This window comes from Schistocerca serialis, unplaced genomic scaffold, assembly GCF_023864345.2.
Source record: "Schistocerca serialis cubense isolate TAMUIC-IGC-003099 unplaced genomic scaffold, iqSchSeri2.2 HiC_scaffold_849, whole genome shotgun sequence".
Classification (NCBI taxonomy): Eukaryota; Metazoa; Arthropoda; class Insecta; order Orthoptera; family Acrididae; genus Schistocerca; species Schistocerca serialis.
Genome location: NW_026048462.1, coordinates 7,818,061 through 7,962,239, shown reverse-complemented (window position 1 = coordinate 7,962,239; position 144,179 = coordinate 7,818,061).

Below are 144,179 nucleotides of genomic sequence, written 5' to 3'. Positions count from 1 at the left end.
CATAGAACCCATAGTATTTCATAGCGACGCAATATCTGTGTTAATTCGTCAATGTTAGGGAGCGAGGGAAGAAGTAAAGAAGGAATAGGGCCTCGGAAAGGAGATACTCCTATATCAAAAGAAAATCCTGTCGTTTCCATAGAAACGTTGTTCAATTTAGAAGGAGAAGTCATAGAGCACATAGTATTCCATAGAGTCGCAAATCTGTGTTAATTCGTCAATGTTAGGGAGCCAGGGATGCAGTAAAGAAGAAATAGTGCATCGGAAAGGAGATACTCGTATCCCAAAAGAAAATCCTGTCGTTTCCGTAGAAACGTTACACGATTTAGAAGAAGAAGTAATGGAACCCGTAGTATTTCTTAGCGACGAAATTTCTGTGTTAATTCGTCAATGTGAGGGAGCGAGGGATGCAGTAAAGAAAGAATAGTGCATCGGCAAGGAGATACTGGTATACCAAATGAAAATCCTGTCGTTTCCCTAGAAACGTTACTCGATTTAGAAGGAGAAGTCATAGAACCGATAGTATTTCATTGCGACGCAATTTCTGTGTTAATTCGTCAATGCGAGGTAGCGAGTGATGCAGTAAAGAAGGAATAGTGCCTCAGAAAGGAGATACTCGTATCCCAAAAGAAAATCCTGTCGTTACCATAGAAACGTTACTTGATTTAGATGAAGAAGTTATAGAACCCATAGTATTTCATGGCGACGCAATTTCTCAGCTTATTCGTCAATGTGAGGGAGCGAGGGATGCAGTAAAGAACTAATAGTGCATCGGAATGGAGGTACTCGCATCATAAAAAAAAATCCTGTCGATTCTACAGAAACGTTACTCGATTTAGAAGGAGAAGTCATGGAGCACATAGTACTCCATAGCGTCGCAATTTTTGTGTTAATTCGTCAATGTGAGGGAGCGAGGAATGCAGTAAAGAAGGAATAGTGCATCGGAATGGAGATACTCGTATCCCGTAAGAAAATCCTGTCGTTTCCATAGAAACGTTACTCGATTTAGGAGGAGAAGTCATAGAACACATAGTATTCCATAGAGTCGCAATTTCTGTATTAATTCGTCAATGTGAGTGTGCCAGGGATGCAGTAAGGAAGGAATAGTTCATCGGAAAGGAGATACTCGTATCCCAAAAAAAAATACTGTCGTTTCCATAGAAACGTTACTCGATTTAGAAGGAGAAGTCATAGAACCCATAGTATTTCATAGCGACGCCATTTCTGTGTTAATTCGTCAATGTGAGGGAGCGAGGGATGCAGTAAAGAAGGAATAGTGCATCGGAAAGGAGATACTCGTATCCCAAACGATAATCCTGTCGTTTCCATAGAAACGTTACTCGATATAGGAGGAGAAGTCATAGAACCGATAGTATTTCATAGCGTCGCAATTTCTGTGTTAATTCGTCAATGTGCGGGAGCGAGAGATGCAGTAAAGTGGGAATAGAGCATCGGAAAGAAGATACTCGTATCCCAAAAGAAAATCTTGTCGTTTCCATTGAAACGTTACTCGATTTAGAAGGAGAAGTCGTAGAACCCATAGTATATCATAGCGACGCAATTTCTGTGTTAATTAGTCAATATGAGGGAGCGAGGGATCCAGTAAAGAAGAAATAGTGCATCGGAAAGGATATACTCGTATCCCAAAAGAAAATCCAGTCGTTACCATAGAAACGTTACTCGATTTAGAGGGAGAAATCATAGAACCCATAGTATTTCATAGCGACGCAATTTCTGTGTTAATTCGTCAATGTGATGGAGCCAGGGATGGAGTAAGGAAGGAATAGTGCATCGGAAGGGAGATAGTCGCATCCCAAACGAAAATCCTGTCGTTCCATAGAAACGTTACTCGATTTAGAAGGGGAAGACATAGAATGCAACGGATTTCATAGCGACGCAATTTCTGAGCTTATTCGGCAATGTCAGGGAACGAGGGATGCTGTAAAGTAGGAATAGTGCATCGGAAAGGAGATACTCGTATCTCAAAGGAAAATCCTGTCGTTTCCATAGAAACGTTACTCGATTTAGAAGGAGAAGTCATAGAATCCATAGTATTTCATAGAGACGCAATTTCGTTGTTAATTCGTCAATGTGAGGGAGCGAGGGATGCTGTAAAGAAGAATTAATGCATCTGAAAGGAGATACTCGTACCCCAAAAGAAAAACCTGTACTTTCAATAGAAACGTTACTCGATTTAGAAGGAGAAGTTATAGAACACATAGTATTTCATAGCGACGCATTATCAGTGTTAATTCGTCAATGTGAGGGAGCGAGGGATGCAGTAAAGCAGGAATGGTGCATCGGAAAGGAGATACTCGTATTCCAAAAGAAAATCCTGTCGTTACCATAGAAACGTTACTCGATTTAGAGGGAGAAATCATAGAAACCATAGTATTTCATAGCGACGCAATTTCTGTGTTAATTCGTCACTGTGAGGGAGCGAGGGATGCAGTAAAGAGGGAATAGTGCATCGGAAAGGAGATAGTTGTATCCCGAAACGAAATCCTGTCGTTTCCATAGAAACGTTACTCGAATTAGAAAGAGAAGTTATAGATCCCATAGTATTACATGGCGACGCAATTTCTCTGCTTATTCGTCAATGTTAGGGAGCGAGGGATGCAGTTAAGAACTAATACTGCATCGGAAAGGAGGTACTCGTATCATATAAGAATATCCTGTCGTTTCCATAGAAACGTTACTCGAATTAGAAGGAGATGTCATGGAACCCATAGTATTTCATAACGACGCAATTTCTGTGTTAATTCGTCAATGTGAGTGAGCGAGAGATGCAGTAAAGAGGGAATAGTGCATCGGAAAGGAGATACTCGTATCCCAAAAGAATATCCTGTCGTTTCAATAGAAACGTTACTCGATTTAGAAAGAGAAGTTTTAGAACCCATGGTATTTCATAGCGACGCAATCTCTGTGTTAATTCGTCAATGTGAGGGTGCGAGGGATGCAATAAAGAAGGAATAGTGCATCGGAAAGGAGATACTCGGATCCGATAAGAAAATCCTGTCCTTTCCATAGAATCGATATTCTATTTAGAAGGAGAAGTCATAGAGCACATAGTATTCCATAGCGTCGCAATTTCTGTGTTAATTCGTCAATGTGATGGAGACAGGGATGCAGTAAAGCAGGAATGGTGCATCGGAAAGGAGATACTCGTATCCCAAAAGAAAATCATATCGTTTCCGTAGAAACGTAACTCGATTAAGAAGGAGAAGTCATAGAACACATAGTATTTCATAGCGACGCCATTTCCGTGTTAATTCGTCAATGTGAGGGAGCGAGGGATGCAGTAAAGAAGGAATAGTGCATCGGAACGGAGATACTCGTATCGTAAAAGAAAATCCTGTTGTTTCCATAGAAACGTTACTCTATTTAGAAGGAGATGTCTTAGAGCCAATGGTATTTCATAGCGACGCAATTTCTGTGTTAATAAGCCTATGTGAGGAGAGAGGGATGCACTTAAGAGGGAATAGCTCATCGGAAAGGAGATACACGTATCCGAATAGAAAATCCTGACGTTTCCATAGAACGTTACTCGATTTAGAAGGATAAGTCATAGAACCCATAGTATTTCATAGCGACGCCTTTTCTGTGTTAATTCGTCAATGTGAGGGAGCGAGGGAAGCAGTAAAGAGGGATTAGGGCCTCGGAAAGGAGATACTCCTGTACCAAAAGAAAATCCTGTCGTTTCCATAGAAACGTTAATCAATTTAGAAGGAGAAGTCATCGAACTCAAAGTATTTCATTGCGACGCAATTTCTGTGTTAATTCGTCAATGTGAGGGTGCGAGGGCTGCAGTAAAAAAGAAATATTGCGTCGGAAAGGAGATACTCGTATCCCAAAAGAAAATCCTGTCGTTTCCATAGAAAAGTTACTCGATTTACAAGGAGATGTCATAGAACCCATAGTATTTCATAGCGACGCAATTTCTGTGTTAATTTGCCTATGTGAGGGAGCGAGGGATGCACTTAAGAGGGAATAGCGCATCAGAAAGGAGATACACGTGTCCCAATAGAAAATCCTGTCGTTTCCATAGAAACGCTACTCGATTTAGAAGGAGAAGTCACAGAACAGATAGTATTCCATAGCGTCGCAATTTCTGTGTTAACTCGTCAATGTGAGGGAGCGAGGGATGCAGTAAAGACGGAATAGTGCATCGGAAAGGAGATACTCATATCCCTAAAGAAACTCCTGTCGTTTCCATAGAAACGTTACTCGATTTAAAAGGAGAAGTCATGGAACCCTAGTATTTCATAGCGACTCAATTTCTGTCTCAATTCGTCAATGTGAGGGAGCGAGGGGTGCAGTAAAGAAGGAATCTGTGCATCGGAAAGGAGATACTCATATACCAAAAGAAAATCCTGTCGTTTCCATAGAAACGTTACTCGATTTAGAAGGAGAAGTCATAGAACACATAGTATTTCATAGCGACGCAATTTCTGTGTTAATTCGTCAATAAGAGGGAGCGAGGGATCCAGTAAAGAAGAAATAGTGCATCGGAAAGGAGATACTCGTATCCCAAACGAAAATCCTGTCGTAACCATAGAAACGTTACTCCATTAAGAAGGAGAAAATAGAACCCATAGTATTCCAAAGCGACGCAATTTCTGTGTTAATTAGTCAATGTGAGGGAGAGAAAGATGCAGTAAAGGAGGAATAGTGCATCGGAAAGGAGATACTCGTATCCCAAAAGAAAATCCAGTCGCCTCCATGGAAACGTTACTCGATTTAGAAGGAGTGGTCATGAGACCCATAGTAATTCATAGCGACGGAATTTCTGCGTTAATTCGTCAATATGAGGGAGCGAGGGATGAAGTAAAGAAGGAATAGTGCCTCGGAAAGGAGATAGTTGTATCCCGAAACGAAATCCTCTCGTTTCCATACAAACGATACTCGATTTAGTTGGAGAAGTTATACAACCCATAGTATTTCATGGCGACGTAATTTCTCTGCTTATTCGTCAATGTGAGGGAGCGAGGGATGCAGTAAAGAACTAATATTGCATCGGAAAGGAGGTACTCGTATCATAAAAGAAAATCCTGTCGTCTCCATAGTAACGTTACTCGATTTAGAAGGAGAAGTCATGGAACCCATAGTATTTCATAGAGACGCAATTTCTGTGTTCATTCGTCAATGTGAGGGAGCGAGAGATGCAGTAAAGAGGGAATAGGGCATCGGAAAGGAGATACTCGTATCCCAAAAGAAAATCCTGTAGTTTCAATAGAAACGTTACTCGATTTAGAAAGAGATGTTATAGAACCCATAGTATCTCATAGCGACGCAACCTCTGTGTTAATTCGTCAATGTGAGGGTGCGAGGGATGCATTAAAGAAGGAATAGTGCATCGGAAAGGCGATACTTGGATCCGGAAGGAAAATCCTGTCCTTTCCATAGAAACGTTGCTCGATTTAGAAGTAGAAGTCATAGAGCACATAGTATTCCTTAGCGTCGCAATTTCTGTGTTAATTCGTCAATGTGATGGAGCCAGGGATGGAGTAAGGAAGGAATAGTGCATCGGAAGGGAGATAGTCGCATCCCAAACGAAAATCCTGTCGTTCCATAGAAACGTTACTCGATTTAGAAGGGGAAGACATAGAATGCATCGGATTTCATAGCGACGCAATTTCTGAGCTTATTCGGCAATGTCAGGGAACGAGGGATGCTGTAAAGTAGGAATAGTGCATCGGAAAGGAGATACTCGTATCCCAAAGGAAAATCCTGTCGTTTCCATAGAAACGTTACTCGATTTAGAAGGAGAAGTCATAGAATCCATAGTATTTCATAGAGACGCAATTTCGTTGTTAATTCGTCAATGTGAGGGAGCGAGGGATGCTGTAAAGAAGAATTAATGCATCTGAAAGGAGATACTCGTACCCCAAAAGAAAAACCTGTACTTTCAATAGAAACGTTACTCGATTTAGAAGGAGAAGTTATAGAACACATAGTATTTCATAGCGACGCATTATCAGTGTTAATTCGTCAATGTGAGGGAGCGAGGGATGCAGTAAAGCAGGAATGGTGCATCGGAAAGGAGATACTCGTATTCCAAAAGAAAATCCTGTCGTTACCATAGAAACGTTACTCGATTTAGAGGGAGAAATCATAGAAACCATAGTATTTCATAGCGACGCAATTTCTGTGTTAATTCGTCACTGTGAGGGAGCGAGGGATGCAGTAAAGAGGGAATAGTGCATCGGAAAGGAGATAGTTGTATCCCGAAACGAAATCCTGTCGTTTCCATAGAAACGTTACTCGAATTAGAAAGAGAAGTTATAGATCCCATAGTATTACATGGCGACGCAATTTCTCTGCTTATTCGTCAATGTTAGGGAGCGAGGGATGCAGTAAAGAACTAATACTGCATCGGAAAGGAGGTACTCGTATCATAAAAGAAAATCCAGTCGTTTCCATAGAAACGTTACTCGATTTAGAAGGAGAAGTCATGGAACCCATAGTATTTCATAACGACGCAATTTCTGTGTTAATTCGTCAGTGTGAGTGAGCTAGAGATGCAGTAAAGAGAGAATAGTGCATCGGAAAGGAGATACTCGTATCCCAAAAGAAAATCCTGTCCTTTCAATAGAAACGTTACTCGATTTAGAAAGAGAAGTTTAAGAACCCATGGTATTTCATAGCGACGCAATCTCTGTGTAAATTCGTCAATGTGAGGGTGCGAGGGATGCAATAAAGAAGGAATAGTGCATCGGAAAGGAGATACTCTGATCCGATATGAAAATCCTGTCCTTTCCATAGAATCGATATTCTATTTAGAAGGAGAAGTCATTGAGCACATAGTATTCCATAGCGTCGCAATTTCTGTGTTAATTCGTCAATGTGATGGAGACAGGGATGGAGTCAGGAAGGAATAGTGCATCGGAAAGGAGATAGTCGTATCCCAAAAGAAAATCCTGTCGTTTCCATAGAAACGTTACTCGATTTACAAGGAGAAGTCATAGAACCCATAGTATTTCATTGAGACGCATTTTCTGTGTTAATTCGTCAATGTGAGGGAGCGAGAGATGCAGTAAAGAAGAAATAGTGCATCGGAAAGGAGATAGTCGTATCCCAAAAGAAAATCCTGTCGTTTCCATAGAAACATTACTCGATTTAGAAGGAGAAGTCATAGAACCCATAGGAATTAATAGCGACGAATTTTCTGTGCTTATTCGTCAATGTTAGGGAACGAGGCAATCAGTAAAGTAGGAATAGTGCATCGGTAAGGAGATACTCGTATCTCAAAGTCAAATCTAGTCGTTTCCATTGAAACGTTACTCGATTTAGAAGAAGAAGTCATAGAACATATAGTATTTCATAGAGTCGCAATTTCATTGTTAATTCTTCAATGTGAGGGATCGAGGGATGCAGTAAAGAAGGTATAGTGCATCGGAAAGGAGATACTCGTATCCCAAAAGAATAACCTGTCGTTTCAATAGAAACGTTACTCGATTTAGAAGGAGCAGTTATAGAACACATAGTATTTCATAGCGACGCAATTTCAGTGTTAATTCGTCAATGTGAGGGATCGAGGGATGCAGTAGAGGTGGAATAGTGCATCGGAAAGGAGATACTCGTATCCCAAAAGAAAATCCTGTCGATTCCATAGAAACGTTACTCGATTTAAAAGGAGAAGTCATAGAACACATAGGATACCATAGCGACGCATTTTCTGCGCTTATTCGTCAATGTTAGGGAACGAGGCAATCAGTAAAGTAGGAATAGTGCATCGGTAAGGAGTTACTCGTATCTCAAAGTAAAATCCTGTCGTTTCCTTTGAAACGCAATTCGATTTAGAAGGAGAAGTCATAGAACCCATAGTATTTCATAAAGAAGCAGTTTCATTGTTAATTCGTCAATGTGAGGGATCGAGGGATGCAGTAGAAGAGGAATAGTGCATCGGAAAGGAGATACTCGCACCCCAAAAGAAAATTCTGTCGTTTCCATAGAAACGTATCTCGATTTTTAAGGAGAAATCATTGAACCCATAGTATTTCATAGCGACGCAATCTCTGTGTTAATTCGTCAATGTAAGGGTGCGAGGGATGCTTTAAAGAAGGAATAGTGCATCGGAAAGGAGATACTCGGATCCGATAAGAAAATCCTGTCCTTTCCATAGAAACGTTACTCGATTTAGAAGGAGAAGTCATAGAACCCATAGTATTTCATAGAGACGCAATTTCATTGTTAATTCATCAATGTGAGGGAGCGAGATGCAGTAAAGAAGGTATAGTGCATCGGAAAAAAGATAGTCGTATCCATAAAGAATAAACTGTCGTTTCAATAGAAACGTTACTCGATTTAGAAGGAGCAGTTATAGAACACATAGTATTTCATAGCGACGCAATTTCAGTGTTAATTCGTCAATGTGAGGGATCGAGGGAAGCAGTAGAGGTGGAATAGTGCATCGGAAAGGAGATACTCGTATCCCAAAAGAAAATTCTGTCGTTTCTATAGAAACGTAACTCGATTTTTAAGCGAAAATCATAGAAACCATAGTATTTCATAGTGACGCAAATGCTATGTTAATTCAACACTGTGAGGGAGCGAGGGATGCAGTAAAGAAGGAATACTGCATCGGAAAGGAGATACTCGTATCCCATGAGAAAATTCTGTCGTTTCCTTAGAAACGTTGCTCGATTTAGAAGGAGAGGTCATAGAACACATAGTATTCCATGGAGGCGCAATTACTGTGTTAATTCGTGAATGTGAGGGAGCCAGGGATGCAGTAAAGATGGACTAGTGCATAGGAACGGAGATAGACGTATCCCAAAAGAACATCCTGTCGTTTCCATAGAAACGTAACTCGTTTTAAAGGGGGAAGACATAGAACTCATAGTATTTCATACTGACGCAAATTCTATGTTCATTCAACAATGTGAGGGAGCGAGGGATGCAGTAAAAAACGAATAGTGCATCGGAAAGGAGATATTCGTATCCCATGAGAAAATCCTGTCGTTTCCATAGAAACATAACTCGATTTTGAAGGAAAAATCATAGAACCCATAGTATTTCATACCGACACAATTTCTGTGTTCATTCGACATTGTGAGGGAGCGAGGGATGCAGTAAAGAAGGAATAGTGCATCGGAATGGAGATGCTCGTATCCCATAAGAAAATCCTGTCGCTTCCTTAGAAACGTTACTCGATTTAGAAGGTGAAGTCATAGAACACATAGTATTCCATGGAGTCGCAATTTCTGTGTTAATTCGTGAATGTGAGGGAGCCAGGGATGCAGTAAAGAAGGACTGGTGCATCGGAAAGGAGATAGACGTATCCCAAAAGTAAATCCTGTCGTTTCCATAGGAACGTTACTCGATTTAGAAGAAGAAGTCATAGAACACATAGTATTTCATAGCGACGCAATTTATGTGTTAATTTGTCAATGTGAGGGAGCCGGGGATGCAGGATAGAAGGAATAGTGCATCGGAAAGGAGATACTTGTATACCAGTATTCCAAAAGAAAATCCTGTCGTTTCCATAGAAACGTTACTCGATTTAGAAGGAGAAGTCATAGAACCCATAGTATTTCAGAGAGACGCAATTTCTGTGTTAATTCATCAATGTGAGGTAGCGAGGGATGCAGTAAAGAAGGAATAGTGCATCGGAAAGGAGATACTCGTATCCCAAAAGAAAATCCTGTCGTTACCATAGAAACGTTACTCGATTTAGAGGGAGAAATCATAAAACCCATAGTATTTCATAGCGACGCAATGTCTGTGTTTATTCGTCAATGTGATGGAGCTAGGGATGGAGTAAAGAGGGAATAGTGCATCGGAAAGGAGATACTCGTGTCCCAAAAGAAAATCCTGTCGTTTCAATAGATACGTTACTCGATTTAGCAAGACACGTTATAGAACCCGTAGTATTTCATAGCGACGCAATCTCTGTGTTAATTCGTCAATGTGATGGAGCCAGGGATGGAGAAAGGAAGGAATAGTGCATCGGAAAGGAGATAGTCGTATCGCAAAAGAAAATCCTGTCGTTTCCATAGAAAAGTTACTCGATTTAGAAGGAGAAGTCATAGAACCCATAGGATTTCATAGCGACGCATTTTCTGTGCTTATTCGTCAATGTTAGGGAACGAGGCAGTCAGTAAAGTAGGAATAGTGCATCGGAAAGGAGATAGTCGTATCGCAAAAGAAAATCCTGTCGTTTCCATAGAAAAGTTACTCGATTTAGAAGGAGAAGTCATAGAACACATAGGATACCATAGCGACGCATTTTCTGCGCTTATTCGTCAATGTTAGGGAACGAGGCAATCAGTAAAGTAGGAATAGTGCATCGGTAAGGAGTTACTCGTATCTCAAAGTAAAATCCTGTCGTTTCCTTTGAAACGCAATTCGATTTAGAAGGAGAAGTCATAGAACCCATAGTATTTCATAAAGAAGCAGTTTCATTGTTAATTCGTCAATGTGAGGGATCGAGGGATGCAGTAGAAGAGGAATAGTGCATCGGAAAGGAGATACTCGCACCCCAAAAGAAAATTCTGTCGTTTCCATAGAAACGTATCTCGATTTTTAAGGAGAAATCATTGAACCCATAGTATTTCATAGCGACGCAATCTCTGTGTTAATTCGTCAATGTAAGGGTGCGAGGGATGCTTTAAAGAAGGAATAGTGCATCGGAAAGGAGATACTCGGATCCGATAAGAAAATCCTGTCCTTTCCATAGAAACGTTACTCGATTTAGAAGGAGAAGTCATAGAACCCATAGTATTTCATAGAGACGCAATTTCATTGTTAATTCATCAATGTGAGGGAGCGAGATGCAGTAAAGAAGGTATAGTGCATCGGAAAAAAGATAGTCGTATCCATAAAGAATAAACTGTCGTTTCAATAGAAACGTTACTCGATTTAGAAGGAGCAGTTATAGAACACATAGTATTTCATAGCGACGCAATTTCAGTGTTAATTCGTCAATGTGAGGGATCGAGGGAAGCAGTAGAGGTGGAATAGTGCATCGGAAAGGAGATACTCGTATCCCAAAAGAAAATTCTGTCGTTTCTATAGAAACGTAACTCGATTTTTAAGCGAAAATCATAGAAACCATAGTATTTCATAGTGACGCAAATGCTATGTTAATTCAACACTGTGAGGGAGCGAGGGATGCAGTAAAGAAGGAATACTGCATCGGAAAGGAGATACTCGTATCCCATGAGAAAATTCTGTCGTTTCCTTAGAAACGTTGCTCGATTTAGAAGGAGAGGTCATAGAACACATAGTATTCCATGGAGGCGCAATTACTGTGTTAATTCGTGAATGTGAGGGAGCCAGGGATGCAGTAAAGATGGACTAGTGCATAGGAACGGAGATAGACGTATCCCAAAAGAACATCCTGTCGTTTCCATAGAAACGTAACTCGTTTTAAAGGGGGAAGACATAGAACTCATAGTATTTCATACTGACGCAAATTCTATGTTCATTCAACAATGTGAGGGAGCGAGGGATGCAGTAAAAAACGAATAGTGCATCGGAAAGGAGATATTCGTATCCCATGAGAAAATCCTGTCGTTTCCATAGAAACATAACTCGATTTTGAAGGAAAAATCATAGAACCCATAGTATTTCATACCGACACAATTTCTGTGTTCATTCGACATTGTGAGGGAGCGAGGGATGCAGTAAAGAAGGAATAGTGCATCGGAATGGAGATGCTCGTATCCCATAAGAAAATCCTGTCGCTTCCTTAGAAACGTTACTCGATTTAGAAGGTGAAGTCATAGAACACATAGTATTCCATGGAGTCGCAATTTCTGTGTTAATTCGTGAATGTGAGGGAGCCAGGGATGCAGTAAAGAAGGACTGGTGCATCGGAAAGGAGATAGACGTATCCCAAAAGTAAATCCTGTCGTTTCCATAGGAACGTTACTCGATTTAGAAGAAGAAGTCATAGAACACATAGTATTTCATAGCGACGCAATTTATGTGTTAATTTGTCAATGTGAGGGAGCCGGGGATGCAGGATAGAAGGAATAGTGCATCGGAAAGGAGATACTTGTATACCAGTATTCCAAAAGAAAATCCTGTCGTTTCCATAGAAACGTTACTCGATTTAGAAGGAGAAGTCATAGAACCCATAGTATTTCAGAGAGACGCAATTTCTGTGTTAATTCATCAATGTGAGGTAGCGAGGGATGCAGTAAAGAAGGAATAGTGCATCGGAAAGGAGATACTCGTATCCCAAAAGAAAATCCTGTCGTTACCATAGAAACGTTACTCGATTTAGAGGGAGAAATCATAAAACCCATAGTATTTCATAGCGACGCAATGTCTGTGTTTATTCGTCAATGTGATGGAGCTAGGGATGGAGTAAAGAGGGAATAGTGCATCGGAAAGGAGATACTCGTGTCCCAAAAGAAAATCCTGTCGTTTCAATAGATACGTTACTCGATTTAGCAAGACACGTTATAGAACCCGTAGTATTTCATAGCGACGCAATCTCTGTGTTAATTCGTCAATGTGATGGAGCCAGGGATGGAGAAAGGAAGGAATAGTGCATCGGAAAGGAGATAGTCGTATCGCAAAAGAAAATCCTGTCGTTTCCATAGAAAAGTTACTCGATTTAGAAGGAGAAGTCATAGAACCCATAGGATTTCATAGCGACGCATTTTCTGTGCTTATTCGTCAATGTTAGGGAACGAGGCAGTCAGTAAAGTAGGAATAGTGCATCGGAAAGGAGATAGTCGTATCCCATAAGAAAATCCTGTCGTTTCCATAGCAGCATTACTCGATTTAGAAGGAGAAGTCATAGAACCCATAGTATTTCACAGAGACGCAATTTCATTGTTAATTCGTCAATGTGAGGGAGCGAGGGATGCAGTAAAGAAGGTATAGTGCATCGGAAAGGAGATACTCGTATCCCATGAGAAAATCCTGTCGTTTCCTTAGAAACGATACTCGATTTAGAAGGAGAAGTCATAGAGCACATAGTATTCCATGGAGTCGCTATTACTGCGTTAATTCGTGAATGTGAGGGAGCAAGGGAAGCAGTGAAGAAGGACTAGTGCATAGGAAAGTAGATAGACTGAAACGTCCCCTTGAACAATTTATACAAGACTGTCCTTAAACTGACATACAATATTTTTAGCGCAACGCAATCTGACTTTCAAAATCCCTACAGAAGAATGGCCCTGACTAACATTAAACTATACCTTTCACAAATCACTTACCTCACAAAAATCTTCGCTGCTCAAGCTACTGCAATACAGCGAGCGCCACTACTGCCAGCTAAATAAAAGATTCAAACTATGGAAGGCACTAACTACTGATAGGGATAGTTAGCAAATGAAAGATATTAATAGAGAACGAACAATGTATTTACCTTGATATCATCACAAGTCATAATATATATATCAGTTCATGACAAATTACAAACCTCCGCCATCTCTCTCCCCACATCCACCACTGCTGGCGGCTCACCTCCTACTGCGCAACGCTACGCGCTGTTAACAGCCCAGCTGCCGCTGCCCAACACTACAATGGCAGACAACAATGCAAAGCAGCCACAGACTGCACACAGCACAGCCAGTGATTTTCATATTGAGCGCTACGTAACGTTGCCAATAAGAAAACATAAACAGCCTACTTACATAGAGAAAACATAAACAGCCTACTTACATAGAGAAAACATAAACAGCCTACTTACATAGAGAAAACATAAACAGCCTACTTACATAGCCCCCATGCTCCCCACAAAAAATTTTACAAATTTTTTTTTTGGGCAGTGGCCAATAATGATTTGATAAAATTTTTCATAATTACAATAACAAAGAAATCAAATGCACACACTTATTGATACAATGTTGGTCAAAAGCTAAAATTGTCTCACAGTCCATAAAGACAGTCCTAATCGTACATAACAGGAGAATGGCAGTGTTTTTCTCAAAGTCTGAGCAGTAAAAGAAAATGCACACGGAAGTAGTGGATTTCCATGCAGTCTTGAAGAAGTAGTGTTGTCCTTCCAATGGAAAGACAGTGCTGACTTTCGACATTCATACAGGTAATGGGCCACAACAGAGCAAACCCACAGCAGAGTCAGTCGAAGTTTTGATGAATATTGGTAGGTAGGTCATCACAGAGCAGACCCACTGTAGTCCTGGTAGAGATTACGGTATTGGTGGGCCATCAAAGATGTAGACCCACTGTAGTCCTTGTAGAGACGGCCAGCAGCCATCTGTTGCAAATGTGCAAGTGCACAATCACCATCGAAGAGTCTTGCAGAGAATATAGCAAGTCCATAAACCACCACTTGTGCACTCACAACGTTTTTGGAATTGTCCTTAGAACCAGCAATGCTGTTATCCAGTCCCTTGCTGAATTATTAACACACGTGCAAACACTATCAGTCCCTACTTCTCACATATTGTCCATGTACTATGACCAACAGAAACGTGTGCAGTGAAATGTTACTTAATTTGAAGAACTGGTAACAATTACAATTTTATAACATGAGAATACAATAACAAAGGTACACAATACATCATTAAAAACATAACAATATAGATAACATTTGTAGTAATAGGGGCTTTACAAAAGAATAGAAATAGACATATACGTCAGTGTTACAGGAATTATGACATGAGTACATACATAGAAGATCAGAATAATTATTGAAACATCAACTTCACACATGAGCATTTAAACAGAATGAATAATGTCTAACATCTTTACAAAGTAAATAACATATTATTTGTGGTGTCACCGCCAGACACCACACTTGCTAGGTGGTAGCTTAAATCGGCCGCGGTCCATTTAGTACATGTCGGACCCGCGTGTCGCCACTGTGTAATCGCAGACCTAGCGCCACCACCAAGGCAGGTCTCGTGATACGAGAGAGCACTCGCCCCAGTTGTACGAGAACCTAGCTACCGACCAGATGTACGAAGCCTTTTCTCTCTCATTAGCCGAGAGACAGAATAGCCATCAGCTAAGTTAATGGCTACGAACTAGCAAGGCGCCATTAGCCATACAGTGATTGTAATTAAAGTCTCCTATGTATCGTCAAGATCGATGTACCACAATGATATTAAAGATAAGTATTAATGCAGCTACGTACTTTTCTTAATAACATTAATTACGTAGCCTGTTCCAGTACTTCACGCCCGTCTGCGTTAGTCTAGCGTGCATTTTCAGCCATCTCAACTTCACGGTGTCGGCCCAGCTACCGACACAACATTGGCGACGAGATAAGAGTTCTTTCTGATTGCTTACATTTAATTGTGTCATGGCTTCGTCACATTCTCCAGATGTACTGTCCGAATTTTATCGCTTGCAGAATCAGCAGACGCAGGCGTTACTGGATGCCCTTGGACAGCTCGTCCAGGGTCAACGTACCATTCAAACCGATGCGGCCGCCGCCGCTTCTTCGCTACCGCTGCCACTAAACGCTGTTGCACCTCCCTTTCGACCGTACGTGGCAGCCGATGAGACCTGGCACGAGTGGTCTCGCCAGTTCAACTTTCATCTAGCAGCCTACAGAATTCAAGGTAATGAGCGGCAGCCGTTTTTGCTTTCTTGTGTCGGTGTGTCCACATACCGTGTGATAGTGAAATTGTTTCCCCGACGCGACGTAGCAACTCTGTCCTACGAGGAAATTTTGTCTGCATTAGATGCCTATTTCAAAGAAACAGTTACTGTGGTTGCAAAACGGTATACGTTCTTTCGTACAAAACGTACGGCCGGTCAAACTAATAGGGAGTGGGTAGCAACATTGCAAGGACTTACTAGGGACTGTGCCTTTGAATGTGACTGTGGTCTTTCTTATTCAGATACCATGGTGCGTGATGCAATTGCACAGAACGTTTCTGATGTTCGCATACGGGAGCAAATTTTGAAACTAGTTAATCCCTCCCTTCAACAAGTGATAGACATATTGGATAGACAGGACACACTTGACTGTGCTCAGGAATCTTTTGAAACTTCGCCAGCCGTGTGTAACATTAACCGGCCCGCTGGACGCGCTGCGTGGCCCGGTAACCGGGCCTTGCGCACGTCGACACAGCGGCCGCCGCGTGCTAAGCCAGGTGTGACGCGCCAGCACACAAATGCAGTGAAATCATGCCCGCGGTGTGCTACTAGACATTCGCGTGAACATTGCCCGTCACGCCAAGCTATTTGCTTTTTCTGCAATAAGAAAGGACATGTTCAAAGTGTTTGCCAGAAAAAGCTCAGATCAGACAATCACAATCATTCCAGGCCCTTTGCTTCGCGCCGGAATCGAACCAGGGACACTCAGGCTCGTGGACCTTCGCCTATGGACATTCATGTCGTTAATTCCACTTCGTCCAGTGACACTTTCTCTCACAGTAAATGTGTTCATCCCACAAAAACTGTGCGTCGACGTCGCCGGAAATCACGTCAATTAGCAAGTGATTCTGTACCAGTGTCTGTTCCAATTGCACACAACAGTCGCTCTTGTCGTCAGCAGAACAATAAACTTTTTGCGGACTTAGACTTTGAAGGCAAAGTGATACCATTCCAGCTCGATACCGGAGCTGCAGTTTCATTGCTCAATCATGACACGTACAAACAACTGGTCAAACCTCCGTTGCGTTCCGCAAATGTTAAGCTAACTACATATTCCGGACAGAAAATTCCTGTGTTAGGACAGTGCAGCCTTCTTGCAACATACAAGGGACAAACAAAACTTGTGTCATTTTACGTTCTTCGTTCTTCTTCTGCAGTGAACTTGTTTGGTCTAGATTTATTTCAGTTGTTTAACATGTCTATTGTAAATCAGGTCCTATCAGTGAATCAGACTGTGCCTACAGACAGTGTTTCTCGGCTGTGTGACGAATTTGCAGACATTTTTGCACCGGGCTTAGGTTGCGCTAAAAACTATGCAGCACATTTAGAACTGAAGGTAAACGCGCAACCGAAATTTTTCAGAGCGCGCAATGTTCCCCATGCATTGCGTCAGGAGGTCGCAAGAACATTGAACAATGTAGAATCACATGGTGTGAGTGAATGTGCGCAATGCCTCTTCTCTTTCAGCTCCGCTTCATCGCGTACGCCGTACAGGTGTTCCGTTTCTCTGGACGACGGAATGCGAACGCGCCTTTCGCCAGTTGAAATCGGCGTGGCTTTCTAATACTTGCCGTACGCCATTCGCTCCCCAGAAACCCCTTTTCTTGATGGTAGATGCATCGGATTTCGGGATCGGTGCTGTGCTTGCGCACAAAGTTGGCTCCCATGATCGCCCTATTGCCTTTGCGTCCAAATTGCTCTCGTCTGCGCAAAGAAATTATTCACAGATAGAGAAAGAGGCTTTGGCTCTCGTTTTTGGTGTTACTAAGTTCCATGATTTCTTGTATGGTCGTCACTTTACCATCATCACAGACCACAAACCTTTGACATCGCTTTTTCATCCGACCAAGCCTGTACCTCCACGTACAGCGCAGAAATTCATTCGCTGGTCTATTTTCCTCTCGCAGTACCGCTACGATATCTTGTATCAGTCCACTGCTAAGCACGGAAACGCCGATGCGTTGTCCCGTTTGCCTGTTGCTGAGGATAAAGCATTCGATTCTTCCGAACTTGCTTGCATGTTCATTGACTCGGAAACCGGTGAAGTGGTCGAATCGTTTCCGATTGCTTTTCGTCGTGTCGCTACAGCCACAGCTGCTGACCCTGTCCTTGCTACTGTTTTACGTTTTGTTGCTACGCAATGGCCTTTGTCAAAGTCTCGGATCGAGGATCCGTTGGTTCGCCGATTTTATGCTCACAAGGAGAGACTTTTTGTTCGCCGTGGTGTTTTGTTGTTGCGTTCTGATAATGATCAGTCCAGAGTCGTGGTCCCACGTTCGTTACAGTCCTCTGTTTTACGGCTTCTTCACCAAGGACATTGGGGTATAGTGCGAACGAAACAACTTGCTCGTCAGCACTGTACTTGGTTCGGAATCGATGCTGCGATTACGAATATGTGTTCTTCTTGCATGGCGTGTGCCGAACAACAGTCCGCACCGCCGCGGAAAGTCTTTGCGTGGCCAAAAGCCACTTCCCCTTGGCAACGCTTGCACATTGATTTTGCTGGTCCATTCTGGAATGCTCGATGGTTGGTTCTGGTCGATGCCTTCAGTAATTTTCCTTTTGTTGTCCGGATGTCTTCCACGACGTTCTCCGCCACCATCCAAGCGTTGTCTGCTATCTTTTGCACTGAAGGTCTTCCGCAGACTATTGTTTCCGACAATGGCCCACAATTCATGTCCGCAGAATTTCAGTCATTCTGCCAGGCCAATGGTATTCAACATCTGACATCCGCGCCGTTTTCGCCTCAGTCCAACGGTGCCGCTGAACGATTGGTCCGGACTTTCAAGTCACAGATGTTGAAATTGAAAGAGTCGCATTCTCGGGAGGACGCATTGTTGCTCTTTTTGTCTTCGTATCGCTCTCAGCCCCGAGATGGTCGCTCGCCGGCTGCGTTGCTCCACGGTCGTCCTCATCGCACCTTGATGTCTTAGCTGCATCCGCCGCATCAGGTTCCTGTGCAGCGGCAGACTCCTGCTTTTGCTCCAGGCGACGTTGTATTTTATCGCAACTATCGAGGTTCACGGCGTTGGCTCGCAGGGCGCATTCTTCGCTGCCTCGGCCGCGCGATGTATTTGGTTTTGGGGGCCTCTGGTGAGGTGTGTCGGCATCTCAATCAGCTGCGCCTCTGTCGTCGCTCGGGTTCTGCCGCTCCCCGTCTGCTTTCAGCGACGGTGCCGTCCGGTCAGCGCCCTGGGGACCCATCTACTGGCTCGCCTCATCCCCAGGTGTTACCGACGATGCCTTCCATTTTGCCCCATGGCGACGCGCCGCCGCCGCCGCCGCAGCAGCAGCAGCCGCCGCCACCGCCGCCGCTTGTTCTCCCGCCGGCGCCGCCCGCATTCGACGCTTCGTTGCAGCCGCCAAGCGCCTCCCAGGGTCACGCGCCGCCGATCGCTTCCCGTGACCAGCTGTCCTCCGCCATGGAACTCCCGCCCGCTCCGGACCACATGACGTCATCGCGCGTCGGCTACCCCGACGCAATGGAGGTTGATCCTTCGGTCCCTCCTGTCTCTTTACGGGCGCATACACTGCATGTTGACGTGCACCCTGGACTAGTTTTTCAGGCGTTTCCTAGCTCCCCTCGGACCGAATGGCCGGGTGCGGGTGGCACTGCCTCGCCTGTTGTTAGGCTCCCCACCTCATCGCATACGTCAACATGTGGTCCTCCCCACGGCGGGCGGAAGCCTTATCACACGACCGTTCGCCGATTTGCGGGGGAGGAATGTGGTGTCACCGCCAGACACCACACTTGCTAGGTGGTAGCTTAAATCGGCCGCGGTCCATTTAGTACATGTCGGACCCGCGTGTCGCCACTGTGTAATCGCAGACCTAGCGCCACCACCAAGGCAGGTCTCGTGATACGAGAGAGCACTCGCCCCAGTTGTACGAGAACCTAGCTACCGACCAGATGTACGAAGCCTTTTCTCTCTCATTAGCCGAGAGACAGAATAGCCATCAGCTAAGTTAATGGCTACGAACTAGCAAGGCGCCATTAGCCATACAGTGATTGTAATTAAAGTCTCCTGTGTATCGTCAAGATCGATGTACCACAATGATATTAAAGATAAGTATTAATACAGCTACGTACTTTTCTTAATAACATTAATTACGTAGCCTGTTCCAGTACTTCACGCCCATCTGCGTTAGTCTAGCGTGCATTTTCAGCCATCTCAACTTCACGGTGTTGGCCCAGCTACCGACACAACATTATTAATGCCAATTATATTTGAGGATAACAGTATTCCTCATCATAGTGAATGTAGCTTAATATTAAAAGAAGAAAAAATTCTATGAAACTACACAGAGACAGGAAGAAAACAAATACACAAGGGTACACACACACATAGTGGGATAACACCAACAGGAAAGGACAGGGTTCGTTTTCAGTGTAACATTTGGTACTGCAGTCCAACCCAAAACTTCATATATCTTTCCTCTTATTTCATCCTTTGTTTCCACCAAAAAAATTCTAACTAAGCATGCTTTCTGTGTTTATATGTTCACACATTTCTTACCTCATTTTTATTTTCCATTATCTTACCTCATCATTTATTTCCAAGAAAATCCTACCTAAACCTGTTTTCTCAATGCATTTCTTCCAATTCATCGCAACTCATTCTCTTAGAGGCTACCCCCTCTTAAGCTAACTTAAATCTACTGAGCTCAGATGCTAAACTAAGGAACGAGGCAATGCAGCAGCACAAAACAATTAACACAAGCAGCAATGACAAAAAATACAGATTGGCAAAGCTAGCAGCAGCAAATGTAATAACTTATATCAAAACATGACATACCTCAAGCAGAAAAAATAGTACACTAAAGATAACAATGCAGATAAGGGAAATGTATAATCACATCTTAATGTCTATGTAATTAAAGTGGTGCACCACAAGAAGTTATTCTACCAAAAAGTTACCAATTACTTGAAAAGAAAATTATGAATGCAGTTACTAGTTCCTTCTTATTGTTCTTTCCTTTCCAAGTGCTCCTTTTTTAAAGAATGTGGATCATAAAATAATTATTTAATAGATCTGTTGACAGAAAGTGTTCACATTAGCAAATGCATTTAATTTTATTTTATGAAACCAATGCTGCAACACAGCTGGAAAACAGATGTCAAATGAAATAAGCAATTACGCAAACCAAAACATAAAAACATCATTCAATAGCTATGTGGCATTTCGTAAGTCAGTAGCTCTCAATTCTCGTAGAAAGACACTTGTCATTATCAGGTTTGCAGATGTAAGAATATTTCCAAGGATAATGGCCTCCCCTTTTTTTTTGTGCTACCTGTGCCGCTGAAAAGGGCTCGCAATAATGGCTTTTTCTCCAGGCGTCTGACACAGCTGGGTGCCCGAGACGCATTACGTGCAGGTGGTCACTTAACTTTCATACGGAAATATTTACGACAGGAGATTCTGCTACCGTGGTAGTCTCATATAAAAATATTTCACAGGTCAAGAATTAGCGTTGCAAATCTGTAGAAACAAAACCCTATAAATATAACAGTGTCCAAAAAAATTTTCAGTGGCATTGTGATACATTCATGCATATACACACACATTTCATAACTCTTAAAGTACGATTCTTGGTTTCCAACAACCTTTTCATAAATCAGAGTCCCTAACCCCTACTCCTTATTCCTTACCTTATTACACATATACATATTCATATTCATCAACATGTCTTCAATATTTCATCATAATAGCTACATAGCATAATCAGATTCCTCATATAGCATCAGCTTATTTATCATAAACATACCTCAACAGCATAGTACACATCGTCGTCGTAATAATAACATCATAACACTTCAGTCAAATTTTAAAATCGTCGTAACTTCCTCCAATAATTTCAAAACGTAAAAAAAATTCTCTGCTCATTTCCATAGTGTCATCTACCTCAAACGTACTTTAAAATCATGCTCCCTTACCAAATATATCATTCAAATCTCTCATAGTATCACAATGGTTCCGAAAAAATATGAACAGTTTACAAAGTACAGACAAAATACAGTTTCATAAGTGTGAAGTTATCCAACCGTGTAATTGTGTAAACATGTGTCACTGATGCAGTAAAATAAATGTTTGTCTCTCTCAGTTAAATAATCAGATAGCTGTGTAATTTGTGTGTTAGAGAAATAAGGTACCGATGTGTAAAGTTGTATAAGCAAATACCATATTAGCTAGGGTTCCTTGTGGTTGCCACACACATGGTACACAAAGTAAGTGTGTACCCCCCTGAGGATTAATGTAATTATACCCTCAGGTGTTACAGATTACAGCAATGAAATGAAATGTATCACTGAAAACCTTTGTATCATTGTACTTCAAATATCTTTAAAAATAAAAGTTTTAAGTACAAAATTAATCACTCAAATGCGTGTCCTGTAGCGCTAAATGTGCGTCTTGCTGTAAGATAATCTCTGTGGAAGTGTCGTAGTTATTTTCCTCCGAAAGCTAAGTTCTGCAGAAGTCAATGTACTTACCTCATGATAAACAAAAATAAAATGCTTTGTGTATAGATATCGTAGTTATTACGCTTATTGTTGTGATGAAGAAAGTACTGTACTGTAACGTATTGTTGTGCTACGGAAAACCCTGTCTCATTGTAGCTATACTACAAAAGTTACTACTAAAACCTGTTTTACTTTCCAGAAGAATTCAGAAAAACTGTGCAGATATGAAACAGAAACACTGCAAAAGCAACATTGTAAATTGTACTCAGTAGTAGCGTCGTGATAAAATCGTGTAGCTGTCACATAAACTAACCTCTGTGTCATCTGGTATCTCTCAGAAAGCACTTTAAATTCAGAATGTATTTTCAAATAAACCAAAATGTTGCATTAAAATCTCATTAGCAGTACTGGTAAATGTTCTAAGTATGTGAGCCTTATATTCGTTACGTAATCGTGCAACAAACAAGCAAGAATGTACACACACAATTACACTGTGTCGTCTGTTCGCAATAACAATGCATTCGTAATTTCTGTTTAAAGAATTTCTCTTGGTTCTTGGCTGGATATTTAACTTCAAACATTGTTGCATGGTAACAGTTTCTAAAGCATACTAGTAACGTGAAGTGAAACGTTTTATGGCAAAGACAAAGTTAAAACGCAGATTATCTTTCAATAAACGGTTTTACAAGTGAAATGTGGTACAATTTTTTACTCTTCAAAGTACTCAGAATTTCAGGTTGAACGCAATTATCATGCAGTATACGTCAGTGAAGAATACTGGAATTTTTCACAAGGTTAGCGTCTATGTTATTTTTCTCTGAGCCAGCCGGCGCACGTGGGTGCCTGCGGCGCGAGTCATTGTCTGTCTCTTTGTCGGCGCGCGTCGTTAATGGGATTAGGAGACCTAACTTCTACGAATTCGCCTTGCCGAGAGGGCCCAGCTCTGTTAGAATCCCGCCAGTTCTGATGAAATTCACGTCTGTCGTTTTGTCGGTAGTTTACACAGTTTCTTTCGTGTCGGTCATGTGGTGGAGAATTTCTCCCTGAATCGTAACTGCGCACTGAACTGTTGCGTCTGAAATTATTCTGTCTCCCTTGATAATAATAGTTCTGATTACCATATTGTCTGTTTCTATGGTTATCTCTGTGATAGTCATTACCACGGAGAGGTGCTCTTTCCCTGTAATTATTACTACTCTGCCAACGGTTGTCATACGGGTGGTGTCTGTTTTGGTCACGATATGTGTTGTGAGAATAGCCTCGTCGTGTCCAGTTATTATTTCTTTCATCGTGGAATTGTGACAGATGTGACCTGTAATTGTTGTGCTCCTGTTTCCGCGTTCCCCGATTGTCAGTGTCAATTTCCAATTCTTGTAACAGACCCTGAAATGCTTCAATGTCGTCTTTGCAACGTCCTGCCAAAATAATATGTCGTAAATGTTCAGGCAGTTTGATTAAGCAAATGCGGATGAGTTCTGAGGGGCTGTATGGGTTTGTCAGGTACTGATTCTTGTGCAACATGTCTTCAAAATATTTCACAAGACTGGAAAATTCAGACTGTTCAAAGTGTTTCATCATCATGATGCTATGTTTTACACGGTCTTGTGTGGCTTGAGACCAATATGCTGAGAGGAAGGCATGGTAAAATTCTCCCTCACTGTGGCAATCGTGAATGACCGATCGCATTCTTACAGCTGGTTCATTCTCTAAGTAGCCACACATAAATTCTAATCTGTGTTCCAACGACCAGTTGGGAGGAAAACAATGAGAGAATTGATGGAGCCATGCTTGTGGATGAATGTCGTTGGCAGAATTCTTAAACGTTTTGAATTTACGTGTAGTAATGAACAGCTTATAGTCAAAATCATCGTGTCGGCGAGTAGCATCTCGGTCATAGTTACGTCGTTTCGGCGGTTCCATCTCAAAATTCGGCGTACCTTGCCAACTTCTTTCACAATTTCCGAAGTGTCCTGTGTTGTTATTTTGTGTCTGTTCCGTATTTGTATGTCCCTCTTCCCGTATTGGGGCGCGAGTGTCCTCTGAAATACGTAATTCTTGTACTACTTGTGCCAACTGATCTTGCACTTCCCGGATTTCTCTTTTGTACTGTGTATTGATTTGATTTTGATTTTGTTTGAATTTTCTAACTTGTTCATACTCTTCTGTGTCAGTGAAGGCTACAGGTGTTGTGTCATTCAGATCATCATCTACCTTTGTAGATAAGTTAGTGAACTGATCTGAAAGTTCGGCTACTTTATCCGATAGTGAAATCATTTCCTCTGTATGTTTTTCTGAACCAAGTTTCAGAGTGTCCATTTGTGTTGCAATCGTGTCTACTGTGACCTTTAAGTTTTCCTGAGTTTTTGCAAGTTGCGTAACCGAATCGGTAGATGCAACTGAGTCAATTTTAGCTTGCAAGGTGTTGTGATTTTCATGAAAAATAGTTTGCAGTTCTTTTATGGCTGCTTCATGATTCTGTAATGCATTTTCATGCCGCGAAAAAATAGGTTGGAAATGCTCACAAATTTGTGATTTTACGTCATTACAGACTTTTTGACATTTCGATTCAATGTTATGTAACTCACTAGTTAAATCTTCACGTGTTTGTTCAAGTGTGGTGTCTAACTTTTGAAGATTTTGTTCCATTGTGTCTAACTTTTTGAGATTTTGTTCCACTGTGTCTAACTTTTTGAGATTTTGTTCCACTGTGTCTAACTGTTGCTGTGTTTGCCTCTGGTGTTGTTCCATTGTGTCTAACTTTTCAAGCTTTTGCTGTGTTTGTCTCTGATTTTGTTCCATTTGTTGCATTAATTGCAATAATAATGTATTAGTGTCTGGAATCTGTTTCTCTACGCTTTCGGCAGTGCATTTGCACCGGCAACATTCACATTTTGACAAGCAGAAAATGTGTCTTGACTTATTTGAGAAAACGGTGATGACCCAAAACCTGAATCTACAGTATTTGCGAAATTGTGTCCTGTCATTTCGGATTCCTGAGGCGAGCTGTTGCCGACCGATCGATCGATAATGCTTCCCTCTCCACTAATTGTTTCACTGTCCACGCCATTGTTTGCCGCCCGCTCCATTTCCCTATGCACAATTGCCAAATTACTACTTTGAACATCAGTTAATTCATTACTCGGTGGCGCTAACACACTGCTCTCATTTTCACTGTCATTTCTCAGTTTACTTTGGAGCCTAGTATTACGTTTTTCACACGCCATTATTGTCGCAGTATTTCACACGACAACACAGAAAAACACAATTTGAAGAGCAAAAATAAGAGAACACATTAACATAACACTGAAAATAATATCTAGTTAATTACAGCTGCGAAATACTTGGTGCAAATCTATATACATGCCACAACTGTTTTACTGTACAACAATGAAAGGCTACAACTACAAAGGAGATTCTCTCTACAATTACGCGCTAGCAATAAGCAAAAGCTAAACTAAATACACAAACTACAAGAAAAAAATCAGAAGATTCCAGTGAGGTATCCTAGGCTAAGGGTCGACATATGCAACGTCCCCTTTTGAACAATTCTTACAAGACTGTCCTTAAACTGACATACAATATTTTTAGCGCAACGCAATCTGACTTTCAAAATTCCCTACAAAAGAATGGCCCTGACTAACATTAAACTATACCTTTCACAAATCACTTACCTCACAAAAATCTTCGCTCCTCAAGCTACTGCAATACAGCGAGCGCCACTACTGCCAGCTAAATAAAAGATTCAAACTATGGAAGGCACTAACTACTGATAGGGATAGTTAGCAAATGAAAGATATTAATAGAGAACGAACAATGTATTTACCTTGATATCATCACAAGTCATAATATATATATCAGTTCATGACAAATTACAAACCTCCGCCATCTCTCTCCCCACATCCACCACTGCTGGCGGCTCACCTCCAACTGCGCAACGCTACGCGCTGTTAACAGCCCAGCTGCCGCTGCCCAACACTACAATGGCAGACAACAATGCAAAGCAGCCACAGACTGCACACAGCACAGCCAGTGATTTTCATATTGACCGCTACGTAACGTTGCCAATAAGAAAACATAAACAGGCTACCTACATAGAGAAAACATAAACAGCCTACTTACATAGAGAAAACATAAACAGCCTACTTACAAGACGTATCCCAAAAGAAAGTCCTATCGTTTCCATAGAAACGTAACTCGTTTTAAAAGGAGAAGTCTTAGAACCCATAGTGTTTCATACTGACGCAATTTCTGTGTTAATTCGTCAATGTGAGGGAGCGAGGGATGCAGGATACAAGGAATAGTGCATCGGAAAGGAGATACTCGTATCCCAAACGAAAATCCTGTCGTTTCCATAGAAACGTTACTCGATTTAGAAGGAGAAGTCATAGAACACATATTATACCATAGCGTCACAATATCTGTGTTAATTCGACAATGTGAGAGAGCCAGGGATGCAGTAAAGAAGGAATAGTGCAGCGGAGTGGAGATACTCGTATCCCAAAAGAAAATCCTTTTGTTTCCATTGAAACGTTACTCGATTTAGATGGAGAAGTCATGGAACTCATAGTATTTCATAGCGACGCAATATCTGTGTTAATTAGTCAATGTGAGGTAGCGAGGGATGCAGTAAAGAAGGAATAGTGCATGCGAAAGGAGATACTCGTATACGAAAAGAAAATCCTTTCGTTTCTATAGAAACGTTACTCGATGTAGAAGGAGAAGTCATGGAACCCATAGTATTTCATAGCGACGCCAATTCTGTGTTTATTTGTCAATGTGAGGTAGCGAGGAATTCAGTAAAGAAGGAATAGTGCATCGGAAAGGAGATACTCGTATCCCATATGAAAATCCTGTCGTTTCCATAGAAACGTTACTCGATTTAGAAGGAGAAGTCATGGAACCCATAGTATTTCATAGCGACGCAATTTCTGTGTTAATTCGTCAATGTGAAGGAGCGAGGGATGCAGTAAAGAAGGAATAGTGCATCGGAAAGAAGATACTCGTATACCAAAAAAAAAAATCCTTTCGTTTCCATAGAAACGTTACTCGATGTAAAAGGAGAAGTCATGGAACCCATAGTATTTCATAGCGACGCCATTTCTGTGTCTATTCGTCTATGTGAGGTAGTGAGGAATGCAGTAAAGAAGGAATAGTGCATCGGAAAGGAGATACTCTATAAAATAATTAAAATAAATATAAAAAAATATATTGTTATTTTAAATATGTTAATTATTCTATCTGTATGATGGTGATTGTGATTGCAATTGTAATTAATATTTGCTTATCTGTAACGTGGACGTTTAATAATTCGTTATCAGACGCTTGACAATGGCTTTTTCGTAAAGGCAATGTTACTCGTAGTTGACCGTGAAATAAAACTGAATAATCGGACTTCGTAATTAAATCGTTTCCAAAGACTGCTGCGGTAGGTGCGGACTCTTACTCTAAATCTCAATATTTCAATAATTTGCCAGCCATGCCAATACGTCGTACAGAGGTGATTGTCTACTAAACATAAAAAAGTTACACAGTTAGTTAAATCAGATATAGTCAATGAATAAGCCTACAGTTCATAATCCTACTTACTTTTATAAATATAAATTCTTTACAGAATCGAGTGCCTAGTGTGGCTGCAACTCGCAGTATTCTTCTATAACATGAAATATGGCGGTGTGCCAGACAATAAAATAAAATACGTGCTTCTCGCACCACTTCAACCAGAGCTCTCCTTTCTTAATCAAACATAAGAGTAACGTAATTGTGCTTTTGTTTTATCAGCGACACAGCGCTGCAGTTGTGTGCCATAGGCTTTATTTATTTGTCTCTGATCATTTATTTAATTAGTATTTCGCGTTTCCGCGGAAACTCACGCTCGACATGCAAATGTTCCTTTATATTGCCCCCTGAATTGCGAGGCGAAAGGACACACCTGCAGGTGAGCAATTCACCTAAAGGCACAAGAAAATCTAAGTTATCTACAACTATTTACATGACTTACATTACACATTATACACATTATATACAAAATTTGAATGACGCGGGTGCGCCGTAAAAGTTCTTATGTTGGCAGATAGAGTGCGCGCATGCGCAGAAGCGTCTGTGTAACTGCAGCACTGCCGTTATATCGTACAGTTAGATCACGCGGCACAGTATTGCAGATCATATTGTTCGTGTGCGCGCGTTTTTCAGTCGTTGCACAAAGAAAATATTCAACCAAGATTACATATGAAGACTACATTCTATGACAGGTAACTTAGTTTTAAATTTACAATATTTGTTATAACACAATACAACTTAGATTGTTGAATGTTCTTAGTTACATAGTATTGTTTTGAAATACTTCAAAGAAAAATGTCCGTATTTTTCAGGTGCGTTGACCTATACACATCGTGTCATTATTACAGTTCATATTCATCCGCTGCACAAATATTTTTTACAGGTTAGTATCGTCGTGGTAAAGTTTTTTGATCACAGTAACATCGTTGTATAACAACGTGATTAATACATAAGCGTGTCCATTTCTCATTTCCATTATAGTCGTAGTGATACAGTTCGTTGTGACTAAAAGCATTGCTGATTACAGATCAGACGTGACCCGTCGAGTAATTGGTCCACGTGCAGTTTGTTTTTTACATTCCGTGGAAGCTTGGTTGCAGAACCTCGGACGGCACATAGCTGGCGTCGATCCTTGGACAGTCCAGGTAAGAGTGTCCGTCACATTTCGAGAACATTTCATTCCCTGAAGTTCCAACCAAAATTCTTCCACCCGTCGTGTTGTTTTCTGGACAGGCACTTTGTGTCCATTTAATCCAGTTAACATCTTGAAGTTGGGTACTGTAGTAATATCACTAGACGATGCACGAATTGTGCACTTCACATTTTCAGTTTTTTGCTGAATATAGCTCACCTAAATGTTCGTAGTTATTAATCAAGGAAATCGTTCATCGCGTTTACATAGATACGCTGCATAATGAATGGCATTAACAGTTTCTTTCACATGGGTTTTCCGCGTAGTTGCAGAGTTAGTAATGTTCGTTAATGTCCGTGAACAGTGGTTCACTATGCAATGTCTTTTTGGCACTCGTTTTGTTCAAATTTTTACATAGTAACAGTTGCACTATACATCAGTTAAAAAAAAAAAGTAATTATACATACACACGTCACATATTTTCTTAGCATAAACATAATATAGTTGCACATAAACATGTTTACATCATCATTACATCGCTATAGGTTATTACATTGTGTCACATTTGATTACATGAATTGCAGATATTTACATCCTCTTTAGCGGTTTTGCTGGGATATTATCGATGTTTTTTGTGATGTCATCTGAAATTAAGATAGGTTAGACACAACATTCATTACATCAGTAGGCAAGACCAGGCGTTTTCACCACTCAATAAATATTCAAAATAGTAAGAGAGAGTAAATGTTCGATTCCTCGCGTTTTGTGCGTGTGTGTAGAGTGTCTGTGTGGCCTTGACTACTGATAGATGCTTTTCGTGTTGAGAGATGTGCGTCTAATCTATTTCTCAAAGTAAAAGATCGCTTCACAGATGACGTCTGTCAGTTCGTCAGGTGTCACACCAAGTCAGTGGTACCTTCAGTAACAAATGTTCCGTGAAAAATTAATATGTCATCCACTGCTACGTAATCATAAATTTTACTTTAATATTCCGTCTTTCAGGTGGAGGCGCGCACTGAAAGAAGAGTTCTTCTGTCTTCAACTGCGTCACTGGAACCGCTGAAATGAAAATTTCTATACTACTTTAAGATCTCGGTGTGCGTATAGCCCAATAATTTTGTTAGTTCTAGGATGTTGTAACAGATACGCACCAGGATGCGGTATGTTAACAATTATATAAGGTCCTTCATATAGCAGACGCCACTTAGCGTTGCGTCGCTTGAGTGCTACAGATTTATGATGAGTACGAAGTAGTACAAGCATTCCTACCTCGAATTTTTGTTTTCTTTTTATTATGTTTCTATGATGTTTGTTTCGTATTTGTGCATGATGTGTCAATGTAGTCAATACTTCTTTTATTTTCTGTTCAGGTGTGATTTCCTTGTCTGACCACTTAGGTAATGGTTCTATCCACTGATCGTTCTGTTTGCAATTGAACATGAACTCGTTAGGTGTGTAATTCGTATCGTAAATATTTAAGTTATTGTGTACGTCTTCGAAAAGACTTAGGTAGGACACCCAATCAGTATGTTTTGATGAAATATAGGTCCTCATGAATCGATTTAATTCTCGGAAAAGTCTCTCAGTCGCGTTACATTGTGGACTAAACCTCGAAATAAATATACTTTTAATGTTATTGTCCTTCAAGAAATTTCTCCATTTGTACCCAGAGTAGTATGCTGCATTATCTGATAGAATTGCTTTAGGTTTTCCCACGTGCGTCAGATAATCACTTGAGAATCTTCGTATTATAGCATTTGCAGTGGCGGATTTTAAAGCATAAAGTTTTACATGTTTAGAAAATATATCGTAAAAAGCTAAGATATATTTGACGCCTCCAGAGCTTGCTGGATGCGGTCCACTGATGTCAGTACACAGAATTTCCAGGGGTTTACTAGGTAAAATAGAATGTAAATCTGTTTTTGTGGATAAATTCTGAGGTTTTGATTTTTGACATATGACACATGTTTTCAGTTCCCTGTAAATTTTTCTTCTCATATTGCTAAAATAACAGTATGTGCTGAGCTTCGCTTATCTTCTGATCAAGCAATGTTTTCAAGTCCATTAGCTCTGTGTCAGATGAGTGTGTTTGCATGTCTTGAATGTCATTGTCAAGTACTAACTGAACCTTGTACCCTGTACAGTGTTTGTCATGCTTTAGAGTTCTCCTGTCCAAATCAATAATAATTACACTGCTTTTATCATTTAAAATACATTTATCTTTGGAGAAGTCTATAATGCAGTCCTTCTCGCTCATAATATCTATTCCTAATATGCAATTTGTCACAAGGTTTTGTACAACCAGGAATGGCCATTGTACGGTTCCATTACCTATTTTAACGTTTACAAAAACTTGCTTCGTAACCCTACATGACTTATTACCTAGTGCAGTAGTTATTTTACAGTTTTGGGCAGGAAACTCAGGCACAGGTTCCAATTCACACATCTTTTTATAGAAATTAAAAGACAAAACGCTCACAGCTGCACCTGTATCTAGGATAATAGTAGTTGGAATCCCACCTACTACACCAGTAGTAGATGCTAAAACAATTTCATTTGTGTTTAAACGACATTGTGTACTGTCTTGTAAAAGTTCATCTGATATATTGTTATTGTGGTTGTATCTTATAAATAAAACAGGTAGTTTTTGTTTAGAATTACTCGGCATATCATTATTCTGTTGTTCAAGTGTGGTGTCAAATAACTGATTAACATTGAAGTCGCCCCCCAAGAATTCTTCAGCCACGACCTGGGGCAAAGTAGTGACTGTTTCTAGTTTGTTGGATTATCATTTGTACTAGGTACTGACACAGATTGAGGTTGTGCATCAGGTGTCATTTCTATTATATTCACATTCGGATATTGCCTATTATGATCTCCAAACTTTTGCAGTTGTTGTTGCTGTTGCGCATTATAACTTACCTGTCGGTCGTAAGGTATGCTCCAATTTTGACCTGGTGGCTGCTGTGGTAAAGCAGAGTTTGAATGAAAGTACTGATCGTTACGAGTCCAACCTTGATGCTGTCTTGGATCGTAGTTATTATTATTTCTATTTCTGTTTGTGTTTTTGTTATTACCTTTGTATCCGTTGTTACCGTTGTAGTTATTACCGCGGTGCCTTTTGTATGGATTGCCGCATGAAATGTTATTACTGTTGTAACTATTGTTTGCATTGGAATACGCGTGTTGATTTTGATTTCCGTACTGAGACGGCATGTGAGTTTGCTGTTTTTGTTGTACCGCGTATCCAACTGTGGGCGCGCCAGAATTGTGTTGGCAACCCTGCATGTTTTGCATACCACTAGTGTAAACATTGTGGCTGCTGTTTTGCCGCGCGAGGCGCTGATCTTCAAGTAACATGTCAACCGAATCTAAGGCTGTTAAAAAATAATCTGAATCGTCATCCGGGATATGTAGGAGTTTTTCTTTAATGTTGAAAGGCAATTTGGCCTTCAACGCACGGACTATATCACGCGTTGCGACTGGTTCGTCTAAAAAGTGTCCCATGTTCAAGTATTTTTCAAAATATCTGCGTAAGTTACCATTTTTACTGTTAAAAGTTTCAGGTTCTAAAATTTGTCTTCTGAGTCGCTCCTGGACGGATTGCGACCAGAATTTGTTCAGAAAAGCACGCTCAAACTCACTGTACGTGGTACATACGTCAGCTTGACTGTATGCCCAGACAGCTGCATCGCCTTGGATGTAACCGACAATATATGAAATCTTTTTCCGGTCACTCCAAGTGCGTGGAAATGCGTTACTAAAAGATTTAAGAAAAATCACGGGATGAATGGTTCGTTTTTCTGGGATAAAAATCTGAAATTGCCTGTGTTTCATTAAGCTTTCATCTTCCTTCGCATTGTGATATGGATTTATTCCACTGTAATTACTGGTATGTTCAGCTGGCGAGTAATTACGATAATGTTGCTGTGGTTTACCATGATAATAGCTTGTGTTTGTGTTTCCACATCGTGGTATGTGTTGTAGTCGTGGTGTGTTTTGTTCTTGTGTATTTGTCGTGTGCGGAATGTGTGTATCATACTCGAATGTATATTGGTTTCTGAACTGTACATTTTGACTGATATTTTCGTTACATTCAGACTGTAGTTGATCGGTGAATTGTCTCATGGGTGCAGTGACGGATTGTACTGCGTCACTGATCAGCTGTTTGTTATTAGTAATGTATTGCGCTACGGAGTCGTGCACAATTGTTGGTAAATTTTCACGTAAGCATCTATCAAAATGTTTGTCTTTGTTCTCAACCCAATCATGAAATTCTTTATTAATATTTTGAAAATGAGCTGTGGAATCTGATTGTAAGATGTCAGTCAGGTGTTGTTCAACATTGTCAAATTTATTCTGTACGTCAGTAATTCGTTTTTCAAGGTTGTCATGTACTGAAGGATATGTTTGAATTTGTTCAGTAAGAACTTCACACGTGACATTAAGGTTTTTTACTTGTGTCTGTAAAAGTGCTACGTCAGTTGTAGTCTTTTCTTGTCTCGTATTAAGTTGGGAAAATTTAGTACTGAGTTCGGTCATCTGTTTGGTCAGTGTGGCGTCTATAAGTTCCACACGTTTACACAAAGTGTCATTACCTATCTTGATTGCTATGAGATCAGATTTGATTTCGTCATTTTGTGTTTTTAACTGTTCATTTTGTGTCTCTAATTGTGCCTTTAAGGTTGCCATGTTTTCTGCGTTTTGTTTCATTAGCATTTGTAACATGTCGGCAATGTTTACCGTTTGCTAGGTCTCTGCCCCCGCCGCGTCATTAGACGTGACGTCATGCATTAACATGGGCTCTGATTGAGATTTTGAAATTTTTGTAGTGGACGGCCTATCGTCAAAATTTTCGTCAACACTTGCGTCAATGTTTGATGAATCGTCACTACCGGTTGCTGTCGTAAAGTCATTTTCTAACACTTGTCTCACGTCCGAGTCGGATTGCGTCTGAATAGTACGTCCTTGCTGTTCCATTTTTGCGTATTGTTTTCTAGTTATTACCATGCCACACGTGATATATGTTTCAAGAAAATTTTTGCCACTGATTTTAAAATAAAATGTAGTTGAGCATGAATCGCTCGTAGCAACAATGGCTGTCTGTTAATTTAAAAATATAAACTGAATTTGAGATTATTGGTAATGGCTACTAGCCATGTTACATGATATCGTACAGAAGTCGGCCATATTGTACACTCGTGTATTGGTATTGTTGCATACGTTATTGTTTAGGGAAAAGTACTGAGAATGAAATTTATCACTGAAACTGTTATGCAGAAAAGAAACACTACAGAATTTACTGAAAAGCTAATACACTGAATTATACGTCTGGTCAAGCCTACCAATGCGTCTTACCTTATTTTGCTGGAAGTTTCATTGCGTCTTCCCGCAAAATTTCAGAACTGGAAAATATCTTCAGATTTTGTTATCTCTCATACATTGACGTCCAGGTCCAGAAAGTTGATTTTTTACATGAAACAAAGAGAACAATGTAACAAATGACAAAATAACAAGTCCGACACGCAGTCGCCAATATAAAATAATTAAAATAAATATAAAAAAATATATTGTTATTTTAAATATGTTAATTATTCTATCTGTATGATGGTGATTGTGATTGCAATTGTAATTAATATTTACTTATCTGGAACGTGGACGTTTAATTATTCGTTATCAGACGCTTGACAATGGCTTTTTCGTAAAGGCAATGTTACTCGTAGTTGACCGTGAAATAAAACTGAATAATCAGACTTCGTAATTAAATCGTTTCCAAAGACTGCTGCGGTAGGTGGGGACTCTTAATCTAAATCTCAATATTTCAATAATTTGCCAGCCATGCCAATACGTCGTACAGAGGTGATTGTCTACTAAACATAAAAAAGTTACACAGTTAGTTAAATCAGATAAATTCAATGAATAAGCCTACAGTTCATAATCCTACTTACTTTTATAAATATAAATTCTTTACAGAATCGAGTGCCTAGTGTGGTTGCAACTCGCAGTATTCTTCTATAACATGAAATATGGCGGTGTGTCAGACAATAAAATAAAATACGTGCTTCTCGCACCACTTCAACCAGAGCTCTCCTTTCTTAATCAAACATAAGAGTAACGTAATTGTGCTTTTGTTTTATCAGCGACACAGCGCTGCAGTTGTGTGCCATAGGCTTTATTTATTTGTCACTGATCATTTATTTAATTAGTATTTCGCGTTTCCGCGGAAACTCACGCTCGGCATGCAAATGTGCCTTTATAACTCGTATCCCAAAAGAAAATCCAGTCGTTTCCATGGAAACGTTACTCAATTTAGAAGGAGAAGTTATAGAACATAGTAGTATTTCATGGCGACGCAATTTCTCTGCTTATTCGTCAATGTGAGGGAGCGAGGGATGCAGTAGAGAACTAATATTGCATCGGAGAGGAGGTACTCGTATCATAAACGAAAATCCTGTCGTTTCCATAGAAACGTTACTCGATTTAGAAGGAGAAGTCATGGAACACATAGTATTTCAGAGCGACGCAATTTCTTTGTTAATTCGTCAATGTGCGGGAGCGAGAGATGCAGTAAAGAGGGAATAGTGCATCGGAAAGGAGATACTCGTATCCCAAAAGAAAATCCTGTCGTTTCGATTGAAACGTTACGTCGATTTAGAAGGAGAAGTCGTAGTACCCATAGTATATCATAGCGACGAAATTTCTGTGTTAATTAGTCAATATGAGGGAGCGAGGGATGCAGTAAAGAGGAAATAGTGCATCGGAAAGGAGATACTCGTATCCCATAAGAAAATCCTGTCGTTTCAATAGAAACGTAAATCGATTTAGAAAGAGAAGATATGGAACCCATAGTATTTCATTTCGACGCAATCTCTGGGATAATTCGTCAATGTGAGAGTGCGAGGGATGCAATAAAGAAAGAATAGTTCATCGGATCGGAGGTAGACGTACCCCAAAAGAAAATCCTCTCGTTTCCATAGAAACGTAACTCGATTTAGAAGGAGAAGTCATAGAACACATAGTATTCCATGGAGTCGCAATTTCTGTGTTAATTCGTGAGTGTGAGGTAGCCAGGGATGCAGTAAAGAAGGAATAGTGCATCGGAAAGGAGATATACGTATCGCAAAAGATAATCCTGTCGTATCCATAGAAACGTAACTCGATTTAGGAGGAGACGTCATATAACCCATAGTATTTCATATCGACGCAATTTCTGTGTTAATTCGTCAATGTGATGGAGCGAGGGATGCAGTAAAGAAGGAATAGTGCATCGGCAAGGAGATACTCGTATACCAAAAGAAAATCCTGTCGTTTCCATAGAAATGTTACTCGATTTAGAAGGAGAAGTCATAGAACCCACAGTATTTCATAGAGACGCAATTTCATTGTTAATTCTTCAATATGAGGGAGCGAGGAAATCAGTAAAGAAGGAATAGTGCATCGGAAAAGAGATACTCTGATCCGATAAGAAAATCCTGTCCTTTCCATAGAATCGATATTCGATTTAGAAGGAGAAGTCATAGAGCACATAGTATTCCATAGCGTCGCAATTTCTGTGTTAATTCATCAATGTGATGGAGCCATGGATGGAGTCAGGAAGGAATAGTGCATCGGAAAGGAGATAGTCGTATATCAAAAGAAAATCCTGTCGTTTCCATAGAAACGTTACTCGATTTAGAAGGAGAAGTCATAGAACCCATGGAATTTCATAGCGACGCATTTTCTGTGCTTATTCGTCAATGTTAGGGAACGAGGCAATCAGTAAAGTAGGAATAGTGCATCGGAAAGGAGATAGTCGTATCCCAAAAGAAAATCCTGTCGTTTCCATAGAAACGTTACTCGATTTAGAAGGAGACGTCATAGAACCCACAGTATTTCATAGAGACGCAATTTCAGTGTTAATTCGTCAATGTGAGGGATCGAGGGATGCAGTAGAGGAGGAATAGTGCATCGGAAAGGAAATACTCGTATCCCAAAAGAAAATTCTGTCGTTTCTATAGAAACGTAACTCGATTTTTAAGGAGAAATCATAGAACCCATAGTATTTCATAGCGACGCAAATTGTATGTTAATTCAACAATGTGAGGGAGCGAGGGATGCAGTAAAGAAGGAATAGTCCATCGGAAAGGAGATACTCGTATCCCATGAGAAAATCCTGTCGTTTGCTTAGAAACGTTGCTCGATTTAGAAGGAGAAGTCATAGAACACATAGTATTCCATGGAGTCGCAATTACTGTGTTAATTCGTGAATGTGAGGGAGCCAGGGATGCAGTAAAGAAGGACTAGTGCATAGGAAAGGAGATAGACGTATCCCAAAAGAAAATCCTGTCGTTTCCATAGAAACGTAACTCGTTTTAAAAGGGGAAGTCATAGAACACATAGTATTTCATACTGACGCAATTTCAGTGTTAATTCGTCAATGTGAGGGAGCGAAGGATGCAGGATAGAAGGAATAGTGCATCGGAAAGGAGATACTCGTATCCCAAACGAAAATCCTGTCGTTTCCATAAAAAAATAACTCGATTTTTAAGGAGAAATCATAGAACCCATAGTATTTCATAGCGACACAATTTCTGTGTTAATTCGACATTGTGAGGGAGCGAGGGATGCAGTAAAGAACGAATAGTGCATCGGAAAGGAGAATCTCGTATCCCATAAGAAAATCCTGTCGCTTCCTTAGAAACGTTACTCGATTTAGAAGGAGAAGTCATAGAACACATAGTATTCCATGGAGTCGCTATTTCTGTTTTAACTCGTGAATGTGAGGGAGCCAGGGATGCAGTAAAGAAGGACTGGTGCATCGGAAAGGAGATAAACGTATCCCAAAAGAAAATCCTGTCGTTTCCATAGGAACGTTACTCGATTTAGAAGAAGAAGTCATAGAACACATAGTATTTCATAGCGACGCAATTTATGTATTAATTCGTCAATGTGAGAGAGCGAGGGATGCAGGATAGATGGGATAGAGCATCACAAAGGAGATACTTGTATACCACTATACCAAAAGAAAATCCTGTCGTGTCCATAGAGACGTTACTCGATTTAGAAGGAGAAGTCATAGAACCCATAGTATCTCATAGTGACGCAATTTCTGTGTTAATTCGTCAAAGTGAGGTAGCGAGGGATGCAGTAAAGAAGGAATAGTGCATCGGAAAGGAGTTACTCGTATCCCAAATGAACATCCTGTCGTTACCATAGAAACGTTACTCGATTTAGAGGGAGAAATCATAGAACCCATAGTATTACATGGCGACGCAATGTCTCTGCTTATTCGTCAATGTGAGGGAGCGAGGGATGCAGTCAAGAACTAATAGTGCATCGGAAAGGAGGTACTCGTATCATAAAAGAAAATCCTGTCGTTTCCATGGAAACGTTACTCGATTTAAAAGGAGAAGTCATGGAACCCATAGTATTTCATAGCGATGCAATGTCTGTGTTTATTCGTCAATCTGATGGAGCTAGGGATGGAGTAAAGAGGGAATAGTGCATCGGATAGGAGATACTCGTGTCCCAAAAGAAAATCCTGTCGTTTCCATGGAAATGTTACTCGACTTAGAAGGAGAAGTCATAGAACCCATAGGATATCATAGCGACTCATTTTCTGTGCTTATTCGTCAATGTTAGGGAACGAGGCAATCAGTAAAGTCGGAATAGTGCATCGGTAAAGAGATACTCGTATCTCAAGGTAAAATCCTGTCGTTTCCATTGAAACGTTACTCGATTTAGAAGTAGAAGTCATAGAATCCATAGTATTTCATAGAGACGCAATTTCATTGTTAATTCGTCAATGTGAGTGATCGAGGGATGCAATAGAGGAGGATTAGTGCATCGGAAAGGAGATACTCGTATCCCAAAAGAAAATTCTGTCGTTTCCATAGAAATGTAACTCGATTTCTAAGGAGAAATCATAGAACCTATAGTATTTCATAGCGACGCAATCTCTGTGTTATTAGTCAATGTGATGGAGCGAGGGATGCAGGATAGAAGGAATAGTGCATCGGAAAGGAGATACTCGTATCCCGAAAGAAAAACCAGTCGTTTCCATAGGAACGTTTCTCGATATAGAAGGAGAAGTCATAGAACCCATAGTAATTCATAGCGACGCAATATCTGTGTTAATTCGTCAATCTGAGGGAGCGAGGGATGCAGTAAAGAAGGAATAGTGCAGCGGAGTGGAGATACTCGTATCCCAAAAGAAAATCCTTTTGTTTCCATTGAAACGTTACTCGATTTAGAAGGAGATGTCATAGAACCAATGGTATTTCAGAGCGACGCAATTTCTGAGTTAATTTGTCAATGTGAGGGAGCAAGGGATACTGTTAAGAGGGAATAGTGCATCGGAATGGAGATACTCGTATCGCGAAAGAAAATCCTAACGTTTCCATAGAAACGTTACTCGATTTAGAAGGAGAAGTCATGGAACCCATAGTATTTCATAGCGACGCAATTTCTGTGATAATTCGTCAATGTGAGGGAGCGAGGGATGCAGTAAAGAAGGAATAGTGCATCGGAAAGGAGATACTCGTATACCAAAAGAAAATCCTTTCGTTTCCGTATAAACGTTACTCGATGTAGAAGGAGAAGTCATGGAACCCATAGTATTTCATAGCGACGCCATTTCTGTGTTTATTCGTCAATGTGAGGTAGCGAGGAATGCAGTAAAGAAGGATTAGTGCATCGGAAAGGAGATACTCGTATCCCACAAGAAAATCCTGTCGTTTCCATAGAAACGTTACTCGATTTAGAAGGAGAAGTCATAGAACACATAGTACTCCATAGAGTCGCAATATCTGTGTTAATTAGTCAATGTGAGGGAGCCAGGGATGCGGTAAAATAGGAATAGTTCATCGGAAAGGAGATACTCGTATCCCAAATCAAATGCCTGTCGTTTCGATAGAAACGTTACTCGATTTAGAAGGAGAAGTCATGGAACCCATAGTATGTCATAGCGACGCAATTTCTGTGTTAATTCGTCAATGTGAGGGAGCCAGGGATGCAGTAAAGAAGGAATAGTGCATCGGAAAGAAGATACTCGTATACCAAAAAAAAATCCTGTCGTTTCCATAGAAACGTTACTCGATGTAGAAGGAGATGTCATGGAACCCATGGTATTTCATAGCGACGCCATTTCTGTGTTTATTCGTCAATGTGAGGTAGCGAGGAATGCAGTAAAGAAGGAATAATGCATCGGAGAGGAGGTACTCGTATCGTAAAAGAAAATCCTGTCCTTTCCATAGAAACGTTACTCGATTTAAAAGGAGAAGTCATGGAACACATAATATTTCAGAGCAACGCAATTTCTATGTTAATTCGTCAATATGCAATAGCGAGAGATGCTGTAAAGAGGGAATAGTGCATCGGAAAGGAGATACTCGTATCCCAAAAGAAAATCCTGTCGTTTCCATTGTAACGTTGCTCAATTTAGAAGGAGAAGTCGTAGAACCCATAGTATATCATAGCGACGCAATTTCTGTGTTAATTCGTCAATATGAGGGAGCGAGGAATGCAGTAAAGAAGGAATAGTTCATCGGAATGGAGATACTCGTATCCCATAAGAAAATCCTGTCGTTTTCTTAGAAACGTTCCTCGATTAAGAAGGAAAAGTCATAGAACACATATTATTCCATGGAGTCGCAATTTCTGTGTTAATTCGTGAATGTGAGGGAGCCAGGAATGCAGTAAAGAAGGACTAGTGCATCGGAAATGAGATAAACGTATCCTAAAAGAAAATCCTGTCGTTTCCATAGAAACGTTACTCGATTTCGAAGGAGAAGTCATGGAACCCATAGTATGTCATAGCGACGCAATTTCTGTGTTAATTCGTCAATGGGAGGGAGCGAGAGATGTAGTAAAGAGGGAATAGTGCATCGGAAAGGAGATACTCGTATCCCAAAAGAAAGTCATGTCGTTTCAATAGAAACGTTACTCGATTTAGAAAGAGAAGTTATAGAACCCATTGTATTTCATAGCGACGCAATCTCTGTGTTAATTTGTCAATGTGATGGTGCGAGGGATGCAATAAAGAAGGAATAGTGCATCGGAATGGACATACTCCGATCCCAAAAGTAAATCCTGACCTTTCCATAGAAACGTTACTCGATTTAGAAGGAGATGTCATAGAACCAATGGAATTTCAGAGCGACGCAATTTCTGAGTTAATTTGTCAATGTGAGGGAGCAAAGGATGCAGTTAAGAGGGAATAGTGCATCGGAATTGAGATACTCGTATACCAAAAGAAAATCCTTTTGTTTCCATAGAAACGTTACTCGATTTAGAAGGAGAAGTCATGGAACCCATAGTATTTCATAGCGACGCCATTTCTGTGTTAATTCGTCAATGTGAGGTAGCGAGGAATGTAGTAAACAAGGAATAGTGCATCGGAAAGGAGATACTCGTATCCCAAAATAAAATCCTGTCGTTACCATAGGAACGTTCATCGATTCAGAAGGAGAAGTCATACTGTGGTGTCACCGCCAGACACCACACTTGCTAGGTGGTAGCTTAAATCGTCCGCGGTCCACTTAGTACATGTCGGACCCGCGTGTCGCCACTGTGTAATCGCAGACCTAGCGCCACCACCAAGGCAGGTCTCGTGATACGAGAGAGCACTCGCCCCAGTTGGACGAGAACCTAGCTACCGCCCAGTTGTACGAGAACCTAGCTACCGACCAGATGTACGAAGCCTTTCTCTCTCATTAGCCGAGAGACAGAATAGCCATCAGCTAAGTTAATGGCTACGAACTAGCAAGGCGCCATTTTTATCAGTGCCTATAGCTTACGAGTATTCAAGAGAGATGTATTCCAAGGACTAATAAAAAGATAAGTAATAAGCATCTACATACTTTTCTTCTTATTCAATTATAAGTTCTCATGTTCCAGACTTCACGCCCGTCGGCGTTAGCCTTGCGTGCCCTATCGGCTACAGCGTTAGTCTAGAGTTCATTTTCAGCCATCTCAACTTCACGGTGTCGGCCCAGATACCGACACAACACATACAACCCATAGTATTTCATAGCAACGCAACTTCTGTGTTAATTCGTCAATGTGAGGGAACGAAAGATGCAGTAAAGAAGGAATAGTGCATCGTAAAAGAGATACTCGTATCCCAAAAGAAAATCCAGTCGTTTACATGGAAACATTACACAATTTAGAAGGAGAAGTTATAGAACATAGTAGTATTTCATGGCGACGCAATTTCTCTGCTTATTCCTCGATGTGAGGGAGCGAGGGATGCAGTGTAGAACTAATAGTGCATCGGAAAAGAGGTACTCGTATCATAAAAGAAATTTCTGTCGTTTCCATAGAAACGTTACTCGATTTAGAAGGAGAAGTCATGTAACCCACAGTATTCCATAGCGACGCAATATCTGTGTTAATTCGTCAATGGGAGGGAGCGAGAGATGCAGTAAAGAGGGAACAGTTCATCGGAAAGGAGATACTCGTATGCCAAAAGAAGATCCTGTCGTTTCAATAGAAACGTTACTCGATTTAGAAAGAGAAGTTATAGAACCCATAGTATTTCATAGCGACGCTATCTCTGTGTTAATTCGTCAATGTGAGGGAGCCAGGGATGCAGTAAAGAAGGAATAGTGCATCGGAAAGGAGATACTCGTATCCCAAAAGAAAATCCTGTCGTTTCCTTAGAAACGTTACTCGATTTAGAAGGAAAAGTCATGGAACACATAGTATTCCATGGAGTCTCAATTTCTGTGTTCATTCGTGAATGTGAGGGAACCAGGGATGCAGTAAGGAAGGAATATTGCATCGAAATGGAGATACTCGTATCCCAAAAGAAAATCCTGTCGTTTCCACAGAAACGTTATTCGATTTAGAAGGAGAAGTCATAGAATCCATAGTATTTCATAGCGACGCAATTTCTGTGTTAATTTGTCAATGTGAGGGAGCGAGAGATGCAGTAAAGAAGGAATAATGCATCGGAGAGAAGATACTCGTATACCAAAAGAAAATCCTGCCGTTTACATAAAAATGTTACTCGATTTAGAAGGAGAAGTCATAGAAAACATAGCATTTCTTAGCGACGCAATTTCTGTGTTAATTCGTCAATGTGAGGGAGCCAGGGATGCAGTAAAGGAGGAATAGTGCATCGGAAAGGAAATACTCGTATCCCGAAAGAAAAACCTGTCGTTTCCATAGAGACGTTTCTCGGTTTAGAAGGAGAAGTCATAGATCCAATAGTATTTCATAGCGACGCAATTTCTGTGTTAATTCGTCAATCTGAGGGAGCGTGGGATGCAGTAAAGAAGGAATATTGCATGGGAAAGGAGATACTCGTATCCCAAAAGAAATTCCTGCTGTTTCCATAGAAACGTTACTCGATTTAGAAGGAGATCTCATAGAATCAATGGTATTTCAGAGCGACGCAATTTCTGTGTTAATTTGTCAATGTGAGGGAGCGAGGGATTCAGTTAAAAGGGAATAGTGCATCGGAATGGAGATACTAGTAACGCAAAAGAAAATCCTGACGTTTCCATAGAAACGTTACTCGATTTAGAAGGACAAGTTATAGAACCCATAGTATTTCATAGCAACGCAATTTCTGTGTTAATTCGTCCACGTGAGGGAGCGAGGGATGCAGTAATGAAGGAATAGTGCATCGGAAAGATGATACTCGTATCTCAGAAGAAAATCGTGTCGTTTGCATAGAAACGTTACTCGATTTAGAAGGAGAAGTCATAGAACGCATAGTATTCCATAGCGACGAAATTTCATTGTTAATTCGTCAATGTGAGGGAGCGAGGGATGCAATGAAGAAGGAATAGTGCATCGAAAAGGAGATATTCGAACCCCAAAAGAAAATCCTGTCTTTTCCATAGAAATGTTGCTCGATTTAGGAGGAGAGGTCATAGAAGCCATAGTATTTAATAGCGACGCAATTTCAAAGTTATTTCGTCAATGTGAGGGAGCGCGGGATGCTGTAAAGAAGGAATAGGGCATCGGACAGGAGATAGTCGTATCCCAAAAGAAAATCCTGCCTTATCCGTAGAAACGTTACTCGATTTAGAAGAAGGAGTCATAGAACACAAAGTATTTCATAGCGACGCAATATCTGTGTTAATTCGTCAATGTGAGGGTGCGAGGGATGCAATAAAGATGGAATAGTGCATCGGAAAGGAGATACTCGGATCCCAAAAGGAAATCCTGTCCTCTCCATAGAGACGTTACCCGATTTAGAAGGAGAAGTCATAGAACACATAGTATTCCATAGCGTCACAATTACTGTGTTAATTCGTCAATGTGAGGGAGCCAGGGATGCAGTAAGGAAGGAATAGTGCATCGGAAAGGAGATAGTCGTATCGCAATAGAAAATCCTGTCCTTTCCATAGAAACGTTACTCGATTTAGAAGGAGATGTCATAGAACCAATGGTATTTCATAGCGACGCAATATCTGTGTTAATTTGTCAAAGTGAGGGAGAGTGGGACGCAGTGAAAAGGGAATAGTGGATCGGAAGGGAGAAACTCGTATCCCAAAAGAAAATCCTCTCGTTTCCATAGAAACGTTTCTCGATTTAGAAGGAGAAGTCATAGAACCCATAGTAATTCATAGCGACGCAATCTCTGCGTTAATTCGTCAATATGCGGGAGTGAGAGATGAAGTAAAGAAGGAATAGTGCTCGGAAAGGAGATAGATGTATCCCAAAACGAAATCCTTTCGTTTTAGATTTAGAAGGAGAAGTAATAGAACAGATAGTATTTCATGGCGAAGGAATTTCGTCAATGTGAGGGAGCGAGGGATGCAGTAAAGAACTAATAGTGCATCGGAAAGGAGATACTCGTATCACAAAAGAAAATCCTGACGTTTTCATAGAAACTTTACTCGATTTAGAAGGAGATATCATGAAACACATAGTATTTTATAGCGACGCAATTTCTGTGTTAAATCGACGATGTGAGGGAGCGAGGGATGCAGTAGAGAAGGATTAGTGCATCGGAAAGGAGATACTCGAATACCAGAAGAAAAACCAGTCGTTTCCATAGAAACGTTACTCGATTTAGAAGGAGAAGTCATAGAACCCATAGTATTTCATAGCGACGCAATTTCTGTGTTAATTCGTCAGTGAGAGGGAGCGAGAGATGCAGTAAAGAAGGAATAGTGCATCGGAAAGGAGATACTCGTATCCCAAAAGAAAATCCTGTCGTTTCCATAGAAATGTTACTCGATTTAGAAGAAGATGTCATAGAACCAATAGCATTTCATAGCGACGCCATTACTGTGTTAATTCGTCAATGTGAGGGAGCGAGGAATGCAGTAAAGAAGGAATAGTGCATCTGAAAGGAGATACTCGTATCCCAAAGGAAAATCCAGTCGATTCAATGGAAACGTTACTCGATTTAGAAGGGGGAGTCATAGAACGCACTGTAATTCAATGCGACGCAATATCTGAGCTAATTCGTCAATGTGAGGGAGCGAGGGATGCAGTACTTAAGGAATAGTGCATCGGAAATAAGACAGTCGTATCCCAAAAGAAAATCCTGTCGTTTCCATAGAAACGTTACTCGATTTAGAAGGAGAAGTCATAGAACCCATAGTATTTCATACCGACGCAATTTCTGTGTTTATTCGTCAATGTGAGGGAGTGAGGGATGCGGTAAAGAAGGAATAGTGCATCAGAAAGAACACAGTCGTATCCCAAAAGAAAATCCTGTCGTTTCCATAGAAACGTTACTCGATTTAGAAGGAGAAGTCATAGAACCCATAGTATTTAATAGCGACGCAATTTCTGTGTTAATTCGTCAATGTGAGGGAGCGAGAGATGAAGAAAAGAGGGAATAGTGCATCGGAATCGAGATAGTCGTATCCCAAAACGAAAATCTGTCGTTTCCATAGAAACGTTACTCGATATAGAAGGAGAAGTTATAGAACAAATAGTATTTCAAACGAAGCAATTTCTGTGTTGATACGTCAATGTGAGGGAGCGAGGGATGCAGTAAAGAAGGAATAGTGCATCGGAAAGGAGATACTTGCATCCCAAAAAAAACCTTTCGTTTCCATGGAAACGTTACTCGATTTAGAAGGAGAAGTCATAGAACCAATAGTAATTCATAGCGACGCAATTTCTGCGTTAATTCGTCAATGTTAGGGAGCGAGGGATGCAGTAAAGAACTAATAGTGCATCGGAAAGGAGATACTCCTATCATAAATTAAATTACTGTCGTTTTCATAGAAACTTTCCTCGATTTAGAAGGAGAACTCATGAAACCCATAGTATTTCATAGCGACGCAATTTCTGTGTTAATTTGTCAATGTAAGGGAGCGAGAGATGCAGTAAAGAGGGAATAGTGCATCGGAAAGGAAATAGTCGTATCCCAAAAGAAAATCCTGTCGTTTCCATGGAAACGTTACTCGATTTAGAAGGAGAAGTCATAGAACCAATAGTAATTCATAGCGACGCAATTTCTGTGTTAATTCGTCAAAGTGAGGGAGCGAGGGACGCTGTAAAGAAGGAATAGTGCATCGGAAAGGAGATACTCGCACCCCAAAAGAAAATCCTGTCGTTACAATAGAAACGGTACACGATTTAGAAGGCGGTGTCATAGAACCCATAGAATTTCATAGAAACGCAGTTTCTGTGTTAATTCGTCAGTGTGAGGGAGCGAGGGATACAGGACAGAAGGAATAGTGCATCGGAAAGGAGATACACGTATCCCAAAAGAAAATCCTGTCGTTTCATTCGAAAAATTACTCGATATAGAAGGAGAATTCATAGATCATATAGGACTTCATAGCCACGCAATTTCAATGATAATTCGCCAAAGTGGGGGAGCGATGGATGCAGTACAGAAGGAATAATGCATCGGAAAGACGACAGTCGTATCCTAAAAGAAAATCTTGTTGTTTCCATAGAAACGTTACTCAATTTAGAAGGAGAAGTCATAGAACCCATAGAATATCATAGCGACGCAATTTCTGTGTTTTAATTCATCAATGTGAGGGACCGAGGGATGCAGTAAAGAAGGAATAGTGCATTGGAAAGGAGATGCTCCTATCCCAAAAAAAAAATCCTGTCGTTTCAATAGAAACGTTACTCGATTTTAAAGGGGGAGTCGTAGAACGCATTGTATTTCAAAGCGACGCAATATCTGTGTTAATTCGTCAATCTGAGGGAGCGAGGGATGCAGTACAGAAGGAATAGTGCATGGGAAAGATGATACTCGTATCCCAAAAGAAAATCCTGTCGTTTCAATAGAAACATAATTCGAATTAGGAGGAGAACCCATAGATCCCATAGTATTTCATAGCCACGCAATTTCTGTGTTAATTCGCCGATATGAAGGAGCGAGGGATGCAGTACAGAAGGAATAGTGCATTGGAAAGGAGATAGTCGTATCCCAAAAGAAAATGCTGTCGTTTCCATAGAAACGTAACTCGGTTTTGAAGGAGAAGTCATAGAACCCATAGTATTTCATAGAGACGCATTTTCATTGTTAATTCGTCAATGTGAGGTAGCGAGAGATGTAGTAAAGAAGGAATAATGCATCGGAAAGGAGATACTCGTGTCCCAAAAGAAAATCCTGTCGATTCAATAGAAACGTTACTCGATTTAGAAGGAGAAGTAATAGAACACATAGTATTTCATAGCCACGCAATTTCAGTGTTAATTCGTCAATGTGAGGGATCGAGGAATGCAGTACTGAGGAATAGTGCATCGGAAAGGAGAAACTCGTATCCCAAAAGAAAATCCTGTCGTTTCCATAGAAACGTAACTCGGTTTTGAAGGAGAAATCATAGAACCATTAGTATTTCATAACGACGCAATTTCTGAGTTAATTCGACAATGTGAGGGAGCGAGGGATGCAGTAAAGAAGGAATAGTGCATCGGAAAGGAGATACTCGTAACCCATAAGAAAATCCTATCGTTTCCATAGAAACGTTACTCGATTTAGAAGGAGAAGTCATAGAACCCATAGTATTTCATAGAGACGCATTTTCATTGTTAATTCGTCAATGTGAGGTAGCGAGAGATGTAGTAAAGAAGGGATAATGCATCGGAAAGGAGATACTCGTGTCCCAAAAGAAAATCCTGTCGATTCAATAGAAACGTTACACGATTTAGAAGGAGAAGTAATAGAACACATAGTATTTCATAGCGACGCAATTTCAGTGTTAATTCGTCAATGTGAGGGATCGAGGAATGCAGTACTGAGGAATAGTGCATCGGAAAGGAGAAACTCGTATCCCAAAAGAAAATCCTGTCTTTTCCATAGAAACGTAACTCGGTTTTGAAGGAGAAATCATAGAAACCATAGTATTTCATAACGACGCAATTTCTGAGTTAATTCGACAATGTGAGGGAGCGAGGGATGCAGTAATGAAGGAATAGTGCATCGGAAGCGAGATACTCGTAACCCATAAGAAAATCCTGTCGTTTCCTTTGAAACGTTACTCGATTTAGAAGGAGAAGTCATAGAACACATAGAATTCCATGGAGTCGCAATTTATGTGTTAATTCGTGAATGTGAGGGAGCCAGAGATGCAGTAAAAGAGGAATATTGCATCGGAATGGAGATACTCGTATCCCAAAAGAAATACTGTCGTTTCCACAGAAATGTTATTCGATTTAGAAGGAGATGTCATAGATCGCATAGTATTTCATAGCGACGCAATATCTGTGCTAATTCGTCAATCTGAGGGAGTAAGGGATGCAGTACATAAGGAATATTGCATCGGAAAGGAGATACTCGTATCTCAAAAGAAAATCCTGTTGTTTCCACAGAAACGTTACTCGATTTAGAAGGAGATTTCATGGAACCAATGGTATTTCAGAGTGACGCAATTTCTGTGTTAATTTGTCAATGTGAGGGGGCTAGGGATGCAGTAAAGAACTAATAGTGCATCGGAAAGGAGATACTCCTATCATAAATGAAAATACTATCGTTTTCATAGAAACTTTTCTCGATTTAGAAGGAGAACTCATGAAACCCATAGTATTTCATAGCGACGCAATTTCTGTGTTAATTTGTCAATGTGAGGGAGCGAGAGATGCAGTAAAGAGGGAATAGTGCATCGGAAAGGAAATAGTCGTATCCCAAAAGAAAATCCTGTCGTTTCCATGGAAACGTTACTCGATTTAGAAGGAGAAGTCATAGAACAAATAGTAATTCATAGCGACGCAATATCTGCGTTAATTCGTCAATGTGAGGGAGCGAGGGATGCAGTAAAGAACTAATAGTGCATCGGAAAGAAGATACTCCTATCATAAATGAAAATAATGTCGATTTCATAGAAACTTTTCTCGATTTAGAAGGAGAACTCATGAAACCCATAGTATTTCATAGCGACGTAATTTCTGTGTTAATTTGTCAATGTGAGGGAGCGAGAGATGCAGTAATGAGGGAATAGTGCATCGGAAAGGAAATAGTCGTATCCCAAAAGAAAATTCTCTCGTTTCAATAGAAACGTTACTCGATTTTGAAGGAGATGTTATAGAAACCATAGTATTTCATAGCGACGCAATTTCTGTGTTAATTCGTCAATGTGAGGGTGCGAGAGATGCAATAAGGAAGGAATAGTGCATCGGAAAGGAGATACACGGATCCCAAAAGAAAATCCTGTCCTTTCCATAGAAACTTTACTCGATTTAGAAGTAGAAGTCATAGAACACATAGAATTCAATAGCGTCGCAATATCTGTGTTAATTCGTCAATCAGAGGGGGCCAGGGATGCAGTAAGGAAGGAATAGTGCATCGGAAAGGAGATACTCGTATTCAAAAGAAAATTCTGTCGTTTCCATAGAAACATTACTTGATTTAGAAGGAGAAGTCAAAGAACCCATAGAATTTCATAGCCACGCAATTTCTGTGTTAATTCGTCAATGTGAGGGAGCCAGGGACGCAGTAAAGAAGGAATAGTCCATCGGAAATCAGATACTAGTATCCCAAAAGAAAATCCTGTCGTTTCCATGGAAACGTTACTCGATTTAGAAGGAGAAGCCATAGAACCCATAGCATTTCATTGCGACGCAATTTCTGTGTTAATTCGTCAAAGTGAGGAAGCGAGGGATGCAGTAAAGAAGGAATAGTGCATCGGAAAGGAGATACACGTATCCCAAAAGAAAATCCTGTCGTTTCATTCGAAAAATTACTCGATATAGAAGGAGAAGTCATAGATCATATAGTATTTCATAGCCACGCAATTTCAATGATAATTCGGCAATGTGGGGGAGTGATGGATGCAGTACAGAAGGAATAGTGCATCGGAAAGACGACAGTCGTATCCTAAAAGAAAATCTTGTCGTTTCCATAGAAACGTTACTCAATTTAGAAGGAGAAGTCATAGAACCCATAGAATTTCATAGCGACGCAATTTCTGTGTGTTAATTCATCAATGTGAGGGACCGAGGGATGCAGTAAAGAAGGAATAGTGCATTGGAAAGGAGATGCTCCTATCCCAAAAAAAAATCCTGTCGTTTCAATAGAAACGTTACTCGATTTTGAAGGGGGAGTCGTAGAACGCATTGTATTTCAAAGCGACGCAATATCTGTGTTAATTCGTCAATCTGAGGGAGCGAGGGATGCAGTACAGAAGGAATAGTGCATCGGAAAGATGATACTCGTATCCCAAAAGAAAATCCTGTCGTTTCAATAGAAACATTATTCGATTTAGGAGGAGAACCCATTGATCCAATAGTACTTCACAGCCACGCAATTTCTGTGTTAATTCGCCGATGTGAAGGAGCGAGGGATGCAGTAAAGAAGGAATAGTGCATCGGAAAGGAGATAGTCGTATCCCAAAAGAAAATGCTGTCGTTTCCATAGAAACGTAACTTGATTTTGAAGGAGAAGTCACAGAACACATAGGACGTCATAACGACGCAATTTCTGTACTTATTCGTCAATGTGAGGAAACGAGGGATGCAGTAAACCAGGAATAGTGCATCGGAAAGGAGATACTCGTATACCAAAAGAAAATCCTGTCGTTTGCATAGAAACGTCACTCGATTTAGAAAGAGAAGTCATAGAACACATAGTATTTCATAGCGACGCTATTTCTGTGTTAATTCGTCAATGTGAGGGAGCGAGAGACGTAGTAAAGAAGGAATAATGCATCGGAAAGGAGATACTCGTGTCCCAAAAGGAAATCCAGTCGTTTCAATAGAAACGTTACTCGATTTAGAAGGAGAAGTAATAGAACACATAGTATTTCATAGCCACGCAATTTCAGTGTTAATTCGTCAATGTGAGGGATCGAGGAATGCAGTAGTGGAGGAATAGTGCATCGGAAAGGAGAAACTCGTATCCCAAAAGAAAATCCTGTCGTTTCCATAGAAACGTAACTCGGTTTTGAAGGAGAAATCATAGAACCATTAGTATTTCATAACGACGCAATTTCTGAGTTAATTCGATAATGTGAGGGAGCGAGGGATGCAGTAAAGAAGGAATAGTGCATCGGAAAGGAGATACTCGTAACAAATAAGAAAATCCTGTCGTTTCCATAGAAACGTTATTCGATTTAGAAGGAGAAGTCATAGAACCCATAGTATTTCATAGAGACGCATTTTCATTGTTAATTCGTCAATGTGAGGTAGCGAGAGATGTAGTAAAGAAGGAATAATGCATCGGAAAGGAGATACTCGTGTCCCAAAAGAATATCCTGTCGTTTCCTTTGAACCGTTACTCGATTTAGAAGGAGAGGTCATAGAACACATAGAATTCCATGGAGTCGCAATTTATGTGTTAATTCTTGAATGTGAGGGGGCCAGAGATGCAGTAAAAGAGGAATATTGCATCGGAAAGGAGATACTCGTATCGCAAAAGAAATACTGTTGTTTCCACAGAAACGTTATTCGATTTAGAAGGAGATGTCATAGAACGAATAGTATTTCATAGCGACGCAATTTCTGTGTTAATTCGTCAATCTGAGGGAGCAAGGGATGCAGTAAATAAGGAATATTGCATCGGAAAGGAGATACTCGTATCTCAAAAGAAAATCCTGTTGTTTGCACAGAAACGTTATTCGATTTAGAAGGAGATTTCAATGAACCAATGGTATTTCAGAGTGACGCAATTTCTGTGTTAATTTGTCAATGTGAGGGGGCTAGGGATGCAGTTAAGAGGGAATAGAGCATCGGAATGGAGACACTCGTATCGCAAAAGAAAATCCCGACGTTGCCATTGAAACGTTACTCGTTTTAGAAAGAGAAGTCATAGAAACCATAGTATTTCATAGCGACGCAATTTCTGTGTTAATTCGTCAATGTGAGGGAGCGAGGGATGCAGTAATGATGGAATAGTGCATCGGAAAGATGTTACTGGTATCTCTATAGAAAATCTGGTCGTTTGCATAGAAAAGTTACTCGATTTAGAAGGAGAATTCATAGAACCCATAGTATCATAGCGACGCAATATCTGTGTTAATTCATCAATGTGAGGGAGCGAGGGATGCAGTACAGAAGGAATAGTGCATCGGAAAGGAGATACTCCTATACCATAAATAAATCCGGTCGTTTCCATAGAAACGTTAGTCGATTTAGAAGGAGAAGTCATGGGATAGACAGTATTCCATGGCGACACAATTTCTGTGTTAATTCATCAATGTGAGGGAGCGTGTGATGCAGTAAAGAAGGAATAGTGCATCGGAAAGGAGATCGTCGTATCCCAAAAAAAAAACCTGTCCTTTCCATAGAAACGTTACTCGATTTAGAAGGAGATGTCATAGAACCAATGGTATTTCATAGCGACGTAATTTCTGTGTTAATTTGTCAAATTGTGGGAGCGAGGGATGCAGTTAAACAGGAATAGTCCATCGGAAAGGAGATACTCGTATCCCAAAGGAAAATCCTGTCGTTTCCATAGAAACGTTTCTGGATTTAGAAGGAGAAGGCATAGAACACATAGTATTTCATAGCGACGCCATTTCTGTGTTAATTCGTCAATGTAAGGGAGCGAGGGATGCAGTAAAAAAGGAATAGTGCATCGGAAAGTAGATACTCGTATCCCAAAAGAAAATCCTGTCGTTTCCATAGGAACGTTACTCGATTTAGAAGGAGAAGTCATAGACCCCAGAGTATTTCATAGCGCCGCAATTTCTGTGTTAATTCGTCAATGTGATCGAGCGAGAGATGCAGTAAAGAGGGAATAGTGCATCGGAAAGGAGATAGTCGTATCCCAAAAGAAGATCCTTTCGTTTCCATAGAAACGTTACCCGATTTAGGAGGAGAAGTCGTAGAACACATAGTATTTAATAGCGACGCAATATCTCTGTTAATTCGTCGATGTGAGGGAGCGGGGGATGCAGTAGGGAAGGAATAGTGCATCGGAAAGGAGATCCTCGTATACCAGAAGAAAAACCTGTCGTTTCCATAGACACGTTACTCGATTTAGAAGGAGAAGTCATAGATCCATAGTATCTCATAGCGACGCAATTTCTGTGTTAATTCGCCAATGTGAGGGAGCGAGAGACGCAGTAAAGAAGGAATAGTGCATCGGAAAGGAGATACTCGGATCCCAAAAGAAAATCCTGTCCTTTCCATAGAAACGTTACTCGATTTAGAAGGAGAAGTCATAGAACACATAGTATTCCATAGCGTCGCAATTTCTGTGTTAATTCGTCAATGTGAGGGAGCCAGGGATGCAGTAAGGAAGGAATAGTGCATCGGAAAGGAGATCGTCGTATCCCAAAATAAAATCCTGTCGTTCCCAGAGAAAAGTTACTCGATTTAGGAGGAGAAGTTATAGAACCCATAGTATTTCATAGCGACGCAATTTCTGTGTTAAATCGTCAATGTGAGGGAGCGAGGTATGCAGTTAAGCAGGAATAGTGCATCGGAAAGGAGATACTCGTATACCACAAAAAAATCCTGTCGTTTCCAAAGAAACATTACTCGATTTAGAAGCATAAGTCATACAACACATAGTAGTTCATAGCGACACAATTTCTGTGTTAATTCGTCAATGTGAGGGTGCGAGGGATGCAATAAAGAAGGAATAGTGCATCGGAAAGGAGATACTCGTATCCCAAAAGAAAATCCTGTCGTTTCCATAGAAACGTTACTTGATGTAGAAGGAGAAGTCATAGAACCCATAGAATTTCATAGCCACGCAATTTCTGTGTTAATTCGTAAATGAGAGGGAGCGAGGGATGCAGTAAAGAAGGAATAGTGCATCGGAAAGGTGATACTCGTATCCCAAAAGAGAATACTGTCGTTACAATGGAAACGTTACTCGACTTTTAAGTGTTGTCCTACAACGCATTGTATTTCAAAGCGTCGCAATATCTGTGTTAATTGGTCAATATGAGGGAGCGAGGGATGCAGCACAGAAGGAATAGTGCATCGGAAATCAGATACACGTATCCCAAAAGAAAATCCTGTCGTTTCATTCGAAAAATTACTCGATATAGAAGGAGAAGTCATAGATCTTTTAGTATTTCATAGCCACGCAATTTCAGTGTTAATTCCCCAAAGTGAGGGAGCGAGAGATGCAGTTAAGAAGGAATAGTGCATCGGAAAGGAGATACTTGTATCCATTAAGAAAATCCTGTCGTTCCATGGAAACGTTACTCGATTTTGAAGGACAAGTCATAGAACGCATAGAATTTCATAGCCACGCAATTTCTGTGTTAATTCGTCAATGTGAGGGAGCCAGGGACGCAGTAAAGAAGGAATAGTCCATCGGAAATCAGATACTAGTATCCCAAAAGAAAATCCTGTCGTTTCCATAGAAACGTTACTCGATTTAGAAGGAGAAGTCTTAGAACCAATAGTAACTCATAGCGACGAAATTTCTGCGTTAATTCGTCAATGTGAGGGAGCGAGGGATGCAGTAAAGAACTAATAGTGCATCGGAAAGGAGATACACCTATCATAAATGAAAATCCTGTCGTTTTCATAGAAACTTTTCTCGATTTAGAAGGAGAAGTCATGAAACCCATAGTATTTCATAGCGACGCAATTTCTGTGTTAAATTGTCAATGTGAGGGAGCGAGAGATGCAGTAAAGAGGGAACAGTGCATCGGAAAGGAAATAGTCGTATCCCAAAAGAAAATCCTGTCGTTTCCAATGAAACGTTACTCGATTTAGAAGGAGAAGTAATAGAACCAATAGTAATTCATAGCGACGCAATTTCTGCGTTAATTCGTCAATGTGAGGGAGCGAGCCATGCAGTAAAGAACTAATAGTGAATCGGAAAGGAGATACTCCAGTCATAAATGGAAATCCTGTCGTTTTCATAGAAATTTTTCTCGATTTAGAAGGAGAAGTTATGAAACCCATAGTATTTCATAGCGACGCAATTTCTGTGTTAATTTGTCAATGTGAGGGAGCGAGAGATGCAGTAAAGAGGGAATTGTGCATCGGAAAGGAAATAGTCGTATCCCAAAGGAAAATTCTCTCGTTTCAATAGAAACGTTACTCGATTTAGAAAGAGATGTTATAGAAACCATAGTATTTCATAGCGACGCAATTTCTGTGTAAATTCGTCAATGTGAGGGTGCGAGAGATGCAATAAAGAAGGAATAGTGCACCGGAAAGGAGATACACGGATCCCAAAAGAAAATCCTGTAGTTTCCATAGAAACTCTACACGATGTAGAAGGAGAAGTCATAGAACACATAGAATTCTATAGCGTCGCAATATCTGTGATAATTCGTCAATGTGAGGGGGCCAGGCATGCAGTAAGGAAGGAATAGTGCATCGGAAAGGAGATAGTCGGCTCCCAAAAGAAAATTCTGTCGTTCCCATAGAAACGTTACTCGATTTGGAAGGAGAAGTCATAGAACCCATAGTATTTCATAGCGACGGATTTTCATTGTTAATTCGTCAATGTGAGGGAGCGAGAGATGTAGTAAAGAAGGAATAATGCATCGGAAAGGAGATACTCGAATCCCAAAAGAAAATCCTGTCGTTTCAATAGAAACGTTACTCGATTTAGAAGGAGAAGTTATAGAACACATAGTATTTCATAGCGACGCAATTTCAGTGTTAATTCGTCAATGTGTGGAATCGAGGAATGCAGTAGTGGAGGAATAGTGCATCGAAAAGGAGAAACTCGTATCCCAAAAGAAAATCCTGTCGTTTCCATAGAAACGTTACTCGATTTTGAAGGAGAAATCATAGAACCCATAGTATTTCATAACGACGCAATATCTGAGTTAATTCGACAAAGTGAGGGAGCGAGGGATGCAGTAAAGAAGGAATAGTGCATCGGAAAGGAGATACTCGTAACCCATAAGAAAATCCTGTCGTTTCCATTGATACGTTACTCGAATTAGAACGAGATTTCATGGAACCAATAGTATTTCAGAGTGACGCAATTTCTGTGTTAATTTGTCAATGTGAGGGAGCTAGGGATGCAGTTAAGAGGGAATAGTGCATCGGAATGGAGACACTCGTATCGCAAAAGAAAATCCCCACGTTTCCATAGAAACGTTACTCGTTTTAGAAGGAGAAGTCATAGAAACCATAGTATTTCATATCGACGCAATTTCTGTGTTAATTCGTCAATGTGAGGGAGCGAGGGATGCAGTAATGATGGAATAGTGCATCGGAAAGATGTTACTGGTATCTCAATAGAAAATCTTGTCGTTTGCGTAGAAACGTTACTCGATTTAGAAGGAGATGTCATAGAACCAATGGTATTTCATAGCGACGCAATTTCTGTGTTAATTTGTCAAATTGAGGGAGCGAGGGATGCAGTGAAACAGGAATAGTGCATCGGAAAGGAGCTACTCGTATCCCAAAAGAAAATCCTGTCGTTTCCATAGAAACGTTACTCGATTTAGAAGGAGAAGTCATAGAACCCATAGCATTTCATAGCGACGCCATTTCTGTGTTAATTCGTCAATGTGGGGGACCGAGGGATGCAGAAAAAAAAGGAATAGTGCATCGGAAAGTAGATACTCGTATCCGAAAAGAAAATCCTGTCGTTTCCATAGGAACGTTACTCGATTTAGAAGGAGAAGTCATAGAACCCAGAGTATTTCATAGCGCCGCAATTTCTGTGTTAATTCGTCAATGTGATCGAGCGAGGGATGCAGTAAAGAACGAATAGTGCATCGGAAAGGCGATACTCGTATATCAAAAGAAAATCCTGTCGTTTCCATGGAAACGTTACACGATTTAGAAGGAGAAGTCATAGAACCTATAGTAATTCATAGCGACGCAATCTCTGCGTTATTCGTCAATGTGAGGGAGCGAAAGGTGATGTAAAGAAGGAATAGTGCATCGGAAAGGAGATAGATGTATCCCAAAACGAAATCCTGTCGTTTCCATAGAAACGTTACTCTATTTAAAAGGAGAAGTTATAGAACAGATAGTATTTCATGGCGAAGCAGTGTCTCTGCTAATTCGTCAAAGTGAGGGAGCGAGGGATGCAGTAAAGAACTAATAGTGCATCGGAAAGGAGATACTCGTATCATAAAAGAAAATCCTGTCGTATCCATAGAAACTTTACTCGATTTAGAAGGAGAAGTCATGAAATTTATAGTATTTCATAGCGACGCAATTTCTGTGTTAATTCGTCAATGTGAGGGAGCGAGAGATGCAGTAAAGAGGGAATAGTGCATCGGAAAGGAGATAGTCGTATCTTAAAAAAAAATCCAGTCGTCTCCATAGAAACGTTACTCGATTTAGGAGGAGAAGTCGTAGAACACATAGTATTTAATAGCGACGCAATTTCTCTGTTAATTCGTCAATGTGAGGGAGCCAGCGATGCAGTAAGGAAGGAATAGTGCATCGGAAGGGAGATAGTCGTATCCCAAAATAAAATCCTGTCGTTCCCAGGGACACGTCACTCGATTTAGGAGGAGAAGTCATAGAACCCATAGTATTTCATAGCGACGCAATTTCTGTGTTAAATCGTCAATGTGAGGGAGCGAGGTATGCAGTAAAGAACGAATAGTGCATCGGAAAGGAGATACTCGTATACCACAAGAAAATCCTGTCGATTCCAAAGAAACATTACTCGATTTAGAAGCAGAATTCATACAACCCATAGTAGTTCATAGCGACACAATTTCTGTGTTAATTCGTCAATGTGAGGGAGCGAGGTATGCAGTAAAGAAGGAATAGTGCATCGGAAAGGAGATACTCGTATCCCAAAAGAAAATCCTGTCGTTTCCATAGAAACGGTACTTGATGTAGAAGAAGAAGTCATAGAACCCATAGAATTTCATAGCCACGCAATTTCTGTGTTAATTCGTCAAAGTGAGGGAGCCAGGGACGCAGTAAAGAAGGAATAGTGCATCGGAAAGGAGATACTCGCATCCCAAAAGAAAATGCTGTTGTTTCCATAGAAACGTTACTCGATTTAGAAGGTGAAGTCATAGAACCCATAGTATTTCATAGCGACACAATTTCTGTGTTAATTCGTCAATGTGAGGGAGCGAGGGATGCAGTAATGAAGGAATAGTGCATCGGAAAGAAGATACTCGTATCCTAAAAGAAAATCCTGTCGTTTCCATAGAAACGTTACTTGATTTAGAAGGAGAAGTCATAGAACTCATAGAATTTCATAGCCACGCAATTTCTGTGTTAATTCGTCAATGTGAGGGAGCCAGGGACGCAGTAAAGAAGGAATAGTGCATCGGAACGGAGATACCCGTATCCCAAAAGAAAATCCTGTCGTTTCCATAGAAACGTAACTCGATTTAGAAGGAGAATGCATAGAACCCATAGCATTTCATTGCGACGCAATTTCTGTGCTAATTCTTAAATGTGAGGGAGCGAGGGATGCAATAAAGAAAGAATAGTGCATCGGAAAGGAGATACTCGTATACCAGAAGAAAATCCTGTCGTTTCCATAGAAACGTTACTCGATTTAGAAGGAGATGTCATAGAACCCAAAGTATTTCATAAATACGCAATTTCTGTGTTAATTCGTCAATGTGCGGTAGCGAGGGATGCAGTAAAGAAGGAATAGTGCATCAAAAAGGAGATACTCGTATCCCAAAAGAAATTTCTGTCGTTTCCATAGAAACGTTACTCGATTTAGAAGGAGAAGTCATAGAACCCATAGTATTTCATAGCGACGCAATTTCTGTGTTAATTCGTCAATGTGTTGGAGCGAGGGATGCACTAAAGAAGGATTAGTACATCGGAAAGGAGGTACTCATATCCCAAAAGAAAATTATGTCGTTTCCATGGAAACGTTACTCGATTTAGCGGGAGAAGTCACAGAACCCATAGTAATTCATAGCGACGCAATTTCTGTGTTAATTCGTCAATGTAAGTAAGCGAGGGATGAAGTAAAGAAAGAATAGTGCATCGGAAAGGAGATAGTCGTATCCCAAAACGAAAACCAGTCGTCTCCATAGAAACGTTTCTCGATTTAGAAGGGGAAGTCATAGATCCAGTAGTATTTCATAGCGACGTAATTTCTGTGCTTATTCGTCAATGTGAGGGAGCGGGGGATACAGTAAAGATCTAATAGTGCATCGGAATGGAGATACTCGCATCATAAAAGAAAATCCTGTCGTTTCCATAGAAACATTAGTCGATTTAGAAGGAGAAGTCATGGAATCCATAGTATTTCATAGCGACGCAATTTAAGTGTTAATTCGTCAATGTGAGGGAACAAGGGATGCAGTAGAGGAGGAATAGTGCATCAGAAAGGAGATACTCGTATCCAAGAAGAAAATCCTGTCGTTTCCATAGAAACGTTACTCGATTTAGAAGGAGAAGTCATGGAATCCATAGTATTTCATAGCGACACAATTTCAGTGTTAATTCGTCAATGTGAGGGAGCCAGAGATGCATTGAAGAAGGAATAGTGCATCGGAAAGGAGATAGTCGTATCCCACAAGAAAATCCTGTCGTTTCCATAGAATCGTTACTCGATTTAGGAGGAGAAGTCATAGAACCCATGGTATTTAATAGCGACGTCATTTCTGTGTTAATTCGTCGATGTGAGGGAGCGAGGGATGCAGTAGAGAAGGAATAGTGCATCGGAAAGGAGATACTTGTATACCAGAAGAAAAACCTGTCGTTTCCATAGAAACGTTACTCGATTTAGAAGGAGAAGTCATAGAACCCATAGTATTTCATAGCGACGCAATTTCTGTGTTAATTCGTCAATGTGAGTTAGCGAGAGACGCAGTAAAGAAGGAGTAGTGCATCGGAAACGAGATACTCGTATCCCAAAAGAAAGTCCTGTCGTTTCCATAGAAACGTCACTTGATTTAGAAGGAGAAGTCATAGAACCCATAGTATTTAATAGCGACGCAATTTCCGCGTTAATTCGTCAACGACAGGGAGCGAGGGATGCAGTAAGGAGGGAATAGTGCATCGGAAATTAGATACTCGTATCCCAAAGGAAATTACTATCGTTTCCATAGAAACGTTACTCGATTTAGAAGGAGAAGTCATTGAACCCATAGCATTTCATAGCGACGCAATATCTGAGTTAATTTGTCAATGTGAGGGAGCGTGGGATGCAGTAAAGGACGAATAGAGCATCGGAAAGGAGATACACGTATCCCAAAAGAAAATACTGTCGTTTCATTCGAAAAATTTCTCGATATAGAAGGAGAAGTCATAGAACCCACAGTATTTCATACCGACGCAATATCTGAGTTAATTCGTCAATGTGTGGGAGCGAGGGATGCAGTAAAGAAGGAATAGTGCATCGGAAAGGAGATACTCGTATACCAGAAGAAAATCCTGTCGTTTCCATAGAAACGAAACTCGATTTAGAAAGGGAAGTCATTGAACCCATAGTATTTCATAACGACGCACATTCTGTGTTAATTCGTCAGTGTGAGGGAGCGAGGGATGCAGGAAAGAGGGAATAGTGCGGCGGAAAGGAGATACTCGTAACCCAAAAGAAAATCCTGTCGTTTCATTAGAAACGTTACTCGATTTAGAAGGGGGATTCATAGAACACATTGAATTTGAAAGCGACGCAATATCTGTGTGAATTCGTCAATGTGAGGGAGCGGGGGATGCAGTAAAGAAGGAATAGTGCATCGGAAAGGAGATACTCGTTTACCAGAAGAAAATCCTGTCGTTTCCATAGACACGTTACTCGATTTTGAAGGAGAAGTCATAGAATCCATAGTATTTCATTGCCACGAAATTTCGTGTTAATTCGTCAATGTGAGGGAGCGAGGGGTGCGGTATAGATGGAATAGTGGATCGGAAAGGAGATACTCGTATTCCAAAAAGAAATTCGTGTCGTCTCCATAGAAACGATACTCGATTTAGAAAGGGAAGTCATTGAACCCATAGTATTTCATAACGACGCACATTCTGTGTTAATTCGTCAGTGTGAGGGAGCGAGGGATGCAGGAAAGAGGGAATAGTGCGGCGGAAAGGAGATACTCGTAACCCAAAAGAAAATCCTGTCGTTTCATTAGAAACGTTACTCGATTTAGAAGGGGGAGTCATAGAACACATTGAATTTGAAAGCGACGCAATATCTGTGTGAATTCGTCAACGTGAGGGAGCGAGGGATGCAGTAAAGAAGGAATAGTGCATCGGAAAGGAGATACACGTATCCCAAAAGAAAATACTGTCGTTTCATTCGAAAAATTACTCGATATAGAAGGAGAAGTCATAGAACCCATAGTATTTTATACCGACGCAATTTCTGTGATAATTCGTCAATGTGAGGGAGCGAGGGATGCAGTAAAAAAAGGAATAGTGCAGCGGAATGGAGATACTCGTATCCCAAACGAAATACGTGTCGTTTCAATAGAAACGTTACTCGATTTAGAAGGAGAAGTCATAGAACACATAGTGTTCCATAGCCACGCAATTTCCGTGTTAATTCGTCAATGTGAGGGAGCGAGGGACGCAATAAAGAAGGAATAGTGCATCGGAAGGGACATACACGTATCCCAAAAGAAAATCCTGTCGCTTCCATAGAGACGTTACTCGATTTAGACGGAGAAGTCATAGAACCCATAGTATATCATAGCGACCCAATTTCCGCGTTACTTCGTCAATGTGATTGACCGAGGGATGCAGTAAAGAGGGAATAGTGCATCGGATAGGAGATACTCGTGTCCCAAAAGAAATTCCTGTCGTTTCCATAGAAACGTTACTCGATTTAGAAGGAGATGTCATAGAACCCATAGTATTTCATAGCGACGCAATTTCTGTGTGTTAATTCATCAATGTGAGGGAACGAGGGATGCAGTAAAGAAGGAATAGTGCATTGGAAAGGAGATGCTCGTATCCCAAAAGAAAATCCTGTCGTTTCAATAGAAACGTTATTCGATTTTGAAGGGGGAGTAATAGAACGCATTGTATATCAAAGCCACGCAATATCTGCTTTACTTCTTCAATGTGAGGGAGCGAGGGATGCAGTACAGAAGGAATAGTGCATCGTAAAGATGATACTCGTATCCCCAAAAAAAATCCTGTCGTTTCAATAGAAACATTACTCGATTTAGGAGGGGAAGCCATAGATCCCATAGTATCTCAGAGCCACGTATCTTCTGTGTTAATTCGCCAATGTGAGGAGGAGGGATGCAGTACAGAAGGAATAGTGCATCGGAAAGGGGATAAACCTATCCCAAAAGAAAATCCTGTCGTTCCATAGAAACGTTACTCGATTTAGAAGGAGAGGTCTTAGAATCCATAGTATTTCATAGCGACGCAATTTCTGTGTTAAATCGTCAATGTGAGGGAACGAGTCGCAGTAAAGAAGGAATAGTGCATCGGAAAGGACGTACACGTATCCCAAAATAAAATCCTGTTGTTCAATAGAAACGTTACTCGATTTTGAAGGGGGTGCCATGGAACGCATTTTATTTCAAAGCGACCCAATATCGGTGTTAATTCGTCAATGTGAGGGAGCGAGGGATAAAGTACAGAAGGAATAGTGCATCGGAAATGAGATATTCGTATCCCAAAGAAAATCCTGTCGTTTCAATAGAAACATTACTGGATTTAGGAGGGGAAGCCATAGATCCCATAGTATCTCATAGCCACGCAACTTCTGTGTTAATTCGCCAATGTGAGGAGGAGGGATGCAGTACAGAAGGAATAGTGCAGCGGAAAGGAGATAGTCGTATCCCAAAAGCAAATCCTGTCGTTGCCATACAAACGTTACTCCATTTAGAAGGAGAAGTAATAGAACCCATAGTATTTAAAAGCCACGCAATTTCTGTCTTAATTCGTCAATGCCAGGTGGCGAGGGATGCAGTAAAGAAGGAATAGTGCAGCGGAAAGGAGATACTCGTATCCCAAAAGAAAATCCTGTCGTTTCCATAGAAACGTTACTTGATTTAGATGGAGAAGTCATAGAGCCCATAGCTTTTCATAGCAACACAATTATTGTTTTAATTCGTCAATGTGAGGCAGCGAGAGATACCGTAAAGGCGGAATAGTGCATCGGAAAGTAGATACTCGTACCCCAAAAGAAAATCCTGTCGTTTCATTCTTAAAATTACTCGATATAGAAGGAGAAGTCATAGATCTTATAGTATTTCATAGCCACGTAATTTCAGTGTTAATTCGCCAAAGTGAGGGAGCGAGGGATGCAGTACAGAAGGAATAGTGCATCGGAAAGAAGACAGTCGTATCCTAAAAGAAAATCCTGTCGTTTCCATAGAAACGTTACTCGATTTAGAAGGAGAAGTCGTAGAACCCATAGTATTTCATAGCGACGCAATTTCTGTGTTAATTCGTCAATGTGAGGGAGCGAGGGATGCAGTAAAGAAGGAATAGTGCATCGGAAAGGAGATACTCGTATACCAGAAGAAAATCCTGTCGTTTCCATAGAAACGTTACTCGATTTAGAAGGAGAAGTCATAGAACCCAAAGTATTTCATAAATACGCAATTTCGGTGTTAATTCGTCAATGTGAGGTAGCGAGGGATGCAATAAAGAAGGAATTGTGCATCGGAACGGAGATACTCGTATCCCAAAAGAAATTTCTGTCGTTTCGATAGAAACGTTACTCGATTTAGAAGGAGAAGTCATAGAACCCATAGTATTTCATTGCGACGCAATTTCTGTGTTAATTCGTCAATGTGTTGGAGCGAGGGATGCACTAATGAAGGAATAGTGCAACGGAAAGGAGGTACTCGTATCCCAAAAGAAAATCCTTTCGTTTCCATGGAAACGTTACTCGATTTAGAGGGAGAAGTCACAGAACCCATAATAATTCATAGCGACGCAATTGCTGTGTTAATTCGTCAATGTGAGTAAGCGAGGGATGAAGTAAAGAAGGAATATTGCACCGGAAAGGAGATCGTCGTATCCCCTAACGAAAACCAGTCGTTTCCGCAGAAACGTTACTCGATTTAGAAGGGGAAGTCATAGAACCCATAGTATTCAATAGCGACGCAATTTCTGTGCTTATTCGTCAATGTGAGGGAGCGGAGGATGCAGTAAGGATCTAATAGTGCATCGGAATGGAGATACTCGCATCATAAAAGAAAATCCTGTCGTTCCTATGGAAACATTAGTCGATTTAGAAGGAGAAGTCATGGAACCCATAGTATTTCATAGCGACACAATATTTATGTTATTTCGTTAATGTGAGGGAGCAGGGGATGCAGTAAAGAAGGAATAGTGCATCGGAAAGGAGATACTCGTATCCCAAAAGAAAATCCTGTCATTTCAATAGAAACGTTAGTCGATTTAGAAGGAGAAGTCACAGAACCCATAGTATTTCATAGCGACGCAATTTCTGTGTTAATTCGTCAATGTGAGTGAGCAAGAGACGCAGTAAAGAAGGAATAGTGCATCGGAAAGGACATACACGTATCCCAAAAGAAAATCCTGTCGCTTCGATAGAAACGTTACTCGATTTAGAGAGAGAAGTCATAGAACCCATAGTATATCTTAGCGACCCAATTTCCGCGGTACTTCGTCAATGTGATTGACCGAGGGATGCAGTAAAGAGGGAATAATGCATCGGAAAGGAGATACTCGTATCCCAAAAGAAATTCCAGTCGTTTCCATAGAAACGTTACTCGATTTAGAAGTAGATGTCATAGAACCAACAGTATTTCATTGCGACGTAAGTTCTGTGTGTTATTTCATCAATGTGAGGGACCGAGGGATGCAGTAAAAAGGGAATAGTGGATCGGAAAGGAGATACTCGTACCCCAAAAGAAAATCCTGTCGTTGCCATGGAAACGTTACACGATTTAGACGGAGAAGCCATTGAACCCATAGTATTTCATAGCGACACAATTTCTGTGTTAATTCGTTAATGTGCGGGAGCGATGAATGCAGTAAAGAAGGAATAGGGCATCGGAAAGGAGATAGTCGTATCCCAAAAGAATATCCTGTTGTTTCCACAGAAACGTCATTCGATTTAGAAGAATAAGTCATAGAACACATAGTATTTCATGGCGACGAATTTCTGTGTTAATTCGTCAATGTGAGGGAGCGAGGGATGAAGTAAAGAAGGAATAGTGCATCGGAAAGGAGATACTCGTACCCCAAAAGAAAATCCTGTCGTTGCCATGGAAACGTTACACGATTTAGAAGGAGAAGCCATTGAACCCATAGTAATCCATAGCGACGCAATTTCCGTGTTAATTCGTCAATGTGAGGCAGCGAGGAATGCAGTAAAGAAGGAATAGTGCATCGGAAATTAGATACACGTATTCCAGAAGAAATTCCTTTCGTTTCCATAGAAACGATACTCGATTTAGAAGGAGTAGTCATAGAACACATAGTAGTTCATAGCGACGCAATTTCTGTGATAATTCGTCAATGTGAGAGAACGAGGGATGCAGTAAAGATGGAGTGGAGCATCGGAAAGGAGATTCCCGTATCCCAAAAGAAAATCCTGTCGCTTCAATGGAAACGTTACTCGATTTAGAAGTAGAAGTCATAGAACACATAGTATTCCATAGCCACGAAATTTCTGTGGTAATTCGTCAATGTGAGGGTGCGAGGGATGCAGTAAAGAAGGAATAGTGCATCGGAAAGGAGATACTCGTATCCCAAATGAAAATCCTGTCGTTTCAATAGAAACGTTACTCGATTTAGGAGGAGAAGTCATAGAACACATAGTATTCGATAGCGTCGCTATTACTGTGTTAATTCGTCAATGTGAGGGAGCCAGGGAAGCAGTAAAGAAGGAAAAGTGCATCGGGAAGGAGATACTCGTATATCAGAAGAAAATCCTGTAGTTTCCATAGAAACGTTACTCGAATTAGAAGGAGATGTCATAGAACCCATAGTATTTAATAGCCACGCAATTTCTGTCTTAATTCGTCAAAGTCAGGGAGCGAGGGATGCAGTAAAGAAGGAATAGTGCAGCGGAAAGGAGGTACTCGTATCCCAAAAGAAAATCCTGTCGTTTCCATAGAAACGTTACTCGATTTAGAAGGAGAAGTCAAAGAACCCATAGTATTTCATACCGTCGCAATTACTGTGTTAATTCGTCAATGTGAGGGAGCGAGCGATGCAGTAAAGACGGAATAGTGCATCGGAAAGGAGATAGTCGAATCCCAAAAGAAAATCCCGTCGTTTCCTTAGAAACTTTACTCGATTTAGAAGGAGAAGTCATAGAACCCATACTATTTCATAGCGACGCAATTACTATGTTAATTCGTCAATGTGAGGGAGCGAGAGATGCAGTAAAGACGGAATAGTGCATCGGAAAGGAGATACTCGTATCCCAAAAGAAAATCTTGTCGTCTCAATTGAAACGTTACTCGATTTAGAAGGAGAAGTCATGGAACACATAGTATTTCATAGCGACGCAATTTCTGTGTTAATTCGCCAATCGGAGGAAGCGAGGGATCCAGTAGAGAAGGATTAGTGCATCGGAAAGGAGATAGTCGTATCCCAAAAGAAAATCCCGTCGTTTCCTTAGAAACGTTACTCGATTTAGAAGGAGAAGTCATAGAACCCATAGTAATTAATAGCGACCAATTTCTGTGTTAATTCGTCAATGTGAGGGAGCGAGGGATGCAGTAAAGAAGGAATAGTGCATCGGAAAGGAGATACTGGTTTACCAGAAGAAAATCCTGTCGTTTCCATAGAAACGTTACTCGATTTAGAAGGAGAAGTCATAGAACCCATAGTATTTTATAGCGATGCAATTTCTGTGTTAATTCGTCAAAGTGAGGGAGCGAGGGACGCAATAAAGAAGGAATAGTGCATCGGAAAGGTCATACACGTATCCCAAAATAAAATCCTGTCGCTTCCATAGAAACGTTACTCGATTTAGACGGAGAAGTCATAGAACCCATAGTATATCATAGCGATCCAATTTCCACGTTAGTTCGTCTATGTGATTGACCGAGGGATGCAGTAAAGAGGGAATAGTGCATCGGAAAGGAGATACTCGTATCCCAAAAGAAATTCCTGTCGTTTCCATAGAAACGTTACTCGATTTAGATGGAGATGTCATAGAACCCATAGTATATCATAGCGACGCAATTTCTGTGTGTTAATTCGTCAATGTGAGGGAGCGAGGGATGCAGTAAAGAAGGAATAGTGCATCGGAATGGAGACACTCGTATCCCAAAAAAAATTCCTGTTGTTTCAATAGAAACGTTACTCGATTTAGGAGGAGAAGCCATAGAACCCATAGCATTTCTTAGCCACGTAATTTCTGTGTTAATTCGTGAATGTGAGGGAGCGAGGGATGCAGTAAAGATGGAATAGTGCAACGGAAAGGAAATACTCGTATCCCAAAAGAAAATCCTGTCGTTTCCATAGAAAAGTTACTTGATTTGATAGGAGAAGTAATAGAACCCATTGTATTTCACAGCGACGCAATTCCTGTGCTTATTCTTCAATGTGAGGGAGCGAGGGATGCAGTAAATACGGAATAGTGCATCGGAAAGGAGATACCCGTATCCCAAAAGAAAATACTGTCATGTCCATAGAAAAGTTACTCGATTTGAATGGAGAAGTCATAGAACCCAAATTATCTCTCAGCAACGCAATTTCTGCTCTTATTCGTCAATTTGAGGGAGCGAGGGTTGCAGTAAAGAACTAATAGTGCATCGGAAAGGAGATACTCGTATCATAAAAGAAAATTCTGTTGTTTCCATAGAAACGTTACTCGATTTGAAAAAAGAAGTCATGGAACCCATAGTATTTCATAGCGACGCATGTTCTGTGTTAATTCGTCAATGTGATTGAGCGAGAGATGCAGTAAAGAGGGAATAGTGCATCGGAAAGGAGATACTCGTATCCCAAAAGAAAATCCTACCGTTTCCATAGAAACGTTACTCGATTTAGAAGGAGAAGTCATATAACCCATAGTATTTCATAGCGACGCAATTTCATTGTTAATTCGCCAATGTGAGGGAGCGAGGGATGCAGTACAGAAGGAATAGTGCATCGAAAGGATATAGTCGCATCCCAAAACAAAATCCTGTCGTTTCCATAGAAACGTCACTCGATTTAGAAAGAGAAGTCATAGAACCCAGAGAATTTTATCGCCACGCAATTTCTGTGTTAATTCGTCAATGTGAGGGAGCGAGGGATGCAGTAAAGAAGGAATAGTGCATCGGAAAGATGATACTCGTATCCCAAAAGAAAATCCTGTCGTTACAATAGAAACATTACTCGATATAGGAGGGCAAGCCATAGATCCTATAGTATCTCATGGCCACGCAACTTCTGTGTTAATTCGCCAATGTGAGGGAGCGAGGGATGCACTACAGAAGGGATAGTGCATCGGAAAGGAGATAGTCGTATGCCAAAAGCAAATCCTGTCGTTTGCATAGAAACGTTACTCGATTTAGAAGGAGAAGTCATAGAGCAGAAAGTATTTCATAGCGACGCTATATCTGTGTTAATTCGTCAATGCGAGGGAGCGAGTGATGCAGTAAAGAAGGAATAGCGCATCGGAAAGGAGATGTTCGTATTCCAAAACAAAATCCTGTCGTTACAATAGAAACATTACTCGATATAGGAGGGCAAGCCATAGATCCTATAGTATCTCATGGCCACGCAACTTCTGTGTTAATTCGTCAATGTGAAGGAGCGAGGGATGCAGTCAAGAGGGAATAGTGGATCGGAAAGGAGATAAACCAATCCCAAAAGAAAATCCTGTCGTTTCCATAGAAACGATACTCGATTTTGAAGGAGAAGTTATAGAACCTATAGTACTTCATAGCGACGCAATTTCTGAGCTTATTCGTCAATGTGAGGGAGCAAGGGAGGAAGTAAAGAAGGAATAGTGCAGCGGAAAGGAGATACTCGTATCCCAAATGAAAACACTGTCGTTTCAATAGAAACGTTACTCGATTTAGAAGGGGGTGACATAGAACGCTTTGAATTTGAAAGCGACGCCATATCTGCGGTCATTCGTCAATGTGAGGGAGCGAGGGACGCAGTACAGAAGGAGTAGCGCATCGGAAAGGAGATAAACTAATCCCACAAGAAAATCCTGTCGTTTCCATAGAAACGTTACTCGATTTAGAGGGAGAGGTCTTAGAATCCATAGTATTTCATAGCGACGCAATTTCTGCGATAATTCGTCAATGTGAGGGAGCGAGGGATGAAGTAAAGAAGGAATACCGCATCGGAAAGGAGATTGTCGTATCCCAAAACCAAACCCGTCGTATCCATAGAAACGTTACTCGATTTAGAAGGAGAAGTTATAGAACCTATAGTATTTCATAGCGACGCAATTTCTGTGCTTATTCGTCAATGTGAGGGAGCGAGGGATGCAGTAAAGACCTAATAGTGCATCGGAAAGGAGATATTCGTATTATAAAACAAAATCCTATTATTTCCATAGAAACGTTACTCGATTTAGAAAGAGAAGTCATGGAACCCATAGTATTTCATAGCGACGCATCTTCTGTGTTAATTCGTCAATGTGAGGGCGCGAGGGATGCAGTAAGGAAGGAATAGTGCATCGGAAAGGAGTTATTCGTATCCCAAAAGAAAATCCTATCGTTTCCATAGAAACGTTACTCGATTTGATAAGGGAAGTTATGGAACCCATAGTATCTAACAGCGACGCTATTTCTGTGCTTATTCTTCAATGTGAGGGAGCGAGGGATGCAGTAAAGTACTAATAGTGCATCGGAAAGGAGATACTCGTATACCAAAAGAAAATCCTCTCGTTTCCATAGAGTCGTTACTCGATTTAGAAGGAGAAGTCATGGAGCACGAAGTATTTCATAGCGACGCAATTTCTGTATTATGTCGTCAACGTGAGGGAGCGAGGGATGCAGTAAGGAAGGAATAGTGCATCGGAAAGGAGATACTCGTATCCCAAAAGAAAATATTGTCGTTTCAATAGAAACGTTACTCAACTTAGGAGGAGAAGTCATAGAACCCATAGTATTTCTTAGCGACGCAATTTCTGCGTTAATTCGTGAATGTGAGGGAGCGAGAGATGCAGTAAAGAAGGAATCGTGCATCGGAAATGAGATATTCATATCCCAAAAGAAAAAGCTGTCGTTTCCATAGAATCGTTACTCGATTTAGGAGGAGAAGTTATAGAACCAATACTATTTCATAGCGACGCAATTTCTGTGTTTATTCGTCAATGTGAGGGAGCGAGGGATGCAGTAATGAACTAATAGTGCAGGGGAAATGAGATACTCGTATCCCAAAAGAAAATTCTTTCGTTTCAATAAAAACGTTACTCGGTTTAGAAGGAGAAGTCATAGAACCCATAGTATTTGATAGCCACGCAATTTCTGTGTTAATTCGTGAATGTGAGGGAGCGAGGGATGCAGTAAAGATGGAATAGTGCATCGGAAAGGAGATACTCGTATCCCAAAAGAAAATCCTGTCGTTTCCCTAGAAATGTTACTCGATTTGATAGGAGAAGTAATAGAACCCATTGTATTTCACAGCGACGCAATTTCTGTGCTTATTCTTCAATGTGAGGGAGCGAGGGATGCAGTAAAGACGGAATAGTGCATCGGAAAGGAGATACTCGTATCCCAAAAGAAAATTCTGTCTTTTCAATAGAGACGTTACACGATTTAGAAGGAGAAGTCATAGAACCCACAGTATTTCATAGCGACGCAATATCTGTGTTATTTGGTTAATGTGAGGGAGCGAATGATGCAGTAAAGATGGAATAGTGCATCGCAAAGGAGATACTCGTATCCAAAAAGAAAATCCTGTCGTTTCCATAGAAACGTTACACGATTTAGAAGGAGAAGTCATAGAACCCACAGTATTTCATAGCGACGCAATATCTGTGTTTTTTGATCATTGTGAGGGATCGAATGATGCAGTAAAGACGGAATAGTGCATCGGAAAGGAGATACTCGTATCCCAAAAGAAAATACTGTCGTGTCCATAGAAAAGTTACTCGTTTTGATAGGAGAAGTCATAGAACCCAAATTATCTCACAGCGACGCAATTTCTGCTCTTATTCGTCAATTTGAGGGTGCGAGGCATGCAGTTAACAACTAATAGTGCATCGGAAAGGAGATACTCGTATCCCAAAAGAAAATCCTATCGTTTCCATAGATACGTTACTCGATTTAGAAGGATAAGTCATGGAACCCATAGTATTTCATAGCGACGCAATTTGTGTGTTATTTCGTCAATGTGAGGGAGCCAGGGATGCAGTACAGAAGGATAAGTGCATCGGATGGGAGTTAGTCGAATCCCAAAAGAAAATCCCGTCGTTTCCTTAGAAACGTTACTCGATTTAGAAGGAGAATTCAAAGAACCCATAGTATTTCATAGCGACGCCATCTCTGTATTAATTCGTCAATGTCAGGGAGCGGGGGATACAGTAAGGAACTAATAGTGCATCGGATTGGAGATACTCGCATCATAAAAGAAAATCCATTTAATTCCATAGAAACGTTACTCGATTTAGAAGGAGAATTCGTGGAACCCATAGTATTTCATAGCGACACAATATCTGTGTTAATTCGTCAATGTGATTGGGCGACGGATGCAGTAAAGATTTAGAAGGAGAATTCATAGAACACATAGTATTTCTAGTGGATCGGAAAGGAGATACTCGTATCCCAAAAGAAATTCCTGTCGTTTCCATAGAAACGTTACTCGATTTTGAAGGGGGAGTAATAGAACGCATTGTATTTCAAAGCGACGCAATATCTGTGTTAATTCGACAATGTGAGGGAGCGAGGGATGCAGTACAGAATGAATAGTGCATCGGAAAGATGATACTCGTATCCCAAAAGAAAATCCTGTCGTTTCAATAGAAACATTACTCGATTTAGGAGGGGAAGCCATATATCCCATATCTTTCATAGGCACGCAATTCCTGTGTTAATTCGCCAATTTGAGGGAGCAAGGGATGCAGTACAGAAGGAATAGTGCATCGGAAAGGAGATAGTCGTATCCCAAAAGCAAATCCTGTCGTTTCTATAGAAACGTTAATCGATCTAGAAGGAGAAGTCATAGAACCCATAGTATATCATAGCCACGCAATTTCAGTGCTAATTCATCAATGTGAAAGTGCGAGGGATGAAGTAAAGAAGGAATAGTGCATCGGAAAGGAGATAGTCGTATCCGAAAACAAAATCCTGTTGTTTCCATAGAAAGGTTACTCGATTCGGAAGGAGAAGTCATAGAACCCATAGTATTTCATAGCGACGCAATTTCTGTGTTAATTCGTCAATGTGAGGGAGCGAGAGACGTAGTAAAGAAGGAATAGCGCATCGGAATGGACATACACGTATCACAAAATAAAATTCTGTCGTTTCCATAGAAACGTTCCTCGATTTAGAAGGAGAAGTCGTAGAACCAATAGTATTTCATAGCGACGCAATTTCATTGATAATTCGCCAATGTGAGGGAGCGAGGGATGCAGTACAGAAGGAATAGTGCATCGGAAAGGATATAGTCGTATCTCAAAAGAATATCCTGTCGTTTCTATAGAAACGTTACTCGATGTAGAAAGCGAAGTCATAGAACACATAGTATTCCATAGCGTCGCTATTACTGCGTTAATTCGTCAATGTGAGGGAGCCAAGGAAGCAGTAAAGAAGGAAAAGTGCATCGGAAAGGAGATACTCGTATCCCAAAAGAAAATCCTGTCGTTTCAATAGAAACGTTACTCCAATTAGAAGGGGAAGTCATAGAACGCATTGTATTTCAAAGCGACGCAATATCTGCGTTAATTCGTCAATGTGATTGACCGACTGATGCAGTAAAGAGGGAATAGTGCATCGGAAAGGAGATACTCGTATTCCAATAAAAATTCCTTTCGTTTCCATAGAAACGTTACTCGATTTTGAAGGGGGAGTAATAGAACGAATTGTATTTCAAAGAGACGCAATATCTGTGTTAATTCGTCAATGTGCGGGAGCGAGGGATGCAGTACAGAAGAAATAATGCATCGGAAAGGTAATAGTCGTATCCCAAAAGCAAAAGCTGTCGTTTCCATAGAAACGTTACTCGATTTAGAAGGAGAAGTCATAGAACCCATAGTATTTCATAGCGACGCAATACCTGTGTTAATTCGTCAATGTGAGGGAGCGGGGGATGCAGTAAAGAAGGAATAGCGCATCGGAAAGAAGATACTCGTATCCAAAAAGAAAATCCTGTGATTTCAATAGAAACTTTACTCGATTTTGAAGGGGGAGTCATAGAACGCATTGTATTTCAAAGCGACGCAATTTCTGCGTTACGTCGTCAATGTGAAGGAGCGAGGGATGCAGTAGAGAGGGAATATTGGATCGGAGAGGAGATGGACGTATCCCAAAAGATATTCCTGTCGTTTCCACAGAAACGATACTCGTTTTAGAAAGAGAAGTCATAGAACCCATAGTATTTCATAGCGACGCAATTTCCGCGTTAATTCGTCAATGTGAAAGAGCGAGGGATGCAGTAAAGAGGGAATAGTGCATCGGATAGGAGATACTCGTATCCCAAAAGAAAATCCTGTCGTTTCCATAGAAACGTTACTCGATTCAAAAGGAGAAGTCATAGAATCAATAGTATTTCATTGCCACGCAATTTCTGTGTTAATTCGTCAATGTGAGGGAGCGGCGGATGCAGTGAAGAAGGGATAGTGCATCGGAAAGGAGATACTCGTATCCCAAAACAAAATCCAGCAATTTTAATAGAAACGTTACTCGATTTAGAAGGAGATGTCATAGAACCCAGAGTATTTCATAGCGACACAATTTCTGCGTTACTTCGTCAATGTGAAGGAGCGAGGGATGCAGTAGAGAGGGAGTATTGGATCGGAGAGGAGATAGACGTATCCCAAAAGATATTCCTGTCGTTTCCACAGAAACGATACTCGTTTTACAAAGAGAAGTCATAGAACCCATAGTATTTCATAGCAACGCAATTGCCGCGTTAATTCGTCAATGTGAAAGAGCGATGGATGCAGTAAAGAGGGAATAGCGCATCGGAAAGGAGATACTCGTATCCCAAAAGAAAATCCTGTGGTTTCAATAGAAACGATACTCGATTTTGAAGGGGGAGTCATAGAACGCATTGTATTTCAAAGCGACGCAATATCAGTGTTAAATCGTCAATGTGAGGGAGCGAGGGATAAAGTACAGATAGAATAGTGCATCGGAAAGGAGATACTCGTATGCCAGAAGAAATTCGTGTCGTTACCATAGAAACGTTACTCGATTTAGAAGGAGAAGTCATAGACCCCATAGTATATCATAGCCACGCAATTTCAGTGCTAATTCATCAATATGAAAGTGCGAGGGTTGCAGTAAAGAAGGAATAGTTCATCGGAAAGGAGATACTCGTATCCCAAAAGATAATCCGTTCGTTTCCATAGAAACGTTACTCGATTTAGTAGGAGAACACATAGAACCCGTAGTATTTCATAGCGACGCAATTTCTGCGATAATTCGTCAATGTGAGGGAGCGAGGGATGAACTAAAGAAGGATTAGTGCATCGGAAAGGAGATAGTCGTATCCGAAAACAAGATCCTGTCATTTCAATAGAAACGTTACTCGATTTAGAAGGAGAAGTCATAGAACCCATAGTATTTCATAGCGACACAATATCTGTGTTAATTCGTCAATGTGAGGGAGCGGGGGATGCAGTAAAGAAGGAATTGTGCATCGGAAAGGAGATACTCGTATCCCAAAAGAAAATCCTGTCATTTCAATAGATACGTTAGTCGATTCAGAAGGAGAAGTCATAGAACCCATAGGATTTCATAGCGACGCAATTTCATTGATAATTCGCCAATGTGAGGGAGCGAGGGATGCAGTACAGAAGGAATAGTGCATCGGAAAAGATACAGTCGTATCTCAAAAGAAAATCTTGTCGTTTCTATAGAAACGTTACTCGATGTAGAAAGAGAAGTCATAGAACACATAGTAATCCATAGCGTCGCTATTACTGTGTTAATTCGTCAATGTGAGGGAGCCAAGGAAGCAGTAAAGAAGGAAAAGTGCATCGGAAAGGAGATGCTCGTATCCCAAAAGAAATTCCTTTCGTTTCAATAGAAACGTTACTCCAATTAGAAGGGGAAGTCATAGAACGCATTGTATTTCAAAGTGATGCAATATCTGTGTTAATACGTCAATGTGAGGGAGCGAGGGATGCAATACAGAAGGAATAGTGCATCTTAAAGGAGATACTCGAATACCAGAAGAAAATCCTCTCGTTTCCATAGAAACGTTACTCGATTTAGAAGGAGAAGTCATAGAACCCATAGTATTTCAGTGCCACGCAATTTCTGTGTTAATTCGTCAATGTGAGGGAGCGATTGACGCAGTAAAGAAGGAATAGTGCATCGGAAAGGAGATACTCGTATCCCAAAACAAAATCCTGTCGTTTCAATAGAAACGTTTCTCGATTTAGAAGGAGAAGTCATAGAAACCATAGTACTTCATAGCGACGCAATTTCTGTGTTAATTCGTCAATGTGAGGGAGCCAGGGATGCAGGAATGTGGGAATAGTGCATCGGAAAGGAGATACTCGTATCCCAAAAGAAATTCCTGTCGTTTCCATAGAAACGTTACTCGATTTAGAAGGAGAAGTCATAGAACACATAGTTTATCATAGCGACGCCATTTCTGTGTTAATTTGGCAATGTGAGGGAGCGAGGGATGCAGTAAAGAAGGAATAGTGCATCGGAAAGGAGATACTTGTATCCCAAAAGAAAATCCTGTCGTTTCCATAGAAACGTAACTCGATTTAGAAGGAGAAGTCATAGAACACATACTATTTAATAGCCACGCAAATCCTGTCTTAATTCGTCAATGTCAGGGAGCGAGGGACGCAGTAAAGAAGGAATAGTGCTGCGGAATTAAGATACTCGTATCCCAAAAGAAAATCCTGTCGTTTCCATAGAAACGTTACTCGATTTGGAAGGTGAAGTCATCGAACCAATAGTATTTCATTGCGACGCAATTTCTGTGTTAATTCGCTAGTGTGAGGAAGCGAGGGATGCAGTACAGAAGGAATAGTGCATCGGAAAGGAGATAGTTGTATCCCAAAAGAAAATCCCGTTGTTTCCTTAGAAACGTTACTCGATTTAGAAATAGAAGTTATAGAACCCATTCTAGATCATAGCGACGCAATTTCTGTGTTAATTCGTCAATGTGAGGCAGCGAGGGATGCAGTAATGAACTAATAGTGCAGCGTAAAGGAGATACTCGTATCCCAAAAGATAATCTTATCTTTTCCGTTGAAATATTACACGATTTAGAAGGAGAATTCATGGAACCCCAAATAGTTGGTAGCGACGCAAATTCTGTGTTAATTCGTCAATGTGAGGGAGCCAAGGATGCAGCAAAGAAGGAGTAGTGCATCGGAAAGGAGATACTCGGATCCCAAAACAAAATCCTGTCGTTCCAATAGATACGTTACTCGATTTAGAAGGAGAAGTCATAGAACCCATAGTATTTCATAGCGACGCAATTTCTGTGTTAATTAGCCAATGTGAGGGAGCGAAAGATGCAGTACAGAAGGCATAGCGCATCGGAAAGGAGGTAGTCGTATCCCAATAGAAAATCTTGTCGTTTCCATAGAAAAGTTACTCGATTTAGAAGGAGATGTCATAGAACCCATAGTATTACATAGCGACGCAATTTCTGTGTTAATTCGTCAATGTGAGGGAGCGAGGGATGAAGTAAAGAAGGAATAGTGCATCGGAAAGGAGATACTCGTATCCCAAAAGAAATTTCTGTCGTTTCAATAGAAACGTTACTCGATTTAGAAGGAGAAATTATAGAACCCATAGTATTTCAAAGCGACGCAGTTTCTGTGCTTATTCGTCAGTGCGAGGGAGCGGAGGATGGTGTAAGGAACTAATAGTGCATCGGAAAGGAGATACTCGCATCATAAAAGAAAATCCTGTCGTTTCCATAGAAACGTTACTCGATTTAGAAGGAGAAGTCATAGAACTCATAGTATTTCATAGCGACGCAATTTCTGTGTTAATTCGTCAATGTGGGGGAGCGAGGGATGCAGTAAAGAAGGAATAGCGCTTCGTAAAGGAGATACTCGTATACCAGAAGAAAATCCTGTCGTTTCCATAGAAACGTTACTCGATTTAGAAGGAGATATCATAGATTCAATAGTATTTCATTGCCACGCTATTTCTGTGTTGATTCGTCAATGTGAGGGAGCGAGGGATGCAGTAAAGAAGGGATAGTGCATCGGAAAGGAGATACTCGTATCCCAAAAGAAAATCCTGTGGTTTCAATAGAAACGTTACTCGAATTAGAAGGAGAATTCATAGAACCCATAGTATTTCATAGCCACGCAATTTCAGTGCTAATACGTCAATGTGAAAGTGCGAGGGATGCAGTCAAGAAGGAATAGTTCATCGGAAAGGAGATACTCGTATCCCAAAAGATAATCCCGTCGTTTCCACAGAAACGTTACTCGATTTAGAAGGAGAACTCATAGAACCCGTAGTATTTCATAGCGACGCAATTTCTAGGATAATTCGTCAATGTGAGGGAGCGAAGGATGAAGTAAAGAAGGAATAGTGCATCGGAAAGGAGATAGGCGTATCCGAAAACAAAATCCTGTCGTTTCCATAGAAACGTTACTCGATTTAGAAGGAGAAGTTATAGAACCTATAGTATACCATAGCGACGCAATTTCTATGCTTATTCGTCAATGTGAGGGAGCGAGGGATGCAGTAAAGAACTAATACTGCATCGGAAAGGAGATACTGGTATAATTAAAGAAAATCCTGTTGTTTCCATAGAAACGTTGCTCGATTTAGAAAGAGATGTCATAGAACCATTGGTATTTCATAGCCATGCAATTTCTGAGTTAATTCGACAATGTGAGGGAGCGAGGGATGCAGTAAAGAAGGAATAGTGCATCGGAAAGGAGATACTCGTATCCCAAAATTAAATCCCGTCGTTTCCATAGAAACGTTACTCGATTTAGAAGGAAAAGTCATAGAGCCCATAGTATATAATAGCCACGTAATTTCTGTCTTAATTCGTCAATGTCAGGGAGCGAGGGATGCAGTATAGAAGGAATAGTGCATCAGAAAGGAGATACTCGTATACCAAAAGAAAATCCTCTCGTTTCCATAGAAACGTTACTTGATTTAGAAGGATGAGTCATAGGACCCACAGTATTTCATAACGACGTAATCTCTGTGTTATTCGTCAATGTGAGGGGGCGAGGTATGCAGTAAAGAAGGAATAGTGCATCGGAAATTAGATACTCGTATCCCAAAAAAAAATCCTGTCGTTTCCATTGAAACGTTACTCAATTTAGAAGCAGAAGTCATTGAACGCATAGTATTCCATAGCGATGCAAATTCTGTGATAATTCGTCAATGTGAGGGAGCCAGGGATGAAGTAATGAAGGAATAGTGCATCGGAAAGGAGATACTCGTATCCAAAACAAAATCCTCTCGTTTCAATAGAAACGTTACTCGTTTTAGAAGGAGAAGTTATAGAACCCATACTACCTCATAGCGACGCAATTTCTGTGTTTATTTGTCAATGTGAGGGAGTGAGGAATGCAGTAAAGAAGGAATAGTGCTTAGGAAATGAGATACTCGTATCCCAAAAGAAAATCCTGTCGTTTCAATAGCAACGTTACTCGGTTTACAAGGAGAAGTCATAGAACCCATAGTATTTCATAGCCACGCAATTTCTGTGTTAATTCGTGAATGTGAGGGAGCGAGGTATGCAGTAAAGAAGGAATAGTGCTTAGGAAATGAGATACTCGTATCCCAAAAGAAAATCCTGTCGTTTCCATAGAAACGTTACTCGATTTGATAGGATAAGTTATAGAACACATAGTATTTCACAGCGACGCAATTACTGTGCTTATTCTTCAATGCGAGGGAGCGAGGGGCTGCAGTAAAGAACTAATAGTGCATCGGAAAGGAGACACCCGAATCCCAATAGAAAATCCTGTCGTTTCCATAGAAACGTTACTCGATTTAGAAGGAGAAGTCATGCTACCCATAGTATTTCATAGCGACGCAATATCTGTGCTATTTGGTCAATGTGAGGGAGCGAGGGATGCAGTCAAGACGGAATAGTGCATCGGAAAGGAGGTAGACGTATCCCAAAAGAGAATACTGTCGTTTCCATAGAAAAGTTACTCAATTTAGAAGGAGAAGTCATGGTACCCATAGTATTTCATAGTGACACAATATCTGTGTTATTTGGTCAATGTGAGGGAGCGAGGGATGCAGTCAAGACGGAATAGTGCATCGGAAACTAGATACTCGTTTCCCAAAAGAAAATCCTGTCGTTTCCATAGAAACGTTACTCGATTTAGAAGGAGAAGTCATGGAACCAATAGTATTTCATAGCGACACAATTTCTGTGTTATTTCGTCAATGTGAGGGAGCGAGGGAGACAGTAAAGAAGGAATAGTACATCGGAAATGAGATACTCGTATCCCAAAAGAAAATCCTGTCGTTTCCATTGAAACGTGACTCGATTTAGAAGGAGAAGTCATTGAACACATAGTATTCCGTAGCGATACAATTTTTGTGGTAATTCGTCAATATGAGGGAGCAAGGGATGCAGTAAAGAAGGAATCATGCATCGGAAATGAGTTACTCGTATTAAAAAGAAAATCCAGTCGTTTCCATAGGAACGTTACTCGACTTGATAGGAGAAGTTATAGATACCATACTATTACACAGTGACGCAATGTCTGTGCTTATTCTTCAATGTGAGGGACAGAGGGAGACAGTATACAACTAATAGTGCATCGGAAAGGAGATACTCGTATCCCAAAAGAAACTCCTGTCGTTTCCATAGAAATGTTACTCGATTTTATAGGAGAAGTTATAGAAACCATAGTATTTCACAGTGACGCAATTTCTGTGCTTATTCTTCAATGTGAGGGCGCGAGGGAAGCAGTAAAAAACTAATAGTGCATCGGAAAGGAGATACTCGTATCCCAATAGAAAATCCTGTCGTTTCCATAGAAAGGTTACTCGATTTAGAAGGAGATGTCATAGAACCCATAGTATTTCATAGCGACACAATTTCTGTGTTAAATCGTCAATGTGAGGGAGCGAGGGATGCAGTAAAGAAGGAGTAGCGCATCGGAAAGGAGATACTCGTATCCCAAAAGAAATTCGTGCCGTTTCAATAGAAACGTTACTCGATTTAGAAGGAGAAGTCATAGAACCCATAGTATTCAATAGCCACGCAATTTCTGTGTTAATTCGACAATGTGAGAGAGCGAGGGATAGAGTAAAGAAGGAATAGTGAAGCGGAAATAGCATACTCGTATCCCTAAAGAAAATCCTGTCGTTCCCATAGAAACGTTACTCGATTTAGAAGGAGAAGTCATAGAACCCATGGTATTTCATAGCGACACAATTTCTGTGTTAATTCGTCAATGTGAGGGAGCGAGGAATATAGTAAAGTCGGAATAGTGCTTCGGAAAGGAAATACTCGTATCCCAAAAGAAAATCTAGTCATGTCCATAGAAACGTTACTCGATGTAGAAGGAGAAGTCATAGAACACCAAGTATTTAATAGCCACGCAATTTCTGTGTTAATTCGTCAATGTGAGGGAGCGAGGGATTCAGTAATGAAGGAATAGTGCAGCGGAAAGGAGATACTCATATCTCAAAAGAAAATCCTGACGTTTCCATAGAAACGTTACTCGATTTAGAAGGATAAGTCATGGAACCCATAGTATTTCATAGCGACGCAATTTCTGTGTTATTTCGTCAATGTGACTGAGCGAGTTACGCAGTAAAGACGGAATAGTGCATCGGAAAGGAGATACTCGTATCCCAAAACAAAATCCTGTCGTTTCCATAGAAACGTTACTCGATTTAGAAGGTGAAGTTATAGAACCTATAGTATTTCATAGCGACGCAATTTCTGTGCTGATTCTTCAATGTGAGGGAGCGAGGGATGCAGCAAAGAACTAATAGTGCATCGGAAAGGATACTCGTATCAAAAAAGAAAATCCTGTTGTTTCCACAGAAACGTTACTCGATTTAGAAAGAGAAGTCATAGAACTCATAGTATTTCATAGCGACGCAATTTCATTGTTAATTCGTCAATGTGAGGGAGCGAGGGATCCAGTAAAGAAGGAATAGTGCATCGGAAAGGAGATATTCGTATCCCAAAGGAAAATCATGTCCTTTCCATACAATCGTTACTCGATTTGAAAGGAGATGTTATAGAACACATAGTATTTCACAGCGACGCAATTTCAGTGCTTATTCTTCAATGCGAGGGGCGAGGGATGCAGTAAAGAACTATCAGTGCATCGGAAAGGAGATACTCGTATCCCAAAAGAAACTCCTGTCGTTTCCATAGAAATGTTACTCGATTTAGAAGGAGAAGTCATGGAACGCATAGTATTTCATACCTACTCAAAATCTGTGGTATTTGGTCAGTGTGAGGGAGCGAGGGATGCAGTACAGAAGGCATAGTGCATCGGAATGGAGATAGTGGTATCCGAAAAGAAAATCTTGTCGTCTCCATAGAAACGTTACTCGATTTAGAAGGAGATGTCATAGAACCCATAGTGATTCATAGCGACGCAATTTCTGTGTTAATTCGTCAATGTGAGGGCGCGGGATGCATTAAAAAAGGAATAGTGCTTTGGAAAGGGGATACTCGTATCCCAAAATTAAATCCCGTCGTTTCCATAGAAACGTTACTCGATTTAGAAGGAAAAGTCATAGAGCCCATAGTATATAATAGCCACGTAATTTCTGTCTTAATTCGTCAATGTCAGGGAGCGAGGGATGCAGTATAGAAGGAATAGTGCATCAGAAAGGAGATACTCGTATACCAAAAGAAAATCCTCTCGTTTCCATAGAAACGTTACTTGATTTAGAAGGATGAGTCATAGGACCCACAGTATTTCATAACGACGTAATCTCTGTGTTATTCGTCAATGTGAGGGGGCGAGGTATGCAGTAAAGAAGGAATAGTGCATCGGAAATTAGATACTCGTATCCCAAAAAAAAATCCTGTCGTTTCCATTGAAACGTTACTCAATTTAGAAGCAGAAGTCATTGAACGCATAGTATTCCATAGCGATGCAAATTCTGTGATAATTCGTCAATGTGAGGGAGCCAGGGATGCAGTAATGAAGGAATAGTGCATCGGAAAGGAGATACTCGTATCCAAAACAAAATCCTCTCGTTTCAATAGAAACGTTACTCGTTTTAGAAGGAGAAGTTATAGAACCCATACTACCTCATAGCGACGCAATTTCTGTGTTTATTTGTCAATGTGAGGGAGTGAGGAATGCAGTAAAGAAGGAATAGTGCTTAGGAAATGAGATACTCGTATCCCAAAAGAAAATCCTGTCGTTTCAATAGCAACGTTACTCGGTTTACAAGGAGAAGTCATAGAACCCATAGTATTTCATAGCCACGCAATTTCTGTGTTAATTCGTGAATGTGAGGGAGCGAGGTATGCAGTAAAGAAGGAATAGTGCTTAGGAAATGAGATACTCGTATCCCAAAAGAAAATCCTGTCGTTTCCATAGAAACGTTACTCGATTTGATAGGATAAGTTATAGAACACATAGTATTTCACAGCGACGCAATTACTGTGCTTATTCTTCAATGCGAGGGAGCGAGGGGCTGCAGTAAAGAACTAATAGTGCATCGGAAAGGAGACACCCGAATCCCAATAGAAAATCCTGTCGTTTCCATAGAAACGTTACTCGATTTAGAAGGAGAAGTCATGCTACCCATAGTATTTCATAGCGACGCAATATCTGTGCTATTTGGTCAATGTGAGGGAGCGAGGGATGCAGTCAAGACGGAATAGTGCATCGGAAAGGAGGTAGACGTATCCCAAAAGAGAATACTGTCGTTTCCATAGAAAAGTTACTCAATTTAGAAGGAGAAGTCATGGTACCCATAGTATTTCATAGTGACACAATATCTGTGTTATTTGGTCAATGTGAGGGAGCGAGGGATGCAGTCAAGACGGAATAGTGCATCGGAAACTAGATACTCGTTTCCCAAAAGAAAATCCTGTCGTTTCCATAGAAACGTTACTCGATTTAGAAGGAGAAGTCATGGAACCAATAGTATTTCATAGCGACACAATTTCTGTGTTATTTCGTCAATGTGAGGGAGCGAGGGAGACAGTAAAGAAGGAATAGTACATCGGAAATGAGATACTCGTATCCCAAAAGAAAATCCTGTCGTTTCCATTGAAACGTGACTCGATTTAGAAGGAGAAGTCATTGAACACATAGTATTCCGTAGCGATACAATTTTTGTGGTAATTCGTCAATATGAGGGAGCAAGGGATGCAGTAAAGAAGGAATCATGCATCGGAAATGAGTTACTCGTATTAAAAAGAAAATCCAGTCGTTTCCATAGGAACGTTACTCGACTTGATAGGAGAAGTTATAGATACCATACTATTACACAGTGACGCAATGTCTGTGCTTATTCTTCAATGTGAGGGACAGAGGGAGACAGTATACAACTAATAGTGCAGCGGAAAGGAGATACTCGTATCCCAAAAGAAACTCCTGTCGTTTCCATAGAAATGTTACTCGATTTTATAGGAGAAGTTATAGAAACCATAGTATTTCACAGTGACGCAATTTCTGTGCTTATTCTTCAATGTGAGGGCGCGAGGGAAGCAGTAAAGAACTAATAGTGCATCGGAAAGGAGATACTCGTATCCCAATAGAAAATCCTGTCGTTTCCATAGAAAGGTTACTCGATTTAGAAGGAGATGTCATAGAACCCATAGTATTTCATAGCGACACAATTTCTGTGTTAAATCGTCAATGTGAGGGAGCGAGGGATGCAGTAAAGAAGGAGTAGCGCATCGGAAAGGAGATACTCGTATCCCAAAAGAAATTCGTGCCGTTTCAATAGAAACGTTACTCGATTTAGAAGGAGAAGTCATAGAACCCATAGTATTCAATAGCCACGCAATTTCTGTGTTAATTCGACAATGTGAGAGAGCGAGGGATAGAGTAAAGAAGGAATAGTGAAGCGGAAATAGCATACTCGTATCCCTAAAGAAAATCCTGTCGTTCCCATAGAAACGTTACTCGATTTAGAAGGAGAAGTCATAGAACCCATGGTATTTCATAGCGACACAATTTCTGTGTTAATTCGTCAATGTGAGGGAGCGAGGAATATAGTAAAGTCGGAATAGTGCTTCGGAAAGGAAATACTCGTATCCCAAAAGAAAATCTAGTCATGTCCATAGAAACGTTACTCGATGTAGAAGGAGAAGTCATAGAACACCAAGTATTTAATAGCCACGCAATTTCTGTGTTAATTCGTCAATGTGAGGGAGCGAGGGATTCAGTAATGAAGGAATAGTGCAGCGGAAAGGAGATACTCATATCTCAAAAGAAAATCCTGACGTTTCCATAGAAACGTTACTCGATTTAGAAGGATAAGTCATGGAACCCATAGTATTTCATAGCGACGCAATTTCTGTGTTATTTCGTCAATGTGACTGAGCGAGTTACGCAGTAAAGACGGAATAGTGCATCGGAAAGGAGATACTCGTATCCCAAAACAAAATCCTGTCGTTTCCATAGAAACGTTACTCGATTTAGAAGGTGAAGTTATAGAACCTATAGTATTTCATAGCGACGCAATTTCTGTGCTGATTCTTCAATGTGAGGGAGCGAGGGATGCAGCAAAGAACTAATAGTGCATCGGAAAGGATACTCGTATCAAAAAAGAAAATCCTGTTGTTTCCACAGAAACGTTACTCGATTTAGAAAGAGAAGTCATAGAACTCATAGTATTTCATAGCGACGCAATTTCATTGTTAATTCGTCAATGTGAGGGAGCGAGGGATCCAGTAAAGAAGGAATAGTGCATCGGAAAGGAGATATTCGTATCCCAAAGGAAAATCATGTCCTTTCCATACAATCGTTACTCGATTTGAAAGGAGATGTTATAGAACACATAGTATTTCACAGCGACGCAATTTCAGTGCTTATTCTTCAATGCGAGGGGCGAGGGATGCAGTAAAGAACTATCAGTGCATCGGAAAGGAGATACTCGTATCCCAAAAGAAACTCCTGTCGTTTCCATAGAAATGTTACTCGATTTAGAAGGAGAAGTCATGGAACGCATAGTATTTCATACCTACTCAAAATCTGTGGTATTTGGTCAGTGTGAGGGAGCGAGGGATGCAGTACAGAAGGCATAGTGCATCGGAATGGAGATAGTGGTATCCGAAAAGAAAATCTTGTCGTCTCCATAGAAACGTTACTCGATTTAGAAGGAGATGTCATAGAACCCATAGTGATTCATAGCGACGCAATTTCTGTGTTAATTCGTCAATGTGAGGGCGCGGGATGCATTAAAAAAGGAATAGTGCTTTGGAAAGGGGATACTCGTATCCCAAAAGAAAATCCTGTCGTTTCCATAGAAATGTTACTCGATTTTATAGGAGAAGTTATAGAAGCCATAGTATTTCACAGTGGCGCAATTTCTGTGCTTATTCTTCAATGTGAGGGAGCGAGGGATGCAGTAAAGAACTAATACTGCATCGGAAAGGAGATACTCGTATCCCAATAGAAAATCCTGTCGTCTAAATATAAACGTTACTCGATTTAGAAGGAGAAGTCATAGAACCTATAGTATTTAATAGTCACGCAATGTCTGTGTTAATTTGACAGTGTGAGGGAGCGAGGGATGCAGTAAAGAAGGAATAGTTCAGCGGAAAGGGCATACTCGTATCCCAAAATTAAATCCTGTCGTTTCAATAGAGACGTTACTCGATTTAGGAGGAGAAGTCATAGAACCCATAGTATTCCATAGCGACGCAATTTTTGCGTTAATTCGTCAATGTGTGGGAGCGAGAGATGCAGTAAAGAAGGAGTCGTGCATCGGAAATGAGATACTCGTATCCCAAAAGAAAATCCTGTCGTTTCCAAAGAAACGTTACTCGATTTAGAAGGAGAAGTTATAGAAGGCATACTATTTCATAGCGACGCAATTTCTGTGTTAATTCGTCAATGTGAGGAAGCGAGGGATGCAGTAATGAACTAATAGTGAAGGGGAAAGGAGATACTTGTATCCCAAAAGATAATCTTGTCGTTTCCATAGAAATATTACACGATTTAGAAGGAGAATTCATGGAACCCCAATTATTCGTAGCGACGAAATTTCTGTGTTATTTTGTTAATGTGAGGGGGCGAGGGATGCAGTAAAGACGGAATAGTGAATCGGAAAGGAGAGACTCGTATCCCAAAAGAAATTCGTGCCGTTTCAATAGAAACGTTACTCGATTTAGAAGGAGAAGTCATAGAACCCATAGTATTCAATAGCCACGCAATTTCTGTGTTAATTCGACAATGTGAGGGAGCGAGGGATACAGTAAAGAAGGAATAGTGAAGCGGAAATAGCTTACTCGTATCCCTAAAGAAAATCCTGTCGTTCCCATAGAAACGTTACTCGATTTAGAAGGAGAAGTCATAGAACCCATGGTAATTCATAGCGACGCAATTTCTGTGTTAATTCGTCAATGTGAGGGAGCGAGGAATGCAGTAAAGTCGGAATAGTGCTTCGGAAAGTAGATACTCGTATCCCAAAAGAAAATCTAGTCGTGTCCATTGAAACGTTACTCGGTTTAGAAGGATAAGTCATAGAACCCATAGTATTTCATAGCGACGCAATTTCTGCGTTAATTCGTCGATGTGAGGGAGCGAGGGAAGCAGTAAAGAAGGAATAGTGTATCGGAAAGGAGATACTCGTATCCCAAAAGAAAATCCTGTCGTTTCCATAGAAACGTTACTCGATGTAGAAGGAGAAGTCATTGAACACCAAGAATTTAATAGCCACGCAATTTCTGTGTTAATTCGTCAATGTGAGGGAGCGAGGGATTCAGTAAAGAAGGAATAGTGCAGCGGAAAGGAGTTACTCATATCTCAAAAGAAAATCCTGTCGTTTCCATAGAAACGTTACTCGATTTAGAAGGATAAGTTATGGAACCCATAGGATTTCATAGCGACGCAATTTCTGTGTTATTTCGTCAATGTGACTGAGCGAGTTACGCAGTAAAGACGGAATAGTGCATCGGAAAGGAGAAACTCGTATCCCAAAACAAAATCCTGTCGTTTCCATAGAAACGTTACTCGATTTAGACGGTGAAGTTATAGAACCTATAGTATTTCATAGCGACGCAATTTCTGTGCTTATTCTTCAATGTGAGGGAGCGAGGGATGCAGCAAAGAACTAATAGTGCATCGGAAAGGAGATACTCGTATCAAAAAAGAAAATCCTGTTGTTTCCACAGAAACGTTACTCGATTTAGAAAGAGAAGTCATAGAACTCTTAGTATTTCATAGCGGCGCAATTTCATTGTTAATTCGTCAATGTGAGGGAGCGAGGGATCCAGTAAAGAAGGAATAGTGAATCGGAAAGGAGATACTCGTATCCCAAAAGAAAATCAAGTCGTTTCATAGGAAACGTTACTCGATTTAGAAGGGGAAGTCATAGAACACATAGTAAATCATAGCATCGCTATTACTGTTTTAATTCGTCAATGTGAGGGAGCCAGGGAAGCAGTAAAGAAGGAGAAGTGCATCGGGAAGGAGATTCTCGTATCCGAAAAGAAAATCCTGTTGTTCAATAGAAACGTTACTCGAATTAGAATTGGGAGTCATAGAACGCATCGTATTTCAAAGCGACGCAATATCTGTGTTAATTCGTCAATGTGAGGGAGCGAGGGATGCAGTACAGACGGAATAGTGCATCGGAAAGGAGATACTCGTATACCAGAAAAAAATCCTCTCGTTTCCATAGAAACGTTACTCGGTTTAGAAGGAGAAGACATAGAACACATAGTTTATCATATTGACGCAATATCTGTGTTTTTTCGTCAATGTGAGGGAGCGAAGGATGAGGTAATGAACTAATAGTGCATCGGAAAGGAGATACTCGTATCCCAAAAGATAATCTTGTCGTTTCCATAGATATATTACTCGATTAAGAAGGAGAATTCATGGAACACATAGTATTTCACAGCGACGCAAATTCTGTGCTTATTCTTCAATGCGAGGGAGCGGGGGATGCAGTAAAGAACTAATAGTGCATCGGAAAGGAGATACTCGTATCCCAAAAGAAACTCCTGTCATTTCCATAGAAACGTTACTCGATTTAGAAGGAGAAGTCATGGAACGCATAGTATTTCATAGCTACTCAATATCTGTGTTATTTGGTCAATGTGAGGGAGCAAGGGATGCAGTACAGAATGCATAGTGCATCGGAAAGGAGATAGTGGTATCCCAAAAGAAAATCTTGTCGTCTCCATAGAAACGTTACTCGATTTAGAAGGAGATGTCATAGAACCCATAGTGTTTCATAGCGACGCAATTTCAGTGGTAATTCGTCAATGTGAGGGCGCGAGGGATGCAGTAAAGAAGGGATAGTGCATCGGAAAGTGGATACTCGTATCCCAAAAGAAAATCCTGTCGTTTCCATTGAAACGTTACTCGATGTAGAAGGAGAAGTCATTGAACCCATAGAATTTGATAGCCACGCAATTTCTGTGTTAATTCGTCAACGTGAGGGAGCGAGGGATGCAGTAAAGAAGGAATAGTGCAGCGCAAAGTAGATACTCGTATCCCAGAGGATAATCCTGTCGTTTCCATAGAAACGTTACTCGAATTAGAAGGAGTAGTCATAGAACCCATAGTATTTCATAGCGACGCAATTTCTGTGTTTATTCGTCAATGTGAGTGAGTGAGGAATGCAGTAATGTCGGAATAGTGCTTCAGGAAGGAAATACTCGTATCCGAAAAGAAAATCTAGTCGTGTCCATAGAAACGTTACTCGGTTTTGAAGGAGAAGTCATAGAACCCATAGTATTTCATAGCGACGCAATTTCTGTGTTAATTTGACAGTGTGAGGGAGCGAGGTATGCAGTAAAGAAGGAATAGTGCAGCGGAAAGGGCATACTCGTATCCCAAAATAAAATCCTGTCGTTCCCATAGAAACGTTACTCGATTTAGAAGGAGAAGTCATTGAACACACAGTATTTCATAGCGATGCAATTTCTGTGATAATTTGTCAATGTGAGGGAGCCACGGATGCAGTAAAGAAGGTATAGTGCATCGGAAAAGAGATACTCGTATCCCAAAACAAAATCCTGTCGTTTCAATAGAAACGTTACTCGATTTAGGAGGAGAAGTCATAGAACCCATAGTATTCCATAGCGACGCATTTTTTGCGTTAATTCGTCAATGTGAGGGAGCTAGAGATGCAGTAAAGAAGGAGTCGTGTATCGGAAATGAGATACTCGTATCCCAAAAGAAAATCCTGTCGTTTCCAAAGAAACGTTACTCGATATAGAAGGAGAAGTTATAGAAGCCATACTATTTCATAGCGACGCAATTTCTGTGTTAATTCGTGAATGTGAGGAAGCGAGGGATGCAGTAATGAACTAATAGTGCAGGGGAAAGGAGATACTTGTATCCCAAAAGATAATCTTGTCGTTTCTATAGAAATATTACACGATTTAGAAGGAGAATTCATGGAACCCCAATTATTTCGTAGCGACGATATTTCTGTGTTATTTTGTTAATGTGAGGGGGCGAGGGATGCAGTAAAGACGGAATAGTGAATCGGAAAGGAGAGACTCCAATACCAAAAGAAAATCTTGTCGTTTCAATAGAAACGTTACTCGGTCTAGAATTAGAAGTCATAGAACCCATAGTATTTCATAGCCACGCAATTTCTGTGTTAATTCGTGAATGTGAGGGAGCGAGGGATGCAGTAAAGAAGGAATAGTGCAACGGAAAGGAGATACTCGTATCCCAAAAGAAAATCCTGTCGTTTCCATAGAAATGTTACTCGATTTGATAGGAGGAGTTATAGAAACCATAGTATTTCTCAGTGACGCAATTTCGTGCTTATTCTTCAGAGTGAGGGAGCGAGGGATGCAGTAGTGAACTAATAGTGCAGCGGAAAGGAGATACTCGTATCCCAATAGAAAATCCTGTCGTTTCAATAGAAACGTTACTCGATTTAGAAGGAGAAGTCATAGAACCCATAGTATTTCATAGCGACGCAATTTCCGTATTAATTCGCCAATGTGAGGGAGCGAGGGATGCAGTACAGAAGGCATAGTGCATCGGTGAGCAGATTGTCGTATCCCAAAAGAAAATCCTGTCGTTTCCATAGAAACGTTACTCGATTTAGAAGGAGATGTCATAGAACCCATAGTATTTCATAGCGACACAATTTCTGTCTTAATTCGTCAATGTGAGGGAGCGAGGGATTCAGTAAAGAAGGAGTAGTGCATCGGAAAGGAGATACTCGTATCCCAAAAGAAATTCGTGCCGTTTCAATAGAAACGTTACTCGATTTAGAAGGAGAAGTCATAGAACCCAAGGTATTCAATAGCCACGCAATTTCTGTGTTAATTCGCCATTGTAGGGAGCGAGGGATACAGTAAAGAAGGATAGTGAAGCGGAAATAGCTTACTCGTATCCCTAAAGAAAATCCTGTCGTTCCCATAGAAACGTTACTCGATTTAGAAGCAGAAGTCATAGAACCCATGGTATTTCATAGCGACGCAATTTCTGTGTTAATTCGTCAATGTGAGGGAGCGAGGAATGCAGTAAAGTCGGAATAGTGCTTCGGAAAGGAGATACTCGTATCCCAAAAGAAAATCTAGTCGTGTCCATTGAAACGTTACTTGGTTTAGAAGGAGAAGTCATAGAACCCATAGTATTTCATAGCGACGCAATTTCTGCGTTAATTCGTCAATGTGAGGGAGCGAGGGAAGCAGTAAAGAAGGAATAGTGTATCGAAAAGGAGATACTCGTATCCCAAAAGAAAATCCTGTCGTTTCCATAGAAACGTTACTCGATGTAGAAGGAGAAGTCATAGAACACCAAGTATTTAATAGCCACGCAATTTCTGTGTTAATTCGTCAATGTGAGGGAGCGAGGGATTCAGTAAAGAAGGAATAGTGCAGCGGAAAGGAGATACTCATATCTCAAAAGAAAATCCTGTGGTTTCCATAGAAACGTTACTCGATTTAGAAGGATAAGTCATTTAGAAGGATATTTCATAGCGACGCAATTTCTGTGTTATTTCGTCCATGTGACTGAGCGAGTAACGCAGTAAAGACGGAATAGTGCATCGGAAAGGAGATACTCGTATCCCAAAACAAAATCCTGTCGTTTCCATAGAAACGTTACTCGATTTAGAAGGTGAAGTTATAGAACCTATAGTATTTCATAGCGACGCAATTTCTGTGCTTATTCTTCAATGTGAGGGAGCGAGGGATGCAGCAAAGAACTAATAGTGCATCGGAAAGGAGATACTCGTATCAAAAAAGAAAATCCTGTTGTTTCCACAGAAACGTTACACTATTTAGAAAGAGAAGTCATAGACCTCATAGTATTTCATAGCGACGCAATTTCATTGTTAATTCGTCAATGTGAGTGAGCGAGGGATCCAGTAAAGAAGGAATAGTGCATCGGAAAGGAGATACTCGTATACCAGAAGAAAATCCTCTCGTTTCCATAGAAACGTTACTCGTTTTAGAAGGAGAAGACATAGAACACATAGTTTATCATAGTGACGCAATATCTGTGTTTATTCGTCAATGTGAGGGAGCGAAGTATGAGGTAATGAACTAATAGTGCATCGGAAAGGAGATACTCGTATCCCAAAAGATAATATTGTCGTTTCCATAGATATATTACTCGATTAAGAAGGAGAATTCATGGAACACATAGTATTTCACAGCGACGCAAAATCTGTGCTTATTCTTCAATGCGAGGGAGCGGGGGATGCAGTAAAGAACTAATAGTGCATCGGAAAGGAGATACTCGTATCCCAAAAGAAACTCCTGTCGTTTCCATAGAAACGTTACTCGATTTAGAAGGAGAAGTCATGGAACGCATAGTATTTCATAGCTACTCAATTTCTGTGTTATTTGGTCAATGTGAGGGAGCAAGGGATGCAGTACAGAATGCATAGTGCATCGGAAAGGAGATAGTGGTATCCCAAAAGGAAATCTTGTCGTCTCCATAGATACGTTACTCGATTTAGAAGGAGACGTCATAGAACCCATAGTGTTTCATAGCGACGCAATTTCAGTGGTAATTCGTCAATGTGAGGGCGCGAGGGATGCAGTAAAGAAGGGATAGTGCATCGGAAAGGGGATACTCGTATCCCAAAAGAAAATCCTGTCGTTTCCATAGAAACGTTACTCGATGTAGAAGGAGAAGTCATTGAACCCATAGAATTTGATAGCCACGCTATTTCTGTGTTAATTCGTCAACGTGAGGGAGCGAGGGATGCGGTAAAGAAGGAATAGTGCAGCGTAAAGTAGATACTCGTATCCCAGAGGAAAATCCTGTCGTTTCCATAGAAACGTTACTCGATTTAGAAGGAGTAGTCATAGAACCCATAGTATTTCATAGCGACGCAATTTCTGTGTTAATTCGTCAATGTGAGTGAGTGAGGTATGCAGTAAATTCGGAATAGTGCTTCAGGAAGGAGATACTCGTATCCGAAAAGAAAATCTAGTCGTGTCCATAGAAACGTTACTCGGTTTTGAAGGAGAAGTCATAGAACCCATAGTATTTCATAGCGACGCAATTTCTGTGTTAATTCGCCAGTGTGACGAAGCTAGGGATGCAGTACAGAAGGAATAGTGCATCGGAAAGGAGATAGTAGTATCCCAAAAGAAAATCTTGTCGTTTCCATAGAAACGTTACTCGATTTAGAAGGAGATGTCATAGAACCCATAGTATTTCATAGCGATGCAATTTCTGTGTTTATTCGTCAATGTGAGGGAGCGAGGGATGCAGTAAAGAAGGAATAGTGCATCGGAAAGGGGATACTCGTATCCCAAAAGAAAATCCTTTCGTTTCCATAGAAACGTTACTCGATTTAGAAGGAGAAGTCATTGAACCCATAGTAATTCATAGCGACGCAATCTGTGTGTTAATTCGTCAATGTGAGGCAGCGAGGGATATAGTATAGAAAGAATTGTGCATCGAAAAGGAGATACCAATATCCCAAACGAAAATCCTGTCGTTTTCATTGAAACGTTACTCGATTTAGAACGAGAAGTCATTGAACACAATGTATTCCATAGCGATGCAATATCTGTGATATATCGTCAATGTGAGGGAGCCAGGGAGGCAGTAAAGAAGGAGTAGTGCATCGGAAACGAGATACTCGTATCCCAAAAGAAAATCCTGTCGTTTCAATAGAAACGTTACTCGATTTAGAAGGAGAAGTCATTGATTCCATAGTATTTAATAGACATGCAATTTCTGTGTTAATTCGTCAATGTCAGGGAGCAAGGGATGCAGTAAAGAAGGAATAGTGCGTCGGAAAGGAGATACTCGTATATCAAAAGAAAATCCTCTCGTTTCCATAGAAACGTTCCTCGATTTAGAAGGATCAGCCATAGAACACACAGTATTTAATAGCCACGCAATTTCTGCGTTAATTCGTCAATGTGAGAGAGCGAGATATGTAGTAAAGAAGGAGTCGTGCATCGGAAATGAGATACTCATATCCCAAAAGAAAATCCTGTCGTTTCCATAGAAACGTTTCTCCATTTAGAAAGAGAAGTAATAGAACCCATACTATATCATAGCGACGCAATTTCTGTGTTTATTCGTCAATGTGAGGGAGTGAGGGATGCAGTAAAGAACTAATAGTGCATCGGAAAGGAGAAACTCGTATCCCAAGAGATAATCCTCTCGTTTCCAAAGAAATATTACTCGATTTAGAAGGAGAATTCATGGAACCCATAGGATTTCGTAGCGACGCAATTTCTGTGTTAATTCGTCAATGTGAGGGAGGGATGGATGCAGTAAAGACGGAATAGTGCATCGAAAGGAGAGACTCCTATCCCAAAAGAAATTCCTGTCGTTTCAATAGAAACGTTACTCGGTCAGAAGGAGAAGTCATAAAACCCATAGTATTTCATAGCCACGCAATTTCTATGATAATTCATGAATGTGACGGAGCGTGGGATGCAGTAAAGAAGGAGTCGTGCATCGGAAATGATATACTCGTATCCCAAAAGAAAATCCTGTCGTTTCCAAAGAAACGTTACTCGATTTAGAAGGAGAAGTTATAGAAGGCATACTATTTCATAGCGACGCAATTTCTGTGTTAATTCGTCAATGTGAGGAAGCGAGGGATGCAGTAATGAACTAATAGTGCAGGGGAAAGGAGATACTTGTATCCCAAAAGATAATCTTGTCGTTTCCATAGAAATATTACACGATCTAGAAGGAGAATTCATGGAACCCCAATTATTCGTAGCGACGAAATTTCTGTGTTATTTTGTTAATGTGAGGGGGCGAGGGATGCAGTAAAGACGGAATAGTGAATCGGAAAGGAGAGACTCCAATTCCAAAAGAAAATCTTGTCGTTTCAATAGAAACGTTACTCGGTCTAGAATTAGAAGTCATAGAAAACATAGTATTTCATAGCCACACAATTTCTGTGTTAATTCGTGAATGTGAGGGAGCGAGGGATGCAGTAAAGAAGGAATAGTGCAACGGAAAGGATATACTCGTATCCCAAAAGAAAATCCTGTCGTTTCCATAGAAATGTTACTCGATTTGAAGGGAGGAGTTACAGAAACCATAGTATTTCACAGTTACGCAATTTCGTGCTTATTCTTCAGAGTGAGGGAGCGAGGGATGCACTAGTGAACTAATAGTGCATCGGAAAGGAGAAACTCGTATCCCAATAGACAATCCTGTCGTTTCAATAGAAACGTTACTCGATTTAGAGGGAGAAGTCCTAGAACCCATAGTATTTCATAGCGACGCAATTTCCGTATTAATTCGCCAATGTGAGGGAGCGAGGGATGCAGTAGTGAACTAATAGTGCATCGGAAAGGAGATACTCGTATCCCAATAGAAAATCCTGTCGTTTCCATAGAAACGTTACTCGATTTAGAAGGAGATGTCATAGAACCCATAGTATTTCATAGCGACACAATTTCTGTGTTGATTCGTCAATGTGAGGGAGCGAGGGATGCAGTAAAGAAGGAGTAGTGCATCAGAAAGGAGATACTCGTATCCCAAAAGAAATTCGTGCCGTTTCAATAGAAACGTTACTCGATTTAGAAGGAGAAGTCATAGAACACATAGTATTCAATAGCCACGCAATTTCTGTGTTAATTCGACAATGTGAGGGAGCGAGGAATGCAGTAAAGTCGGAATAGTGCTTCGGAAAGTAGATACTCGTATCCCAAAAGAAAATCTAGTCGTGTCCATTGAAACGTTACTCGGTTTAGAAGGATAAGTCATAGAACCCATAGTATTTCATAGCGACGCAATTTCTGCGTTAATTCGTCAATGTGAGGGATCGAGGGAAGCAGTAAAGAAGGAATAGTGGATCGGAAAGGAGATACTCGTATCCCAAAAGAAAATCCTGTCATTTCCATAGAAACGTTACTCGATGTAGAAGGAGAAGTCATTGAACACCAAGAATTTAATAGCCACGCAATTTCTGTGTTAATTCGTCAATGTGAGGGAGCGAGGGATTCAGTAAAGAAGGAATAGTGCAGCGGAAAGGAGATACTCATATCTCAAAAGAAAATCCTGTCGTTTCCATAGAAACGTTACTCGATTTAGAAGGACAAGTCATGGAACCCATAGGATTTCATAGCGACGCAATTTCTGTGTTATTTCGTCAATGTGACTGAGCGAGTTACGCAGTAAAGACGGAATAGTCCATCGGAAAGGAGAAACTCGTATCCCAAAACAAAATCCTGTCGTTTCCATAGAAACGTTACTCGATTTAGAAGGTGAAGTTATAGAACCTATAGTATTTCATAGCGACGCAATTTCTGTGCTTATTCTTCAATGTGAGGGAGCGAGGGATGCAGCAAAGAACTAATAGTGCATCGGAAAGGAGATACTCGTATCAAAAAAGAAAATCCTGTTGTTTCCACAGAAACGTTACTCGATTTAGAAAGAGAAGTCATAGAACTCATAGTATTTCATAGCGTCGCAATTTCATTGTTAATTCGTCAATGTGAGGGAGCGAGGGATCCAGTAAAGAAGGAATAGTGCATCGGAAAGGAGATACTCGTATCCCAAAAGAAAATCAAGTCGTTTCATAGGAAACGTTACTCGATTTAGAAGGGGAAGTCATAGAACACATAGTAAATCATAGCATCGCTATTACTGTTTTAATTCGTCAATGTGAGGGAGCCAGGGAAGCAGTAAAGAAGGAGAAGTGCATCGGGAAGGAGATTCTCGTATCCGAAAAGAAAATCCTGTTGTTCAATAGAAACGTTACTCGAATTAGAATTGGGAGTCATAGAACGCATCGTATTTCAAAGCGACGCAATATCTGTGTTAATTCGTCAATGTGAGGGAGCGAGGGATGCAGTACAGATGGAATAGTGCATCGGAAAGGAGATACTCGTATACCAGAAAAAAATCCTCTCGTTTCCATAGAAACACTACTCGTTTTAGAAGGAGAAGACATAGAACACATAGTTTATCATATTGACGCAATATCTGTGTTTTTTCGTCAATGTGAGGGAGCGAAGGATGAGGTAATGAACTAATAGTGCATCGGAAAGGAGATACTCGTATCCCAAAAGATAATCTTGTCATTTCCATAGATATATTTCTCGATTAATAAGGAGAATTCATGGAACACATAGTATTTCACAGCGACGCAAATTCTGTGCTTATTCTTCAATGCGAGGGAGCGGGGGATGCAGTAAAGAACTAATAGTGCATCGGAAAGGAGATACTCGTATCCCAAAAGAAACTCCTGTCATTTCCATAGAAACGTTACTCGATTTAGAAGGAGAAGTCATGGAACGCATAGTATTTCATAGCTACTCAATATCTGTGTTATTTGGTCAATGTGTGGGAGCAAGGGATGCAGTACAGAATGCATAGTGCATCGGAAAGGAGATAGTGGTATCCCAAAAGAAAATCTTGTCGTCTCCATAGAAACGTTACTCGATTTAGAAGGAGATGTCATAGAACCCATAGTGTTTCATAGCGACGCAATTTCAGTGGTAATTCGTCAATGTGAGGGCGCGAGGGATGCAGTAAACAAGGGATAGTGCATCGGAAAGTGGATACTCGTATCCCAAAAGAAAATCCTGTCGTTTCCATTGAAACGTTACTCGATGTAGAAGGAGAAGTCATTGAACCCATAGAATTTGATAGCCACGCAATTTCTGTGTTAATTCGTCAACGTGAGGGAGCGAGGGATGCAGTAAAGAAGGAATAGTGCAGCGCAAAGTAGATACTCGTATCCCAGAGGATAATCCTGTCGTTTCCATAGAAACGTTACTCGAATTAGAAGGAGTAGTCATAGAACCCATAGTATTTCATAGCGACGCAATTTCTGTGTTTATTCGTCAATGTGAGTGAGTGAGGAATGCAGTAATGTCGGAATAGTGCTTCAGGAAGGAAATACTCGTATCCGAAAAGAAAATCTAGTCGTGTCCATAGAAACGTTACTCGGTTTTGAAGGAGAAGTCATAGAACCCATAGTATTTCATAGCGACGCAATTTCTGTGTTAATTCGCCAATGTGAGGAAGCGAGGGATGCAGTACAGAAGGAATAGTGCATCAGAAAGGAGATACTCGTATCCCTAAAAAAAATCCTGTCGTTTCAATAGAAACGTTACTCGATTTAGAAGGAGAAGTCATAGAACCTATAGTATTTAATAGCCACGCAATGTCTGTGTTAATTTGACAGTGTGAGGGAGCGAGGTATGCAGTAAAGAAGGAATAGTGCAGCGGAAAGGGCATACTCGTATCCCAAAATAAAATCCTGTCGTTCCCATAGAAACGTTACTCGATTTAGAAGGAGAAGTCATTGAACACACAGTATTTCATAGCGATGCAATTTCTGTGATAATTTGTGAATGTGAGGGAGCCACGGATGCAGTAAAGAAGGTATAGTGCATCGGAAAAGAGATACTCGTATCCCAAAACAAAATCCTGTCGTTTCAATAGAAACGTTACTCGATTTAGGAGAGAAGTCATAGAACCCATAGTATTCCATAGCGACGCATTTTTTGCGTTAATTCGTCAATGTGAGGGAGCTAGAGATGCAGTAAAGAAGGAGTCGTGTATCGGAAATGAGATACTCGTATCCCAAAAGAAAATCCTGTCGTTTCCAAAGAAACGTTACTCGATATAGAAGGAGAAGTTATAGAAGCCATACTATTTCATAGCGACGCAATTTCTGTGTTAATTCGTGAATGTGAGGAAGCGAGGGATGCAGTAATGAACTAATAGTGCAGGGGAAAGGAGATACTTGTATCCCAAAAGATAATCTTGTCGTTTCTATAGAAATATTACACGATTTAGAAGGAGAATTCATGGAACCCCAATTATTTCGTAGCGACGATATTTCTGTGTTATTTTGTTAATGTGAGGGGGCGAGGGATGCAGTAAAGACGGAATAGTGAATCGGAAAGGAGAGACTCCAATACCAAAAGAAAATCTTGTCGTTTCAATAGAAACGTTACTCGGTCTAGAATTAGAAGTCATAGAACCCATAGTATTTCATAGCCACGCAATTTCTGTGTTAATTCGTGAATGTGAGGGAGCGAGGGATGCAGTAAAGAAGGAATAGTGCAACGGAAAGGAGATACTCGTATCCCAAAAGAAAATCCTGTCGTTTCCATAGAAATGTTACTCGATTTGATAGGAGGAGTTATAGAAACCATAGTATTTCTCAGTGACGCAATTTCGTGCTTATTCTTCAGAGTGAGGGAGCGAGGGATGCAGTAGTGAACTAATAGTGCAGCGGAAAGGAGATACTCGTATCCCAATAGAAAATCCTGTCGTTTCAATAGAAACGTTACTCGATTTAGAAGGAGAAGTCATAGAACCCATAGTATTTCATAGCGACGCAATTTCCGTATTAATTCGCCAATGTGAGGGAGCGAGGGATGCAGTACAGAAGGCATAGTGCATCGGTGAGCAGATTGTCGTATCCCAAAAGAAAATCCTGTCGTTTCCATAGAAACGTTACTCGATTTAGAAGGAGATGTCATAGAACCCATAGTATTTCATAGCGACACAATTTCTGTCTTAATTCGTCAATGTGAGGGAGCGAGGGATTCAGTAAAGAAGGAGTAGTGCATCGGAAAGGAGATACTCGTATCCCAAAAGAAATTCGTGCCGTTTCAATAGAAACGTTACTCGATTTAGAAGGAGAAGTCATAGAACCCAAGGTATTCAATAGCCACGCAATTTCTGTGTTAATTCGCCATTGTAGGGAGCGAGGGATACAGTAAAGAAGGAATAGTGAAGCGGAAATAGCTTACTCGTATCCCTAAAGAAAATCCTGTCGTTCCCATAGAAACGTTACTCGATTTAGAAGCAGAAGTCATAGAACCCATGGTATTTCATAGCGACGCAATTTCTGTGTTAATTCGTCAATGTGAGGGAGCGAGGAATGCAGTAAAGTCGGAATAGTGCTTCGGAAAGGAGATACTCGTATCCCAAAAGAAAATCTAGTCGTGTCCATTGAAACGTTACTTGGTTTAGAAGGAGAAGTCATAGAACCCATAGTATTTCATAGCGACGCAATTTCTGCGTTAATTCGTCAATGTGAGGGAGCGAGGGAAGCAGTAAAGAAGGAATAGTGTATCGAAAAGGAGATACTCGTATCCCAAAAGAAAATCCTGTCGTTTCCATAGAAACGTTACTCGATGTAGAAGGAGAAGTCATAGAACACCAAGTATTTAATAGCCACGCAATTTCTGTGTTAATTCGTCAATGTGAGGGAGCGAGGGATTCAGTATAGAAGGAATAGTGCAGCGGAAAGGAGATACTCATATCTCAAAAGAAAATCCTGTGGTTTCCATAGAAACGTTACTCGATTTAGAAGGATAAGTCATTTAGAAGGATATTTCATAGCGACGCAATCTCTGTGTTATTTCGTCCATGTGACTGAGCGAGTAACGCAGTAAAGACGGAATAGTGCATCGGAAAGGAGATACTCGTATCCCAAAACAAAATCCTGTCGTTTCCATAGAAACGTTACTCGATTTAGAAGGTGAAGTTATAGAACCTATAGTATTTCATAGCGACGCAATTTCTGTGCTTATTCTTCAATGTGAGGGAGCGAGGGATGCAGCAAAGAACTAATAGTGCATCGGAAAGGAGATACTCGTATCAAAAAAGAAAATTCTGTTGTTTCCACAGAAACGTTACACTATTTAGAAAGAGAAGTCATAGACCTCATAGTATTTCATAGCGACGCAATTTCATTGTTAATTCGTCAATGTGAGTGAGCGAGGGATCCAGTAAAGAAGGAATAGTGCATCGGAAAGGATATACTCGTATTCCAGAAGAAAACCCTCTCGTTTCCATAGAAACGTTACTCGTTTTAGAAGGAGAAGACATAGAACACATAGTTTATCATAGTGACGCAATATCTGTGTTTATTCGTCAATGTGAGGGAGCGAAGTATGAGGTAATGAACTAATAGTGCATCGGAAAGGAGATACTCGTATCCCAAAAGATAATATTGTCGTTTCCATAGATATATTACTCGATTAAGAAGGAGAATTCATGGAACACATAGTATTTCACAGCGACGCAAAATCTGTGCTTATTCTTCAATGCGAGGGAGCGGGGGATGCAGTAAAGAACTAATAGTGCATCGGAAAGGAGATACTCGTATCCCAAAAGAAACTCCTGTCGTTTCCATAGAAACGTTACTCGATTTAGAAGGAGAAGTCATGGAACGCATAGTATTTCATAGCTACTCAATTTCTGTGTTATTTGGTCAATGTGAGGGAGCAAGGGATGCAGTACAGAATGCATAGTGCATCGGAAAGGAGATAGTGGTATCCCAAAAGGAAATCTTGTCGTCTCCATAGATACGTTACTCGATTTAGAAGGAGACGTCATAGAACCCATAGTGTTTCATAGCGACGCAATTTCAGTGGTAATTCGTCAATGTGAGGGCGCGAGGGATGCAGTAAAGAAGGGATAGTGCATCGGAAAGGGGATACTCGTATCCCAAAAGAAAATCCTGTCGTTTCCATAGAAACGTTACTCGATGTAGAAGGAGAAGTCATTGAACCCATAGAATTTGATAGCCACGCAATTTCTGTGTTAATTCGTCAACGTGAGGGAGCGAGGGATGCGGTAAAGAAGGAATAGTGCAGCGTAAAGTAGATACTCGTATCCCAGAGGAAAATCCTGTCGTTTCCATAGAAACGTTACTCGATTTAGAAGGAGTTGTCATAGAACCCATAGTATTTCATAGCGACGCAATTTCTGTGTTAATTCGTCAATGTGAGTGAGTGAGGTATGCAGTAAATTCGGAATAGTGCTTCAGGAAGGAGATACTCGTATCCGAAAAGAAAATCTAGTCGTGTCCATAGAAACGTTACTCGGTTTTGAAGGAGAAGTCATAGAACCCATAGTATTTCATAGCGACGCAATTTCTGTGTTAATTCGCCAGTGTGACGAAGCGAGGGATGCAGTACAGAAGGAATAGTGCATCGGAAAGGAGATAGTAGTATCCCAAAAGAAAATCTTGTCGTTTCCATAGAAACGTTACTCGATTTAGAAGGAGATGTCATAGAACCCATAGTATTTCATAGCGATGCAATTTCTGTGTTTATTCGTCAATGTGAGGGAGCGAGGGATGCAGTAAAGAAGGAATAGTGCATCGGAAAGGGGATACTCGTATCCCAAAAGAAAATCCTTTCGTTTCCATAGAAACGTTACTCGATTTAGAAGGAGAAGTCATTGAACCCATAGTAATTCATAGAGACGCAATCTCTGTGTTAATTCGTCAATGTGAGGCAGCGAGGGATATAGTATAGAAAGAATTGTGCATCGAAAAGGAGATACCAATATCCCAAACGAAAATCCTGTCGTTTTCATTGAAACGTTACTCGATTTAGAACGAGAAGTCATTGAACACAATGTATTCCATAGCGATGCAATATCTGTGATATATCGTCAATGTGAGGGAGCCAGGGAGGCAGTAAAGAAGGAGTAGTGCATCGGAAACGAGATACTCGTATCCCAAAAGAAAATCCTGTCGTTTCAATAGAAACGTTGCTCGATTTAGAAGGAGAAGTCATAGAGCACATAATAATTCATAGCGACGCAATTTCTGTGTTAATTCGCCAGTGTGACGAAGCGAGGGATGCAGTACTGAAGGAATAGTGCATCGGAAAGGAGATAGTCGTATCCCAAAAGAAAATCTTGTCGTTTCCATAGAAACGTTACTCGATTTAGAAGGAGATGTCATAGAACCCATAGTATTTCATAGCGATGCAATTTCTGTGTTTATTCTTCAATGTGAGGGAGCGAGGGATGCAGTAAAGAAGGAATAGTGCATCGGAAAGGGGATACTCGTATCCCAAAAGAAAGTCCTGTCGTTTCCATAGCAACGTTACTCGATTTAGAAGGAGAAGTCATTGATTCCATAGTATTTAATAGACATGCAATTTCTGTGTTAATTCGTCAATGTCAGGGAGCAAGGGATGCAGTAAAGAAGGAATAGTGCGTCGGAAAGGAGATACTCGTATATCAAAAGAAAATCCTCTCGTTTCCATAGAAACGTTCCTCGATTTAGAAGGATCAGCCATAGAACACACAGTATTTAATAGCCACGCAATTTCTGCGTTAATTCGTCAATGTGAGAGAGCGAGATATGTAGTAAAGAAGGAGTCGTGCATCGGAAATGAGATACTCATATCCCAAAAGAAAATCCTGTCGTTTCCATAGAAACGTTTCTCCATTTAGAAAGAGAAGTAATAGAACCCATACTATATCATAGCGACGCAATTTCTGTGTTTATTCGTCAATGTGAGGGAGTGAGGGATGCAGTAAAGAACTAATAGTGCATCGGAAAGGAGAAACTCGTATCCCAAGAGATAATCCTCTCGTTTCCAAAGAAATATTACTCGATTTAGAAGGAGAATTCATGGAACCCATAGGATTTCGTAGCGACGCAATTTCTGTGTTAATTCGTCAATGTGAGGGAGGGATGGATGCAGTAAAGACGGAATAGTGCATCGTAAAGGAGAGACTCCTATCCCAAAAGAAATTCCTGTCGTTTCAATAGAAACGTTACTCGGTCAGAAGGAGAAGTCATAAAACCCATAGTATTTCATAGCCACGCAATTTCTATGATAATTCATGAATGTGACGGAGCGTGGGATGCAGTAAAGGAGGAATAGTGCATCGGAAAGGAGATACTCGTATCCCAAAAGAAAATCCTCTCGTTTCCATAGAAACGATACTCGATATAAAAGGGGAAGTCATAGAACCCATAGTATTTCATAGCGACGCAATTTCTGTGTTAATTCGTGAATGTGAGGGAGCGAGGGTCGCAGTAAAGACGGAATAATGCATCGGAAAGGAGAGTCTCCTATCCCAAAAGAAAATCCTGTCGTTTGCATAGAAACGTCTCTCGATTTGAAAAGAGAAGTTAAAGAACCCATAGTATTTCACAGCGACGCGATTTCTGTGCTTATTCTTCAATGGGAGGGAGCGAGGGATGCAGTAAAGAACTAATAGTGCATCGGGAAGGAGATAGTCGTATCCCAACAGAAAATCCTGTCGTTTCCACAGAAACGTAACTCGATTTAGAAGGGGAAGTCATGGAACTCATACTATTTCATAGCGACGCAATTTCTGTGTTATTTCGCCAATGTGAGGGAGCGAGGGATGCAGTAAAGAACTAATAGTTCATCAGAAAGGAGATACTCTTATCCCAAACGAAAATCCTGTCGTTTCCATAGAAACGTTACTCGATTTAGAACGAGAAGTCATAGAACCCATAGTATTTAATAGCCACGCAATTTCTGTGTTAATTCGTCAACGTGAGGGAGCGAGGGATGCAGTAAAGAAGGAATAGTGCATCGGAAAGGGGATACTCGTATCCCAAAAGAAAGTCCTGTCGTTTTCATAGAACCGTTACTCGATTTAGAAGGAGAAGTCATAGAACCCATAGTATTTAATAGCCACGCAATTTCTGTGTTAATTCGTCAACGTGATCGAGCGAGGGATGCAGTAAAGAAGGAATAGTGCATCGGAGAAAATCCAAAAATAAAATCCTGTCGTTTCAACAGAACCGTTGCTCGATTTAGAAGGAGAAGTCATAGAACCCATAGTATTTCATAGCGACGCAATATCCGTGTTAATACGCCAATGAGAGGGAGCGAGGGGTGCAGTACAGAAGGCATAGTGCATCGGAAAGGAGAAACTCGTATCTCAATAGAAAATCTTGTAGTTTCCATAGAAACGTTACTCGATTTAATAGGAGATGTCATAGAACCCATAGTATTTCATAGCGACGCAATTTCTGTGTTAATTCGTCAATGTGAGGGAGCGAGGGACGCAGTATTGAAGGAGTAGTGCATCGGAAAGGGGATACTCGTATCCCAGAAGAAAATCCTGTCGTTTCCATAGAACCGTTACTGGATTTAGAAGGAGAAGTCATTGAACACATAGTATTACATAGCGATGCAATTTCTGTGATAATTCGTCATGTGAGGGAGTCAGGGAGGCAGTGAAGAAGGAATAGTGCATCGGAAAGGAGATACTCGTATACCAAAACAAAATCCTTTCGTTTCAATGGAAACGTTACTCGATTTAGAAGGATTAGTCATAGAACGCATAGTATTTCATAGCGACGCAATTTCTGCGTTAATTCGTCAATGTGAGGGAGCGAGAGATGCACTAAAGAAGGAGTCGTGCATCGGAAATGAGATACTCATATCCCAAAAGAAAATCCTGTCGTTTCCATAGAAACGCTACTCGATATAGAAGGAGAAGTAATAGAACCCATACTATTTCATAGCGACGCAATTTCTGTGTTTATTCGTCAATGTGAGGGAGCGAGGGATGCAGTAATGAACTAATAGTGCATCGGAAAGGATATACTCGTATCCCAAAAGATAATCCTCTCGTTTCCATAGATATATTACTCGATTTAGAAGGAGAATTCATGGAACCCATAGTATTTCGTAGCGACGCAATTTCTGTGTTAATTCGTCAATGTGAGGGAGGGATGGATGCAGTAAAGAAGGAGTAGTGCATCGTAAACGAGAGACTCCTATCCCAAAAGAAATTCCTGTCGTTTCAATAGAAACGTTACTCGGTCAGAAGGAGAAGTCATAAAACCCATAGTATTTCATAGCCACGCAATTTCTATGATAATTCGTGAATGTGACGGAGCGAGGGATGCAGTAAAGGAGGAATAGTGCATCGGAAAGGAGATACTCGTATCCCAAAAGAAAATCCTGTCGTTTCCATAGAAACGTTACTCGATTTGAAAGGAGAAGTTACCGAACACATAGTATTTCACAGCGACGCAATTTCTGTGCTTATTCCTCAATGCGAGGGAGCGAGGGATGCAGTAAAGAACTAATAGTGCATCGGAAAGGAGATACTCGTATCCCAACAGAAAATCCTCTCGTTTCCATAGAAACGTTACTCGATTTATAAGGAGAAGTCATGGAACCCATAGTATTTCATAGCGACTCAATGTCTGTGTCATTTGGTCAATGTGAGGGAGCGAGGGATGCAGTAAAGACGGAATAGTGCATCGGAAAGGAGAGACTCCTATCCCAAAAGAAATTCCTATTTTTTCAATAGAAGCGTTACTCGATTTAGAAGGGGATGTCATAAAACACATAGTATTTCATAGCGACGCAATTTCTGTGTTAATTCATCAATGTGAGGGAGCGAGGGTCGCAGTAAAGACGGAATAGTGCATCGGAAAGGAGAGACTCCTATTCCAAAAGAAAATCCTGTCGTTTCCATTGAAACGTTTCGCGATTTGAAAAGAGAAGTTAAAGATCCCATAGTATTTCACAGGGACGCGATTTCTGTGCTTATTCCTCAATGGGAGGGAGCGAAGGATGCAGTAAAGAACTAATAGTGCATCGGAAAGGTGGTACTCGTATCCCAAAAGAAGATCCTCTCGTTTCCGTAGAAACGTTACTCGATTTAGAAGGAGAAGTCATGGAACCCATAGTATTTCATAGCGACGCAATTTCTGTGTTATTTTGTCAATGTGAGGGAGCAAGGTATGCAGTAAACAACTAATAGTGCATCGGAAAGGAGGTACTCGTATCCCAAAAGGAAATCATGTCGTTTCCATAGAAACGTTACTCGATTTAGAAGGAGATGTCATGGGACCCATAGTATTCCATAGCGACGAAATTTCTGTGTTATTTTGTCAATGTGAGGGAGCGAGGGATGCAGTAAAGGCGGAATAGTGCATCGGAAAGGAGATACTCGTATCCCAAAAGAAAATCCTATCGATTCAATAGAAACGTTACTCGATTTGGAAGGAGAAGTCATAGAACACATAGTATTTCATAGCGACGCAATTTCTGTGTTAATTCGCAAATGTGAGGAAGCGACGGATGCAGTACAGAAGGAATAGTGCATCGGAAAGGCGATAGTCGCATCCCAAAAGAAAATCCCGTCGGTTCCATAGAAACGTTACTCGATTTAGAAGGGGATGTCATAGAACCCATAGTATTTCATAGCCACGCATTTTCTGTGTTAATACGTGAATGTGAGGGAGGGAGGGATGCAGTAAAGGAGGAATAGTGCATCGGAAAGGAGATACTCGCATCCCAAAAGAAAATCCTGTCGTTTCCATAGAAACGTTTCTCGATTTGAAAAGAGAAGTTAAAGAACACATAGTATTTCACAGCGACGCGATTTCTGTGCTTATTGCTCAATGGGAGGGAGCGAGGGATGCAGTAAAGAACTAATAGTGCATCGGAAAGGAGATACTCGTATCCCAAAAACAGATCCTGTCATTTCCATAGAAACGTTACTCGATTTAGAAGGAGAAGACATGGAACCCATAGTATTTCATAGCGACTCAATTTCTGTGTTATTTTGTCAATGTGAGGGAGCGAGGGATGCAGTAAAGAACTAACAGTGCATCAGAAAGGAGACACCCGTATCCCAAAAGAAAATCCTGTCGTTTCCATAGAAACGTTACTCGATTTAGAAGGAGATGTCATGGAACCCATAGTGTTTCATAGGGACGCAATTTCTGGGTTATTTTGTCAATGTGAGGGAGCGAGGGATGCAGTAAAGACGGAATAGTGCATCGGAAAGGAGATACTCGTATCCCAAATGAAAATCCTGTCGATTCAATAGAAACGTTACTCGATTTAGAAGGGGAAGTCATAGAACACATAGTATGACATAGCGACGCAATTTCTGTGTTAATTCGCCATTGTGAGGAAGCGAGGGATGCAGTACAGAAGGAATAGTGCATCGTAAAGGCGATAGTCGTATACCAAAACAAAATCCTCTCGTTGCAATAGAAACGTTACTCGATTTAGAAGGAGAAGTCATAGAACGCATAGTATTTCATAGCAACGCAATTTCTGCGTTAATTCGTCAATGTGAGGGAGCGGGAGATGCAGCAAAGACGGAATAGTGCTTCGGAAAGGAGATACTCGTATCCCAAAAGAAAATCCTGTCGTTTCCATAGAAACGTTACTCGATGTAGAAGGGTGTTTCATAGAACCCATAGTATTTCATAGCGACGCAATTTCCGTGTTAATTTGTCAATGTGAGGGAGCGAGGTTCGCAGTAAAGACGGAATAGTGCATCGGAAAGGAGTGACTCCTATCCCAAAATAAAATCCTGTCGTTTCCATTGAAACGTTTCTCGATTTGAAAAGGGAAGTTAAAGAACCCATAGTATTTCACAGCGACGCGATTTCTGTGCTTATTCCTCAATGGGAGGGAGCAAGGGATGCAGTAAAGAACTAATACTGCATCGGAAAGGAGATACTCGTATCCCAAAAGAAGATCCTTTCGTTTCCATAGAAACGTTACTCGATTTAGAAGGAGAAGTCATGGAACCCATAGTATTTCATAGCGACGCAATTTCTGTGTTTTATTGTCAATGTGAGGGTGCGTGGGATGCAGTAAACAACTAATAGTGCATCGGAAAGGAGATACTCGTATCCCAAAAGAAATTCCTGTCGTTTCCATAGAAACGTTACTCGATTTAGAAGTAGATGTCATGGGACCCATAGTATTTAACAGCGACGCAATTTCTGTGTTATTTTGTCAATGTGTAGGAGCGAGGGATGCAGTAAAGACGGAATAGTGCATTGGAAAGGAGATACTCTTATCCCAAAAGAAAATCCTATCGATTCAATAGAAACGTTACTCGATTTGGAAGGAGAAGTAATAGAACCCATACTATTTCATAGCGACGAAATTTCTGTGTTTATTCGTCAATGTGAGGGAGCGACGGATGCAGTAAACAAATAATAGTGCATCGGAAAGGAGATACTCGTATCCCAAAAGATAATCCTCTCGTTTCCATAGAGATATTACTCGATTTAGAAGGAGATACATGGAACCCATAGTATTTCGTAGCGACGCAATTTCTGTGTTAAGTCGTCAATGTGAGGGAGCGAGGGGCGTAGTTAAGACGGAATAGTGCATCGGAAAGGAGAGACTCCTATCCCAAAAGAAAATCCTGTCGTTTCCATAGAAACGTTTCTCGATTTAAAAAGAGAAGTTAAAGATCCCATAGTATTTCACAGCGACGCGATTTCTGTGCTTATTCCTCAATGGGAGGCAGCGAAGGATGCAGTAAAGAACTAATAGTGCATCGGAAAGGAGATACTCGTATCCCAAAAGAAGATACTGTCGTTTCCATAGAAACGTTACTCGATTTAGAAGGAGAAGTCATGGAACCCATAGTATTTCATAGCGACGCAATTTCTGTGTTATTTTGTCAATGTGAGAGAGCGAGGGATGCAGCAAACAACTAAAAGTGCATCGGAAAGGAGGTACTCGTATCCCAAAAGGAAATCATGTCGTTTCCATAGAAACGTTACTCGATTTAGAAGGAGATGTCATGGCACTCATAGTATTTTATAGCGACGCAATTTCTGTGTTATTTTGTCAATGTGAGGGAGCGAGGGATGCAGTAAAGACGGAATAGTGCATCGGAAAGGAGATACTCGTATCCCAAAAGAAAATCCTATCGTTTCAATAGAAACGTTACTCGATTTGGAAGGAGAAGTCATAGAACACATAGTATTTCATAGCGACGCAATTTCCGTTTTAATTCGCAAATGTGAGGAAGCGAGGGATGCAGTAAAGAAGGAATAGTGCATCGGAAAGGCGACAGTCGTATCCCAAAAGAAAATCCCGTCGTTTCCATAGAAACGTTACCCGATTTAGATGGAGAAGTCATAGAACCAATAGTAATACATAGCGACGCAATTTCTGCGTAAATTCGTCAATGTGAGGGAGCGAGGGATGTAGTAAAGAACTAATAGTGCATCGGAAATGAGATACTCATATCCCAAAAGAAAATTCTGTCGTTTCCATAGAAACGTTACTCGATTTAGAAGGGGATGTCATAGAACCCATAGTATTTCATAGCCACGCATTTTCTGTGTTAATTCGTGAATGTGAGGGAGGGAGGGATGCAGTAAAGGAGGAATAGTGCATCGGAAAGCAGATACTCGTATCCCAAAAGAAAATCCTGTCGTTTCCATAGAAACGTTTCTCGATTTGAAAAGAGACGTTAAAGAACCTCATAGTATTTCACAGCGACGCGATTTCTGTGCTTATTCCTCAATGGGAAGGAGCGAGGGATGCAGTAAAGAACTAATAGTGCATCGGAAAGGAAATACTCGTATACCAAAAACAGATCCTGTCGTTTCCATAGAAACATTACTCGATTTAGAAGGAGATGACATGGAACCCATAGTATTTCATAGCGACGCAATTTCTGTGTTATTTTGTCAATGTGAGGGAGCGAGGGATGCAGTAAAGAACTAATAGTGCATCAGAAAGGAGACACTCGTATCCCAAAAGAAAATCCTGTCGTTTCCATAGAAACGTTACTCGTTTTAGAAAGAGATGTCATGGAACCCATAGTATTTCAAAGCGACGCTATTTCTGTGTTAATTCGCCATTGTGAGGAAGCGAGGGATGCAGTACAGAAGGAATAGTGCATCGTAAAGGCGATAGTCGTATCCCAAAAGAAAATCCCGTCGTTTCCATAGAAACGTTACCCGATTTAGATGGAGAAGTCATAGAACCCATAGTATTTCATAGCGACGCAATTACTGTGTTAATTCGTCAATGTGAGGGAGCGAGGGATGCAGTAAAGGAGGAATAGTGCATCGGAAAGGAGATACTCGTATTCCAAAAGAAAATCCTATCGATTCAATAGAAACGTTACTCGATTTGGAAGGAGAAGTCATAGAACACATAGTATTTCATAGCGACGCAATTTCCGTTTTAATTCGCAAATGTGAGGAAGCGAGGGATGCAGTACAGAAGGAATAGTGCATCGGAAAGGCGACAGTTGTATCCCAAAAGAAAATCCTGTCGTTTCCATAGAAACGTTACTCGATTTAGAAGGAGAAGTCATGGAACCAATTATATTTCATAGCGACGCAATTTCTGTGTTATTTTGTCAATGTGAGGGAGCGAGGGATGCAGTAAACAAATAATAGGGCATCGGAAAGGAGATACTCGTATCCCAAAAGAAAATCCTCTCCTCTCCATAGAATCGTTACTCGATTTAGAAGGATGAGCCATAGAACCTACAGTATATCATAGCGACGCAATCTCTGTGTTAAGTCGTCATTGTGAGGCAGCGAGGGATGCAGTATAGAAGGAATTGTGCAACGGAAAGGAGATACTCGTATCCCAAAAGAAAATCCTGTCGTTTCCATTGAAACGTAACTCGATTTAGAAGGTGAAGTCATTGAACACATAGTATTCCATAGCGATGCAATTTCTGTGATAATTCGTCAATGTGAGGGAGCCAGGGAGGCAGTAAGAAGGAATAGTGCATCGGAAAGGAGATACTCTTATACCAAAACAAAATCCTTTCGTTTCAATAGAAAGGTTATTCGATAAAGAAGGAGATGTCATAGAACCCATAGTATTTCAAAGCGACGCTATTTCCGCGATAATTCGTCAATGTGAGGGAGCGAGAGATGCAGTAAAGAAGGAATCGTGCTTCGGAAATGAGATACTCATATCCCAAAAGAAAATCCTGTCGCTTCCATAGAAACGTTACTCGATTTAGAAGGAGAAGTAATAGAACCCATACTCTTTCATAACGACGCAATTTCAGTGTTTATTCGTCAATGTGAGGGAGCGAGGGATGCAGTAATGAACTAATAGTGCATCGGAAAGGAGATTGTCGTATCCCAAAAGATAATCCTCTCGTTTCCATAGAAATATTACTCGATTTAGAAGGAGAATTCGTATAACCCATAGTATTTCGTAGCGACGCAATTTCTGTGTTAATTCGTCAATGAGGGAGCGAGGGATGCAGTAAAGACGGAATAGTGCATCGGAAAGGAGGGACTCCTATTAGAAAAGGAAATCCTGTCGTTTCAATAGAAACATTACTCGGTTTAGATGGAGAAGTCCTAGAACCCATAGTATTTCATAGCCACGCATTTTCTGAGTTAATTCGTGAATGTGAGGGAGGGAGGGATGCAGTAAAGGAGGAATAGTGCATCGGAAAGGAGATACTCGTATCCCAAAAGAAAATCCTGTCGTTTCCATGGAAACGTTACTCGATTTAGAAGGAGATGTCATGGAACCCATAGTATTTCATAGCGACGCAATTTCTGTGTTATTTTGTCAATGTGAGGGAGCGAGGGATGCAGTAAAGACGGAATAGTGCATCGGAAAGGAGAGACTCCTATCCCAAAAGAAATTCCTGTCGTTTCAATAGAAGCGTTACTCGATTTAGAAGGGGATGTCATGGAACCCATAGTATTTCATAGCGACGCAATTTCTGTGTTAAATCGTCAATGGGAGGGAGCGAGGGTCGCAGTAAAGACGGAATAGTGCATCGGAAAGGAGAGACTCCTATCCCAAAAGAAAATCCTGTCGTTTCCATAGAAACGTTTCTCGATTTAAAAAGAGAAGTTAAAGATCCCATAGTATTTCACAGCGACGCGATTTCTGTGCTTATTCCTCAATGGGAGAGAGCGAAGGATGCAGTAAAGAACTAATAGTGCATCGGAAAGGAGATACTCGTATCCCAAAAGAAGATCCTGTCGTTTCCATAGAAACGTTACTCCATTTAGAAGGAGATGTCATGGAACCCATAGTATTTCAAGGCGACGCAATTTCTGTGTTATTTTGTCAATGTGAGGGAGCGAGGGATGCAGTAAACAACTAAAAGTACATCGGAAAGGAGATACTCGTATCCCAAAAGGAAATCATGTCGTTTCCATAGAAACGTTACTCGATTTAGAAGGAGATGTCATGGCACCCATAGTATTTCATAGCGACGCAATTTCTGTGTTATTTTGTCAATGTGAGGGAGCGAGGGATGCAGTAAAGGAGGAATAGTGCATCGGAAAGGAGATACTCGTATCCCAAAAGAAAATCCTATCGATTCAATAGAAACGTTACTCGATTTGGAAGGAGAAGTCATAGAACACATAGTATTTCATAGCGACGCAATTTCCGTTTTAATTCGCAAATGTGAGGAAGCGAGGGATGCAGTACAGAAGGAATAGTGCATCGGAAAGGCGACAGTCGTATCCCAAAAGAAAATTCTGTCGTTTCCATAGAAACGTTACTCGATTTAGAAGGAGAAGTCATGGAACCAATTATATTTCATAGCGACGCAATTTCTGTGTTATTTTGTCAATGTGAGGGAGCGAGGGATGCAGTAAACAAATAATAGGGCATCGGAAAGGAGATACTCGTATCCCAAAAGAAAATCCTCTCCTCTCCATAGAATCGTTACTCGATTTAGAAGGATGAGCCATAGAACCTACAGTATATCATAGCGACGCAATCTCTGTGTTAAGTCGTCATTGTGAGGCAGCGAGGGATGCAGTATAGAAGGAATTGTGCAACGGAAAGGAGATACTCGTATCCCAAAAGAAAATCCTGTCGTTTCCATTGAAACGTAACTCGATTTAGAAGGTGAAGTCATTGAACACATAGTATTCCATAGCGATGCAATTTCTGTGATAATTCGACAATGTGAGGGAGCCAGGGAGGCAGTAAAGAAGGAATAGTGCATCGGAAAGGAGATACTCTTATACCGAAACAAAATCCTTTCGTTTCAATAGAAAGGTTATTCGATAAAGAAGGAGATGTCATAGAACCCATAGTATTTCAAAGCGACGCTATTTCCGCGATAATTCGTCAATGTGAGGGAGCGAGAGATGCAGTAAAGAAGGAATCGTGCTTCGGAAATGAGATACTCATATCCCAAAAGAAAATCCTGTCGCTTCCATAGAAACGTTACTCGATTTAGAAGGAGAAGTAATAGAACCCATACTCTTTCATAACGACGCAATTTCAGTGTTTATTCGTCAATGTGAGGGAGCGAGGGATGCAGTAATGAACTAATAGTGCATCGGAAAGGAGATAGTCGTATCCCAAAAGATAATCCTCTCGTTTCCATAGAAATATTACTCGATTTAGAAGGAGAATTCGTATAACCCATAGTATTTCGTAGCGACGCAATTTCTGTGTTAATTCGTCAATGTGAGGGAGCGAGGGATGCAGTAAAGACGGAATAGTGCATCGGAAAGGAGAGACTCCTATTAGAAAAGGAAATCCTGTCGTTTCAATAGAAACATTACTCGGTTTAGATGGAGAAGTCCTAGAACCCATAGTATTTCATAGCCACGCATTTTCTGAGTTAATTCGTGAATGTGAGGGAGGGAGGGATGCAGTAAAGGAGGAAAAGTGCATCGGAAAGGAGATACTCGTATCCCAAAAGAAAATCCTGTCGTTTCCATAGAAACGTTACTCGATTTAGAAGGAGATGTCATGGAACCCATAGTATTTCATAGCGACGCAATTTCTGTGTTATTTTGTCAATGTGAGGGAGCGAGGGATGCAGTAAAGACGGAATAGTGCATCGGAAAGGAGAGACTCCTATCCCAAAAGAAATTCCTGTCGTTTCAATAGAAGCGTTACTCGATTTAGAAGGGGATGTCATGGTACCCATAGTATTTCATAGCGAAGCAATTTCTGTGTTAAATCGTCAATGGGAGGGAGCGAGGGTCGCAGTAAAGACGGAATAGTGCATCGGAAAGGAGAGACTCCTATCCCAAAAGAAAATCCTGTCGTTTCCATAGAAACGTTTCTCGATTTAAAAAGAGAAGTTAAAGATCCCATAGTATTTCACAGCGACGCGATTTCTGTGCTTATTCCTCAATGGGAGGGAGCGAAGATGCAGTAAAGAACTAATAGTGCATCGGAAAGGAGATACTCGTATCCCAAAAGAAGATCCTGTCGTTTCCATAGAAACGTTACTCGATTTAGAAGGAGATGTCACGGAACCCATAGTATTTCAAGGCGACGCAATTTCTGTGTTATTTTGTCAATGTGAGGGAGCGAGGGATGCAGTAAACAACTAAAAGTGCATCGGAAAGGAGATACTCGTATCCCAAAAGGAAATCATGTCGTTTCCATAGAAACGTTACTCGATTCAGAAGGAGATGTCATGGCACCCATAGTATTTCATAGCGACGCAATTTCTGTGTTATTTTGTCAATGTGAGGGAGCGAGGGATGCAGTAAAGACGGAATAGTGCATCGGAAAGGAGATACTCGTATCCCAAAAGAAAATCCTATCGATTCAATAGAAACGTTACTCGATTTGGAAGGAGAAGTCATAGAACACATAGTATTTCATAGCGATGCAATTTCTGTGTTAATTCGCCAATGTGAGACAGCGAGGGATGCAGTACAGCAGGAATAGTGCATCGGAAAGGCGACAGTCGTATCCCAAAAGAAAATCCCGTCGTTTCCATAGAAACGTTACCCGATTTAGATGGAGAAGTCATAGAACCAATAGTAATTCATAGCGACGCAATTTCTGCGTTAATTCGTCAATGTGAGGGAGTGAGGGATGCAGTAAAGAACTAATAGTGCATCGGAAATGAGATACTCATATCCCAAAAGAAAATTCTGTCGTTTCCATAGAAACGTTACTCGATTTAGAAGGGGATGTCATAGAACCCATAGTATTTTATAGCCACGCATTTTCTGTGTTAATTTGTGAATGTGAGGGAGGGAGGGACGCAGTAAAGAAGGAATAGTGCATCGGAAAGGAGATACTCGTATCCCAAAAGAAAATCCTCTCGTTTCCATAGAAACGTTTCTCGATTTAAAAAGAGAAGTTAAAGAACCCATAGTATTTCACAGCGACGCTATTTCTGTGCTTATTCCTCAATGTGAGGGAGCGAGGGATGCAGTAATGAACTAATAGTGCATCGGAAAGGAGATAGTCGTATCCCAAAAGATAATCCTCTCGTTTCCATAGAAATATTACTCGATTTAGAAGGAGAATTCGTGGAACCCATAGTATTTCGTAGCGACGCAATTTCTGTGTTAATTCGTCAATGTGAGGGTGCGAGGGATGCAGTAAAGACGGAATAGTGCATCGGAAAGGAGAGACTCCTATTAGAAAAGGAAATCCTGTCGTTTCAATAGAAACATTACTCGGTTGAGATGGAGAAGTCCTAGAACCCATAGTATTTCATAGCCACGCATTTTCTGAGTTAATTCCTGAATGTGAGGGAGGGAGGGATGCAGTAAAGGAGGAATAGTGCATCGGAAAGGAGATACTCGTATCCCAAAAGAAAATCCTGTCGTTTCCATAGAAACGTTACTCGATTTAGAAGGAGATGTCATGGAACCCATAGTATTTCACAGCGACGCGATTTCTGTGCTTATTCCTCAATGGGAGGGAGAGAAGGATGCAGTAAAGAACAAATAGTGCATCGGAAAGGAGATACTCGTATCCCAAAAGAAGATCCTGTCGTTTCCATAGAAACGTTACTCGATTTAGAAGGAGAAGTCATGGAACCCATAGTATTTCATAGCGACGCAATTTCTGTGTTATTTTTCAATGTGAGAGAGCGAGGGATGCAGCAAACAACTAAAAGTGCATCGGAAAGGAGGTACTCGTATCCCAAAAGGAAATCATGTCGTTTCCATAGAAACGTTACTCGATTTAGAAGGAGATGTCATGGCACCCATAGTATTTCGTAGCGACGCAATTTCTGTGTTAATTCGTCAATGTGAGGGTGCAAGGGATGCAGTTAAGACGGAATAGTGCATCGGAAAGGAGAGACTCCTATTAGAAAAGGAAATCCTGTCGTTTCAATAGAAACATTACTCGGTTTAGATGGAGAAGTCCTAGAACCCATAGTATTTCATAGCCACGCATTTTCTGAGTTAATTCCTGAATGTGAGGGAGGGAGGGATGCAGTAAAGGAGGAATAGTGCATCGGAAAGGAGATACTCGTATCCCAAAAGAAAATCCTGTCGTTTCCATAGAAACGTTACTCGATTTAGAAGGAGATGTCATGGAACCCATAGTATTTCACAGCGACGCGATTTCTGTGCTTATTCCTCAATGGGAAGGAGCGAGGGATGCAGTAAAGAACTAATAGTGCATCGGAAAGGAAATACTCGTATACCAAAAACAGTTCCTGTCGTTTCCATAGAAACGTTACTCGATTTAGAAGGAGATGACATGGAACCCATAGTATTTCATAGCGACGCAATTTCTGTGTTATTTTGTCAATGTGAGTGAGCGAGGGATGCAGTAAAGAACTAATAGTGCATCAGAAAGGAGACACTCGTATACCAAAAACAGTTCCTGTCGTTTCCATAGAAACGTTACTCGATTTAGAAAGAGATGTCATGGAACCCATAGTATTTCAAAGCGACGCTATTTCTGTGTTAATTCGCCATTGTGAGGAAGCGAGGGATGCAGTACAGAAGGAATAGTGCAGTGTAAAGGCGATAGTCGTATCCCAAAAGAAAATCCCGTCGTTTCCATAGAAACGTTACCCGATTTAGATGGAGAAGTCATAGAACCGATAGTATTTCATAGCGACGCAATTACTGTGTTAATTCGTCAATTTGAGGGAGCGAGGGATGCAGTAAAGGAGGAATAGTGCATCGGAAAGGAGATACTCGTATCCCAAAAGAAAATCCTGCCGTTTCCATAGAAACGTTTCTCGATTTGAAAAGAGAAGTTAAAGAACCCATAGTATTTCACAGCGACGCGATTTCTGTGCTTATTCCTCAATGGGAGGGAGCGAGGGATGCAGTAAAGAACTAATAGTGCAACGGAAAGGAGATACTCGTATCCCAAAAGAAAATCCTGTCGTTTCGATTGAAACGTTACTCGATTTAGGAGGACAAGTCATTGAACACATAGTATTCCATAGCGATGCAATTTCTATGATAATTCGTCAATGTGAGGGAACCAGGGGGGCAGTAAAGAAATAATAGTGCATCGGAAAGGAGATACTCGTATACCAAAACAAAATCCTTTCGTTGCAATAGAAACGTTACTCGATTTAGAAGGAGAAGTCACAGAACGCATAGTATTTCATAACGATGCAATTTCTGCGTTAATTCGTCAATGTGAGTGAGCGGGAGATGCAGCAAAGACGGAATAGTGCTTCGGAAAGGAGATACTCATATCCCAAAAGAAAATCCTGTCGTTTCCATAGAAACGTTACTCGATTTAGAAGGGGATGTCGTAGGAACCATAGTATTTCATAGCGACGCAATTTCTGTGTTTTATTGTCAATGTGAGGGTGCGAGGGATGCAGTAAACAACTAATAGTGCATCGGAAAGGAGATACTCGTATCCCAAAAGAAAATCCTGTCGTTTCCATAGAAACGTTACTCGACTTAGAAGGAGAAGTCATGGAACCAATAGTATTTCATAGCGACGCAATTTGTGTGTTATTTTGCCAATGTGAGGGAGCGAGGGATGCAGTAAACAAATAATAGGGCATCGGAAAGGAGATACTCGTATCCCAAAAGAAAATCCTCTCCTCTCCATAGAATCGTTACTCGATTTAGAAGGATGAGCCATAGAACCCACAGTATATCATAGCGACGCAATCTCTGTGTTAAGTCGTCAATGTGAGGCAGCGAGGGATGCAGTATAGAAGGAATTGTGCAACGGAAAGGAGATACTCGTATCCCAAAAGAAAATCCTGTCGTTTCCATTGAAACGTAACTCGATTTAGAAGGTGAAGTCATTGAACACATAGTATTCCATAGCGATGCAATTTCTGTGATAATTCGTCAATGTGAGGGAGCCAGGGAGGCAGTAAAGAAGGAATAGTGCATCGGAAAGGAGATACTCTTATACCAAAACAAAATCCTTTCGTTTCAATAGAAAGGTTATTCGATAAAGAAGGAGATGTCATAGAACTCATAGTATATCAAAGCGACGCTATTTCTGCGATAATTCGTCAATGTGAGGGAGCGAGAGATGCAGTAAAGAAGGAATCGTGCTTCGGAAATGAGATACTCATATCCCAAAAGAAAATCCTGTCGCTTCCATAGAAACGTTACTCGATTTAGAAGGAGAAGTAATAGAACCCATACTCTTTCATAACGACGCAATTTCAGTGTTTATTCGTCAATGTGAGGGTGCGAGGGATGCAGTAATGAACTAATAGTGCATCGGAAAGGAGATAGTCGTATGCCAAAAGATAATCCTCTCGTTTCCATAGAAATATTACTCGATTTAGAAGGAGAATTCGTATAACCCATAGTATTTCGTAGCGACGCAATTTCTGTGTAATTCGTCAATGTGAGGGAGCGAGGGATGCAGTAAAGACGGAATAGCGCATCGGAAAGGAGAGACTCCTATGAGAAAGGAAATCCTGTCGTTTCAATAGAAACATTACTCGGTTTAGATGGAGAAGTCCTAGAACCCATTGTATTTCATAGCCACGCATTTTCTGAGTTAATTCGTGAATGTGGGGGAGGGAGGGATGCAGTAAAGGAGGAATAGTGCATCGGAAAGGAGATACTCGTATCCCAAAAGAAATTCCTGTCGTTTCAATAGAAGCGTTACTCGATTTAGAAGGAGATGTCATAGAACCCATAGTATTTCATAGCGACGCCATTTCTGTGTTAATTCGTCAATGTGAGGGAGCGAGGGTCGCAGTAAAGACGGAATAGTGCATCGGAAAGGAGATACTCGTATCCCAAAAGAAAATCCTATCCATTCAATAGAAACGTTACTCGATTTGGAAGGAGAAGTCATAGAACACATAGTATTTCATAGCGATGCAATTTCTGTGTTAATTCGCCAATGTGAGACAGCGAGGGATGCAGTACAGAAGGAATAGTGCATCGGAAAGGCGACAGTCGTATCCCAAAAGAAAATCCCGTCGTTTCCATAGAAACGTTACCCGATTTAGATGGAGAAGTCATAGAACCAATAGTAATTCATAGCGACGCAATTTCTGCGTTAATTCGTCAATGTGAGGGAGCGAGGGATGCAGTAAAGAACTAATAGTGCATCGGAAATGAGTTACTCATATCCCAAAAGAAAATTCTGTCGTTTCCATAAAAACGTTACTCGATTTAGAAGGGGATGTCATAGAACCCATAGTATTTTATAGCCACGCATTTTCTGTGTTAATTTGTGAATGTGAGGGAGGGAGGGACGCAGTAAAGGAGGAATAGTGCATCGGAAAGGAGATACTCGTATCCCAAAAGAAAATCCTCTCGTTTCCATAGAAACGTTCCTCGATTTAAAAAGAGAAGTTAAAGAACCCATAGTATTTCACAGCGACGCGATTTCTGTGCTTATTCCTCAATGTGAGGGAGCGAGGGATGCAGTAATGAACTAATAGTGCATCGGAAAGGAGATAGTCGTATCCCAAAAGATAATCCTCTCGTTTCCATAGAAACATTACTCGATTTTGAAGGAGAATTCGTGGAACTCATAGTATTTCGTAGCGACGCAATTTCTGTGTTAATTCGTCAATGTGAGGGTGCGAGGGATGCAGTAAAGACGGAATAGTGCATCGGAAAGGAGATACTCGTATCCCAAATGAAAATCCTTTCGATTCAATTGAAACGTTACTCGATTTTGAAGGGGAAGTCATAGAACACATAGTATTTCATAGCGACGCAATATCTGTGTTAATTCGCCATTGTGAGGAAGCGAGAGATGCAGTACAGAAGGAATAGTGCATCGTAAAGGCGATAGTCGTATCCCAAAAGAAAATCCCGTCGTTTCCATAGAAACGTTACCCGATTTAGATGGAGAAGTCATAGAACCCATAGTATTTCATAGCGACGCAATTACTGTGTTAATTCGTCAATGTGAGGGAGCGAGGGATGCAGTAACGGAGGAATAGTGCATCGGAATGGAGATACTCGTATCCCAAAAGAAAATCCTGTCGTTTCCATAGAAACGTTTTTCGATTTGAAAAGAGAAGTTAAAGAACCCATAGTATTTCACAGCGACGCGATTTCTGTGCTTAATAGGAGGGAGCGAGGGATGCAGTAAAGAACTAATAGTGCAACGGAAAGGAGATACTCGTATCCCAAAAGAAAATCCTGTCGTTTCGATTGAAACGTTACTCGATTTAGAATTAGAAGTCATTGAACACATAGTATTCCATAGCGATGCAATTTCTGTGATAATTCGTCAATGTGAGGGAGCCAGGGGGGCAGTAAAGAAGGAATAGTGCATCGGAAAGGAGATACTCGTATACCAAAACAAAATCCTTTCGTTGCAATAGAAACGTTACTCGATTTAGAAGGAGAAGTCATAGAACGCATAGTATTTCATAGCGACGCAATTTCTGCGTTAATTCGTCAATGTGAGGGAGCGGGAGATGCAGCAAAGACGGAATAGTGCTTCGGAAAGGAGATACTCGTATCCCAAAAGAAAATCCTGTCGTCTCCATAGAAACGTTACTCGATTTAGAAGGGGATGTCGAAGAACCCATAGTATTTCATAGCGACGCAATTTCTGTGTTTTATTGTCAATGTTAGGGTGCGAGGGATGCAGTAAACAACTAATAGTGCATTGGAAAGGAGATACTCGTATCCCAAAAGAAAATCCTGTCGTTTCCATAGAAACGTTACTCGATTTAGAAGGAGATGTCATGGGACCCATAGTATTTCATAGCGACGCAATTTCTGTGTTATTTTGTCAATGTGTGGGAGCGAGGGATGCAGTAAAGACCGAATAGTGCATTGGAAAGGAAATACTCTTATCCCAAAAGAAAATCCTATCGATTCAATAGAAACGTTACTCGATTTGGGAGGAGAAGTAATAGAACCCATACTATTTCATAGCGACGCAATTTCTGTGTTTATTCGTCAATGTGAGGGAGCGAGGGATGCAGTAATGAACTAATAGTGCATCGGAAAGGAGATACTCGTATCCCAAAAGATAATCCTCTCGTTTCCATAGAAATATTACTCGATTTAGAAGGAGATTTCATGGAACCCATAGTATTTCGTAGCGACGCAATTTCTATGTTAAGTCGTCAATGTGAGGGAGCGAGGGGCGCAATAAAGACGGAATAGTGCATCGGAACGGAAAGACTCCTATCCCAAAAGAAAATCCTGTCGTTTCCATCGAAACGTTTCTCGATTTGAAAAGAGAAGTTAAAGAACACATAGTATTTCACAGCGACGCGATTTCTGTGCTTATTCCTCAATGGGAGGGAGCGACGGATGCAGTAAAGAACTAATAGTGCATCGGAAAGGAGATACTCGTATCCCAAAAGAAGATCCTGTCGTTTCCATAGAAACGTTACTCGATTTAGAAAGAGAAGTCATGGAACCAATAGTATTTCATAGCGACGCAATTTCTGTGTTATTTTGTCAATGTGAGGGAGCGAGGGATGCAGTAAACAAATAATAGTGCATCGGAAAGGAGACACTCGTATCCCAAAAGAAAATCCTGTCGTTTCCATAGAAACGTTACTCGATTTAGGAGGAGATGTCATGGGACCCATAGTATTTCATTCCGACACAATTTCTGTGATATTTTGTCAGTATGAGGGAGCGAGGGATGCAGTAGAGAAGGAATAGTGTGTCGGAAAGGAGATACTCGTATACCAAAAGAAAATCCTCTCCTCTCCATAGAATCGTTACTCGATTTAGAAGGATGAGCTATAGAACCCACAGTATATCATAGCGACGCAATCTCTGTGTTAAGTCGTCAATGTGAGGCAGCGAGGGATGCAGTATAGAAGGAATTGTGCAACGGAAAGGAGATACTCGTATCCCAAAAGAAAATCCTGTCGTTTCAATTGAAACGTAACTCGATTTAGAAGGTGAAGTCATTGAACACATAGTATTCCATAGCGATGCAATTTCTGTGATAATTCGTCAATGTGAGGGAGCCAGGGAGGCAGTAAAGAAGGAATAGTGCATCGGAAAGGAGATACTCTTATACCAAAACAAAATCCTTTCGTTTCAATAGAAAGGTTACTCGATAAAGAAGGAGATGTCATAGAACCCATAGTATTTCAAAGCGACGCTATTTCTGGGATAATTCGTCAATGTGAGGGAGCGAGAGATGCAGTAAAGAAGGAATCGTGCTTCGAAAATGAGATACTCATATCCCAAAAGAAAATCCTGTCGCTTCCATAGAAACGTTACTCGATTTAGAAAGAGAAGTAATAGAACCTATACTCTTTCATAACGACGCAATTTCAGTGTTTATTCGTCAATGTGAGGGAGCGAGGGATGCAGTAATGAACTAATAGTGCATCGGAAAGGAGATAGTCGTATCCCAAAAGATAATCCTCTCGTTTCCATAGAAATATTACTCGATTTAGAAGGAGAATTCGTGGAACACATAGTATTTCGTAGCGACGCAATTTCTGTGTTAATTCGTCAATGTGAGGGAGCGAGGGATGCAGTAAAGACGGAATAGTGCATCGGAAAAGAGAGACTCCTATTAGAAAAGGAAATCCTGTCGTTTCAATAGAAACATTACTCGGTTTAGATGGAGAAGTCCTAGAACCCATAGTATTTCATAGCCACGCATTTTCTGAGTTAATTCGTGAATGTGAGGGAGGGAGGGATGCAGTAATGGAGGAATAGTGCATCGGAAAGGAGATACTCGTATCCCAAAAGAAAATCCTGTCGTTTCCATAGAAACGTTACTCGATTTAGAAGGAGATGTCATGGAACTCATAGTATTTCATAGCGACGCAATTTCTGTGTCATTTTGTCAATGTGAGGGAGCGAGGGATGCAGTAAAGACGGAATAGTGCATCCGAAAGGAGAGACTCCTATCCCAAAAGAAATTCCTGTCGTTTCAATAGAAGCGTTACTCGATTTAGAAGGGGATGTCATGGAACCCATAGTATTTCATAGCGACGCAATTTCTGTGTTAATTCGTCAATGTGAGGGAGCGAGGGTCGCAGTAAAGACGGAATAGTGCATCGGAAAGGAGAGACTCCTATCCCAAAAGAAAATCCTGTCGTTTCCATAGAAACGTTTCTCGATTTAAAAACAGAAGTTAAAGATCCCATAGTATTTCACAGCGACGCGATTTCTGTGCTTATTCCTCAATGGGAGGGAGCGAAGGATGCAGTAAGGAACTAATAGTGCATCGGAAAGGAGATACTCGTATCCCAAAAGAAGATCCTGTCGTTTCCATAGAAACGTTACTCGATTTAGAAGGAGAAGTCATGGAACCCATAGTATTTCATAGCGACGCAATTTCTGTGTTATTTTGTCAATGTGAGGGAGCGAGGGATGCAGTAAACAACTAAAAGTGCATCGGAAAGGAGGTACTCGTATCCCAAAAGGAAATCATGTCGTTTCCATAGAAACGTTACTCGATTTAGAAGGAGATGTCATGGCACCCATAGTATTTCATAGCGACGCAATTTCTGTGTTATTTTGTCAATGTGAGGGAGCGAGGGATGCAGTAAAGACGGAATAGTGCATCGGAAAGGAGATACTCGTATCCCAAAAGAAAATCCCATCGATTTAATAGAGACGTTACTCGATTTGGAAGGAGAAGTCATAGAACACATAGTATTTCATAGCGATGCAATTTCTGTGTTAATTCGCCAATGTGAGGAAGCGAGGGATGCAGTACAGAAGGAATAGTGCATCGGAAAGGCGACAGTCGTATCCCAAAAGAAAATCCCGTCGTTTCCATAGAAACGTTACCCGATTTAGAAGGAGATGTCATGGAACCCATAGTATTTCATATGGACGCAATTTCTGGGTTATTTTATTAATGTGAGAGAGCGAGGGATGCAGTAAAGACGGAATAGTGCATCGGAAAGGAGATACTCGTATCCCAAAAGAAAATCCTGTCGATTCAATAGAAACGTTACTCGATTTAGAAGGGGAAGTCATAGAACACATAGTATTTCATAGCGACGCAATTTCTGTGTTAATTCGCCATTGTGAGGAAGCGAGGGATGCAGTACAGAAGGAATAGTGCATCGTAAAGGCGAGAGTCGTATCCCAAAAGAAAATCCCGTCGTTTCCATAGAAACATTACCCGATTTAGATGGAGAAGTCATAGAACCCATAGTATTTCATAGCAACGCTATTACTGTGTTAATTCGTCAATGTGAGGGAGCGAGGGATGCAGTAAGGGAGGAATAGTGCATCGGAAAGGAGATACTCGTATCCCAAAAGAAAATCCCATCGATTCAATAGAGACGTTACTCGATTTGGAAGGAGAAGTCATAGAACTCATAGTATTTCATAGCGACGCAATTTCTGTGTTAATTCGCCAATGTGAGGAAGCGAGGGATGCAGTACAGAAGGAATAGTGCATCGGAAAGGCGACAGTCGTATCCCAAAAGAAAATCCCGTCGTTTCCATAGAAACGTTACCCGATTTAGATGGAGAAGTCATAGAACCAATAGTAATTCATAGCGACGCAATTTCTGCGTTAATTCGTCAATGTGAGGGAGCGAGGGATGCAGTAAAGAACTAATAGTGCATCGGAAATGAGATACTCATATCCCAAAAGAAAATTCTGTCGTTTCCATAGAAACGTTACTCGATTAAGAAGGGGATGTCATAGAACCCATAGTATTTCATAGCCACGCATTTTCTGTGTTAATTCGTGAATGTGAGGGAGGGAGGGATGCAGTAAAGGAGGAATAGTGCATCGGAAAGGAGATACTCGTATCCCAAAAGAAAATCATGTCGTTTCCATAGAAACGTTTCTCGATTTAAAAAGAGAAGTTAAAGAACCCATAGTATTTCACAGCGACGCGATTTCTGTGCTTATTCCTCAATGGGAGGCAGCGACGGATGCATTAAAGAACTAATAGTGCATCGGAAAGGAGATACTAGTATTCCAAAAACAGATCCTGTCGTTTCCATAGAAACATTACTCGATTTAGAAGGAGATGTCATGGCACCCATAGTATTTAATAGCGACGCAATTTCTGTGTTATTTTGTCAATTTGAGGGAGCGAGGGATGCAGTATAGAACTAATAGTGCATCAGAAAGGAGACACTCGTATCCCAAAAGAAAATCCTGTCGTTTCCATAGAAACGTTACTCGATTTAGAAGGAGATGTCATGGAACCCATAGTATTTCATATGGACGCAATTTCTGGGTTATTTTATTAATGTGAGGGAGCGAGGGATGCAGTAAAGACGGAATAGTGCATCGGAAAGGAGATACTCGTATCCCAAATGAAAATCCTGTCGATTCAATAGAAACGTTACTCGATTTAGAAGGGGAAGTCATAGAACACATAGTATTTCATAGCGACGCAATTTCTGTGTTAATTCGCCATTGTGAGGAAGCGAGGCATGCAGTACAGAAGGAATAGTGCATCGTAAAGGCGATAGTCGTATCCCAAAAGAAAATCCCGTCGTTTCCATAGAAACGTTACCCGATTTAGATGGAGAAGTCATAGAACCCATAGTATTTCATAGCAACGCAATTACTGTATTAATTCGTCAATGTGAGGGAGCGAGGGATGCAGTAAGGGAGGAATAGTGCATCGGAAAGGAGATACTCGTATCCCAAAAGAAAATCCTGTCGTTTCCATAGAAACGTTTCTCGATTTGAAAAGAGAAGTTGAAGAACCCATAGTATTTCACAGCGACGCGATTTCTCTGCTTATTCCTCAATAGGAGGGAGCGAGGGATGCAGTAAAGAACTAATAGTGCAACGGAAAGGAGATACTCGTATCCCAAAAGAAAATCCTGTCGTTTCGATTGAAACGTTACTCGATTTAGAAGGAGAAGTCATTGAACACATAGTATTCCATAGCGATGCAATTTCTGTGATAATTCGTCAATTTGAGGGAGCCAGGGGGGCAGTATAGAAGGAATAGTGCATCGGAAAGGAGATACTCGTATACCAAAACAAAATCCTTTCGTTGCAATAGAAACGTTACTCGATTTAGAAGGAGAAGTCATAGAACGCATAGTATTTCATAGCGACGCAATTTCTGCGTTAATTCGTCAATGTGAGGGAGCGGGAGATGCAGCAAAGACGGAATAGTGCTTCTGAAAGGAGATGCTCGTGTCCCAAAAGAAAATCCTGTCGTCTCCATAGAAACGTTACTCGATTTAGAAGGGGATGTCGTAGAACCCATAGTATTTCATAGCGACGCAATTTCTGTGTTTTATTGTCAATGTGAGGGTGCGAGGGATGCAGTAAACAACTAATTGTGCATCGGAAAGGAGATACTCGTATCCCAAAAGAAAATCCTGTCGTTTCCATAGAAACGTTACTCGATTTAGGAGGAGATGTCTTGGGACCCATAGTATTTCATAGCGACACAATTTCTGTGTTATTTTGTCAATGTGAGGGAGCGAGGGATGCAGTAAAGAAGGAATAGTGCGTCGGAAAGGAGATACTCGTATACCAAAAGAAAATCCTCTCCTCTCCATAGAAACGTTACTCGATTTAGAAGGATGAGCCATAGAACCCACAGTATATCATAGCGATGCAATCTCTGTGTTAAGTCGTCAATGTGAGGCAGCGAGTGATGCAGTATAGAAGGAATTGTGCAACGGAAAGGAGATACTCGTATCCCAAAAGAATATCCTGTCGTTTCCATTGAAACGTAACTCGATTTAGAAGGTGAAGTCATTGAACACATAGTATTCCATAGCGATGCAATTTCTGTGATAATTCGTCAATATGAGGGAGCCAGGGAGGCAGTAAAGAAGGAATAGTGCATCGGAAAGGAGATACTCTTATACCAAAACAAAATCCTTTCGTTTCAATAGAAAGGTTACTCGATAAAGATGGAGATGTCATAGAACCCATAGTATTTCAAAGCGACGCTGTTTCTGCGATAATTCGTCAATGTGAGGGAGCGAGAGATGCAGTAAAGAAGGAATCGTGCTTCGGAAATGAGATACTCATATCCCAAAAGAAAATCCTGTCGCTTCCATAGAAACGTTACTCGATTTAGGAGGAGATGTCTTGGGACCCATAGTATTTCAAAGCGACACAATTTCTGTGTTATTTTGTCAATGTGAGGGAGCGAGGTATGCAGTAAAGACGGAATAGTACATCGGAAAGGAGAGACTCCTATCCCAAAAGAAATTCCTGTCGTTTCAATAGAAGCGTTACTCGATTTAGAAGGGGATGTCATGGATCCCATAGTATTTCACAGCGACGCGATTTCTGTGCTTATTCCTCAAGGGAGGGAGCGAAGGATGCAGTAAAGAACTAATAGTGCATCGGAAAGGAGATACTCGTATCCCAAAAGAAGAACCTGTCGTTTCCATAGAAATGTTACTCGATTTAGAAGGAGAAGTCATGGAACCCATAGTATTTCATAGCGACGCAATTTCTGTGTTATTTTGTCAATGTGAGGCAGCGAGGGATGCAGTAAACAACTAAAAGTGCATCGGAAAGGAGGTACTCGTATCCCAAAAGAAAATCCTGTCGTTTCCATAGAAACGTAACGCGATTTAGAAGGAGAAGTTATAGAACCCATAGAATTTCACAGCGGCGCAATTTCTGTGTTAATTCTTCAATGTGAGGAAGCGAGGGTTGCAGTAAAGAACTAATAGTAAATCGGAAAAGAGATACTCGTAACCCAAAAGAAAATCCTGTTGTTTCAATAGAAACGTTACTCGATTTAGGAGGAGAAGGCATAGAACACATGGTATTTTATAGCGACGCAATTTCTGTGTAAATACGCCAAAGTGAGGAAGCGAGGGATGCAATACAGAAGGAATAGTGCATCGGAAAGGCGATTGTCGTATCCCAAAAGAAAATCCCGTCGTTTCCATAGAAACGTTACCCGATTTAGAAGGAGATGTCATAGAACCCATAGTATTGCATAATGACGCAATTTCTGTGTTAAATCGTCAACGTCAGGGAGCGAGGGATGCAGTAAAGAAGGAATAGTGCGTCGGAAAGGAGATACTCGTATACCAAATAAAAATCCTCTCGTTTCCATAGAAACGTTACTCGATTTAGAAGGAGAAGTCATAGAACCCATAGTATTTCGTAGCGATGCAATTTCTGTGTTAATTCGTCAATGTGAGGGAGCGAGGGATGCAGTAAAGACGGAATAGTGCTTCGGAAAGGAGAGACTCCTATCCCAAAAGGAAATCCTGTCGTTTCAATAGAAACATTACTCGGTTTAGAAGAAGAAGTCATAGAACCCATAGTATTTCATAGCCACGCATTTTCTGTGTTATTTGGTGAATGTGAGGGAGGGAGGGATGCAGTAAAGGAGGAATGGTACATCGGAAAGGAGATACTCGTATCCCAAAAGAAAATCCTGTCGTTTCCATAGAAACGTTACTCGATATAGAAGGAGAAGTCATATAACCAATAGTATTTCTTCGCGACGCAAGTTGTGTGATAATTCGTCAATGTGAGGGAGCGAGGGAAGCAGCAAAGACGGAATAGTGCATCGGAAAGGAGATACTCGTATCGCAAAAGAAAATCCTGTCGTTTCAATAGAAACGTTACTCGATTTAGAAGGAGAAGTCATAGAACCCATAGTATTTCATAGCGACGCAATTTCTATGTTAATTCACAAGTGTGAGGGAGCGAGGGATGCAGTAAAGACGGAATAGTGCATCGGAAAGGAGATACTCGTATCCCAAAAGAAAATCCTGCCGCTTCAATAAAATCGTTACTCGATTTAGAAGGAGAAGTCATAGAACCCACAGTATTTCATAGCGACGCAATCTCTGTGTTAAATCGTGAATGTGAGGGAGCGAGGGATGCAGTAAAGAAGGAATAGTGCATCGGAAAGGATATAGTCGTATCCCAAAAGAAAATCCTGCCGTTTCCATAGAAACGTTACTCGATTTAGAAGGAGAAGACATAGAACCCATAGAATTTCATAGCGACGCAATTTCTGTGTTAATTCGTCAATGTGAGTTAGCGAGGGATGCAGTAAAGAAGGAATAGTGCATCGGAAAGGAGATAGTCGTATCCCAAAAGAAAATCCTGCCGTTTCCATAGAAACGTTACTCGATTTAGAAGGAGAAGACATAGAACCCATAGAATTTAATAGCGACACAATTTCTGTGTTAATTCGTCAATGTGAGTTCGCGAGGGATGCAGTAAAGAAGGAATAGTGCATCGCAAAGGAGATAGTCGTATCCCAAAAGAAAATCCTGTCGATTCCATTGAGACTTTACTCGATTTAGAAGGAAGCGTCATGGAACCCATAATATTTCATAGCGTCGCAATTGCTGTGTTAATTCGTCAATGTGAGGGAGCGAGGGATGCAGAAAAAAGACGGAATAGTGCTTCAGAAAGGAGATACTCGTATCCCAAAAGAAAATCCTGTCGTTTCCATAGAAACGTTACTCGATTTAGAAGGAGAATCAAAGAACCCATAGTACTTCATAGCGATGGAGATTCTGCGTTAATTTGTCAATGTGAGGGAGCGAGGGATGCACTAAAGAAGGAATAGTGCATCGGAGAATAGATACTCGTATCCCAAAAGAAAATCCTGTCGTTTCCATGTAAACGTTATTTGATTTAGAAGGAGAAGTTATAGAATTCATAGTATTTCACAGCGACGCAATGTCTGTGCTTATTCGTCAATGTGAGGGAGCGAGGGATGCAGTAAAGGAGGAGTAGTGCATCGGAAAGGAGATCCTCGTATCCCAAAAGAAAATCCTGTCGTCTCTATAGAAACGTTACTCGATATAGAAGGAGAAGTCATAGAACCCATAGTATTTCATCGCGACGCAATCTCCGTGTTAATTCGTCAATATGAGGGAGCGAGGGATGCAGTAAAGAACTAATAGTGCATCGGAAATGAGATACTCATATCCCAAAAGAAAATTCTGTCGTTTCCATAAAAACGTTACTCGATTTAGAAGGGGATGTCATAGAACCCATAGTATTTTATAGCCACGCATTTTCTGTGTTAATTTGTGAATGTGAGGGAGGGAGGGACGCAGTAAAGGAGGAATAGTGCATCGGAAAGGAGATACTCGTATCCCAAAAGAAAATCCTCTCGTTTCAATAGAAACGTTTCTCGATTTAAAAAGAGAAGTTAAAGAACCCATAGTATTTCACAGCGACGCGATTTCTGTGCTTGTTCCTCAATGTGAGGGAGCGAGGGATGCAGTAATGAACTAATAGTGCATCGGAAAGGAGATAGTCGTATCCCAAAAGATAATCCTCTCGTTTCCATAGAAACATTACTCGATTTAGAAGGAGAATTCGTGGAACCCATAGTATTTCGTAGCGACGCAATTTCTGTGTTAATTCGTCAATGTGAGGGTGCGAGGGATGCAGTAAAGACGGAATAGTGCATCGGAAAGGAGATACTCGTATCCCAAATGAAAAACCTGTCGATTCAATAGAAACGTTACTCGATTTAGAAGGGGAAGTCATAGAACACATAGTATTTCATAGCGACGCAATTTCTGTGTTAATTCGCCATTGTGAGGAAGCGAGGGATGCAGTACAGAAGGAATAGTGCATCGTAAAGGCGATAGTCGTATCCCAAAAGAAAATCCCGTCGTTTCCATAGAAACGTTACCCGATTTAGATGGAGAAGTCATAGAACCCATAGTATTTCATAGCGACGCAATTACTGTGTTAATTCGTCAATGTGAGGGAGCGAGGGATGCAGTAACGGAGGAATAGTGCATCGGAATGGAGATACTCGTATCCCAAAAGAAAATCCTGTCGTTTCCATAGAAACGTTTTTCGATTTGAAAAGAGAAGTTACAGAACCCATAGTATTTCACAGCGACGCGATTTCTGTGCTTAATAGGAGGGAGCGAGGGATGCAGTAAAGAACCAATAGTGCAACGGAAAGGAGATACTCGTATCCCAAAAGAAAATCCTATCGTTTCGATTGAAACGTTACTCGATTTAGAATTAGAAGTCATTGAACACATAGTATTCCATAGCGATGCAATTTCTGTGATAATTCGTCAATGTGAGGGAGCCAGGGGGGCGGTAAAGAAGGAATAGTGCATCGGAAAGGAGATACTCGTATACCAAAACAAAATCCTTTCGTTGCAATAGAAACGTTACTCGATTTAGAAGGAGAAGTCATAGAACGCATAGTATTTCATAGCGACGCAATTTCTGCGTTAATTCGTCAATGTGAGGGAGCGGGAGATGCAGCAAAGACGGAATAGTGCTTCGGAAAGGAGATACTCGTATCCCAAAAGAAAATCCTGTCGTCTCCATAGAAACGTTACTCGATTTAGAAGGGGATGTCGAAGAACCCATAGTATTTCATAGCGACGCAATTTCTGTGTTTTATTGTCAAAGTGAGGGTGCGAGGGATGCAGTAAACAACTAATAGTGCATCGGAATGGAGATACTCGTATCCCAAAAGAAAATCCTGTCGTTTCCATAGAAACGTTACTCGATTTAGAAGGAGATGTCATGGGACCCATAGTATTTCATAGCGACGCAATTTCTGTGTTATTTTGTCAATGTGTGGGAGCGAGGGATGCAGTAAAGACCGAATAGTGCATTGGAAAGGAGATACTCTTATCCCAAAAGAAAATCCTATCGATTCAATAGAAACGTTACTCGATTTGGGAGGAGAAGTAATAGAACCCATACTATTTCATAGCGACGCAATTTCTGTGTTTATTCGTCAATGTGAGGGAGCGAGGGATGCAGTAATGAACTAATAGTGCATCGGAAAGGAGATACTCGTATCCCAAAAGATAATCCTCTCGTTTCCATAGAAATATTACTCGATTTAGAAGGAGAATTCATGGAACCCATAGTATTTCGTAGCGACGCAATTTCTATGTTAAGTCGTCAATGTGAGGGAGCGAGGGGCGCAATAAAGACGGAATAGTGCATCGGAACGGAAAGACTCCTATCCCAAAAGAAAATCCTGTCGTTTCCATCGAAACGTTTCTCGATTTGAAAAGAGAAGTTAAAGAACACATAGTATTTCACAGCGACGCGATTTCTGTGCTTATTCCTCAATGGGAGGGAGCGACGGATGCAGTAAAGAACTAATAGTGCATCGGAAAGGAGATACTCGTATCCCAAAAGAAAATCCTGTCGTTTCCATAGAAACGTTTCTCGATTTGAAAAGAGAAGTTGAAGAACCCATAGTATTTCACAGCGACGCGATTTCTGTGCTTATTCCTCAGTAGGAGGGAGCGAGGGATGCAGTAAAGAACTAATAGTGCAACGGAAAGGAGATACTCGTATCCCAAAAGAAAATCCTGTCGTTTCGATTGAAACGTTACTCGATTTAGAAGGAGAAGTCATTGAACACATAGTATTCCATAGCGATGCAATTTCTGTGATAATTCGTCAATTTGAGGGAGCCAGGGGGGCAGTATAGAAGGAATAGTGCATCGGAAAGGAGATACTCGTATACCAAAACAAAATCCTTTCGTTGCAATAGAAACGTTACTCGATTTAGAAGGAGAAGTCATAGAACGCATAGTATTTCATAGCGACGCAATTTCTGCGTTAATTCGTCAATGTGAGGGAGCTGGAGATGCGGCAAAGACGGAATAGTGCTTCGGAAAGGAGATACTCGTGTCCCAAAAGAAAATCCTGTCGTCTCCATAGAAACGTTACTCGATTTAGAAGGGGATGTCGTAGAACCCATAGTATTTCATAGCGACGCAATTTCTGTGTTTTATTGTCAATGTGAGGGTGCGAGAGATACAGTAAACAACTAATAGTGCATCGGAAAGGAGATACTCGTATCCCAAAAGAAAATCCTGTCGTTTCCATAGAAACGTTACTCGATTTAGAAGGAGATGTCATGGGACCCATAGTATTTCATAGCGTCGCAATTTTTGTGTTATTTTGTCAATGTGTGGGAGCGAAGGATGTAGTAAAGACGGAATAGTGCGTTGGAATAGAGATACTCTTATCCCAAAAGAAAATCCTATCGATTCAATAGAAACGTTACTCGATTTGGAAGGAGAAGTAATAGAACCCATACTATTTCATAGCGACGCAATTTCTGTGTTTATTCGTCAATGTGAGGGAACGAGTGATGCAGTAATGAACTAATAGTGCATCGGAAAGGAGATACTCGTATCCCAAAAGATAATCCTCTTGTTTCCATAGAAATATTACTCGATTTAGAAGGAGAATTCATGGAACCCATAGTATTTCGTAGCGACGCAATTTCTGTGTTAAGTCGTCAATGTGAGGGAGCGAGGGATGCAGAAAACAAATAATAGTGCATCGGAAAGGAGATACTAGTATCCCAAAAGAAAATCCTGTCGTTTCCATAGAAACGTTACTCGATTTAGGAGGAGATGTCATGGGACCCATAGTATTTCATAGCGACACAATTTCTGTGTTATTTTGTCAATGTGAGGGAGCGAGGGATGCAGTAAAGAAGGAATAGTGCGTCGGAAAGGAGATACTCGTATACCAAAAGAAAATCCTCTCCTCTCCGTAGAAACGTTACTCGATTTAGAAGGATGAGCCATAGAACGCACAGTATATCATAGCAACGCAATCTCTGTGTTAAGTCGTCAATGTGAGGCAGCGAGTGATGCAGTATAGAAGGAATTGTGCAACGGAAAGGAGATACTCGTATCCCAAAAGAATATCCTGTCGTTTCCATTGAAACGTAACTCGATTTAGAAGGTGAAGTCATTGAACACATAGTATTCCATAGCGATGCAATTTCTGAGATTATTCGTCAATATGAGGGAGCCAGGGAGGCAGTAAAGAAGGAATAGTGCATCGGAAAGGAGATACTCGTATCCCAAAAGAAAATCCCATCGATTCAATAGAAACGTTACTCGATTTGGAAGGAGAAGTCATAGAACACATAGTATTTCATAGCGATGCAATTTCTGTGTTAATTCGCCAATGTGAGGAAGCGAGGGATGCAGTACAGAAGGAATAGTGCATCGGAAAGGCGACAGTCGTATCCCAAAAGAAAATCCCGTCGTTTCCATAGAAACGTTACCCGATTTAGATGGAGAAGTCATAGAACCAATAGTAATTCATAGCGACGCAATTTCTGCGTTAATTCGTCAATGTGAGGGAGCGAGGGATGCAGTAAAGAACTAATAGTGCATCGGAAATGAGTTACTCATATCCCAAAAGAAAATTCTGTCGTTTCCATAGAAACGTTACTCGATTTAGAAGGAGAGGTCGTAGAACCCATAGTATTTCATAGCCACGCATTTTCTGTGTTAATTCGTGAATGTGAGGGAGGGAGGGATGCAGTAAAGGAGGAATAGTGCATCGGAAAGGAGATACTCGTATCCCAAAAGAAAATCATGTCGTTTCCATAGAAACGTTTCTCGATTTAAAAAGAGAAGTTAAAGAACCCATAGTATTTCACAGCGACGCGATTTCTGTGCTTATTCCTCAATGGGAGGCAGCGACGGATGCATTAAAGAACTAATAGTGCATCGGAAAGGAGATACTAGTATTCCAAAAACAGATCCTGTCGTTTCCATAGAATCATTACTCGATTTAGAAGGAGATGTCATGGCACCCATAGTATTTATTAGCGACGCAATTTCTGTGTTATTTTGTCAATTTGAGGAACGAGGGATGCAGTATAGAACTAATAGTGCATCAGAAAGGAGACACTCGTATCCCAAAAGAAAATCCTGTCGTTTCCATAGAAACGTTACTCGATTTAGAAGGAGATGTCATAGAACGCATAGTATTTCATAGCGACGCAATTTCTGCGTTAATTCGTCAATGTGAGGGAGCTGGAGATGCGGCAAAGACGGAATAGTGCTTCGGAAAGGAGATACTCGTGTCCCAAAAGAAAATCCTGTCGTCTCCATAGAAACGTTACTCGATTTAGAAGGGGATGTCGTAGAACCCATAGTATTTCATAGCGACGCAATTTCTGTGTTTTATTGTCAATGTGAGGGTGCGAGAGATACAGTAAACAACTAATAGTGCATCGGAAAGGAGATACTCGTATCCCAAAAGAAAATCCTGTCGTTTCCATAGAAACGATACTCGATTTAGAAGGAGATGTCATGGGACCCATAGTATTTCATAGCGTCGCAATTTTTGTGTTATTTTGTCAATGTGTGGGAGCGAAGGATGTAGTAAAGACGGAATAGTGCGTTGGAATAGAGATACTCTTATCCCAAAAGAAAATCCTATCGATTCAATAGAAACGTTACTCGATTTGGAAGGAGAAGTAATAGAACCCATACTATTTCATAGCGACGCAATTTCTGTGTTTATTCGTCAATGTGAGGGAACGAGTGATGCAGTAATGAACTAATAGTGCATCGGAAAGGAGATACTCGTATCCCAAAAGATAATCCTCTTGTTTCCATAGAAATATTACTCGATTTAGAAGGAGAATTCATGGAACCCATAGTATTTCGTAGCGACGCAATTTCTGTGTTAAGTCGTCAATGTGAGGGAGCGAGGGATGCAGAAAACAAATAATAGTGCATCGGAAAGGAGATACTAGTATCCCAAAAGAAAATCCAGTCGTTTCCATAGAAACGTTACTCGATTTAGGAGGAGATGTCATGGGACCCATAGTATTTCATAGCGACACAATTTCTGTGTTATTTTGTCAATGTGAGGGAGCGAGGGATGCAGTAAAGAAGGAATAGTGCGTCGGAAAGGAGATACTCGTATACCAAAAGAAAATCCTCTCCTCTCCGTAGAAACGTTACTCGATTTAGAAGGATGAGCCATAGAACCCACAGTATATCATAGCAACGCAATCTCTGTGTTAAGTCGTCAATGTGAGGCAGCGAGTGATGCAGTATAGAAGGAATTGTGCAACGGAAAGGAGATACTCGTATCCCAAAAGAATATCCAGTCGTTTCCATTGAAACGTAACTCGATTTAGAAGGTGAAGTCATTGAACACATAGTATTCCATAGCGATGCAATTTCTGTGATTATTCGTCAATATGAGGGAGCCAGGGAGGCAGTAAAGAAGGAATAGTGCATCGGAAAGGAGATACTCGTATCCCAAAAGAAAATCCCATCGATTCAATAGAAACGTTACTCGATTTGGAAGGAGAAGTCATAGAACACATAGTATTTCATAGCGATGCAATTTCTGTGTTAATTCGCCAATGTGAGGAAGCGAGGGATGCAGTACAGAAGGAATAGTGCATCGGAAAGGCGACAGTCGTATCCCAAAAGAAAATCCCGTCGTTTCCATAGAAACGTTACCCGATTTAGATGGAGAAGTCATAGAACCAATAGTAATTCATAGCGACGCAATTTCTGCGTTAATTCGTCAATGTGAGGGAGCGAGGGATGCAGTAAAGAACTAATAGTGCATCGGAAATGAGTTACTCATATCCCAAAAGAAAATTCTGTCGTTTCCATAGAAACGTTACTCGATTTAGAAGGAGAGGTCGTAGAACCCATAGTATTTCATAGCCACGCATTTTCTGTGTTAATTCGTGAATGTGAGGGTGGGAGGGATGCAGTAAAGGAGGAATAGTGCATCGGAAAGGAGATACTCGTATCCCAAAAGAAAATCATGTCGTTTCCATAGAAACGTTTCTCGATTTAAAAAGAGAAGTTAAAGAACCCATAGTATTTCACAGCGACGCGATTTCTGTGCTTATTCCTCAATGGGAGGCAGCGACGGATGCATTAAAGAACTAATAGTGCATCGGAAAGGAGATACTAGTATTCCAAAAACAGATCCTGTCGTTTCCATAGAATCATTACTCGATTTAGAAGGAGATGTCATGGCACCCATAGTATTTATTAGCGACGCAATTTCTGTGTTGTTTTGTCAATTTGAGGGAGCGAGGGATGCAGTATAGAACTAATAGTGCATCAGAAAGGAGACACTCGTATCCCAAAAGAAAATCCTGTCGTTTCCATAGAAACGTTACTCGATTTAGAAGGAGATGTCATGGAACCCATAGTATTTCATATGGACGCAATTTCTGGGTTATTTTATTAATGTGAGAGAGCGAGGGATGCAGTAAAGACGGAATAGTGCATCGGAAAGGAGATACTCGTATCCCAAATGAAAATCCTGTCGATTCAATAGAAACGTTACTCGATTTAGAAGGGGAAGTCATAGAACACATAGTATTTCATAGCGACGCAATTTCTGTGTTAATTCGCCATTGTGAGGAAGCGAGGCATGCAGTACAGAAGGAATAGTGCATCGTAAAGGCGATAGTCGTATCCCAAAAGAAAATCCCGTCGTTTCCATAGAAACGTTACCCGATTTAGATGGAGAAGTCATAGAACCCATAGTATTTCATAGCAACGCAATTACTGTGTTAATTCGTCAATGTGAGGGAGCGAGGGATGCAGTAAGGGAGGAATAGTGCATCGGAAAGGAGATACTCGTATCCCAAAAGAAAATCCTGTCGTTTCCATAGAAACGTTTCTCGATTTGAAAAGAGAAGTTGAAGAACCCATAGTATTTCACAGCGACGCGATTTCCCTGCTTATTCCTCAATAGGAGGGAGCGAGGGATGCAGTAAAGAACTAATAGTGCAACGGAAAGGAGATACTCGTATCCCAAAAGAAAATCCTGTCGTTTCGATTGAAACGTTACTCGATTTAGAAGGAGAAGTCATTGAACACATAGTATTCCATAGCGATGCAATTTCTGTGATAATTCGTCAATTTGAGGGAGCCAGGGGGGCAGTATAGAAGGAATAGTGCATCGGAAAGGAGAAACTCGTATACCAAAACAAAATCCTTTCGTTGCAATAGAAACGTTACTCGATTTAGAAGGAGAAGTCATAGAACGCATAGTATTTCATAGCGACGCATTTTCTGCGTTAATTCGTCAATGTGAGGGAGCGGGACATGCAGCAAAGACGGAATAGTGCTTCTGAAAGGAGATGCTCGTGTCCCAAAAGAAAATCCTGTCGTCTCCATAGAAACGTTACTCGATTTAGAAGGGGATGTCGTAGAACCCATAGTATTTCATAGCGACGCAATTTCTGTGTTTTATTGTCAATGTGAGGGTGCGAGGGATGCAGTAAACAACTAATAGTGCATCGGAAAGGAGATACTCGTATCCCAAAAGAAAATCCTGTCGTTTCCATAGAAACGTTACCCGATTTAGGAGGAGATGTCTTGGGACCCATAGTATTTCATAGCGACACAATTTCTGTGTTATTTTGTCAATGTGAGGGAGCGAGGGATGCACTTTTAGTTGTTTACTGCATCCCTCGCTGCCTCACATTGACAAAATAACACAGAAATTGCGTCGCTATGAAATACTATGGGTTCCATGACTTCTCCTTCTAAATCGAGTAACATTTCTATGGAAACGACAGGATCTTCTTTTGGGATACGAGTATCTCCTTTCCGATGCACTATTAGTTCTTTACTGCATCCTTCGCTCCCTCCCATTGAGGAATAAGCACAGAAATCGCGTCGCTGTGAAATACTATGGGATCTTTCACTTCTGTTTTTAAATCGAGAAACGTTTCTATGGAAACGACAGGATTTTCTTTTGGGATAGGAGTCTCTCCTTTCCGATGCACTATTCCGTCTTTACTGCGACCCTCGCTCCCTCACATTGACGAAATAACACAGAAATTGCGTCGCTATGAAATACTATGGGTTTCATGACATCCCCTTCTAAATCGAGTAACGCTTCTATTGAAACGACAGGAATTTCTTTTGGGATAGGAGTCTCTCCTTTCCGATGCACTATTCCGTCTTTTCTGCATACCTCGCTCCCTCACATTGACAAAATAACAAAGAAATTGCGTCGCTTTGAAATACTATGGGTCCCAAGACATCTCCTCCTAAATCGAGTAACGTTTCTATGGAAGCGACAGGATTTTCTTTTGGGATATGAGTATCTCATTTCCGAAGCACGATTCCTTCTTTACTGCATCTCTCGCTCCCTCACATTGCTGTGTTAATTCGTCAATGTGAGGGAGCGAGGGATGCAGATAAAAGACGAAATAGTGCTTCAGAAAGGAGATACTCGTATCCCAAAAGAAAATCCTGTCGTTTCCATAGAAACGTTACTCGATTTAGAAGGAGAATCAAAGAACCCATAGTACTTCATAGCGATGCAGATTCTGCGTTAATTTGTCAATGTGAGGGAGCGAGGGATGCACTAAAGAAGGAATAGTGCATCGGAGAATAGATACTCGTATCCCAAAAGAAAATCCTGTCGTTTCCATGTAAACGTTATTTGATTTAGAAGGAGAAGTTATAGAATTCATAGTATTTCACAGCGACGCAATGTCTGTGCTTATTCGTCAATGTGAGGGAGCGAGGGATGCAGTAAAGGAGGAGTAGTGCATCGGAAAGGAGATCCTCGTATCCCAAAAGAAAATCCTGTCGTCTCTATAGAAACGTTACTCGATATAGAAGGAGAAGTCATAGAACCCATAGTATTTCATCGCGACGCAATTTCTGTGTTAATTCGTCAATGTGAGTTAGCGAGGGATGCAGTAAAGAAGGCATAGTGCATCGGAAAGTAGATAGTCGTATCCCAAAAGAAAATCCTGTCGATTCCTTTGAAACGTTACTCGATTTAGAAGGAGGCGTCATGGAACCCATAATATTTCATAGCGTCGCAATTGCTGTGTTAATTCGTCAATGTGAGGGAGCGAGGGATGCAGAAACAAGACGGAATAGTGCTTCAGAAAGGAGATACTCGTATCCCAAAAGAAAATCCTGTCGTTTCCATAGAAACGTTACTCGATTTAGAAGGAGAATCAAAGAACCCATAGTATTTCATAGCGCCGCAGATTCTGCGTAAATTTGTTAATGTGAGGGAGCGAGGGATGCACTAAAGAAGGAATAGTGCATCGGAAAATAGATACTCGTATCCCAAAAGAAAATCCTGTCGTTTCCATGTAAACGTTATTTGATTTAGAAGGAGAAGTTATAGAATCCATAGTATTTCCCAGCGACGCAATGTCTATGCTTATTCGTCAATGTGAGGGAGCGAGGGATGCAGTAAAGAAGGCATAGTGCATCGGAAAGTAGATAGTCGTATCCCAAAAGAAAATCCTGTCGATTCCTTTGAACCGTTACTCGATTTAGAAGGAGGCGTCATGGAACCCATAATATTTCATAGCGTCGCAATTGCTGTGTTAAATCGTCAATGTGAGGGAGCGAGGGATGCAGAAACAAGACGGAATAGTGCTTCAGAAAGGAGATACTCGTATCCCAAAAGAAAATCCTGTCGTTTCCATAGAAACGTTACTCGATGTAGAAGGAGAAGTCATAGAATTCATAGTATTACATCGCGACGCAATTACTGTGCTAATTCGTCAATGTGAGGGAATTAGAGATTCAGCAAAGACGGAATAGTGCTTCGGAAAGGAGATACTCGTATCCCAAAAGAAAATCCTGTCGTTTCTATAGAAACGTAACTCGATTTAGAAGGAGAACTCATAGAACCCAAAGTATTCCATAGCGACGCAATTTCTGCGTTAATTCGTCAATGTGAGGGAGCGAGGGATGCAGTAAAGATGGAATAGTGCATCGGAAAGGACATACTCGTATCCCAAAAATAAAATCCTGTCGTCTCCATAGAAACGATACTCGATTTGAAAGGAGAAGTTATAGAACCCTTAGTATTTCACAGCGGCGCAATTTCTGTGCTCATTCTTCAATGTGAGGAAGCAAGGGATGCAGTAAAGACGGAATAGTGCATCGGAAAGGAGATACTCGTATCCCAAAAGAAAGTCCTGTCATTTCAATAGAAACGTTACTCGATTTAGAAGGAGAAGTCATAGAACCCACAGTATTTCATAGCGACGCAATTTCTGTGTTAATTCGTCAATGTGAGGGAGCGAAGGATGCTGTAAAGAAGGAATAGTGCATCGGAATGGAGATACTCGTATCCCAACAGGAAATCCTGTCGTTTCCATTGAAACGTTACTCGATTTAGAAGGAAGTGTCCCAGGACCAATAGTTTTTCATAGCGACGCAATTTCTGTGTTAGTTCGTCAATGTGTGCGAGCGAGGGATGCAGTAGAGAAGGAATAGTGCATCGGAAAGGAGATACTCGTATCCCAAAAGAAAATCCTGTCGTATCAATAGAAACGTTACTCGACTTAGAAAGAGAAGTCATAGAACCCATAGTATTTCATAGCGACGCAATTTCCGTGTTAATTCGCCAATGTAAGGGAGCGACAGATGCAGCAAAAACGGAATAGTGCTTCGGAAAGGAGATACTCGTATCCCAAAAGAAAATCCTGTCGTTTCCATAGAAACGTAACGCGATTTAGAAGGAAAAGTTATAGAACCCATAGTATTTCACAGCGGCGCAATTTCTGTGTTAATTCTTCAATGTGAGGAAGCGATGGTTGCAGTAAAGAACTAATAGTAAATCGGAAAAGAGATACTCGTATCCCAAAAGAAAATCCTGTTGTTTCAATAGAAACGTTACTCGATTTTAGGGGAGGAGAAGGCATAGAGCACATAGTATTTTATAGCGACGCTATTTCTGTGTAAATTTGCCAAAGTGAGGAAGCGAGGGATACAATACAGAAGGAATAGTGCATCGGAAAGGCGATTGTCGTATCCCAAAAGAAAATCCTGTCGTTTCCATATTAAGGTTACTTGATTTAGAAGGGAAGTTATAGAACCCATAGTATTTCACAGCGGCGCAATTTCTGTGCTTATTCTTCAATGTGAGGAAGCGAGGGATGCAGTAAAGAACTAATAGTGCATCGGAAAGGAGATACTCGTATCCCAAAAGAAAATCCTGTCGTATCAATAGAAACGTTACTCGACTTAGAAAGAGAATTCATAGAACCCATAGTATTTCATAGCGACGCAATTTCCGTGTTAATTCGCCAATGTAAGGGAGCGACAGATGCAGCAAAAACGGAATAGTGCTTCGGAAAGGAGATACTCGTATCCCAAAAGAAAATCCTGTCGTTTCCATAGAAACGTTACCCGATTTAGAAGGAGAAGTCATAGAACCCATTGTATTGCATAGCGACGCAATTTCTGTGTTAAATCGTCAACGTGAGGGAGCGAGGGATGCAGTAAAGAAGGAATAGTGCGTCGGAAAGGAGATACTCGTACACCAAATAAAAATCCTCTCGTTTCCATAGAAACGTTACTCGATTTAGAAGGAGAAGTCATAGAACCCATAGTATTTCATAGCGACGCAATTTCTATGTTAAGTCATAAATGTGAGGGAGCGAGGGATGCAGTAAAGAAGGAATTGTGCAATGGAAAGGAGATACTCGTATCCCAAAAGAAAATCCTGTCGTTTCCATTGAAACGTTACTCGATTTAGAAGGAGTAGTAATAGAACCCATACTCTTTCATGGCCACGCAATTTCTGTGTTTATTCGTCAATGTGAGGGAGCGAGTGATGCAGTAATGAACTAATAGTGCATCGGAAAGGAGACAGTCGTATCCCAAAGGATAATCCTCTCGTTTCCATAGAAATATTACTCGATTTAGAAGGAGAATTCATGGAATCCATAGTATTTCGTAGCGATGCAATTTCTGTGTTAATTCGTCAATGTGAGGGAGCGAGGGATGCAGTAAAGACGGAATAGTGCTTCGGAAAGGAGAGACTCCTATCCCAAAAGGAAATCCTGTCGTTTCAATAGAAACATTACTCGGTTTAGAAGAAGAAGTCATAGAACCCATAGTATTTCATAGCCACGCATTTTCTGTGTTATTTGGTGAATGTGAGGGAGGGAGGGATGCAGTAAAGGAGGAATGGTGCATCGGAAAGGAGATACTCGTATCCCAAAAGAAAATCCTGTCGTTTCCATAGAAACGTTACTCGATATAGAAGGAGAAGTCATATAACCAATAGTATTTCATCGCGACGCAAGTTGTGTGATAATTCGTCAATGTGAGGGAGCGAGGGATGCAGCAAAGACGGAATAGTGCATCGGAAAGGAGATACTCGTATCCCAAAAGAAAATCCTGTCGTTTCAATAGAAACGTTACTCGATTTAGAAGGAGAAGTCATAGAACCCATAGTATTTCATAGCGACGCAATTTCTATGTTAATTCACCAATGTGAGGGAGCGAGGGATGCAGTAAAGACGAAATAGTGCATCGGAAAGGAGATGCTCGTATCCCAAAAGAAAATCCTGCCGTTTCAATAAAATCGTTACTCGATTTAGAAGGAGAAGTCATAGAACCCACAGTATTTCATAGCGACGCAATCTCTGTGTTAAATCGTGAATGTGAGGGAGCGAGGGATGCAGTAAAGAGGGAATAGTGCATCGGAAAGGAGATAGTCGTATCCCAAAAGAAAATCCTGCCGTTTCCATAGAAACGTTACTCGATTTAGAAGGAGAAGACATAGAACCCATAGAATTTAATAGCGACACAATTTCTGTGTTAATTCGTCAATGTGAGTTCGCGAGGGATGCAGTAAAGAAGGAATAGTGCATCGGAAAGGAGATAGTCGTATCCCAAAAGAAAATCCTGCCGATTCCATAGAAACGTTACTCGATTTAGAAGGAGAAGACATAGAACCCATAGAATTTCATAGCGACGCAATTTCTGTGTTAATTCGTCAATGTGAGTTAGCGAGGGATGCAGTAAAGAAGAAATAGTGCATCGGAAAGGAGATAGTCGTATCCGAAAAGAAAATCCTGTCGATTCCATTGAGACGTTACTCGATTTAGAAGGAGGCTTCATGAAACCCATAATATTTCATAGCGTCGCAATTGCTGTGTTAATTCGTCAATGTGAGGGAGCGAGGGATGCAGAAAAAAGACGGAATAGTGCTTCAGAAAGGAGATACTCGTATCCCAAAAGAAAATCCTGTCGTCTCCATAGAAACGTTACTCGTTATAGAAGGAGAAGTCATAGAACCCATAGTATTTCATCGCGACGCAATTTCTGTGTTAATTCGTCAATGTGAGGGAGCGAGAGATGCAGCAAAGACGGAGGAGTGCTTCGGAAAGGAGATACTCGTATCCCAAAAGAAAATCCTGTCGTTTCCGAAGAAACGTTACTCGATTTAGAAGGAGAAGTCATAGAACCCGTAGTATTTCATAGCGACGCAATTTCTGCGTTAATTCGTCAATGTGAGGGAGCGAGGGATGCAGTAAAGAAGGAATAGTGCATCGGAAAGGATATACTCGTATCCCAAAAGAAAATCCTGTCGTTGCCATAGAAACGTTACTCGAAGTAA